General features: G+C 42.0%; 2 protein-coding genes across 3 annotated transcripts; both read right to left on the minus strand.

Moving 5' to 3' along the window:
• Positions 1-35620: 35620 nt before the first annotated feature.
• Positions 35621-82089, minus strand: LOC147653694 (uncharacterized). The gene is made up of 4 exons (XM_086885155.1): positions 74371-82089; positions 55050-55250; positions 44763-48627; positions 35621-39399 (listed from the first exon to the last, which is right to left on the minus strand). Exon 1 carries the CDS (start codon positions 76765-76767, stop codon positions 75652-75654), a length of 1116 nt encoding a protein of 371 aa, XP_086741281.1. The 5' UTR covers positions 76768-82089; the 3' UTR covers positions 35621-39399; positions 44763-48627; positions 55050-55250; positions 74371-75651.
• An 18285-nt stretch (positions 82090-100374) lies between these two features.
• PARVG (parvin gamma) lies at positions 100375-121372 on the minus strand. 2 transcript variants are annotated; one of them, XM_023919115.2, is made up of 13 exons: positions 121172-121372; positions 116219-116312; positions 115649-115713; positions 112720-112822; positions 111663-111803; positions 111202-111317; positions 110320-110375; positions 109415-109437; positions 107399-107460; positions 107229-107297; positions 106337-106438; positions 102758-102830; positions 100375-100743 (listed from the first exon to the last, which is right to left on the minus strand). In XM_023919115.2, exons 2-13 carry the CDS (start codon positions 116295-116297, stop codon positions 100664-100666), a joined length of 969 nt encoding a protein of 322 aa, XP_023774883.1. In that variant the 5' UTR covers positions 116298-116312; positions 121172-121372; the 3' UTR covers positions 100375-100663. The 2 variants fall into 2 exon arrangements, with proteins under 2 accessions (XP_023774883.1, XP_086741283.1); XM_086885157.1 differs by lacking the exon at positions 111663-111803 and having other exon boundaries at positions 121172-121315.
• Between the last annotated feature and the right edge of the window lie 524 nt (positions 121373-121896).

Here is a 121896-nt window from a genome sequence, read left to right on the forward strand (position 1 = left end):
TTTATAACATTTTATAACCTTTAACATTTAAAACTTTTATTAAGGAAAGAAAACAAAATACTTTCCTTTAAAGTTTTCCTATAACTTCCACAGAGGAAGTGCATGACAAATACCCAGGCTTTCTCTAGGACACTATCTTCACAAGGTTGCAGCTACAGAATTTGCTTTAGGGCCACAACAAACCACAGACTGGTGGGCATGTTTCCCACAAGGTATGACTTGCAGCATTGACTTCATAACTGAAATTTGCCAATTCTGGCTTTTTTACAACAAAACATACAAAAAGCAGAGGACTGTGGTCTCCTCTAAACCGGAGCTATTCAGCTCTGCACAAAACCTCATGTAGACAAATGAATTAAATCTCCAAATCAATTTACTACAATTTTTACAATTCTTTCAGAGAAAGATGTGCTCAAACTTCTGAGCCCACAGAAGAAACCACAATTCTCACAACTCCTTAGAACGATCAAAAAAATTCTTTAGACAATTTTCCCCCTCGGAGATAAAAATTAAGGTGAATCAAGAGGTCATTGTTTTTACTAAGACACACACCTCTCCTTGATCCAGATCCACTTTAAAAGTTGACAACGGCTCTAGGTTGGATATCATGAGAGCTTTTGATACTCTTAACAATCCATTTCTCTTATCATCTGGACTTTCTCAACAATCCATCTGTTTCTGGCTTTTTTGCAGACATTGCCATTTTCAGTGTCCTATGCCCTGAAGACAGCACACTGATCTTTTCCCAACTGCTGTTTGGCTTGGGTCTCCCCTGCTTGGGAGAAAATGCCTCTGCCACTTCCTTGTGGCCGATCCCATCCCCTCTGTCCTGGGGGACCCCTTGGACCTTGCAGTTTTTCTTTCTCTGGCCTGAAAAAGGCCATCACCTTCGCCTTTCCTCCTTGTGCTCACTCTATTTACCACACACCGAATACCAGAGCCAGTCCCTGTCCTTCCACATTGTCCAAACAGCTCCTCCCCGCTCCAGTGCTCCCGGCGGGCACGGCCAGCAGCACCACAGGTGGCCAGGGCGTCCTGCAGCCTCAAAGGGCCGGCAGCTGCTGCTGCCCCTGCCCGGGGCCGGTGGGGTCAGGCACTGCCCAGTGCTGAGTCCCAGCAGCCCCACAGGCCCCCAGCCTGTGCTCCTGGTCCTGCACCTCTATTCCTGGTCCCTGCTTCAACCATGTCTCTCCACACTCTCCATTAACTAATTCTGTTCCAGCACACAAACACAATCCATCCATCTCCTGCTGCCAAAGACTCTTTCTTGACTTCCTTTATTGTCCCCCCCCACCTCGGGCGTGGATTTTTGAGATCCCTTCTAGTTCCAGGCATTGATATGATATGCTGCTCCCTTCCCCCTACACCACTGTTATTCTCAGGTGCAGCTGTAGGAACAGCATTTCCCTGATCCCTTTGCCCTGGAAGGTGAGGATACAGGGACCTGCAGCTGGCCCTGGGTCAGCTGGTAACACTGGAGGACAAGATGGGGGAAGGTGCTGCAAAACATTTTAATCTTCACTGTTTTCTTCTTCCCCCCGCTTTTTCCTCTTCTCCTTTTTTTTTCTTAACACATAGATTTCTCTTGTTGTTTGTTTAAACCATATCAATCCACATTCCCTTTCAATCCATCTTTTCCAATTCTCCTCTAGATACCATCACAGAACTCAACACAAATGAATTCTGTTTTCTAAGGTGGCCATACAAGTCCATTTGGCAACTTATACTCTGGCCATACATAATAACAGTATTTTACCACCATCTCCATAGTTACCTCTGTGTGAATGCATAATCTGTCCCAAGATCTCAGCATTCTCCCCAAGGGACTCTCCGGGGGTATTGTGGGATCGTCATCCCTTTTGCCGGGACCCCTTCCCAGCTGTACCCTTGCTACCCTCCATGGGTGCCCTGTTTAGCCTGTGCAACCCTCCGTGGGTGCCCTCCCAGGCTTGCCTGTGCTACCCTCCCAGGCTTGCTCCCCGAAGATCCCATTTTACTCACCGGTGAGATTTTCAGTGGTCCTTCCCTGTGGACTCTTCACGGACCCCCCTGGTCCGCCACTCGTCTGTCTCCTGGACAGTCTCGGGAACCCAATCGATCGCCCGGTGCCGGCCGCCACCAAGGGGAGCTGATCACCGAAACTGGGTGAGACGCGCCTTCAGCTCCGCTCGCTGCCCGCTGCCCCGGACGGTGGAAATATCCCGGACGAGCCCCCAAAAATATGTCAGGAAAATTAATCCACAAACACCAGAGATTTCTGTCCAAAAAGGAGACAGAGGAGTCCTTCTTCTTTATTCAAATAAAGGGAGAGGCCATGGGGCATTCCCCTGGGGTCTCTCAAATTTTTGGAGGGCGAAGCCTCCTTTTTATCCTAATTCCCGGCCGCTTGTCCCTTCTCTCTCTTCCCATAGGCTGAGGTACTTGAGAGGTACAGGCTTCCTGGAACGCCTGATACCTGGGATACCTTCCCCCCACCCAGTGCATAATCCCTTCTTAACTTTTGTGGAATTCATGGTGCTCTTTCAGTGCCTCTTTCATCTTTCAGTGGAATCCATCCTATTGTTTTGTTGTCTCTTACTGATAGCTTCATCTTATCAGCAGACCTACAGCTTGTTTGTAAAGACAAACCCATCATTCCTCTCAGTAGCAAGGAAGTAAGGGAAAGGGGTAGAGGAATGTCTCATAAGAACCTTTAAAACACTTCAGAAACTGGTAAGTAATTAACATTACTAATAACCATCAGAGTAAACAAGGGGTACAAGGTTTACAAATGGGATAAGAACATTAACTGTACATAACTAAACACAGTATTTTAACTGGGGTGGATTTCTTGAGAGATTTTATTCATGACAGAGATGATGTTAAGAGAAATCTATACCAGTGCTGCACATATTTATAATTCAGTTTTTGGGACCACTGGGGCTTCTCATTTCCTAAGTTAGGCTTGGGACTGTGAAGTTCCTGCACTATCAGTTTCTTTTGGAACCTGTCCAAGGAGAAATGGAGTAGCTCTGCAGAGTTGCTTTCTGTTGACAGTAAAGGACCCTGAGGTGACTCTCTAGAAATGAACCCATCTTACCATTCTAGTGTCTGCAGTTAGGTGGGATGAAAACCCACTTGGAGTATCTCTGCCATTAAATTACACTACACACAGCAATAAATCTCCTCTCCAAAGCAACCCACTTGGACCTTAAAGAAGCAGACTAAAAAAAAAACAACTACTCACTTGCCTCTAGCCCATCTGTTTTTAAATATCTTCCTTTATGACAGGAGTGCAATTAAAGCTATTTGGTCACTCCAGTTACATGAAAAAGATGTGAAAACGAGTCTCAAGTGGAATAATAAGTCTTCAGTTCCTTACATGATACCCACATTGAGCTTGGCATTGTGATGCCTTGGGGTCTTGAAAAAACTTGAAAGCAGCTCACAGTGTTTATATAGAAAAACCAGGGTTGGAGATTTTTTGTGAATCACACAAAGAAATTTTGGTTCAGGTGTATCAGCTGTTGAAGACTACCACATTTTAGCAGGAAAATTCATCAACTATCAACCAGATGAATTTCAGCCTCAAGGGACACATCTTATTCAGGCAGCCTGGTGATTACATGAGGGTTTCATAAATATCTGGAGAATTAGTAAGTCAAATTTTCAGTTGTAATTGGCCATCCACTCTTTTAAGACACTTTAGAAGGCCTGGGGTGTTCTGAGTATGTTACTCAAATAATCTTAAGAGGAGGAAGAAAACATTTCAGATCACAAAAAGTCAAACTTCAGCTCCTCAGTGAAGAAAACAGCTTTTCAGTGATCATCTTTCACTTTACATCCTCAAACTTTCCTAGTTCCTCCATTTAAAACTTGTAAATCAAACCTTGAATGCTTCAGATTTCCATTTAAAATAAAAACAAACCTCAGAAATTCTCCTGGTTGTTTTTGCTTTTCAGAACAGTGTTCAGGAGTATCAACCAATTCAGGAACTACCAAATGAAAAACACTGCTACTAATTGAAAAATACTTGACTTTCAGGAGCATAGAATTACTTCAGAAACCTTATTTACAGTAAGTAATGTTTATTTATGTTAGCAACCCAATTGGTTTCACATCACTGCAAGTGAGTATTGTAAAATACGGCCATTAGTAAGAAAATAGAGAAAATTGTATCCTGTGTGGTTTCATTCCTCTCCCACCCAACCCAGCTGATAGGACAAAAGATGTATTTAATTTGTACAGTTATGGATATTCCAGAGACTCTACAGGAAACCCGTTTTCCCTCTTAGCTTTGGTCTGTTGGCCAGGCAGCCATATTAATAACAAAAGTTAAGCCAGCTGCTGTTTTAACACCAACAGTTCAGGGGAAGGAGCTGGAGGAGGCCAATCCTTGTCTGCTCTCCAGGTTCACTCCAAGTGCCAAATCTCCTCCTGCATGCATTTGTAGGACAGGCCTTAGATCCAAGCAGATCCTAAGCCCTTCTTCCCAAAAGAGCAGCCAGATATTTGGTAGAGTGACCACAATGCTGTGCCAAAACCTGGCTGATCAAAATCAGTTCCTGAGTGGTTGAAATTCGTTTCCAAGCTCTCTGGCTTCCAGATCACAGCACTGCCCTACACATGAGTTCAAACCAGTGAGCCTAGCAGTGTGAAGCCCAAACACATCCTATAGGCAAAGTGTTCCTATGAAAACCATCTCTGAACTCAACAACAGAAAGTCACAGAATCAAATTTAAAAGTAATTTAAAGACGCAAACAAAGCTCGTCCACTGGTGGCATAACCCAGTCTTAAGGGTGAGTGCCTGCCAGTGGGGGCATGCAGCTGTTATTAGTTAGAAGGTGTTGGTATTAGTTTCAGATCTGCCTGGAAAATCGGCAGCAGTGGAGTTTAAATCTTTCAAGTTCTTGTCTGTCCCTCTGACACAGAGAGCAGCCCTACACCTCCCCTGGGTCACCAACCTTCCTCTGCAGGACAGCAGCATGACCTGGCCAGCAGGTACCTGCCTGACATCTGGCAGCAGCTCTCTCTGCCCAAGCCAGCCTGTCCCTCGGGAACACAAGATCTTCCCAAAGTGTCTAAAGTTCCTCCAAAACCAGGGGGTGGCTCTCAGAAGTGATGTGATGCAATGTGCAGTTCAGGTTATGTTCCCTGAGCCATTATGGGAGTTGCACAAGCTTAAGCTGGTTTGTATAAGGTGAGATTCTTAAGAAATGTGGTGAGCAATTTAAAAAGCAGACTTACCAGCACTCATAACAAACTATCCAGATGTAAACTTCTTTAAAATTGAGCTGCTTCACAAGTTGATTTTTTTCTAATAAGCCTTTCTAGTAATCCATTGTAAACAGTCAGGACTCTGATGTCTAAGACAGCTGACAGCAGTCACCTTTTTAACACATGATGCCCTTAGGTGATAATTACCTCCCATTACACAGACAAGCTGCTGAGCTGTGAAAGAGCAGTGGAAGTAAGCACATGCCTGTTTCCCACCTGCATTTCCTAGGTGGAAGGGAGAACAGCTGCACAGGTGACATTCACACCTTGTGTCTGACCTCACGGACACTGTGCTGATGTTAGCTCGTTGTAGCGTGAGCAAATACACTGCTGTAAGCATAATGCAAGGGAAATTTAAATAATCCAAATGCTTTCTTCCTACCTGCAAAGCAACATTGTTTAACTCTGGTGAATCAGCCATGTATTGCACATTTATACTGTTTAAACGTTAACGCCATCCTGAGGTATTTGCTTTCAAACATATTTTGACATTTCTTTCAATTTTTGCAGAATTGTCAGCTACAGTAGGAACAGAATTTCACTACTTGAGTTGAAATTTTAGTCTGCTTTTCAAGTCGAACATTTCCAGTGCCTGACTTTTGTTTAAACTCTTAAGCACCACATGTTTGTTTTCCCTGAGCCAGCTATTGTTTAGAAATATTAGCAGTGGCTATCAGTGATGGTGGTCATTTTTACACAGTGGCTGGAACAAAATTGATTTGCCACTACTTAAGGGTCCTCCTCTCATCTGAACCTCATGCCGGTGCTGGGATGCATTTCACAGCTAGATCAGAGGAGAATTCATGATTCATCAGAAGTGAGGTAATTCAGCCTGGGAATGAAAATAGAGGCAAATCCAATGTTTCTTTATGGCAAGATGGCAGCATCCAGGGCCACTGCTTAATGCCGAGTTGTCCCTTGTCAGTTCAAAAAATCCTGAACATCCAGCCTCTTTGGTATTGAGCCAACCTGAAGCAAATTCTTCTTGTTGTTGAAATTTCTTCAAACCTGACTCATTCAGCTGTTATGATGCTCTCAAAAAAAAAAAAAAAAAAAATTAAAAAAAAAAAAAATTAGGAGCCACGTCTAAAAAGTCTGAGACTTTCCATTTTCTTTCATGTAAACAAGATGGCCAAATTGAGATTGAACCAGCAGCATTCATTCTGGAATTCTGTAACTTTTAAGAATTAGTATTGGTAACCCAAGCAACCTTCAGTGTATATTTTGCATATAATGTTACATGCTCTGTATAACATAGCCATAGGAGCCTACATATGCCAAACTATGAAAATTATTTCCCTGCTCTTTGGCAGACTCCACAAGCAGAGGGATTAGATTATATTGTATTTCTTTCTGGTTTGAAATGTATTTAGACAACTGAATGGCTTTTCATTTAATGCTTGCCTTACAATTAATTTATCATGTCCTTCCTTTCAATCTGGTGAGGTTTTTACAAAGTCTAGTGCATTGTTCTTTGTCTTCCCTCATCCTTCCATTTCTGGGGAAGGAGGGCACATTCCTATTTCCCATAACAATCAGTGTAGCCACCGAGGGCTTCTAATTGCAGAAAGCTGTTAGACTGGCATCCTAGCTCTGCCTGTGACCAGAGAGAGAAAACACTTTTCTTCTAATCCCACTGACGAGACTGGAAGGCACTGCAGCAGAACCTTAACAGATGCAGATCACAGCAGGCCTGCTCAGATCAGTGTAGTGCCATTTGATGCCAGAGTAAAGCCTGAGCAGTTGCAGAGACTGGTTGTTTTCATGTGAACTGTGGGCCGCAACTCATGTAAGTCATGGGATCCAGGGTGTATCTGAGGCCTGAAGGGATTGTGGTGATTGATGGCACTTGTATGTAAACACCAGTTTAACCAGAGGCCTTGTAATGGTGAATGTGGCAACCTCATTTGTTAGAAAAATGGCAGAAATCTCTACAAAAACTTGCCTCCAGAGGCTCTGAATCATTCCTTCATTACTAATGGATGACATTTCATTCCATCAGAAGTGACCCACCAAACAATTGTTGCTGTCAAAGAGGAGGCAGTCTTTTAGTTGGCTGCTGCCTTGTCAGGCATTAAAAATCACAGAATGCTTTGGGTTGGAAGGGACCTTAGAGCTTATCCACTTCCACCCTCTGCACGGGCAGGGACACCTTCCACAATCCTGGGTTGCTCAGAGCCCCATCCAACCTGGCCTTGGACACTGTCAGGCATGGGGCAGCCACAGCTGCTTTGGGCAACCTGTGCCCAAAGTGCCAGGGCCTCAGCACCCTCATGGTAAAGAGTTTCTTCCCAATATCTGATCTAAAATTCCCCCTAGTTGATGTGGCTTGATTGGGTGCTGTTCATTGAGCAGCCAGGTAGAGTAGCAGTGTCAGCCTGGGGTGCTGTATTGTGACAACGACCTCTACCAGGGAAAAGGAGCAACCTGAGCCACTTCCAGAATACAAGCTTCAACTCCAAGTGCATGAAAATGCTATAGAAGTGACCAGAAGTCACAAACACAGGGTTTCTGCTGCCAAGCACTCTATGTTGGGAGACTGGAAAGTAACACTCTTGCACATGGAAATTAGCATTCATCTTTCTTAGGAAAATGCAGGTATTTTTATGGGATCCTGCTGGTGCAAAATGATCTGAAGCAGTACCTCTCAACCTTACTGGTCCAGCCCTGCAGTCAATCAATCAATCAATCAATCACACAACTCACTTCATTTTTTGTAGGGGAAGAGGACTTTTTAGCCTAGCAACTGTCCTGTCAGGGTTTGGTTTCAGGGAGAAGCTGTCGATTTGGCCCAGACTCATCCAGCTTGGAAAATGCAGGGTGAATACTTCTACTTGCTGTAAGAGGCTTTCAGAAATGAGTAGGGTCTGTGTGTTGTTTGCTCTGCTGTCCACATCCTCACACTCATTCTCCCATAGCTTTAGACAGATGAGAGGAATTGGAAGGAAATCCAAGATACTCACAGGAGTGATATTTTAGCTTCTGTGCTGCAGACAAATATTCATGAACTTTGCTATGGCCTTTGGGTACAGGGACTCCAGTAACTCTCACTTTACACCACCTTGGTGACACTTGATTTTACATTAACCTGAAGAAGGATCTGACCAGCAGCAACTTTGGGACACTCAGGTAGAGGAAAAGAGCAACTTGCTGATAGGTCTGATATATTTAAAACTGCACTCTGTCCTGGGACACACAAATGCCTCCTCTGTCTGCATCATCTCTAAACATTTATTTAAAAGCAAAGACAGATAAATAAAAGAAACTGCATCCTGTCAAACAATCTAGTGATGTAAATTATGCAGATAGCAAATTAGTAAATCATTTCACAGGAGAGAAGCACACATGGCAGTCTACAAAAGAGTGAGCAGAAACAACTGAAGGTGAAGGACAGAGGTGCCTGCAAGCCATGATATGCGCTCATCTCCCCAGGTGTTCTTTTAATTAGTTATAGCTGTCTTCTGAGACTCTCTTCAAGATATGAACAACTCATTTTGAACTTCATCTGTGTGCAGGCCTTACAAGAGAAAGGTTTGCATCTTGTGTTAATATGCATTTCTACCAGTATCAAAAAAGGACAGTGGCAGAACAAAACAACTTAATTTTTTTTGGTATTTTTAACATGAATAAGGCTATTTGATTATTAGAAAGGAATTAGCTGTCTTGGCAGGTCTCATGTGACTGAGTTTTGGGTGAAGGCTTAAACCCTCAGAGTTGTAAGAAAATCACATATTTCTGTTTGAGGTCCTCCCTGGCTGACAGTTCTGTGAAAAACACCTCAATCTGAATTAAGGTATCACTGTTGTGCTATGGCTCAGGTGGCTGCATACTCCACCTTGCACTGCCCAGCATCTCACACTTGTTACCTGCTTGAGCAAACAGATGTATTTCTTTAATTTGTTCCTAGATTAATGATTTTAGTCTACTTCAAAACATTCCCTAGCTGGACCTTCAGCCCAGTCCCCTGCACCCTGCCATAGCTGTTTGTGGGTGGATCACACAGACAGCTGCACACTCTGCACAAGATTTAAAGCAGCAGATTTAAAGCAGCTGTAATGTCCAGAAGGTGCTGCAAGTAAAAAGCTTAGTAATACTTAAAACACTTGTGTGAGGAAAGCACATAAATATATTATTTACCAACGTATACGTGTGGAAATAGAAGCACATTTATAGGAAAGGAATAGGAGTCAGAGTAAGCAGCCAGGACAAGTTTAATATGAGCAGGGAGAAACAAGCTTAGCCTCCCACTCTGGCTATGCAGAATCAAAAAAGAGAAGGAGAATGCAGCCATCCATAGCACACATAAGGACATACCAGACCAAACAGAAATAATAAGGGAAGGTAGAGGCCTCTTTACACATCCTCTTCTTTCCTCATGCTTTTTCTTTGTCTTTCTTGCCTCCACAAATTAAATCTGCAGCTGAGAATACTACAGGTTTTTCTTTATAGGAAATACTTTGGTGTTGAGTGCTCCTGAAACATTATGGAAACTATTTGTGCTTTATGTCTTCCAGAAAATTATATTGATGTGCCTCAAGATGGGAGAGGTAAGACCAGACTTCAAGGAGCAGCTTTCAAGGAAACCAACTAAATTACAAGAGCTGAAAAAATTATGGATAAGCAGGAAAGACTACAAAGAGGAAGACTGAGCAAGTCACCTGAAGATAGACACCATTCAAACAACTTCTACAGGCAAATTATATAGAAAGAGTCTCCAGGAGAAAGTAGTCTGTAAGCAATATTTTAATTCTAGACTGACACTATTATCTCTGAAAGGAAGCATCATATTTGCAAAAATGCTCAATAGGAAGAAAATTAAGTTGCTCTGGCAAATCCACACAAAGGTGGAAAACAACCACAAGACAAACCTTTGGTAGATAACTTTTCTTTGCCTCCCCATCCATCAATTGCCATTTGAGCCTAATCTCAGCCTAAGTGTCAGAATCCTGAATGTGAGTTTTTCCAAAGTTCTCTGGTGAACATTTTGTCACTGTAGGGTAGCTGCTGGCAATCCACATCACTGTTCACCATATTGTCCTATGCATTGCTAAGGTAAGCAGAGCCCTTTCATTGAGTCAGACTGCAGGGTAGCAATCATAACATACATTTCTACATCGTTGGCAATGATTCTGCTAAGACATCTGAGTCCATCTTAAATTCAGGTTCTTGAAGAGGCAAACTTTATTAGGATGCAATACCATTCCACCCCCATACTCCTTGAAGCTGAAAGAAACAGAAAAAACCCAACAAACTGTATATTTCAAAAGCAATAATACCACTGTCCCCCTGCTTTAAAAGGCAGTAGTCCAATTCCCTCAGCCACTGACTGGCTGCAGAGTTTACCCCACACAAGTCTCAGAATCCATTTGTAAGCCAGAAAGGCAATGACTGCCAGAGAAGTATGTGGAGCACTTGATCACTGGGTTGCAATAGGTTGATGTAACTTTCCACAGGACGGGATTATTTTAAAATTATACAGTATCAATTACATGAGAAAATCCTGTGAAATTCAGTTATTTAAGATATTTGCATAGAGAACCTGGCAATGACAAGCAAACAGAGGAGTTCATCTGGAAATCATAACACAAAGCCATGATAATGCCAATTTCATGCTTCATGTCTAACATTTTGTCCTGCAAATCTTAGTAACTTTAAAGTAACCATACATTTTACCATGTAACCACAACATGAGGAACACCTTGCTAATGAATAATCAAATGTTCCTTTTGTACCTCTTTGGCTGAATAAATTTTAGTCTTCTGTTGAACTCAAAGGGGACACTTTTCTCAGTGATTTGAGTTACTTCACGGCTACTGGAGTTCAGGATGATACATGACTAAAACCATGAAGGAATAGATAGTGTTGGAGTACCCAACAAGGCTGGAAACCACAGGAGTGGAAGCCCAGTCTTCAAATAAAGCCCAGTCTGAGTAGGATACCAACATGCACTTGCCCCTTTTCTCTGTAAACCAACAGCTAAACATGCTAGGTACCAGTGAGTCAGGGCAGGCAGTACCTAAAAGAACAAATTCACAGGTGGGTGTGCCACGCTGCAGGCATTAAACTCCATCCTGTCCCAGGAAAGCTTGAAGCCTGGCCCACTCTCTCTCACCACAGAAGCTCCTGCCCACCCCCTCAGCTAGCAGATACCTACAGGAGCTGCCACAGTGCACCTGGGGTGTTACACCTGTGTTACACCTTAACAATTCTCCAAGAAAAGAAAAAGAAACTGAGTAGCTGGAGGTGATGCCATCCACGCCAACGTCCTGCCCCCTCCCCACTTCCTCCTTGGCTCCAAGATCCGTAACCACTGCAGACACCCAAAAAAGTATCCACAGTAGATACTTTTTGTGGTGCTCTGCAGTAACTGCTTGGGTTTTTTACCTTCTCCCAGCACCTACTTTCAGTGTGAAGTGATGACTGCCACAGAGAGCTTTGGAAAAAGCTTATGTTCATAAAGGAATTTGTATTAAATACTGGTTTGTGTGACTTACTGTATTTTGTAAGGGTTTTTTTCCCTTTGGGAATTGTGCGTTATTAATGAGCAGTTTTATGCTTTACTTCTAGCACATGTATACCTTGTAATGGATGTGCATTTTGTTTGTTTGTTTTCTTTTACTCTCTATACAGAGCCAGTTAATATAAGGTATATTATTCTCTGGCTGAAATTCTGATTTTTCCTACCAGTTAATTTATGGATAAATCATGTTGTAGCTGGTGAATTATTTTTCATCAATTGTGTTGTTTTAATCACCTGATAGCCTCTCTAGCAGAATAAAAGATCCTGAATAAGACTAATGCTAGTTGGGCCTTAAATTAAAGGGAAATAATTCATTAAATAAAAGGAAAATTATGTATTTCCCTACCACCATTTCTATCAGCCCTTCTTCCTTGGTGTTGGGACACTGGAGAAGAGCACAGGCTACACAAACAGCCACCTGAACACCTCAGCCACCTCTGTAGCTGTGTTCTGGTGTCCCCCTTCATTTACTTAATCAAAATAATGATGGACCAGACAAACTGCAATGAATTTTTCTGTTATTTCTGCAGAGAGACTGGTTCAAATGCAATTCTTCTCTAAAAGAAATTATCTGGACTAAAATAATTGAATTTTCCTCTATGTCCATCCTGATATGTTTGGGAAAAATAACAGAACTGAAATTAACACTTACAAAAGTACATACATTATACACCTATGTGACAATGGCAGCTGTCTCTCTCGGTGGGTATTAGTGACCTTCCTGCTCCAGAAGCCTCTTCCCCTGTCCAAATAATTTCCTCTCTTCTGTTTCACTGAGAACTGTGTCCAACTTCTTAGTAATTGTTGTGTATAATGTAGGACATAAAAAGATAAGTTAAAAAGCTTGTGCAGGACTTGGTGTTGTAATTTAACCATCTTTCGTGCCTGGTTATGGATTTTACAAAAAACAGAGTGAAAATAATCTGGCCTCTTAATGTATAATTCAGCATATTGTAGCAGCTATTTTAGACACCTGTTTTTTATAGTTTTACTATGGCTGTAATTTCTGTATGAGGACTGTCCACTTGAAGAAGTGGTGTCAAAATGATTTTTAAAAGTCAGTTCTATGCCACCTGTGATTGTGTATGAAAACTAAAGCAACAAAAACAAAACCTCAACCACTGGCCGGGAAGAAACACCTTTTCTCAGCCTCAAAAGTTCTCTTCTATAAGACAGGCATTTCTTCTAGTCCTTCTTTTACAAAAGTAGTAAATTACTAAGAAGATAATATATATACAGTGCAATAGTCTATTTTGATAGTCAGCCAACTATTTTAGGCTAAGCTAACTAGAAATTCTAGGGTTGCAGTGATTTCTCTTTATTGATACATTGATGATAATACTGTTTACATAACACTTGATGTTTGAAATCAATACGTGCCAGTGTCCAGTGATTTGCTAATCTAGTTTCTGGTCTAATCCTGTCCTATTTTTTGCAGCATTCTCTGACTTCATATTATGAATCATGTTGTCTTTCTAAAGTGATTGCCAAGTAAACCAAAAATGTGTTTTACACTGCTATTGCACTGCTCTCGTCTTTATATACAGTAGTTTTTATAAACATGTCCTTAGGTTTTAATAAATGAGTGTAACATAAACTAATCTCTGTAATAAAACCTGCTTTAGTGTTTCAAAGGCTGTGTGGAATAGCTGTAGAGATTTGAGCTTCTGAGTATTTTGATAGCTTCAAAATTCATGGCTTCTTTTTCATCTACAGGAAATCCCCAGATACCAGAACTTCATAGTCTGTACAAGGGTAAAATGAAGAGAGTGTATTTAACCCAAAGAATGGATTTAGAAATGGGGGGAAGGGGCCCCAAGAAGCCAAACCATACCATAAAAAAGCCATTAAGGCCATTGCATAAATCAATACGTGTTTATATTTAATCTCCATCACATTTCCAGCAGTTGCAAATACCAGATGTTTAAGAGGGAAGTGTGGGACATTGCGCAGAGACTGATAAAAAATAAATACAATCTTTTCACTACTCAAGGCAAGCAGAGAAGACCAAACTGCAACTGAGCAGAAAGAAAGCAACATTTTGACTTTTATACCTAAAATACACTGTCCCAGATGGCTTACCTCCCCAGCTGAGGTAAACACAGTTTAGTTTGCTCTGTACGAAAAGGCAGGGCCAACAGTTTCCAGGGAAATGAGATTTAAGCTCTTTGCTTCCAGGTTGAGGAATTGGACAGTTTCCCCAGAAAGGTTTAGATTTTCTGAACACCCTCTCAAGTCTCTTTGTCACTTGTTGTTTAGGAGGCATCATTGCTAATGTTCCCAAAATACTGAGGATGCTGAGCTGAGATTTCAACTCTCCCATTAGTAGGGAATATTTTTGACAACATCACCTCTTGGGACAGATTGTTTTCTTTTATAGAAACTGTTCTTGCTCTGTCCTGCTGTCCTCAAGCTTTAGTTTCCCTCAGCTGTTTTCCCATCCAGCACTTGCTTGTCCTCTTTGGTCCATCCCAACTCCTTGATATCCAACTGAAGTCCTGGTATTTATACACAGCAGATACCTTTTCTCATTAGAAATTATCCTTTCAGCAACAGATCTAGCCTTAGATTAGAGACTGTGCTAGAGAATATACCTAAACACTCGAAAATAGATTTTTAAAGCCAAATTTTAAAGGAAGGATGAAAAATCCTTTGTAATGTCACTTACTTCATGTGCCAGAGTGTATTTCTGGAGCTTCTATAACAAAGCACATAAGCTCTAAAGTAGAAAAGGATCATTTAATGAAAATGAAATGAAAATTAATGAAATTTAATGAAAGAAACACTTCAGTAATTCTTAGGGGTTTTACAAGTGTAAGAGACTACAATTGCACTCCACTGTGCTAAAATTTATGGAGCATATTGCAGAAAGAAAGAGGACAAAAAGCAGCTTTAAAAATACATAAATATGAAAAAATTACAAATAGTTGCAACTCAGTCCCCTTCTCAAACTGCACCTGGAATTGTGAAAACAGTTAAATATAAGACAAAGGAAGTAAATGGATGGATTGTCTGTTACAGCTTCCTCACAAAGTTTCAATTCAACAATTTTTTTGATGTGTTTCTAGTAATCGAGGGAGGATTATATTCAGCACATTATGCTCAGGAGGCACAGCTTTTATTTACCAAGCAGCAAATTAAATACCTCTGGAATTCCTATAGAAGATGTTAAAACACTGATAGTAGCTTACAGACTGCCATTTTCACCAAGACAGAAACAAACAGGAGCATCACAGCCAGTTCCTTTAAACTGTTTATTCTTGCTAGAAAGCAGAGACTTCGTTGATTTGCTGGTTGTTCACACATACAGAAGGACAAGGAGAGAAAATAGAGCTACGATTTATTTTTATTTCCAAGAAAACAACAAAACCCTGTTACTCACCCAAACTACTCCCAACACTTAATTTAATTTGGAAAATGAAAAAACATTCCTGGGGGGTGGGGAAACATACCAACACATTAGGTATGAATACTGCTGCTGCTTTGTTGTAGTCAGAATTAGCAGTGACAACCGAGTTTAAATTCTTGGCTTTGACAACATACAGACAAAAAAAAGACTGATCTAGGTAACATTACACCCTCTGAAGTGCTGTAAAATTTATCCTCAGGAAGGATTCCAGGCTGATGGTTCATCTACTCTCCCCTTAGCCAGCTACACAGATTTAATTTATGATATTTTTGTGAATTATGTGGGTTTTGTTTGACTGCCTCATAGTTACTGCTTAACTTTTCTTCATGTAGGGCTACTGTAAACAGTTGAAACATCTGAAAAGCTGTGTTCCATTTTACCTCAAGGTTTTTGCTCCCCAGTATAAGGCCTCCTCTTCTTTCCAGTATTTGCTGTCCTGAGAATTAAGAATATTGCATCATTACTACTATTACTGTACAGCATCAAACTGTTCCCTGTAAAACCGCCTTCCTCAAAGCATGCCTTGCTTTTGTTGGAAATATTTATATTGCAAAATGCTGCTAGGGGGGATGGGAGCACAGTAGGAAGTGCCACCTCCAGTGAGCTAGTGATAGCTGGGGTTTACTGTATAAACTCCATTATCATTTTAACAACAGAGTCCACCTCCTATTTCCTTGAGTGAATGTGCTCCCAGCAGCCACTAGAGAAAGCCAGATGGGAATTTATTTTGCAAGGAGACACAGTATCCCTGTGCTGGATCTGCTATTATTATGCAGATAGAGGAGCTCAGAGACATTTCACAACCTTTCCCTCTTTTCTTTGCTAGCTGCATGGATGTTTGTTAAAGAAATCATCTCCAGCTAATAAAAAAACCTTAGAAGCCCCAAACCCTAAGGAAAGAACTCATGCCATCCTGTGACACTCACAGATTTTGTTTTGTTATACTGCCCACAGAAATGCGACATAAATAAAAGGCACTGCTTAAACCACAGGCACATTTTTATGGAGTTTCTAGGCTGTAGCTCAGTGGCACAGGAGGTGACTTCTGTTTGTGCTCTGCAGTCATCATTCCTCCTTTTCACATCTTCTCCCCACACTGCCCATAAACAAGAAGCACGCTAAGCACAGGCAATGCTTTGACCCAGCCATGCCTCACAGCCCTCAGCAAGCAAAGACTTTTCTGCAAGGACCAGCAGCTTCACTTTCTGAAGACTCCCAGTCTGTGCAGGGAGGTGTCTCTGCTCAGCCAAGGCATCACTGACCACTGCCTTTGCCTGGGGACCTGCTCCTTTGCCTCAGGTCCTTCCGCATTACACCGACAAAAGGGGAACCACAAACATTTGGAAAAAGTGCCCAGAAGTGGAACTGATTCAGGACAGAAATAGAACGGGAATACTTGGACTACTTGAATACACTTTCTACTCCTCTTCCCAATCTCCAGTGTTCAGACAACAGGAAAACAGGCCATGGGAGAACCACTAGTATTAAGAAATCTCCTTTCTTCTAGGATCCTTCTAGGATTGTAGGCACTAAGGCTTCCAGCAACATTTTTTAGAGACACACATTCCTTGCTGGTAGGAATGAACAATTTGGGCAAATCCAGCTTTCTGTTTTCACACTTCTTCGCAACACTTAAAGAAAGAATGTTTTGGCTGGACTGTGTTCTTTCCTGACCAGCTGCAAAATGCCATTCTCTGCTGCAGTGACCTGCATAGTCACTAGAGGCTCCCAAATGCAATTCTAACACCAGCCCTCACTGGAGGTCCAGCGTGCTCTGGACCAAGCCTTGTTCCTGAAAGAGACTCTGTCAGAGCTATGTAAATTTGCAACCTGATCCTATGGGCAGATTTTTACATGACCACTTCCCAAGGTTTGACCCAGGGTCCCTTGTGCTATTGTCTTCTCCAGCGCACAATCCCTGGAACACTGCCCTTCCCTTTGCCATGTCTCCCCACGCTGCAGGTGTGTTTTCCAGCCCCACCACTCTCTGCCTCATTCCATCAACAGGCAATGAGGCATTTCCCTCTTTTCCAGGGAACCAGGAACACCTGCATGCCTTAAGGAAAGGAAGCAGTTTTTAAAAACACTTTTAAGTGTGAGCTTTGCATCTGTGATTCAAACCCACACTCTACTGCCCCAGTGCTGGCCAGTTTGACCCACAGGGTTGGGCTTTGGCTTTGCTGCTGAGGTGAATTGAGGAGACAAACCTTGGGAAGCTGGCAAGCAGCAAATAAATTTGGAGCAGAATAGGGTAAAAATAGCAGGGTCTGAAGGAAAGCCAAGCCATGTGCCTGGTTACTGTGAGCCCCTAAGCCAGAGGGAACCCCAGCCACCCTATTTGCATACACCCGAGCAGCAGCCTCCTACCTCAGCCAGGCTCCTTTCCCAGGCAAAGTCAAACATCCAGAGATGTTTGGACCTCAGATCAAGAGGAGCCGCCACTCGACCAGGGCATGTGAGCACATACCAAGGATTCATCTGCAAGCATGAAGAATGGTCTGGCTCAGAAAAGCCATAAAGTTTTATCCTGCTTGGCTGAGAGACTCTGGCTCTCCTTCACTGTGCCATGTCCCAGCTCGAGACATTGGCTTGGCCATCCCCTTCAAGCCTGTCTAACTTTCATCATTAATTCCTCCCATGCTGCCATAGGAAAATGAGTGCTACAAATGGCTACTCACTGAAAGACATACAGAAAACTGCAGAACTAACAGAAAAATACAAAACTGGGTAAAAGGGAGCCTCTGCAAAAACATAAATATTTTGCCAAAGCAACTGCAAGATATTTTATTTTATTTTATTTTATTTTATTTTATTTTATTTTATTTTATTTTATTTTATTTTATTTTATTTTATTTTATTTTATTTTATTTTATTTTATTTTATTTTATTTTATTTTATTTTATTTTATTTTATTTTATTTTATTTTATTTTATTTTATTTCCATTTCAGCCAAAAGTTTCTCATCTAAGAAAACCTGCCCTGGTGTATCTGAAGCCATTGGTTTTAGCTGAACTACTCATGGGTTTCCATGTGCTTTGTAGCTCCAAGATATGGATCAGAGAGGTTGGGTGGGATGCATTTGGTGGCAGCCAGGTCTTAGCAGGTCAGCATCATACCTGGAGCTTGTAGAGCATTCAAAAAGACAGTATGAAGCAAAAGTTTGGTCTACTTCTTGCCATTGACTATATCAGAGAGAGGACACCAAGAAAATTTTCCTGCCTGCAGAATATTGCACAGTCTTATTTTCAGGCCGTCCTAGTAGGGACTTCTTGAGTGTAAATATGAGTGGTTTCTCCTAATACCTTCATCTGATCTCCAGGTCAAGACATGTAAATAACAGAACAGAAAATTCAAGTTCTCAGGAAAGCTTTATGTAAACTGCTGTGGCTAATACATTCCCAGCATCTGCCACTTTAATCCTCTCTTGTTGGAAAAGAAAGGAACTCAGTAACAGGCTGGTAATTAATTCTGCAACAATACTCAATAAGGAAAAGTTAGGTTTTAATAAACATAACAGAACTGCTGATTTATTCAGTTAGAAGGACATCTCAAAAATACTTATATTAGAATCAAGAACAATGCAATAATAGCCACACTCTAGAGGAAGTACTGCTTGCTGTCTGGTGATTAATAAACCCCAGGAAAGAATAAAATGGATGGTCTAAATTTTTCTTCCCTGTTTCCCATAAACTGAAACACACAAAGGAAATAAATGCCTATGGCAAAACCAAAATTTTGCTGTGAACTTATGTTGTTACAGGAATGTCTTGAGATGCCCCTCCCGAAGAAGCTCAAGTGATTTCTTATAATGGTGATAGAAGAACAATGGGGAAGGCTTCTAAAACAGTGGGGACTTATCCAGTTTTTATAAATTGTCTGTCAAGCAGAGGAACATTTGCTCCCCTGCTAGTCTCTGTGGCCGCAGCTCCAGCAAAAAGCAGTGGGACCTCAGGCACATGCAGCCTCAGCTAGCAGCAAACCAAAACATGCTCAAGAATGTGCTAAAATTCAATTGCAGTATTTCTCATCAAAACATTTAGCTCAACAGGAAGTAAATGTCATACAGGCAGTAAAAGTTTTAATTTATTTTCGTTATCCTTTGTGTTTCAATAAACTGTTGGAAAACAAGCTACAGAACACCCCTGGATATTCATCCTGGAATACTTCTTTTATCTCAAGCATCCTTTCTCCAAACCTGCCTGGCAATATGTTCTGAGAAATCAATCTGTCATCGAGAATGTGCCAGACACCTTTTACAACCCCAATGCCAGACCACAGCTGGAGGTCATGTGGGGTTTTGGCTGCCAGAAGCTTTCTCTGAGCCCTTGGGCTGCACAGTTCAGCTCTCACCATCTCAGGTCCTGTTGTGGTCTAACCCCAGCCAGCAACCAAACACCACAAAGTCACTCCCACCAGTGGGATCAGGGAGAGGATTGGAAAGATAAAAGCTAGGATACTCATGGGTGGAAATAAAGACAGTTTAATAGGGCAAGTAAAAGTCACACACAAAAGCAAAACAAAACAAGGAATTAATTCCCCGCTTCACATGGGCAGGCAGGTGTTCAGCACCTCCAGGAGAGCAGGGCCTCTTCCCCTGGAAGAGTGATTTGAGAAGACAAATGACATCACTGCGAACATCCCCTCCTTTCTCCTGCCCCTTTACACACTGAGCATGATGTCCCAGGGTCTGAAGCACCCCTTGGGTCAGTCAGGATCACCTGTCCTGGCTGTGTCCCCTCCCAACCTCCCAGGCAGCCCCAGCCCCTCCCCAGTGCAGGCTCTGAGGGGCAGGAAAGGCCTTGGCTCTGTGCAATCCCTGCTCAGCAATGACAACATCTCTGTGTTACCAGCCCTGTGTGCAGCACAGCTCCAAACCACAGCCCCTGGGAAGGAAACTAACTCCAGTACAGGTCCGTAAGATAGGCATATGTCCCAGTCTGACATTGCAGGGAAACAACCTGGAAACCTTTATGAAGTTTTCAAATGCTGTGATGAAGATGACAGAGTCCATACGGATTTACAGTCAGACACTGGTTTAAAACCAAAAATATTGTGGCAATTTAAATATATTTGTCCAGACTTCCACACACTATGGATACAAATCTGTCCCTTGCACCACATCAGGAAGTTTTGAAAGGAATCATTGAGTCATCTCTGTATTTAATGTGCCTTTTTGAGTGTCAGCTTCCTTCCCACAAGCAAAATCCCCCAAGGCCTGCAGCTCCTGCACTGCATCCATCAGTCACTGCGGACACTGCTCCTTGCTTGCACCACAGCAGCTGGAACATGGAATCCTCAGCTGGCATGTGAAAGCTTCCTTTTCTAGACAGCTGGAATTGCTGTAACAGCCTCCTCTGCAACAAGCTGGAGGCTGACTGAAGTGTAGAAGTCACAAATATATAAAAGAGGAGGTGGAAACATTCAAGATCAAAGTAATGGGCAGAAAGGGGTTGTTTGCTTTTAAGTTCAGAGTTGGGGGCATCCTTAGGGTTTTGCTTTGTTCTGCTTTGATTTTTTGAGCAGCACAAGGACAGTGGGGTCTATTTGGCACGGTTCAAAGGCAAAAGAGTTGGCAAAGGTCCCAAGTGCCAGGAGAGGGGGAAGCTGGAGCACATGGCAGTGATGGCAGAGCTGCAAACTCCCTTGTGTCCATCGATTTTACTCAAGCAAGTCATTCACCTGTCCCAAACAGGGCTCTGCTTCTTATTAGCCCTGGACATGCTGCAAGTTTCAGTGCCAGAGTCAGCAGCATGAAATGCCCAAAGGATTTTTGTCCAAAGTAGTTCCCCTCTGGCAGAGGAACTACTGGCACACCTGCACAATACCATGAGAGCAAAAGACTGCTCTGAGTCCAAGATGAAAAGTGTTTTTTACTCACTTTACTCTTCCCGTTTTCAGTTTCTGCCTCAAAAATGAAACTCTGACTCTTTATTTCTCATTCTTTATGTGCTGGATGTTCAGTAGTTACCCCTCATACCCCCATGAGGGCTTTGGCTGTGCTCCAGGACAAAACAGTAATAGATGGAAACTACAGGGCACAACAAAAACATTGTGTGGCACAAACATCAAACTACACATATATCCCACACTCCTTGATTTTAGTCTTAGGTCTTATGAATTCCCAGCAAATTTGCCATAAACAGATCAAATACCTAAGAAATCAGAGCTACCAATGGTAGTCCAGGAGAGGGACAGGAAGGTTTTGTATATATATATTTCATCAATATATTTCATCAACTGGACAGAAATAGATGTATACAGTAAGTTACTTTCATGACACTTACATAGGCAAGTCTGAAAAAAAGCAGGAGGAGATAATTTTGTAATTCTCAGTGTGAATCTCCAAAATAAAGAGATTTATTCTTTGAAATAGAAAACAATCGTTTATTCCAGCTGTGTTCACATCCTTTTTGCCTTCCAGGGTTAATCTGCTGAAAAGCTTTTAGCAAAGATTAATGTATATCCAGCTGTCTCTGGATTTTTCTGTTTTATCCAAAAATTAACACACAGCAAACAAACAAATATTGGCAATAACATATTAGCAAGAAAAGGAACATTCCAATTCAAACACAATGCCCACAGCATGTCTTTCATTCTGGAAGAATAAAGCAAATTGAACTTGTTTTCTAAAGGGAAAAAAAAATTGAGATGGGGTGAAAAAAGGTACTTTGCTAATTTATAGCATTGCTCAGAAGAAAAGGAGATTAAAGGGATTAAGAGTTGGGAGCTTAAGGTTGCTGGGTGCCTGCATGGTACCTGTAGAGATAATGCCAGTGGGGAAACTGGGGCTACCAATGCCACAATGGTTTCACCTAACACCAGCAAACCCCTTAAAACCTTCTGCAGAAGAACACAACCTTCACATCAATGTGTTCAATCACTTCTTGGTGCCCCAGCCAATTCCCGTTCTTCAGCACAGGAGGTTAATTAGGCAACTGTTTGCCCCCATGTAGCTGCTACAATTCAGTTATTAAAATTTTTAGAGATGCCTCTGCCTGAATTAAAGTGCAAATGAGACCATATGCCAAAGTCAATACTACGAATATTATTTAACAGTAAATCTGAGAGGGAGAGAGAAATAGAAGAGAGGTGGGGGGAGAGAGATAGTGACAGACAGATTGAGTAGAAAATATCACCACTCTGTGGATCCCAACAGTATCCCATTGATCCTCTCCATCTTGTCTTCTTGGTGGTGAGGGTCCCCCCAAAAAACACAGAGTTCAGTGGATTAATACACATTTGGGCCAGGTGGGAACACCCATATGTCTCTCCTGGGGGGTCAGGTATGACCTGCATCTGTTTCATCACTTTGCATCATGTGCAGTCTCCTGCTGCAAGGCCTCAGAAATCTGGCTGGGGGGTGCTTTGGGTGTCTTTCATGGATTGTCACCCCCTTAGCAGCTAGTTTTGCTGAAGAAGTTCTTCACCAAAACACCACAAAATAAAAAATAAACCATCATGGAAATACACCTCTCAAAACTGAGAAGATCAGCATTAACATCTGTAACCAGAACAGAGAGAAAAACCAACCAAGACTGCACCAACAAGAGTTCCTTGAACTGGCCTCAACATGCCTGCTTTTAAGGAATCTTTCAAGTCCTGCTGGATTCCTTGGTACACTGTAAATACAACCAGTGTGTATTTGGCTTACTTTTTTTTACTTCTAGCTTTCCATTTAGTCACCATATGGAATTTTTTTCAGGACAAAGTTGCTGTCATTTCACAGCTGACACTGTATCACCCTTCCTTACAAAAAAAACCAAAAAAACCCAGTGCTTTTTAAAGCACCTTTATTATTCCTTTATGTTTAATTAACCAACAACAACAGGCTCTGTGATGTTTTTCTTTCTGAGATTATGAGGGACTCATTTCCAACTCTATGGAAAAAAAGCAAACAGAGGTTTAACTTTCCAGGTTAACTTTCCAGAGGAGCACCACAGAACAGTGGAGAAAGTCTGTGGTGTGGTGAGAGGTTAAATGAAGGCTGTGAAGAAATACTGGCTACCCTGAATAGTAGGAATAAGATCAAGCCCATAGGAACCAAAGAGAATTCAACTTTTTAACTGTGTTTTTTCACAGAAAATTGCTGCTTTAATTCTACCAAAACTGGAAGAAAAAAATCTCATGAAAATTAAGCTGGGCCATTTCTATCACAAATGTTTCAGAAAGACACATTCCAAAATGGATTTTTTTAAAAAAACTCCAATCTTTCAGGCTGTATGTACCTCATTAAATTTTTCTCTAAAGCTTAAAATGGAAATAAAATAGATTCTTGCACACAGTCTCTGAAAATACTGAACTTGGTGCGAGGAGGGGGAGCTCTCCCCAGATCTCAGCTTTTTTTCAGAGTAAACCAAGCTGTTCTCTGATTAGCACTGCAAGTGGATATATAACTTTAGATACTACTCAAGTCCTTGTCTGTGGTGATCCACAAAAAATGTGCATCTGTTACACCAAAAGGGAAGTTTAATTGGAGCAGAAGAAGCTCAAGTTTTCAGGCTGGGTGTTCCTCATGACAGCAGCTAGTTCAAGAACCAGGATGAATGAGTATTTTCCATCACCTTTTTTTGTGGGGCCATAGAAACATCAGTCTTAAATGTTATCACACACAAAACTTTTACTAGTGTTTTTTCTAAATAAAGATAGGAAAGATTTTTTTCAACATCAGCTTACAAGGAAAATTCTTCAGGATGATCAGTTCTAAAGAGGTGTAAAGCCTGACAAGGAACAGGAAATTCAAACTTCATAGAAGCTGTGGAAATACACCCCTAATGTGTAAAAACAGTTATCAGAGGAACCCTAAAACATGAATCTGTTTACTTTTGTTGGGGTCTAGTGGTGTTTTCCTGAGAAAGCACAAGCCTTGCCACAACCAAACCAACCAGCCCTAAGGAACAATTGAAAAATGGTACACAAATAGGGAAACATTCCCAAAAGTGCCAGGCCACTGCAATATTCAAGCATCTCCAAATGGCCTGGTAAAGGTACTAGGCCTAAGTGATAGTAGATGTATTTTAGACTGTACCAAAAAATCCAATTAAAAAAAAAATAAATAAAGACAACAACAGAGTAAAGGACATTAAAATGTGAATGTCTTGGACAAAATAACATGTCAACATAGCTAAAACTAGTAATGACATATTGTTTGAATTTTAATGCACATGTGTACATTAAACAGGTACAGTACAGGTGTACTGCACATGGAAAGCAGCAATTCACCTTTAAATAGCATTTAATTTCTAAAGAGAAATAAATTCAAGAACCAAAAAGAAAACACAAAACTCCCTTTCTCACAGACACCCAGATTGAAAAGAGGCTCAGATATTGGTGCTATTGGATCACTGCTACAATACCACTTCTACTTCCTCCTTTTCTGTTCACTGATGGTTGCTGTTGCTTTTGCTTGAGTGCAGCAATTCAGCAACATATCATACACATGTATCCAAAAACCTGAGGGTTTAATATGGATTAAATCATTGAATGTCTTCTCAGTAATGCCAAAGTCTGGCCAAGTATCAGCAGACCACTAAAAAAAAGAGTATTCATGATCTTCTAGCCTCCCCCAAGACACTGCTCCCAAATCTGTTAAGGCTCTTCAGCACCCTCTGAAGTGCTGTAAAATTTATCCTCAGGAAGGATTCCAGGCTGATGGTTCATCTTTTCTTACTTTCAGATATTTGAGCCTACCCTGAAGCTGTGGGGTTTCCATTGCAGCACCCTCCCCTGCAACTGGCCTACTCCTCACTACATCTTCCAGCAATTTTGTCTTGGCAGATTTTCTGCAAGGAAGCAGACTGCAAGAAGTGAACTTGTTCTCCTAAAGCACATTTATATAAAAATATAGTTGGGGTCTTTTTAGTTCAAATAAATACTCCACAACTGTTTTTCTTTGCATGGAAAATTCAATAACTGTCTTCTCTAAAAAGCCAGAGTGCAGATGTTGAGGTATTGCTTGAAAAATTCAGCTTTTGCTGTTTCTCAGCACTGGGTGCCCATGCGACCTCACGGCAACACGCACATCCAGCTAAGGCTTCAGCAGCTTCACAGGTCAAAATAAACATAGTAAATCACAGAAAATTCAATATATGCTGCATGAGATACTTGCCTTTTCTTCAAGGGAAGCTCTATTCAACACACATTCTGCTTTATTTTCTATGACAGTATCTGTCTCATTTTATCAAGCTCTTTTTTCCCAGCAAAGTACAGAGCCTTCTGCGGCTCGCTTTTGAGTCAGATTTGGTGCTCACTTGCACAGTTAAAACAACAAATCATGAAAATGAGATGCTGGCAAGAGGCTGAGACTGTCCATATCTGCAGAGCTGACAGGGTATCGTTCCATCATGTCTATCCACCAAGGGCTTACTGGTGGCATGGAAGCACACAGGTATCACTTGGATGGGAAGCAGCACCTCCGACCAATGGGATTCCCAAAACTTGGGAGAGATGCAGAGAGGCCCTGCAGTCTGCTGCTGTCTAGCATCCTCCATGTGGCCCCAGGATTTCCATTTGTGGCAGGTTCATTATCATCACTACCTTCTTGGCTTCTTCATCTTTTCATACCAAACTGCTGACAGTATCAGAAAATTATAATCGCTATTTGCTACCCACTTCATTTTTCACCTTGTTTTATTTTCACTTAGTCTTTTTCTTCTTCCTCCCTTTATTGCCTTCTTTTCTCAACTGTGTAACTTCATCTATATTTAAAGCTCTTTAGATTAAATTACATGTATAAAGAGAGCAAGGCAGCAGGCTAAAGATACATCAATTACTGTTGCCTCATGATAACAGCAATAACAAAATACAGATCAGCTGCAGCTTCTAAAGCATTTCCCCAAAAAGGACAGGGTTTTCCTCTACCCGCATTAAAGGAGAATTTCATGCCCCCATTGTGGCACATTGCTTTCTTCTGTTTCCATTGTAACACAGAGCCTGACAAGGCTGTGTAACCCAAAGGGCCACAGACAAAACCCTCTGCTCTGTCCATCTGTCTGTCTACTGTGCATGCCCAGATTACCTGGAGATTAATGAGTTCTCAACTCAGGACTTCCTGTAATAGCATAACTTCATGTGGGCTATGAAATAATCTATAAAATACAGCTCAAACACCCTTCTGCCCATACTTTCCAAAATGTTAATGCAGGTATAGTACATATAGAAAGTAGCACATCACCTTTAAATAGCATTTCCCTTCCAAAGGGAAATAAATACAGGAACCAACAAAGCAAACAAACAAAAAAAGCCCATTCTTACAAACAGTTTTCTACTAGCGTATAGAAAGCAAAATGGAACAAATAAAGCCATTGCCTTGGACCAAAATACATCCCATGCAGCAGACAAGTTGAAGTGTAAATACAGGCAGTTCCAGACCCACAGGAACCTTGGTGGGTCACCTCATCTATGCCCAGGGCACATGACAGGACTGAGCCCAGCCCAACAGATTGGCCTGACCTGCACAGACCTCCCCAGCCAGGGAGAAGCCTCTCTCCCAAAGCCAGCTGCTCCTGTGCTCCTGTAAAGCCTGTAAAATTCCCCAGAAAGTCATTTACCATTCCCCAGCTCTATACCTGGGATAAGAAAGGATGGCCTAACTTATTCCCTTTTTATACAACATTACTACGTTGATCCCCCTGCCAGCCTGGGAATGATAAAATCCCACTGCCTGCCATTTCACCATCAAGGAACTGGTCAGGTTTTCACTCAGGGTGTTAACAGGGCTTGTGCAGAAAAAGGAGAGCAATAGTCTACATACATTAACACTGGCTCTTTACATGGTTTCACTAAACAGTTTTTCTGAGCAGCTGCCACCCAGGACTCCCCTTTCAAGAAGTGAAATCCTGCCACATCCCATCTTTCCAAGCCACTTAATCCCTCTGCCCAGGTGCACAGAATCCACTTGCCCATCCATGTTTATCAGCCAGTCACCAAACATGAGGGAAACATTCAGCATAGAAGACAGAAATTTCCCCCAGCAGATACCAAACAACATCTGTGCCAAGCCAAATAATCAATGGAATGGCTGGGAAATGTCATCCCATACTGGTTTTGTCTAGAAATATAAATTCACATTAAAGAGGAGCCTCAATTCAAATGTCCTGCTATTTTCAAAAACCCAGTTTGTGCTTGCAGATTACTGGTGCTGTCCATGCCAACCTGCTCTACTCTTCCCAACAGCTCTCCACTCCTCACATCCCCACTGTGCTGCTCAGACCTGGTTCAGTTCTCTTTACAAGGTGGGAAGTGTCTTTTGAAAGTCACTATCACAGGGAGAAGAGACAGCCATGAAGCTAAAACATGCACAAGAACAGGCAAGCTATACAGAATTTTTCTCCAAGGTGCAAAAATAGGAAGCTGGGAATAAGTTACTTAGAAGCTAAGCCTAACCTGAAGTTTGAAGACAAAAAAGGGTCAAATGCCAATGAGAAAATTTCTTGAAGGCTTCCCACAAGGGCCCTTGGACCACTTTGGTCAGAGTCTGGTGCTTCCTCAGGGTCACCTGCAGCTGCAACGATGGTCAGTGCTTTCCCAGTATTGTGCTACAGAATATTGTCACACAAGATTCCCAGCAGCCATGGGGTATCACACAGCTGTAGAGGCAAAGGGACACAGGCAGGACACAGAAGTTCACAACAGACAGGGTAACTGCTGCATTTCAATGAGCTGGGCAAAACAAAGACTCTTTGGTAGAATGAAATTACTGATGTCACTACGAGGGGTTTTTAATTTAATTAAAAAGGGGTTTAATTAAAGGGGTTTTTAAATTAATTAATTTAATTTAATTTTTAATTGGGTAGGAAGGAAAAAACTCCTCTCCAGACAGGATTTTCAATGGTTAAAAGAAAGGGGGAAACAAAAAGAAGGTTTAAAATTCTAAAAATCAATGTGTTCAGTATACTTACATATTCAGCTGGGAAGGCTTTGTAGCTGTGTGTCCTGGAATTCATCTTTATTAGAAAAAATTAAGAAGAAGGAGCTTTTTACAGCTAAAAGATGGGATCTGAATCAGCAATGCAGATTACGCCACAGACATAAAAAGTAGGAAAACAATATAACATCAGTGTATTTTGATTTACCCGCCACAGCAGCGTGGAGGAAGAGGAATCTGTAGTTTCTTGGACCCCAGGGTTTCACAGAGGGTACATTTAAGCTTTTTGCCCTAACCTCTAACTTAAAAGAAAATCTACACTGCAGGCCCCAGTCTTCCAGAGCTCCTGATGGAAAAAAAGGCCACCGAGTTCACCAGTCTTCCCTGGGATTTGCTCCTGAGAGCTTAGAAACTGCAGGTTTATGTGCCTGGTTTGCACTAAAGCACAAGGAGCCAAGTGCAAGAGTAATGCTCTGCAGATGGTGCTAGATGGATGCCAGACAAACTCTTCATTTTACTGTCCAGGACAACCACCCTGGTCAAACTTGCAAGGCATCCAAGAAGAGAAATTTACCAGCTACAGGGATGTGTTTATCCAGTGCCAATTCAGGTCTTAAGTTTGCTTATTCTCCTCACATAGCACAGCTGGCAGAAATAACAGAGTGAGATCAAAAGGAAAAGAAACTGCATGAGAAAAGATGAAGTATGAAATAATGCTGGTAACAGACAAGCTGCAATTCATGATCAAAGGAATGAATCTGGCCTCAACTATATAAATAAAAAAGTATCTTCCCCCATTTCTGAAAGGATGAATTTGTTGTTTGCCCTCATATCATGGAATTCTTTTAAGTCCAGCTATACTTAGGTAGTTGAAAGGAAAAAAAAAAGTAACAGAGCACCTGAAGTTTTGTCTATTTTGCTTTAATCATCATGATAGAGGGTTCTCCTGGGATCTCACTGCTTTCCCATTCATGCTATGTATAATCCACAAAATAAATAATCAAACCCCAAGTAATCAAAGAGCATATTCCATTCCATCTAAACAAGGAAAGTGTCAAAACAAGGTTTCCTGACCATTACCAGCTCAAAGCAGCCAGACCAGCACTGCATGCCCCACACATTTCCCCTCCACAGTCACAGAGTAGATCTATGGGACAGAAAATGTCCCACCAGCATCTCCCAGGGAAGACAGCACCCACCCTGTGGGGCTTCCTGGTGCTTTGAATTCAGCTGGAGCAAGAGGCTCAGAGATGGCTTGATGAGCAGGAAATGTGGAAGCACATGGAAATAAATGGTTTTCCACCCATACAAACTGACCTCAATGCCTGAGAAAGGAAAAGTGCTTCAAGCCTCTCACCCTCTGACACACGAGCTGCTCTGCAAAGAGAAAGCTGCCTCCCGGTCTGCTGCTGAAACTCAAATGAGAAAAGAGGTCCCCCCCACTGGAGTCCTTCAGAACCTCCACCTAGGAATGGACTTTTGTGCCCCAGGGAAAAGAAAATATTTTCACTGCTTGGGAAAAAAAAAAGAAAAAAATGAAGAAAAAAAAAAAAAAGTGATATTCTACTATTCAAACAAAGGCAAATCAGAAGAAACACCTAGGAATTTTCACTTTGGCTTTTAAAGTCTCAAACACCATTACATACCATCTTATTTATTAAGACACTGTGGAGACTGCCATGCCAAAGACCAGGAAGCAGCAGAGTTTCTGTGACACATGCCAGGCCTGAACGAGCTGTTGATTTTCCCTCTCTCCCTCTATCCCACACCAGAAATGGGTCCAGGCCCATCTCCCAGCTTCAGGAGAGCTTAATGCCAGAAGCAGCAGAGTTGTCTGCCTTCCTTGGTGCATGCAGATGTCTTGTGCTCTGACCGTTTGTGTCAGAGTCTGAAAAATGTTGCAGCATTTCCTGCTAAAATGGATAGCCTCCCAGCACACCTGAGAAGGGAGATTTTGCATCAGCCTGACATCAGAAGTGGCTAATGGGCACTTTGAAAAGCTGAGAATTCAAAGTCTTTGTGTTCCCATGGGAAGGACCAATCTTCACAAGACCTGGACTCATACTTTTGTTTTACCAACAACCCAATGCGTAGAAAACTTTCAAAATTCAAGAGGAAATGTTGAAAATTTTAGATTCTATGTTGTTTTTCAGTGTCAGCTTTGAAATACACTGAATGTCCTTGTGGAACAGAAATTTCCATGTAATTTTATGGTTGTGTGCCAAGAGTTTTCGGTGTGATTGTTCCTGAGCAGAAGGTGAACATTTGGAAGCACATTACAGGGAAATGTGCCAGAATCATTGGAATTAGTTCCTCTGTTCCTGCTGACAATGGCCAAGGTATCACCACAGAAACCTGAATTTCTTGATGCTGCACCTCCAGAGAGAACAGCTCCTCCTGACAATCTCTGCTGTGCTATCAGACAGTTCATTTTAGCTCTTCTTCCCTCATATATTATCTCTCACCCATTTAAATAAACCATGCTGAGGCATCTGCTATTTTTTGAGGTTGCACTTGACTTCATGGGAGCACCTACTTCCATACAAGCCCCTTGCCAATTGTTGCAGCAATCATTCCAGCATAAATTTGGATTGGATATGTTTTCATAAATACTTCCTTTATGTACATTGGTCACCTGATAAATAACTGGTAAGCAACAAGTGACTCCTGGTACCCAGGCTGGTGGTTCTGCTCAGGTTTGAGGTTTGTTTCCTATGGCAGACTACAGTTACTGCTGTAGGATGATATTTTAAAAATCATTTCATACTTCATAGGACTGAAGAGAAAATACCATTCAAGCTCAGGCATTGAGAAGACATTGTGAGACAGGAGAGAGTTTATGCTGGAGAAAGGACAATATGGAGGCAGAAGGTGGGAAATGGAATAAAGAAAAAATACAGCCTCCATTTTTCCCCTTTCTGTGTGCTGAAATGACACTTACATTTCCTTTAATAATAAATGTTTGTGCTTCACAGCATGTCCTTCTACTAATGAACATTTTTAAACTAAACACCCTGATTTATTGAAAAGGTTTTTGTACTTATCTAGGTTTTTTGTTGTCAATCAGCTTTTCTTTAAAAGAGAGAACACCAAAAATAGGTCTCTAGAGAAAGAAGTCCCTCTGTGCTTGATTATTGAGACCCTTCAGTTAGAACAGCATTTGCAGTCTTCAACAATTCCTTCCCAGCTCATGTAAAATATTGATAAGAGACATTATTTTAAGAATTATCCTAACTGTATTTTTTCATTCAACACAAGTTTAATGTATTTTCTCTAAGAAGCAACAAAACAGAATGATTTTTATTCATGGTCTTGTCTCTTTACCCACTCCTATTAAAAGTCCATGAAGTGTAATGTCGGTGCCACTGGTTTTAAGAAAAAATAAAACCAAAAAAAGAAAATAAAGCTTGACGGAAACCCAAAACAAAATCTGAGCCACTTTCTATTGCTGACAGCAATCTGAGCAGAGCTGCAGCTCCCACCCAGCAGCCAATTTGACCTGTGCAACAAACTCTGAAGGACTCGAGACATTCTGAAATGTCACATTTCCCCTTAACCTGGAATTTGACAACATTATAGCATTTATAATTCCTCAGTTTTATATCTGCTTGACAGCTCTAAGACCTTGGAGATACAAGATTATAATCCTTGTTGCAAAACTGAACTCTGGAACTTCCTGCACCAAAATAGTCTGACCTCAATTAGCAATTGGTCTGCCCAGGGAAGGAACAATATTTGCTTTGCAGTGCAAGTTTGGGGGCTGACTTTTATGGCCTGGAATGTCTAAAGAGGTATTTATAAAATAGAGAGATGTAAGGCATATCCTGGCAGGCTAATTTTAGAAAACTAAATTAGCAAGTTTTAACATTAAAGATGGAGCAGTACAGGATTAAGCAGAAACTCAATAATGTCACCATTTTAAAATTTATTAAATATTTGCTCTTCAAAGTAAAACTGTACTTTTGTAATCTCTCCATTCAAAGAGTTTTGAGAAATATTCATGCACACAGTCTGACAGCTGAATCACTTCCTTTTGCTGTGCATCCCATTTGCTTTTTCTGTATTATTCACTACCACAGAGACACAGCGATTTAACATTAATTTAATTTACATATATTAAATGTGCTCAGCGTATTTGCACAGCTTGACTAGAACTATGGGACCAGCTTTCCAAATTCAGATAAAATTTCCAAATTCATGGCAAAGCCCACAGGATGCAGTTATTTTGCTAAGCTGGCTGTGGAACACAGTCACTTCTTAACTCCTCAAAGTTAACTATTCATGGAGAGTTAATTACTTCTGTTCTGCACATCAGCAACAGCTGACAAGCCCTATGCATTAGCATCTTTTTCCTTTGTCAGACCCTTGCTCTGCATCTGTGTCTGCCTCAAAGCTTTTCAGAAAGTTTCTGTGTTGATCAGTAAAGTTTTCCTTTGAAAATCATACAATTGGGTGATTGTAAAAAAAAAAAGAAAGATCATCATGTTTTGAGAGCAGAGAGAATCTGGACTTTCACCTTTTTGCTCCTTGCATCAGTGTAGGTCTAGATCTGTAACACTCAGTATTCCAGATCCCATTCCCTGTCTCCCTGCACCACTGGGGGAGAAGGTAGAGCTGGGAAAGAGGAAGGGGTGGGGGAGGGGGTTTTTAAGGTTTTACCTCTCATTATCCTGCTCTGATTATGTCAGTATAATCAATTCAACTCATATCTCTACTTCAAGCCTGTCTTGCCCATGATGGTATTTGATGAGAGATCCCTCCTTCAGTCCATATCTCAGCTTGTGAACCCTTGGTTATATTTCCTTTCCCCTGCCCAGCTGTGGAGGGCACTAAGAGAAGGGCTTTGGTGGGTGCCTGGAATCCAGCCAGGGCCAACCCACCACATCACACCACAACAGTACCCCCAGTGCCTGGCAGCCAACAGCCAGCTTTAGTAGAAGGTTAAAGCCACCAATCTATAAGGAACAGATGCAAAGATTAGGGGATCTCAAGAATGTTGCCACGGTCCTGAGTTTCTGTAACAGTAGGAACATACATGATTTAATGCACAGAAGAACCTAGACGAGCCACACTCCATTTTAGTACAGAAAGTCAGAATGGAATTGGTGTAGTCTTTGCCAGTCTCACCTGAGGAACCTGTGGTTTTGGTCTCCACATGTGGTGATGTCTTTCACTCAGAGTCACAGTGAGTAGGACACACAAGCACCACTAATTCCTGGATTAAGTTATAGCCCAACAAAAAATAAATTCCTTTTTAGTTTCAGCAAGCAACCAGCTGGAGTATAGAGCATGGATTATTACAATATTAATACGATGCAAACAGCAAACCAGTCTGCTTCTGCAGCCCCTCAGAAATACTTTTACATGAGCCACAAGTTCTATTTTCTATTAACATGGATTACTCTGTTGTGCGATAAAATCCCTTGTATAAATTTATGTTCTAGCATAGATTTCAAGTCCTTTTCCTCAACAATTTGTAGGGTTCTGTGTTGTGTCCACCCACTCCCTTGAATTTCGTCTGAGACAGATGGAAATCTTCTACTCTGAAAATTGGTGGCATATGAATTGAAGCAGTTCATTCTGTACTGGTAGTACTCCTTCAATTGTTACTTTTTAAAAAAGTTTTTAAAGCAGTTTGTAGTAATCTTAAAATTCCAAATGGGTGGTGGCCAGCCCCTTTCACCTCTTCCAGTAAAGAAAACTAGAACAAGCAGCAGAATCTGCTTGCTTAGCCACTCCCTAAATTAAAGCACATCAAAACCACTTGGTGAGGGGGATCAAAACAAAGTGGTACAAGTACAGTGAGAGGCAAGCATTGCTATAGAGCTGTGTATGACTCATTGACTGACTACTGCAAATAGCAGAAATTTAACCAATAGCCTACTAAGGAGTCAAAAGCCTTAAAAGTAAGCTGCAAATAAAAAAAATAAATAAAAAAGAAAAGTATGAAATTTGAAATTCCTATAATATGAGCAAAACCTGAAATATCCCTGTGTTGTCAAGTTTGCAGCAGAAATCTAAAACAAAGCACCATACTAGCTACTATGAAGAATGTTAACTCTATCCCAGAAAAAACAGCACAGTCCTGAAGGAGAATATCAACATTTCCCTGCTCCCTCTATCCATTTCAACAGAATCAGCTACATAAACCTCTGGTGAACCAATACACTTAGATGCACTGTCCTATCATGTTTTTACATTAAAAAATTCATAAAGCAAGCGAGAAACCATCCCCTGTTGTACTGTGTAGGCATCAGAGAGGTCCCACATATTCCAAACATCCTCTAATGGCTGGCTTAGGAAGCAAACCTTTGGGGCTGTGACTTCGCCCAGAGGAAGGGCTGGGGAGGCAAACTTCTAACTCGTTTTAGGAAGAGGATATGCATGTGAAAAGTGAAGAATAGTATATATTAAAAAGAAACTGTGAGGGTGAGTAGGAAAGCAAGGAGAGCTGGCAGATGAAGCACCAAGAGAATTTGCTAATTAGCCATCAGCCGCTGCCGAGGTGAGTGGTGGGGAAAGCATGGCGCCTCTGAGTTGTCACCATCACCTCAGCAGAGCTCGCTTCTCCCAAACTTCTTTTCTTTATCTCCCGTCCATCAAAAGAGTCCTGAGGGACTGCAAAGCACAAAGCTTGGCAGCCAGGCAAGCCTGCCACTGAAGCACTGACAGCTCAGATTCATGCAAGCTTGGGAGAGTTTTGCATTCCAGCCTGAAGCCTGACAGACCTTCTCCTTCACTAAGGCTTTTTCTCTATTCAAGCTTTTTTTTTCCTCTCATCTCAAGCTGGATATGCAGGGGAAACCACAAAATGAGAAATCTGTTTATTAAACTATGTTAATAAAAATTACTGTGTCACATGTCATCCATGTTTGTGTACTGAAAGCAAACAGTGGAAGAATTAAATTGATGTTCTGTAATGCCAGTTTGTGCTAAATAATACTCCATGGTAAAGGTGTTACTTAAAAAGTGATTAGAAAATCTGTTGCTAAAGCAATCTACCAAGTACTGTTTGAGCACCAGCTAAAAATTAGGAAATTAATTTATGATTTAAAATATATTTATAAAATTGTTTCATCTGTATTTTCCATTTAGCCCATACATGGGATGAAGAGCATTCTTGAAAGTTGAAATTACTGCCTACTAAAAGCATTGGTCTCAGAAAATTTTATCTAAGCATTTTTTTTAAATCAGAGTTATCACTCTTTTTTAAAAGAAAAATAGATCTAATTTCCCATTTACAAAGCCCAATCCCTGCTTGTTCTGCACTCCAGATTTTGTAGCATTGTGCTAATTCATAAGAAGAGAGATAAAACCACCAGAAACAAATGGAAAACCAGATTTTTTTCACTGTACTAGGCGCAGGAAAGACAAGGAATTAACAGGAGAAATAGAAAGGCAGGACAGAGAAAGAGAACAAGAATTTCCCCTGGCTCCCTGCTTTTCAATGGCTATGAACAGCTCCTCCTGTCTATCCAAAAACACTGCAGAGAGACTCGTGAATTCCACAGGACATCAGCTGTACAAAGATGGGGCATGAACACATGGTGAGTGTTATAAATGCAAAGGCAATTTCGGGTTAAATAAAAGAGAAATTTATTATAAAACAATAATAAATTCGAACAGCGAGAAAAACCACAATAAAATGAGCAGCGCAGTGCTGGGTGGACAGGGTCTATACACAAGGTATAGGTGTTCCCAAATCCACACCTGAGAGTCCCTTGGCCTGGGTTTTTATAGGAAGTTTATGTCCCGAGGCCAAATTCCAAGCAGGCACCCCTCGCTAAGAGGTTCTTGATTGTTCGAAGAATAGATTTCCTGGCACTGGAGAATAGGGTCAATAGACGTTGGGCAGAGGCTCCTCATATGTAAAGAGGTCCAGGATGTCTTTTTGATATCATTTTGGTCTGGGCCATTAGGGTGGAGTGGTGGGACCCATCCTGGAGCCGATGGCTTATCTCGGCTGGCTCCTCTTCCTTTGTCTAGTTTTGCCCACTTCTCCAACACAGGCGGGCAGGGCGGAGGTGCTCAGGTCCGGCGATATCTCGTCCGGGCCCGTTCTTTTGTTCGTTCGATGGCCCGTGTCCTGTCTATTCTTTCTGGGCTGATGTGCCTGCTTGTGATCATTATCTGGGTGTTTGGCTGCAATCTGTTGCCTCTCGGAGGAGAATCACGACCAGATCCGGAGAAGGACTTTTTCCCCATTACATGTTGTATTTTATGCCATTGCAATCATACATATATTTTATTTATACCCTTTACGAATTTTTATTCATAGATTAATTTATTACAGTCCCCCGCCTAATAATTCATCACATTAAAAATTCGCATTTTATTCAATCGTTACTGGAGGAGGAATACTTGCATTCCTCTTAATCTATTTCATTTTCTTCCCAGTCTGTTAGCGAATCCCTATTATTTTCTTGAGGCAACATGTGTTTATTTTCAAACTCTTCCAAGGCCCTAATTGCATTTTTATTTTCCTTCTCCTCTTCTAACTTCATTAGTTTAGAAAGAGGGGCTGTTCTCCCTTGCGCTTTTTCCAGGTCTATTGGGAGGGCGGCAATTTGCATTCCTTGTACTACAGAATGTATCAATCTGATCAAACAAGGAATTAAACATGGCAGAAAAATGATTCCGGCAACCGAACATCCTATAAAGAACACTAGCTTCTTCCACCAAGCCCCCTGTCCAAATATTTGATCCCACCAGGAGGCTTGTAAAATTGAATTCCATTTTTGGACCGGCACACGTGCCACCTTTTTTATTTCAGCTGCTAGTCCCTTTATAGTTTCTCCGTAGTCATCTATTTCCATGCAACACTCGGATTCATTGTATCTTCCACACACTCCTCCCTCCTCTGCTAGCAAATAATCGAGAGCTAATCTATTTTGATATACAAAGGCTCTCATCTGCGAATGTTGTTTTGCTAGGAGTCCTAGGGCTTCTGAAGTGTGATTCGAGACTACTTCTACTACAGCCTGCAACCTAATAAGCCGATTGAGGAGATAAATGGGGGTTCGGTAACCCCAACTGCCGTCATTTGCCCATGTGGCGGGCCCATAATATTGAATGATCCTTTCAGCAGGCCACTCCTCCTCTTTCCACTTATGGTTGCCTCCTGCCATCGGTAGTTCTCGCTTTAATTCCCTCTTTTGTCGTGCTAACATTTCAAAGAGGGGAGCACCTAAAGACTTGCTTTCGTCTTTAGGTAACGTGAAGAAAAAGGGCCGAATTATCCCAAGTGTGCAGGATCCTTTCCATTTCTTTGGTAATTCACTATATGCCTTTTTTCCGCATATCCAGTAAATCCCGTCCAGTGCCTCCCAACCTTGGTTTGATTTTGCCGGATCCTCCCAATATTCCCTCAGGCCTTTAAATGCATGGAATGGATTGGCCCCAGGATTTTTATTCCAACAGAGTCCAATTATGTCTACCCATTCACAGTTATTTTCCCGAGAGTGGCTCCAATAACCCTCGGGTGGTTCTGGTTGCCAGACCTTTGCTTTGCTATCTGAATTTACCATGAGAGTGTTCACACACGGGGTGTACCCTACCAAATCGGTAAATTCTTTTCCTTCCCGGCTAATGCAGAAAGTTCCAATTATTCTTTTATCAATTACCCATCCCTCAGGTCTCCGTGTCGTTTTGGATAACTTTAGTCCTGTCCATTTTAGCAATTGTTCCGGGGTTAATCCTTCTCCCTTCCATGGCCATCTTTTGGCCGATTTCAAACCACCACATATCCAACAGTTAGATAGACCTAATTCAGTGGCAATTTCCTGCATTAGGTCTATAAATAGGTTTTGGTTGGGGCTGGGCAATCCCCAGCTATTATATTGCTTTTCCAATTGTTCATATTGCTCACTGAGAGAGTTTAGCCTCTCCTGTTCTAACCTCTTTTTTTTATTTTCCATTTCTCGTCTTTTTAGCTCCAGGGTTAGTTGTTTTATTTTACTTTCAGGATCTAACCCTTCCTCATCTCTGGAAAAACAGAATACCTGGTCGAACTGTAAACATACTCGATCGTCATCACTTTTCAACAAATCTAATATTATAGGTTCATTACTGAAGGAAGTTTTCGTTTCGTGTTTCAAATTTCTCCCTTCCCAATACATTTTTCCACCAATAGTACAAGGTTTTAAGTTTGCTTTATTGTAGCAGAGAGGGTTGACTTGGAAATAAGCTATGAAAGTTGATTGCCTCTTCCCCCCAATCCAGACAGTTTTGTTACACTGTCCGCAGACCGAAATTGGAGGGACTCCCCCTACCTCCCTTTTGTTTCAGAGGTGGGTCGTTTGAATCCTTTGTTCTCTCGAGGTCCGAAATTGCTTTTCCATAATACTTGCCCCTGGGTTGGAGCACCAAACCTTCCCCTTTAATTTACACAAATTAAACTGGGTATCATTCGACCAGCATACCCCTGCGTGCAGTTCCGGAGGACAGTCGATCAATCGCTCGGTTTCTGTGGCAGTTCGGCACTGCTCACACTTCCCCGGGGGACTCACCCCCGGAGGCGCCTCGGGACTCATTCCCTCAGCCAAGCACATGGCTAGGTTCAGGATCATCAGGATTCCCCACCATTGCATCCCTCTGCCATGCCCTTCACCCGTATAGGAACATACAGCGGGGATAGCCATCTTCTCGGCAGCAGGGACTGTCTTCAGGGGCCCTTGAAGTCCTGATGGCATACCTTCTCTTAAAGGCAGCCCACCGAGATGCTTTAATCGGGTCAATCCTACACGGTACTTTTATTGTTCTGCGGCACTCAATCACTAGAGGTTCTGCTTTGCAGCCGAGTTTACCTCTCAGTCCCTTTTGGAAAAACAGGAACCACTCAGGAGAGTCTAGTTCCAACAAGCCCGCCCGGGTAGCAAGTATTAGGAAACGATTGGTCTGATCTAATTCTTTTTCTAAACACTTGGTACACAAACCCCTAGGTTTGTACCCTCCTAAGCAGTGAGCCACCCAAATTTGCTTACAATAAGTGCACTTAAAATGTACAAATGGGAAACAATAACAATCAAAATTTGTACAACTTATCTGCCCTTCGCTTGTCATTTGTGGTGACACCGAAACTTGATTTTCAATTCTCCCGGAGGGGTAGTGACCTTCCACTCAGAGGAATTGTAATCTGAGACTTTTTTTGCCCGAGAAGAGTGTGTCCAGCCCTTCTCGGCAGTTCGAATTGCGGTATCTGTGGTCAGGAGGACGAGAAATGGACCTTCCCAGTGAGGACTGAGGGGAAGCTCCTTCCACACCTTGATTAATACTTTATCTCCCGGTCGAATCTGGTGGATTGGAAATCCCAACGTTGTGCTTTGGGGAATCAATCCTCTTCTTCTCAGTTCCTGTAAATTTTTATTAATAGAAATAAGATACGGTTGAATTTGCACATCCTCTACTTGAGGATGTGCTACCGGCATTCCATGCTTATATGGCATTCCATATAGCATTTCAAAGGGGGACAAGCCTGTTCCGGAATGTGGCATGGTTCTGATATTCAACAATGCCAGGGGAAGACATTTGATCCAAGACATTTTGGTTTCAATCATCAGTTTGGATAGCTGTGATTTTAATGTCTGATTCATTCTTTCCACTTGCCCCGAACTCTGAGGATGCCAGGGGGTGTGATATTGCCACCTTATTCCTAATGCTTCTGATAATTGTTTAATGATTTTTGAAGTAAAATGAGTGCCTTGATCTGAATCAATATGGTCCACTATCCCATATCTGGGAATTATTTCTTCTAATAGAATTTTAGACACCGTTTGGGCCGTAGCCTTTGCTCTGGGAAAAGCTTCTACCCAATGTGTCAATTTATCTACTATTACCAGCAAAAATTTATTTCTACCAATTTTTGGTAATTCTGTGAAATCTACTTGGATTCTTTCAAACGGCCAGTAGGAGAGCGGCCGACTTCCCCAAGTTGATTGTTTAAAATTTGACCGATTTACCTTCTGGCATATCACACACCCCTGTACCTCTTGTTTGGCGAGCTCGAAGATTCCTTTGCACCCAAAGAACTTTAAAAATTGCTCAGCCAATGCCCTGGTTCCCCAATGTGTCTGTTCGTGTAACCTTCTGAGTATTCCCTTGGCTATTCCCTTTGGAACTAATTCCCTCCCGTCTGGTAACCACCATTTACCCTTTTCGAGGTAGCCTCCTTCCTACCCTTTTGAATTCTTCCAGCTCCTTTTCCGAAGGGAGCATGGAAACTTCTGGTGGTTCCTTTGGGACTATCTCGGGAATACTTACCGTTAACAAAGCCGCTCATTTCGTTTCTTTGTCTGCCAAATTGTTCCCCCTTGTGTGGAATTGCCACCCCGTTTGGTGTCCTTTCACGTGAACAACCGATATCTCTTGTGGCTCTCTGACTGCTTCCAAGATTTGCCTAATTATTTCTCCGTGTATTAACCTCTTCCCTTTGGTGTTAATCAAACCCCTTTCTTCCCATATTTTCCCAAAAGTATGCACCACTCCAAATGCATACCTTGAATCAGTGTAAATGGTCCCCCTTTTTCCTTTCAAGCCCTGAAGAGCTCTTAGGAGAGCATACAGCTCACAAGCCTGTGCGGACCAACTTGCCTTTAGGGGGCCTGATTCTATAGTTTGCCCTGTCGTGCCATTTATGATGGCATACCCTGATCTTCGCTTTCCTTCAACTACCTTTGAGGAGCCGTCAATGAACCATTTCTCTCCTCCTTCCAATTCCTGATCCTCCAAGTCCGGCCTAACCTTGGTTTGCAGCTCTACTGTCTCAATGCAATTATGAAGTAGTTTTCCTGTTGGTTCCCCAAACAAAAACTGCGCGGGGTTCTGTGCAGTAGTTGTTTTTAATTCCAGACCCGGTGAACTGATTAACATGGCCTCATATTTCAGAAGCCTTGAATCAGTTAACCATTTCTCTGCTTTCTGCTGTAAGATATTCCTTACACCGTGTGGGGTGAAAACTATCAAGGGAGCTCCAAAAGTTACCTTTTTTGCTTCCCCAACCAACAGAGCTACTGCCACAATTGCTTGCAGGCAAGTAGGCCAGCCCCGACTAACTGGATCTAGGATTTTTGACAAAAATCCTATGGGCTTTTTCCTTTCTGCCCATTCCTGGGTCAGAACTCCTTGTGCTGTTTGTCCACTCACGTCCACAAACAGCTGGAACTCTTTATTAGTGTCTGGCAAAGTTAGTACTGAGGTAGTTATGAGAGCATTCTTTAATTCTTGAAACTTAACTTCATCCTGCACCGTCCATTTCAATCTATCGGTGTTTAACCTTTCATACAGAAATTTTACCTTTTCACTAAATCCTTCAATCCACTGTCTGCAATATCCCAGGAGCCCCAAAAATTGTCTAATCTGTCTTTTTGTTTTTGGGGCAGGGAGTGCAAGAATCCCCGCCACTCTCTCAGGGTCCAATTTCTTTTTCCCTTGAGATATCCAATGACCAAGATATTTTACTTCGGGCTCTGTGAATTGCAGTTTGGATTTTGATACCTTCAATCCCTTCTGTCCCAAGAAATTCAATAAAGAAATCGTGCTCTTTTTCACCTTTTCTTCCGTTGTTCCGGCAATTAACAAATCATCTACATATTGTAGTAATTTTGTCCCCTCCTCTGGAATGAATTGGGTGAGTAGTTGTTCCAGAGCCTGTCCGAACAGATTCGGGGATTCCACAAACCCCTGCGGGAGGACGGTCCACCTCAGCTGTTGCCTTCGGTTTGTGTCCGGGTCCTCCCACTGAAAGGCGAAGAAATTCCTACTCCTTTCATCCAGAGGACAGGTCCAGAAGGCGTCTTTTAAATCAATTACACTATACCATACATCCTCAGGTGAGAGTCTGTTTAGTAAAGTATAAGGATTTGCCACCACCGGGAACCTGGTTCGGGTCCTAGCATTTACTGCTCTAAGATCCTGAACCAGTCGGAAGCTCCCATCCGCTTTCTTTACTGACAGGATGGGGGTGTTGTGTTGGGACATACAGGGTTCGAGGGTACCCCCTCTGAGAAGGTCATCAATTACTATTTTCAGACCCCTTTTCCCTTCTATCAGGATGGGGTATTGTTTGACCCTTATCGGATCTTCAGGATTCTCTATTTCAATTTTAATGGGTGTAATATTCAGCTTTCCCACCTCCCCTTTTGAGTGCCACACTCTGGGGTCGATTTCCCTTTCATCTTTTGGGGTTAACTTGAATATCTTTATTACCAATTCGGAGTTTCTTACAGCAATATTTATACCCAATGCAATAATCATATCTCTTCCTAATAAATTATAATCAGCCTCCTCTACTAGTAACAAGTTCCCCAAGCATACCTTATTTTGTGATTCAATTTCTACATCTTTTATTACCGAGACTTTGAAGGGATCTCCCTTAGCACCAATTACGAAAACTTTTTCCTTACTTGCCACACACCCCTTTGGTAATTTTTGCAGGGTGCTTCTTTCAGCTCCCGTATCAACCAGGAAGTTTACTTCCTGGCGGTGGGGACCCACTTTCAACTTTATCAAGGGCTCCTTTGCTGTTTCTGTCCCCATTTGAAAGAGCCCAAGACATCCCTAATCTTCTTGAAATACCTTTTCATCTTTTAATTTTTGCCGACAGTCCCTCCGGATGTGTCCTACCTTTTTACAGTAGTAACACTCCGGAAGATCCTTCTGGGGAGCGGGACCGCCTTGGTAAGACCCCTTTTGCTTTTTTGGTACCGTTTTAAACTTACCGCGTATCTGATCTTGCTTTTGTACTTCTTTTACTGCGGCCACCAATACTTTGGCCTGGTGTTTTTGCTTTTCATCCTCTCTCCTCATGTAAATCTTTTGAGCTTCTCTCAAAAGCTCTTGGAGACTTTTCTCCTGCCACCCATCTATCTTTTCCAATTTCCGTCTGATATCTTCCCATGACTTTGCCACAAATTGAGTTTTAAGCAGAACTTCCCCCACCGGAGAGCTAGGGTCAGTCCCAGAGTAAATCTGCAAACTTAACCGCAATCTCTCTAACCATTCGGTGGGTGTCTCTTCCTCTCCCTGGCATTCCCTAAATACCTTACTAATATTCTGCCCTCAGGGGACTGCCTCCCTTATTCCTTGCACGATTATATTTCTCAGATCAATCATGCTTCTCCTACCTCCCTCCGTCTGGGCGTTCCAACTCGGGCTCACGCTGGGCCACTTTTGGTCGCCTGGCGTCCCCTGCGGGTTACGCTGTTCCCAGTCTCTGATACCTGCCTGTTTAATCATTTCTCTTTCTTCTTGACTAAACAGTGATCTCAGGATCGCCATGAGATCTTCATATGTATAAATGCTACTTCCCAAAAATTCATCTAACCTCTCAGCCACCCCAAACGGATCATCCAACAACCGCCCCATTTCTTTTTTAAATGCCCGCACATCCCCTGAATTAAGGGGAACATTTACAAATCCGATAACTCCTGGGGCTGTTGGTACCTCTCTGAGAGGGAACATATGGTGTCCATTCCCAATCTCTCCCCACTCTTCACCCCCCGTTTTTACTTTTAACCGGGTTCTACTCGCAGGCGGGGAACTGGGGTTCGTGTGGGTTCTGTCTTTTGTTTGCGGGAATTCCGCCGCTACGTGATTACCAGGAGGGACTCTCTCATTTAGATGTGCGGGCCCCGACTGGGACAGCCAGTCTGGTAATTGTGGGTAACGTGTTCCCCAGCCTTGTGCCTGCAGTGACTCCGAGGAGATTGCGGCAGCTTGGGTTTCCACAGGCGGGGGCAACGGGCGCGTTGCCGGTACCACTGCCGGTGCAGACTCCCCCGCTCGAGATGTGAGTACCTCGGCGGGTTGCTCTGCGGAGCCTGCGGGTGCCGATGGCACCACTTGGTCCGCTGCAGGGGGCCCTGCTGGTCCGTGGTACGGAGGGGGCAAATGATCAAGGGGTTCCCAGTTTTCGACCCTTGATCCATGCTTTTGTTTTACCGGGAATAGCCCTACTCTGGCAGTTAACCAGAGCCTGGCATATTCCTTCTCCTCGGGATCCGAGGGAACTTTGCTCTCTATATGAGAGAGCAACTCGTTACATGTCCACCTTTCAAATGTGCCCAACACAGGCCAAATGAGGTGGTTTCTTAGTTCTTGCCCTCCCCAGATCTCAGAACAATACTGGATCATTTTTGCTTTTGATCTCTTTTTCTTTCAGGGCAATTTTCCCAGTACTTCAACATCCACCCCAAGGGACTTTCCGGTGGGATGTCCAGTGGTCCCTTCACTTGCTCGGAGGGACCCTTTCCATTATCCTTCTTCTGTATTTTACTTTTCTTTTGTCCCATTATTGAAAAAAATTTTCTTACCTTTCCTGCGCTGTGTTCTTTCTATTCCTTTTTGCCAGAAAAATCAAAGTTTTTGCCAATACTCACCGCTCAGTTAGCTGTACTGGGGACTCTTGTATTCCGCACTCGATTTTTCCGCTGGACCTCTACCTAGGTCCATTGACTGAAAGGGTTTACTAATTCCCGAGCTTGACAGGACATCCTCTTCCCCTTTCAGCCTCCTGTGATCGGTCCCCCAGGACCTCCTTCGTCCCAGGTTTTGACAATCGTGTAAAGAGAGAACTTTCTCACACTGAATCGCTTCCTTCGCAGTCGGCCAATTCCCTCGTGGGAGGATGGAACCGCGACCTTGAAGTCCGCACTCGCTTCGTGATCAGATCACGTCTCACACAATCGCCCAATCACTAGCTCAACCTCACAATACTTACAGCTATTTTCCTGCGAGGGCGTCTTCATGCACTGATGACTTCTTACGAGCTACCAAGCCGCGGTTTTCTCGAAGGCTCCTCGCCTTCCCGAGCTCTCTGGATCCTTTTTCCTTTTTATTGTGGTTTTACCTTAGCCGAAATTTGGTTCGGATGTCGGAACGAGCTGCGGAGATTCTCGACTCACCAGGCCACTAAAATCAGCGGGGGTACCCGTCCTGGGCAGCGAGATTCTCCCGCAATTTCTCCGATCCGAGTCACAGCACCAATCTGTTATAAATGCAAAGGCAATTTCGGGTTAAATAAAAGAGAAATTTATTATCAAACAATAATAAATTCGAACAGCGAGAAAAACCACAATAAAATGAGCAGCGCAGCGCTGGGTGGACAGGGTCTATACACAAGGTATAGGTGTTCCCAAATCCACACCTGAGAGTCCCTTGGCCTGGGTTTTTATAGGAAGTTTATGTCCCGAGGCCAAATTCCAAGCAGGCACCCCTCGCTAAGAGGTTCTTGACTGTTCGAAGAATAGATTTCCTGGCACTGGAGAATAGGGTCAATAGACGTTGGGCAGAGGCTCCTCATATGTAAAGAGGTCCAGGATGTCTTTTTGATATCATTTTGGTCCAGGCCATTAGGGTGGAGTGGTGGGACCCATCCTGGAGCCGATGGCTTATCTCGGCTGGCTCCTCTTCCTTTGTCTAGTTTTGCCCACTTCTCCAACACAGGCGGGCAGGGCGGAGGTGCTCAGGTTCGGTGATATCTCGTCCGGGCCCGTTCTTTTGTTCGTTCGATGGCCCGTGTCCTGTCTATTCTTTCTGGGCTGATGTGCCTGCTTGTGATCGTTATCTGGGTGTTTGGCTGCAATCTGTTGCCTCTCGGAGGAGAATCACGACCAGATCCGGAGAAGGACTTTTTCCCCATTACATGTTGTATTTTATGCCATTGCATAAATATTGCAAAAAATATAAATATTTTATTTATACCCTTTACGAATTTTTATTCATAGATTAATTTATTACAGTGAGTGACTTTGTCTGTGTCTTCATGGATTCAAACAGCCTCCATGTCCACTCCACTCCCAGGTTGCAGGGCTGCATCCCAGACTCCTAGAGCACAGCTCTGGCCTTTCTGGCAACCCTCTTCTTCACCTGCTCTCTCCCCTAAATTTAGGCAGGAACTTACAGCAGAGCCAGCTGGATTGCCTCTCAATCCCTTTCAGGAAGAGAGCCTTTAAAAAGCCATTGATCACCACCACCTGCCAGAGAGGACTGCAGGTAGAGTTTTTTTAAACAAAATAATGTCTCAGTTTCCCTCTGGGTGGTACTATTCTTCTGTCTCCAGGGAATGTGTGCACAAACCAAAAAGTACCCCTATTTCACTCTACAACTTCCACCTCTTTTATGATACCAGCCCCCCTTACCTCTGCAATGAGATTCCTTCCTTCTTAGGTGATTCCAGAATTTCTACTACTTTTATGATGCCAGACTCTTTTCTTTCTCTATGATGCCACACTCCCTTGAACATCCAGGATGGTAGAAACCCTCTTACCCCTGTGGGGACAGAATCCTTTCTCCCTTCCTCAACAATGCCAGACTGTCTCGATCCTCTTTGCTTACCTCCACCCTCTATGAAGCCAGACTCCATCTTTTCTCTGTGATGTGAGATTACCTCCAAGCTCTGTTTCCAAACTCTTTCCTTGTGCTATGGTGCCATATTCTCTCTATCATTTGTGATGACAGAACTCAGAACTCCCTCCTTTTTGATACCAGATTACCTCCACTCTCTATGATATCAGACTCCATTTATTTCCAAAACTATTAAAAAGCTAAATGCTGTTTATCCTCATTCAGAAGCGTGGAGGAAGCCCAGTCCTCTGACAGGCTCACTCCCTGGAGATCTGTCCCCTAAGATAAGACAAAACCACCTAGTCACAGTGACTAAGCTGTGGACCCCTTCCTGCTTCAGGACCCCATGTTATCTCCCTCTTAACTATTGGTCATTTTATCCTGGTCTCAGACCATTGGTCCCCTTCCTGATTCTCCCCTTCCCTATAAAAACTCTGGCTTTTGCCCAGTTCAGGGTTAGATCATCACTGGCCCCCTTTGCTGAAGCCTGCATTAAAGACTTTCTGTGAAATGCTACATGGTGTTCCCATCTCTTGTCTGCGTTGGCTGTGGTAACCCCTGAACACAGCTGGCTGGGCTGAACAGAGCTGATCACTGCAGGAGCAGAAATCACATCTAAAGGAGCTGATCACTTCAAGCCTCTGGCCACGCTCCTAAGGGTTACCCCTGGCTGGAAACAGCCTGGAACTGCCTGGATGGCTGCTCCTTCTCGAGACATCTATCTGGGATTGTTGCTGCCGGAGCTGGGGGTCAGACAGACCCCCAGACCCAGCAGCTACACAGAAGGATCAAATAAATTTGAAGGTTAATTTTAGCTAATATCTCATGGCTACGTGCTTGTGGATGTGCAGAGAACCAGGAGCAGTGTGTTGACAGGGAAGGGACAAAATTACTTGAATAATTTCTCCCCATTTGTAACTCCTATAATTATCTCATAAGGAAAATCACCTCTGGGATGTCTGAGTCAATGACAACCATGTTCAACCACAGCTTTCTCAGATCGCTTTTGTCACATAACATATTTATCAGACATATTTTGTCCTATTCTTCCACATCTGTCTGGTGACAAAAAAGGTCACCAATGTGCAAGTTCAGCACAGCTCTAGTGACAGCAATTAGATTGAAGACTTCATTCACAAACAAGTAGGACTTTGGTAGGTACAAAAATTAATCTGCTGGAGATTTGAGCACTGACTCTCAGAAAGCTATTACACAGCTGAGCACCACTTCATAAGCTCTTCTGCTACCCATAAGCCCACAGAACAGTAGCAGCACCAGGACTGGAGGCTGAGTCTGTGTATCCAAACAGCACTAAAAGGTGTCCTTGCAGAGCCCTTGGCACAGGGACTGTCAGGAGCAAAGCATGACAACACATTTCCCAGGACTGGGAAGAAGCTGGGACAGCACCTTCACAGCTCCAAAATGGGAGCAGCCTGCAGGTATTGTCTGGTGGGCAACACCAAATGGTCCATGGGGGTCCAAGAATTAACTTCCTCAGCTTTGTTTCTTAAGCCTTCATGTTCAACCATGCCTTGTGAACAGCAACAAAAGACTTTTGCCTTTCTTTCAACACTAGAACTTCCCTAGGGTATCATCTGCATTTTATCACAGCACTATACCTTGCCACCTTGGATCCTACAGCTACTCAGATCTCACCCCTGGGCCAAGTGTTTCACTCAGGAAGGCCCTCTCAGAGCACTTCTGTGCTGAGAAGCAACATTTATTTTTTTTTAGCATCTATCTAGTGAATCTGGAGAAGACTTTTTTCTTTCAGGATTACACAGCAATTCTGTGTGACAGCATTAGTCTGTTGCCCAAAGTCAAAGCAACAAATGGCAAACAAAGCAACAAGTGTCTCTCCTGAGGGCCACAGCCAACCTTAATCTATTTTGTCACTCCCCTAACCCTTCCCAAGCACGGAAGGATTGTAATTTATCCTTTTATTTTTCTTTAGGTGTCCCAATAGAAAGCTGCTTTTCTTTCTTCATAGGACCATCTCTTCTCAGCAGCCCTAGCCTTTGTGTAAGTTCTGTTTACTATAAGGAGCAGCTACTCCATTCCCTATCCTTTCTCCTGTCTTGGGTCTCCAGGTGGTGGCAGCTCCTCCATCTTATTTTGGCCACTAGACAAATAGGCAAACTTTCCTGCAGCAGCATTTATTTTCCAGTGAAGCAAGTACTCTTCTACTTGAATGTGCTGGATGTACTTAGTTTCTTTTTAAAGATACACTTTAGCATAACCTGTGTAGAAGAAAGGGAAAGAGATCAGTAAATAAAATGAATAAACTATAAAGGCATCTCTTCCAGAGCCAAAGGGATGAAGGGGAAAGGTTACCAAGGAGGTCATGGGGTTATTGTGCACTTCTCAAACACTCCAGAAACAGGCACCAAAATTAGGGAACATTGTATTGTAGGATGCAGAAGTCAGAAACATTGCTCAAATGCTCAGCCCCTGGCATCATAGGAGTATACTGATATTTTAATATCTTATAATAAAGAAGGGTCAAACAAGAAAACTCCCCTACATTCCAATTGCTGGGAAAATAGCACACATTAAAATATGCTCCAAGAAGACACAGCACATAACTGTTAGGAGGTAAAAAACCCAGAATTTTGTTTCTCAAATAAGATTTTTTTAGCCAACTGGAGCACATCAGCATCATACAACTAATTATTGTTGCGGGAATAGCAGTGTAATGCAATTAGCACTAATTTGGAAATGACTCAGCATGACCATGCATAAAGGATGAATGAATCACTCCTGCAGAGTCTCTGGCTATAAGTAGCCCAATCACAAGTGCGAGAAGCAGTGCGGTATGGATAACACTGAAATACAAACTTAAGCTGTATTTGAAGCTACCTGACAAAGTCAGTGCTAGTCTGAAGAGGCAAAGGCATTTAGGAATAGACAATCAAGTCGACTCAACATGACAGAAGATCACTTGGTTGAAATTACTTTGTACACAGGGGCTGAAATTAGAAAGCAGGGAACAAGGCCATACAGGCAAGAAGAGCTGTCAAGGACTGGGATCCTGTCAGGCACAGGAAGAAAATAGTAGCTCTCACACTGAAGAGGCTGTGATCAGGAAAACAAATGGGTCCACCATTTACCTAAGGAAGAGGATCACTGTGAAGGAAAAACATGACTCCCAAAGTCATATTTTAGCATTTTTCCATATTTCTTTTTAATCTGATGGACCTGTCTTCAGAGCAAGGATCAGATTTTTCCAACAGCTACCAAAGGAAGAGAAGTGGATTTTGAAGTTGTGTAATAGACCCTTTCCCCATGTAACTTGTGCAAAACTTACTGCAAATACACCAGCAAACCTGGTTTCTTTCTACAACCTGGTTGATCTAGGAAAGCCAGGAGATGCAATATTTTTGGACCTGAGCCTCTCCCAGGATCCTTCTGGACAAACTGTCCAGGCACAGCTGGATAAACACATCCTGCAATGGGTGAGCAGCTGGCTCAGGGGTCAGGCGCAAAGGGTGACAGTGACTGGGGTGACACCAGGCTGACACTGGTGACTGGTGCAGTCCCACAGGGCTCCATCCTTGGCCCTGTGTGTTCAGCATCCTCAATAGTGATTCAAAGGAACATTCAGTAATTTTGCCAGTGACACCAAACTGGGAGGAGTAGTTGACTCCCTTGAGGGCAGAGAGGCCCTGCAGAGAGCCCAGGACAAATGACAGGGCTGGGCAGTCCCCAGCCTGTGAGGTTGCACAGGGGAAGGTGCTGGATTCTCTCCCTGGGATGGGGCACCCCTGGCTGTACGGACAGACTGGGGAATGAGAGGCTGCAGAGCAGCTGCAGGAAGGGATCTGGGGGTTCTAGGCTGTGGCCAGCTGGACATGAGCCAGCAGTGTCCTGGAGCCAGGAGGGACATCCCTCCTGGGGACATCCAGCCCAGGGAGGGATTGTCATGCTCTGCTCTGGGCTGGGATGGCCTCACCTCCAGTCCTGGGGGCAGTTTTGGGTGCCATAATGTAAAAAACATGAAAACCACATAAAGCTGCTGGAGAGTGTCCACAGGAGTCCACAAAGATGGGGAAGGGTCTGGAGGGCAGCCTTATGAGGAGTGGCTGAGGTCACTTGGTCTGTTCAGGTTGAGAGAAGGAGACTGAGACCAGAGCTCATGGTGCTCTTCAACACCCTCACAAGGGGAGGAACTGACCTCTTTACTCTCCTGGCTAGGGACAGAACCCAGGGAGCAGCTGTAGCTGAGTCAGGGGAGGGTTAGTGTGGATATCAGGGAAAGGTTTTTCCCCCAGAGGGTGCTGGGGCACTGAACAGGCTCCCCAGGGAATGGCCACAGCCCCAAGGCTGCCAGAGCTCCAGAAGCATTTGGACAATGCTCTCAGGGATGCACAGGGTGGGATTGTTGGGGTGTCCGTGCAGGACCAGAGTTGGAATTGATGATCTTGGCAGGTGCCTTCCAGCTCAGCAAATTCTATGATTCTGTGAAATTTGGCCCATGATACTGGATGATGAACATTTTCTCTTTTGCACACATGTAAAAGACCTTGGAAATCTGTTTATGCTCACCCAAATTTTTTTCCCTTATATGTTCTGTATTTGAATAAATGACTCCCCTCAGTGACTATCTCACATAGTGTGCTTTCATAGTGTGCTTTCCAACAACACAGGCCACCAAATGCTTTGACCGTTTCCAATCACAGAAACCAGACAGGGGTGGAACAGAACGCCTTGGATTGCACAGCTGCAGCACATCCCAGGATACTATAAAAATAGAGATGGTTGCAAATAAGGAACTGGCCTCCTTTGCCCAAGCAGGATTCAATCACGGAGTTGTTAAGCTTAACTATGGTTAACTCACCTTGTTCCAACCCACTGCCATGGGCAGGGACACCTTCCGCTATCCCAGGTTGCTCCAAGCCCTGTCCAACCTGGCCTTGAATCAGCTCCATAAAACATGAACATTGCCCCATAAAGCAAAGTTACCAAAAGAATAGGACTGTAATCTTGATTGGGTGTTCTGGGACTTGATCTGCTTTGTTCAGTTCAAGGTCAAAATTAACATATTTATCTTAAAAACGAGACCACGTTAAATTCACTTTAAATTCCTAATATCTGAAAAGACCTCAGATCTATTAGAAAGCAAAGATAAATTTAATCACCACTGTAAAAAGAACAGCCAATTGTATTCTAGTTTTGACATCCTAAAAAATATTAAACCTAAGAATTTTATTCCGGTTGTATTGGCCTTTCTAAATACTCTGTTGTAACGCTTTTAGGATTTAGGGTTTCCTAAATACGGAAAATTAAGGCTTTTTTCCCTTTGAAATATACAAGAAAAGCCAGTCCTAAGAAAAAGCACACAGGGTTAATCTTTAACTGCAGGAGTCCATGAGAAACCAGAGGCTGAAATCAGGTGGATGCAAGCATAAATGATGTGAAACTGCTCATATTCAACAGACCCATAAAGAGGCTTTCAGAAAGAGTCAGCATTTCTAAATCCTGGCCAGAGATCACCAAAGAAAAAACCCAAAAATCCTTCTGTTGCAGCCAGCAGTGATAGGCAATTGTTTTGTTCAAAACAGAGAAATCAAGGTCCTGTCCTGTGGTAGTTAAGATCCCCTGGCAACCTTCTTAAAACTTTCTGCTTTGCCTCTAATTTGACCATTCACTCCTTCCACTGCCCCTTGGGAATCACCTTATGTAATTTCAGTTTGGAAAGACACTTTTACTCCCTGTCTTTATTTTCCTCTATCATTGCAGCATACTGGCTCATATCACATCTCCTTGACTCCAGGTATTCAGGTGCCACACACACAGGTGGGCAAAATGCACTCAAAAACATGCATGATGACAAGCAAGCATAATCAGATTCAGGCTCATTCTGGCAACAGCAAAAAAAAAGGGATCCCTTTGTCACATTTTTTTGATGTTGAAAAGCACATTTTTCAAAGGGCATCTCTACTTATGCTTCGTAATTATAAACACCATTATTGGGCACAAACGAGACAGTTCAACAGCCAGCTAAATGGTCTGCACACAGAGTTGCTTACAGATGCAGAGTTCACATGGGGAGAATGGATTCACTACACTTATGCCGCCTTGAAAACGTCAAGGTACTGCTCTAAAGCTCTAGAGACAAAGCTCAGCCAGTGCACAGTGTCAGCTCTGAAAATGAGCCCACGAGGACTTTTTGTTTTGACAACTCTATTCACATCAACAATTCACAGCTTAAAACCACAAGTCACGAAATAAAGACAAGGTTTTACAATGCAATGCTTTCAGTTCAGAGCATCCGAATATATGAGTAAGGAGGCCTCCCTTCTTTGCTCTTTCTTTGTAAGATTCAGTATAAAATGCTTGAAAAGCTTGAAATACTGAAGTATCTTTACCTTATAAAGCATAATTTCCCCCATAATTATTTATTATTCTACTCCTGAATTGTAAGGGATAGTTTCTTCATGAGAATTTATAGTATGTCATTGTCTTCCTTTAAGTTCTGGAAATTTATAACAGCAGAAAATTTAGCCATTCATGAAGGCAGAACTGGATGAAGAGTTATTGAAAATCCCTCTGAGTTTAAGGCCTAGGAAACTGTGGTAGTGCACATTCCTGGGCGTTCCTCAGTTTCTGTGTAAACCCTCCCTGCAGCGGTGACGTGTTTTTCCCTTCCCCTCCCTGTCCCTGAAATGTTATCCCATTGGTTGGTGTTATATGTCTGCCTGCCCCTCTCCCAAGGTTTGAAAGTACCCAGGATGTTGAAGAAAGGGTCTTGTGTTCGGAAGATATCAGGATGTAACGGAAAGTTAGTAACACCCCCCTTCTCTCCGTAATATGGTAACGACCCCTGCAATTAGCCAATAGCACACAGCTGTGATGAAAGCAGATGGGAGTAGCATAGTAACCCTAGGTTATAAAATGCCAAATTCTCCTGCAATAAACACCATTTCTTCACCATCCATCACATTGATGTCTTGTGGGTAGAATGGTCCGAGTGGCCAAGGGGAGCCACCATGCTGGCTCTGAACCAGGGTGTTTGCCTTGCTTGAAAGGCCACACCAGGAAATGTTTCCTCCCTCTCTTTTTCCTCCTGGATTCCAGCCTGAATAAACATCCGACGTTATCCCGGAGGGAAAAGCAGCCCTTTGGTCTTTATCTTGGTCATGAAGAGCCTCCCTGCCCTCCCTTCAACATAGCTAGCCAGGATTAATCGGGAGGGACAAAGGGGGGCTACTTCAGGAAACCATACTTGCATGACAAAATATTAGAAGAGGGTAGTTCTGTTTCCTTGATATCTTCTGTCGTCCTGCAAAATATTTCTACAATAGAATTACAGTGGTGAGTGAGCCAACAGCTGTAACGATAGATAGAATCTGCTCCACCACAGAACCCTGACACCGTTTAGGTATATGAAAAATGCAGAACAGCACAGTCAAATGCAGCTAGCCCATCTTGCCCTAGAAGGAACTCTATGCTGTGAGGTGGGGAAAACACCTTGAGTTCTAGTAAGGAGTCAGAAGGCATGAATTCCATGCCTCCCTCATGTGGCTGGGAACAGTTTGGTGATCAGCAGCACTGGCAGGAGCAGCACACAGCCCACACTGCAGCATGGCCTGGCACAACCCAGGCAGCCCCAGGGTTCTCACACAAGAGAAGTGCCAGCAGCAGTGGGCAAAGGTGTAGAGGAAGGATTAAAAAGTTTGAGTAAGGCTGGGAACTGTGAAGTGTAGTTACACAAAAACGACACGTCTGTAGGTTTTGGTGGTTGTACAAAGGGCATTTGCCAATTGAAAAGCTGAAAGATTTACTGGGGGCAATAGCATTGGCTGGAAATACCTCCTGCTAAGGAGAAAAATTAATAAAACGGGTGCTAAAAAAGAAAATGCCATTTAATTAAAACCAAGACCTCTGACACTATTTTAGAATTAGCTGCATAGGTTCCTTCAGACCAAACACCCAGCCTAACACAAATGCATATATTCAGTCTCTAACAATTTCATGTTTTATAACAGAAGCCTTTTTGTACTTCTTTCTTTTTGAAGAATAAGCCAGATAATGAGAGTATTGAAAACCATTTCAAAGTTGAATAACGTGAAACTCTAAGTGACCCCTGTAGTGATCTATTGCCCTCCTATGAGAGGCATCATTGCTCAGGAGCCTCATGCTGATCCACCTTTAGGATACCACTGCCTGCCCAAAGCTCACTAAAAGGTCATTACTGGTCTCTAAGGATACAATTTAGAACTTAGCTCTGGAAATAACCTTTCATCTTTAATGATGTGTTATAATCCCCTTGCAAAATACTAATAATTTGTAAGCCTTGTGGAGGTAATTGTGTTTACGCAAATCCCTAAGTCTGAAGTATTGAAGTATTGGGGTTTAGAGATCAGTGGCCAGGTCCCTGTGTAAGCACATTCATTTTAATTCAACATATTGACTTCTCTCCTCTCCACACATCTTCCCCTGCCATTTAGAGCCCAGGAAAGTAAAAGATGTATCTGCTGGCCTTCCTCCCCCTTCCAGCTTTATTTTTGTCCTCTTTCAGAAAAGGTCTGTGAAGGACCACATCAAATTAGCGTGGCAGAAAACAGCAGCTGCGGGGAAATTCAAAGAGTAGAAAGACTGTGAATTTGCCATACCAATTACATATAAACTTGCACACTGAAAATTAAGACTTTCAGGATACCTTGTTGCCATGAAAACAGGTGCAACTCTTAGCTGCTGAGATGATGGTCAGCACCTCAGAAGAAAAACAGTGCAACAGAGCTGTGAGCAAAGGTCTTGGATCCCAGACATCTCTCATGTGATGGAGCAAACCTGCACCCTCATGTAGCTCTCTCAGTATATCTGATGTCTTTCCTAAATGCCATGTCCTAGACTTGCATACCTTCAAACAGGGAAAAAAAAAAAGGCATTTAATATTTCCTTCTAGAATTTCCCAAAAAGAAAAATTAGGATAATGAACATGCTCAAAAGCTCAGAGGAAGAATCAAGAGTTCTTGATATTTGTTTCTTAAACATCTAGAATTTTCTTCATGTTCAGGGCTGAAAATCACTTTTATTTCACTCCTTTCTGCCTCATGTTCAGATAAGCAGCAGTTGTCCAAAAACATATTGAACTGACCAGTTGGTTGGGTTGGGTTTTTTTTTTTATGTAAAGCAATAAATTACAGAAGGTTATGTAGAGGAAGAAGAGAGTTTATTGCGGTCACATCACCAGGAACCAAAATAACATGGCATGAACAAATTGAAATTAGTTACAGGCATTTGCTACTATTTCTACAGTGCTGTGCCATCATAGATGAGATTAAATAATGTCCTGGTGGGGAGGGGGAGGGGAAATAGCTTCCTCTAATATCTCCTTTCAAATTACATCCAGGTTAAAAAAGGAATTCATGGATCTCCTTTTGCATTTCCATGAAGATAAAGGCAGCCAGATCACCCCACACTGGGTGGGACAGGGAGGCAAGATGGGATTCTGGTATAAAACAAACATCCTTTGACAGTTAATGCAGAAAAATCAGGGGTTACAGTCTGGGGTGTCCTGGCAGAATTTTGGGTGCCCACAGCAGAAGGCAGAGATGCATTTCCTGCAGAAGGGTCCTTTCTCTCCTGGCTGAGTAGCTCAAGCCTGGGCATACCTGGGGTCTTTAACCTAGCTGAGATCCCACCTGTGGTGCTTTCCAGGCTGTGGGCACAGGTTGCCAGAATCTGGAAGATATTTCCACAAACTCTGTATTTGGAAAGGGAAGACAAATCTATTTGAAGAACTAGAATCCCCAGCATATGATCTAATCCATCAAAATATCATACCCTTCACAGAAAATGAAGATTATGAAACCCAAACTTTTCCTGATGTTTTGGGGTCTTTTCCTCCAAGCACCCCAGAACAGCTATTCATATACAGGAAAATCATCATTAGGATTTCCTCTGTCCAAATATTTTTTTTTATTTTTTTATTTTTTAAAAAGGCTCTTGTAACCGGCACTGCAAAAAGATATCTGGGTCATTAGATTTTGAGGACAGATTGCCAATCCTGGCCTTAATTATCATAGATCACTTCACTTCTGGCAAAGATATGACCACCATACCTTCAAACACATTTGCTCTTTCATGTAAAACTTACCTGAAAATTTTGCCAATATAAATTCAGAACCAAGGGCAGAAAAAAGGGCACTCAACTGCATCTCAAGGCACATGTCTGTGCTGGATTTTCCACCTCTCTTTTTACCTTATTACATAAAAACTTATCACATTGAGTAGTTGCTTCAATATGTTCAACATTCACCACTGAAATTTTCATTAGTTAGAATTCAGTCTGATCAATAAAAACACAGATGGCTCCTAAAAGCAGCTTCTTCTGTACCAAACTGCTCTATCCATCTTCACCACACACTAAACAGAACACTTATAAAATCTGGGCTCCCGATGTGTGATGGTGAAGTAAATGCTGTCATTTGATTATCAGCAGGATTACAATGAGTTTGATTCAAGAGGTCACATCAATGGGGCTTTCCGAGGTCTTTGACATAAGAACAGCATCTCTAAAAGCTCTGGGTAATTCCTGTAAATTAATTCACCAGCATCTACTCTTTAATGAAGAATCATTTGCTCCCTTAGGCTCCCAAATAGGAAATATTACTACATTTCATGAAACATCACTAAAAATTGTAGTTGTGATGCAACAGGTTTGCCAGTTTGCAAAAAATCTCTAACACTGCCATTCCCTTTGCAGATGTCTTTGGATAAGGTGATGGTGGCAGATTTCCTTCCCTACCTGCTTGGGTGGGCAGCCTGACCCTGGGACTGATGCAGGAGGTGTCAAGTGAGGCATGAAAGCTCAGTGATTTCCCTTTTCCTGGCCTTTTCTGCACACGTTCTGTTTTTCTGGAGATGTCTAGCAATGAGGCAAGCCCTCACAATACCAGCACTAGTAGCAGAGTGACACAGCACTAATGAAACACTTGGAATGGCCATTATTCTTATAGAACTAATGAGAATTAGAGTAGAAAACCCAGAGTCATTCACACGCTGATATATTTATACTAACGAGATCTACCTATCTCATCTGCTTTGACCAGCTGGTTTTGGCAAATCTGGATCAGAAAGAAGATTATCTTAGAGTGAGAAATGACAGGCAGAACAATTAATCCTCTTTTCCTTTACTTGTTTACAATGCAGGTTCAGACCAAAAAAGCTCGCTCTCCCTTTTTCTTGTGTTCATACATGTTCTCATTCTTCTTTCCCCATCTAAAATATTAATATACTCAACAGCTTGTAGGTATAAAACATTAGACTAACATCTACGAGTTGTTACCAAAAAAGCTACTGATCAGCCAAAATTATCTCTGCTAGGATTCAGATTAAAATCAGAGTGATAAATGTGTGTTAGTCTGAAACGGCTGGTCCTGCAAAGCATGAATGGCTAGAAGGTCATCACCTAAATTGCCTCTGTGCTTTCTAGCACATCAGCAACAGTCAGGATGTCATCCACTACAGGAGAAAAAGTTTAATGCAATTTGAAGAGAGAAGGACTGGATTTCAGAAGAGGGCTTCTTTTTCCATCAAAACCCAAATATTATTAATCTTTACAATAAGGAACATTATAATGAAAAAAGCCATGCACATTCTAATATTTAATTAAGGGCAAAAGTATTTCAGCAAAATTTCTTCATCACAAAGACAAGGATAGAGGAGAATTTAATTACAATACTTATTGAAAATTTGTTAGCTTTACAATTCTCTTTCCTTCTGTTACAGTTCTCCATTAGGCATAACAAAACAGCTCACAGGTACTCTGATTAGAACAGCAGCTTATGAATATAATATAAGCTGTTGAACCTCCTGCAAGCAGCAAAGCTTTCAAAAAAATCTCTCTTTGTCTACATGACAAATTACCTTTCTCCACAATTGCACTGATACACTAAGTCCTGGCCTGCTGAATATAATATGTGGCACATAGGGCTTTGCTAGTTTTCTTTCTGTCAGATATTTCCACCACACATAGACCCCTCACTCTCACCATCTACTGCTGTCATACATCACATTCTGTCAGCTATTTGCAGTTCACAGTATATGACAGATTCTTTAAGTCACTGATTAATATTTCTCCTCTCAGAGACCTTTCAAAATGGCTGATTAGCATTTTTAGAAGAATTTGGGAAATACTCCATTGCCTGGTTATTTGATGGAAATATTTCCCCCCCCCACAAGCACAAGTCCCTTCTACAAACTCTAGAAACGGAAAGAATTAAAAAGGTGAGAAAATAGTTTCCAGTCTAGCAGACAGAATGTCATATTCACTTGATTTTAAGTAATAGTGATAATCTAGTAGCAACAACAGCAAAGACAAGAGTCATAGAAATTAATGTGGTAGTTGTGGGATAACTTGAAACAAATTTGGAGAGAGTGCATTGCAATAAAAATTATTGCTTTAAGAAGAATTTGGTTCAGGTATTCTTTTATACCTGTAGTGAATAAAAAAACACAAAAACAAAACAAAAACAAAAAAAAACCCTGCTTTTCTTTACCACTTTGGATTAAAAAACCTTAGCTTCTTATCTTGCAATATTAATTTCATTCAGAGGGTTGCTGTGCTTTAACCAGAGATGATAAAATATATTAAGCCACATTAAGTTTTATGAAGTCAGAGACAAAAGCTCAGTAAAGATTAAATTCTGCTGGCAATCCATCATGCTGCCTTGAGGTAATTTTGAATTGAGGTATTAGGCTTTGGGAATACATCTTCCTACCCAATTCACACACTGTCATTCTTCAGCTCCCATTAGAAGAGGTTACCAACATGTTCCCCTGATTACACGAGGAACCAGCTGCCTTGACAATCTTGAAACACCTCTCAGTCATACTGGGTATGAAATTGCTTTAGAATCCATGACTTGGGGAGCATCAGTGCTTCAGCTTTTTCACTAAAAACCAGGATTGACTGCACACTGTTTAAGACAGCACCTAAACAGATAAAAGAGAAAGCTGGGAAAAGAGGATCAGAAATTCAACCAAAAGGGAAAAAAAAAAATATTGGGAAAAAAAAAAGCAGAATGTGCGATTTGCCTGAATTCAGAAGGAATGAAAAGCAGAACTGGGAATTGAAAGCAGAAAGCAGATCTTCTGTTCTTAATTCTGAAAATATCTCTATCCAGCACTACCTTTCCCAAATGAGAATTGATAGAAAAGCAGCTGTTTTATTTAGTCTTCTAAGGAATATTGTAAAAAAGATGATAAAGCAAGGCAGGGTCTAATAAGGACTGAGACAAGGTCTGGCAGGACTATCAATCTTGATATTCCAAGAGATTTTCAAGGACTCCATGGGAGGCATTTTCTCCTCAATCCAAGATTCTATCTCAAAACTAGCTTTGCCCAGCAGTTATGTTAATTGGATAAAATAAATCCCTATGGGAGCTGTAAGAAGTGTTCAGACATGCGGCAGGAAAAAAGTTAGCTTTATGTATGTGGCTGGGATTCAAAATCCATGCTTATCTTCACCTTCACCCCTCCCTGCAAAAAATTAAGGAAGGGAGAGAAAAAAAAAAGGTTGAAGATAAATCAAGGTTAGGTTAAAAAGCAACCATCCCAAAACCATGGAGAGGATATCCACAATTAGTTTAGGGCAATCTGATATTTGATGGGATTAGAGCCATTCAACATAGCAGCAAAGAGCCTCATGGCAACAGAAGTCCTTAATTTATGCTCCAGCAGAATTGCAAAATCAGTAATGTTCTGACCATACTACAACAAAACTACATCCATGTGCCAAAACTTACCCAGCTGTGTCTGGAATAACCCAAGGTGCAGTCTGTCTCCGTGGGCACTGAAACCACTGTGTAACTCGGAGCCCTTCCCAGCTGTCAGCACCCACTGCAGCTCCTGCAAACAACCTGTGCAGTCACACTGCTCTAGTGTCCAGACACAATTTCAAATCCTCCTGTCCTTCCATCAGAGCCTGTTTTTCCCAGGAGGACCATACAGTCAGTTCCTATTTTCATGGCATCCTTTTTTAATTTTAACCACAGAGAACACACTGCTGGGTTCTTTCCCCTATATATTTAGAATAATTTTCAAGTGCAACTCTAGTTGTTTCTCTTTCCCACATCACTGTCTTTGATGATATTTGCCAGACTAAACACACCTCCTAATCTGCAAGCTAAGGGGCTTCAGCAAGCTAAGGGCTACTGGATCTCTGCAGATTTAGATTCCAGAAGATCTGAATTCTGTTACTGAGCTTCAAATTAACCACAGCAGGACAGAAAGACTTTGCCATGGAAAGGCAGACAATAAAGATCACTGACAAGAGATATTTTGTGGTAATAGATTAATAGGCTCAGGTATTTACAGAAGAGATACAGGGTGCCAAGCTTCAAGAGACAGTTTCTTACTTTGAAAAAAAATCTCAGATATAAATACAACCCTGACAACAGCACCAGCCTGCTGCCTTGGTACTGCACCACATTTGCCATTTATTTTTCTATTGCTAAGTGGGAATGAACGGGTATAGATCAACCATGGTGGATGGCTCTATACCATGGTCAATTTGGAAAAATAAAAAGCAAAGGGTAACAAAGAGTAAAGGGAAAAAAAAGAATGTTTAAAAGTGCCTTTGAGATGAGGCAAATGGAAGCAACCCCAGAGGAGCAGAGGTGAAAGCAGTAAGAACGGCTGAAACTGAAGCAGAGATTGAAGATTGCATTGCAACCACTGTTTCATTTCCTGATCGCATAAGGAAATGACAAACTGCTGTCAAGGAAACTGAATTTGATTTTTTGTGAAGAGATAGTTAGGAATTAGGACAAACCAGGCATGTAACAAAAACACTGGACCCTTACAGACTTCAGCCCAGCAGAAGAGAACTGTGAGACTTGACTTTGTACCCTGGGCTGGAGGTTAGAAATAGGTCCTGATCCCAGCTCAAATGTCCCTTGAGGGATGACACAAGTCAAACCTCAGTTCTTTGTTTCATTTTGGTTATTTTCAGGCAAACTCTTTGGCAGCCAGTGGTATTTGTCACTCCACAGGCAGCACACCTCCAGTATAGAGCCAGAACATAACAACGTTGTTGTCACATGAAAGTGATGAAGTCCAAAGACAACAGGACATTAAAAAAGCAGCAGATGGTTGGGTGACTAGAGGAAAATCCTAGAAACACTTTTTATTGAAGAGCAAGAAGAGTTGCTGCAGAAGAGCCATGGGAGAAAGCAACAAAGGCTGTAGGTGTTATCACAGCATATCCTGTCTCCACAGTGAACACGAACAGGACAGGGCAGAAGACAGAAGGGAGTGGGAGGACTGTCAACACCAGCAGACACAATCTGCATAACATGCAGCCTGATGTACTTGAATATTCACCTCTCCCTGTCAGGGGAAATGCCAGACATACTCTCAGAAAAAATTCTCATAAGCCATCTTGACCTAGGTAAGCATTTCATGCAAACTTCCCACGCTGTTGTATGGTAGGTGCAAAATTCTTATAGTATTTCCTCTTTTCCAGATACATAGGCACAAGTCCTTAGTCAGGTTTCCTTTGTCAACAGATGTCACCCAACTTTTCATAATTTAAAAAAAAAAAAATTATTTTCCATCTACTAATTTTCTTACAGAAGAAAATGAAAAAGACATGAGCAAACAAAGCAGAACAAATGCAATGTAGAATATATGTATTAATAACCTTCAGTTAGGTAGGGTAGAAAAAGGCAGGTAGATGACGTATTCTATATATTTATGCTGTAAACTGCACTGTACAGAGCAATCCAAGCACACTTTAAAGGAGTTGGGTCTTGCAAACCTCCACCAGCCTGGTGCAAAAGATGGGGTAATTGCCCTGCAAGCAGCAGAAGCGGAACCAGTTTGTTTTGAAGTTCCCCTCCCTTCATTCAGGCCATGAGGAGATAAACTGCCTCAGCTGTCAGGTGACACCAGGTTAAACTCAGTGGTGGCAGGACCTTTTCCTTTTGGTTCTGGTGTGAACAATTATAGATAAGCAGTTGTGTAAGGGGTGAATTAATCTCTCTGAGTTGGAGAGGGGGAGAAGTCAGGAATCCCCACCAGAACTGAGGAGGAGTTTCCTTCCTGCTCACAAGGAGCAGGGAAAGTTTTCTCCCAGCTCAGCATCAGTAGGATCCTCCTAACCCAGCTCTCCATGAAAGTTTGTCATCTCTTGGCTCCATTGCATGGGACAAACAAACTCTATGTCTTTTCAAAAACAAGAGGTAGCTCACAGTGTTTTCAGAGCATTAGTGGGGAGTCTTTGACCCAAGGACTATATCTTTTTCCCCCCAGGACTGTGCAAAGGCCCTGTGGGAGTGGAGGCTTCGTGCTCCCTCTCATCTTCAAGGGGCTCGGTGGTTACCAGGATTTGTCCTTTCCAGGTCACAGTGACAAGAGCCCAGAGGAGGCACCCAGCCCATGTTGGGGCATGCCATAATCCTCAACTCCCAGCCCTGGGAATCGCCCGACTAGCTCCCAGTCCACTGTGGGGGGCGGGGAGGATTCAGCAATGGACAAAGGTAAAAGACAAAGGAGGCTCTTTCTTCCGGGACCACTGTCCCTAGGTTTAAGGTCTGAACGAACTCCAGGGGAAAAAGGAGACAGAGCAGTAAATGGTGGGGACTTTTAAACTGGAGGGAAAGGGGAGGAGGAGAGTTGATGTCGTGGTAGAATTACAACCAATGGGATGAGACCGAAAGGGTGGGGCGAGGGGAAGGAACCAACATCACAAACCCGGGGGGGAGCACAGGGAAAAACCACTTAGTGTAAACATCTTAGTGCAACATGACACGGCCACATGCAGGTCGGACTGTGCTTCACACACAGAAAACCTCTTTTCCGACTTAATTACTGAGGGTTTTGTGTTTCTTACAGAAAATGTGTGAAATTGCTTTCCCAGTAGCTTCAAGAGCTCTGTGTTGCTTAGGAGGCTCAAGGCATATTCAGACATCCTTGTTCTACTCTAACCAGTGCATCCATGTTAGAATAATGTTCCATTTAAACTAAAAAATGCCCATAACCTGAAGATACAGCTCAGAAAAAAAAGTAAAAGTATGGTGAAATCAGAAAGCACCTTGGACTTGACTAGCATAAGAGATCTGATAGCCAGGATGCCTTGGCAGTGTGAAAAACGGGGTTCACTTGCCTAATAAATTTTAGAAGGTTTAATATAAACAAAAAGGCAATTAGGAGACAAAAATAATAAAGCAAAAGGTTAAATTGGCCGGGTGCTTGGCTCTCTGCCACCCGTGGTGTCTTTAGAACACTCCTTTTATCCCATTCTGCTGTAGGGGTTTAATGCATATTCAAACTTTTCCAAGAACTAGTTTGCATAGCCACTCCCTGGGTTTGCCTCTTTGGAGCACTTGCATTTGGTTTTAATATCTCTTTATCATCTTTTTATTTGGGCTGGGGTTCTTTCTTCTACAGGCAATCAGCATTGATAGCAGCCTGGGCCCCATCATCTGTTCCCTGGAGGTCATCTTGTTTTGTACAGGCAGGACGTAGCCCTAACATCCAAAATTCCTCTTGACCTACGCCTAAAATCCTTTTAGCTGCTAGCTGGAGAAAAAAGAAAAAGACATAGCAAAAGCATATAACGTATAACATTCATCTTAATACTTGCGAAAAGCCAATATCACAATATAGATTTATAAAAGCAGGAACAAACAGAGCTTTGAAGATTGAAAGATTGAATCAATGTTGAAATACTTATGTATGTCTGTATGTTTGTATGATGTTTAACCCAATCATTGTAGTAAAATACTACTAGCCTTCCTAGAATGGTATATAAGCTTATGTAGCCCACAGTAAAATTGGATTCTGATCACTGAGTCAGCTGTCCCCATGTGATAGATTGACATTTAAGAAACAAAGAGAAACACCTAAGGAAGTTTAGGCTGCTGGAAGCTGATGTGAGTTTTTCTCCTGGCCAATAACTGGCCACTTCTGAGAACTGACAGTAGTTTTGACCATTGAAAAGTGAGATCAACATGTGAACACCACCTTAAGACTTAAGCCCAGGAATTTATTTGTCTCTTTGGTTTCCAGCTTCTGAAGAAGTTACAAGGTGCCGGTTCAGCCTCCCCCCACCTCCTCCAGGCCCAACAAGGCCGCAGGGGGAGTGGGGCTGGCCAAGGCTGGCCAGGGAGGATGAAGATTGTGAAGTTTCAGGAGCCCCTTCCCAGAGGGCTCTCTGGGCCTTGTACAGTGGGGCTGCCAGGCCAGGCCGGTCCCTGGCTCGGCTGCAGTTTCTGCCACTGCTGAGTTTCACCAGAGACTGCAGAGTAAGGAGAGAGAAAGCCTTTGACCTGCGGCAGGCTGAGACAGTGACTACACTTTCCAGAGCAGCCATGGAAAAATCCTCCATCACAGACAACTCCAGTTGCTGCTCTGGCAGAGATCACAGGACCATCTACAAAATCTGGGCAAGATTCTAACTCTTTCACGACCTATATAAGACTTGCAGATTAATCTTTTTTTTTCCAGAGGAAGGGGGAGAGAGTGATCAACATGTAAAGAGACAACATAAACTATCAAAGACAGTGAAGAAAGGAATTAAACTTCAGATGGGGAGAGAAATAAGGAGATGCTTTAATAAGCTGAAATATTCTTTTGCTAAAACTATGGAGATGGACAATAGTGTTCTGAAGAAACTCCTTTAATTCATGACAGAGTATATTGGGGGGAATGGAGAATTTCTTTTCAAAGTGTGGATTTAAGCAAATGGTGAAGTAGTTGTGATCCTATGAGATGCTGGAACAGAAAAAAGAGAAGTGACAGTTGTTGAAAATTTATGGCCCTTAAGAGACAAAGAGAATTCTGTTTCCAGAGATGTTCACAGAGACAGATTAAGAGAATTTTTGCCTTTGAATAACTCATCCTTAAAATGACACTCCTTTGACTTCATGGCCCAAAAAACCACCTCAGAGTGGTATGAAATGGGAGGAGAGAACTGATGGCAGTGTTTTCCAGGTGGCTGGCATCAGAGAAATAGAAAGCCATGAGAAAAATGGTTTTCTTGTGAAAAACTCCATAGATTAACAACAGAAAACTTCTTTTTCTCTATAAAGACTGAAGAAAAGACTATGTAAAAATTAAGACTGTTTTAACCACCTGGGGTTTTTTTTTTGTATCTGTGTTTTCATGTGAAAAAAGAAATGGTTGGGTAGTGGGGAAAAAAGGGTTTCTGGAGGGTTTATTCTGATTTCTTATTCTTGTAGTTTTTGTTAATAAACTTTCTTTGTTCCTTTTAATTCTCTTTTGCTCTATTTCTAATCCATATCTCACAGCAAGAAGTGAATAAGTTTTCTAGTGATTTTTTTTACCTAATGCTTTAAACCCACAACACCCCGTCTCTCTTCATCACTGATAAAAAATAGTGCTGAAACCATCTTTAAGAACAGCCTATTTGCTAATGTTGTAAAATGGTGGCATCTCATCAAGGCTGTCCTATTAAGGACAAAAAAATACAGAAGTCAGATAAAAATGTAGTAAAAGTCATAGATTTAGAAAGCTTAGCTGTTCAGAAAGTCCTAAGAGCATTATAGTCCCCTTGTGAAGGAGGAAAAATTGACTCATACAATACAATACAATACAATAAATACAATTACAATACAATACAATACAATACAATACAATACAATACAATAGATATTCTGTATTCAGAAAAAGAGCTAAAAAGTCCTAACAAACAAGAATTTATGTCACAGATTAGAGAAAAAATACAGGAAGGGTCAGGCTGTCAAGGAAGTTCAGTAAAACATCCTTTGGTGGAGACCAGATGGTCTCCTGTGCTTGTGAATTTGGAAAGGCTGATTGGTGCATCACTACCAAGCTGAAAACCAGAGGTCTTGACAAACATTTGAATGTCTTCTACCTTTCCTAGTTAAGGTAATTTTAGAGTTCGTGTTTCTAGCTCAGAGAAGCTAGGGGTTGTATTTTTTTTATTTCTCTCCTTCCTTATCTCCTGCCACCTTTTAAAATATTTTCTTACTAGATGCAGCTAGTTTTAATAACATGATCAGATGTTTACTCCTTCAGGGGGAGGTTGCTGTCTTAAATAAAGTATTCAAATGCTGAAATGAATTGACACAGAGAATCAGTCTGTGGTGTCCTATATATAAGAGATTTGGTGAATTGTACTTTTTGGTTATTAAATCTGCCTGATTGTTGAAAAAGATGGTTTAAAAATTAGTGCATAACCTTCAGCATCTTGCACATTTTAATGTCTTTTTCTTTGCAAAATTAGTTTCCATACTGAGCATGTAGGAATTCCCTCTCATCACTCCCATAATTGTCTGGAATTACTACAGGATTGGAGTATAATGGCATGTAGAAATCACAGCTTCAATCAGAGCCTCTGCAGCAATCACATAAACCCACAAACTTAAAAATATTCCTTTTTATAGTCTAAATATAGGAAACCAAGAAAGAATAAATAAATCATCTAATTTTGTAACCAGGGAAGCAAAGCTCCAGGACATTCAGAAACAGCCCCCTAGAACAAGTTAACGTTTTCAAGATTCTTCAAACAAGACTCAGTGCTATGTGACAAAAAAATCTAAAAACTGCAGTTCAATTTTCAGACACTTCTGCCCCACCTGAACTGAAGCTACTCAGAGTCCCTGAGCTGAGCACCGCATTATGCACCTTTTCTCTTCCTCAGACCTGTCCAGTACAGCAACTTCAGAGTTGTTTCCCCAATATTTGGCACATAGCTGCTATCATTACAAAGAGGAATAGATCTCATCTTCTGCAATGGCCCCCATTGGCCCCTAAGAAGTTGGGAGAAGAAATAATAAAGTAAAACTAATCTTCTCTTAAAATCTTTTTCCTTCTGCTTTTCCTTTTTCATTTTCAACAAGTCAGCTCATCCAGGTTTTCCTATCAGTGCTTTGATCTTCAAACCAGTATAACATCTATGTTTATTTCCGTTTCTATCCCTATTTAACAAAGCAGGGAGAGATATTTGACATTAATGTTTTGCTTAAGTCCTGTAGGTCTCAGTACCTTTGGAAGGTGTTAGATGGGCAATAGCAGCTTAACATTTTTCCTTATTAATGACATGAAGTTGATGAAAGATGACAACTGGCAAATAAATACTTCAACCTTTTCACTGCTTTATGCTGCACTTCTTGGAATGGATTTCTTGGTCTCTTCTGAGCCGAGCTCCTTCAGGATACTCCCTCATGGGGAGCTCCATTTATCTCAGTTCTCTGGGTCAGGAAGAAAAGTCCAAAGCTTGTTAGAATCTTATTTCTTATGTTTATTAGGATGTTATCAAAATACTTGGCTGGCCTTCCCAGACTTTCTGCACAAGCTCAAATCACCATCAACTGGCTCACTTTGGCTCTGAAGGCACAAAATGGCCTCGAACTGTGCAGCCTTTTTACCTTTATACTTATTCTTACCCAATTAACAATAGACACGTAAATTATTTTTTTATAGTTACCCAATGACCCATCACCTGTGTGCTGCATTGCGGCATTTTCTATCCAATCACCTACTATTACCCAAAAACCTCTAGAGGAAGAAGAAGAAGAAGAAGGAAAAGAGACAGCACCTTAAATCCTCCGTCTTGTCTTCTGTTCTCTAAATTAGCTTAAACTCTAAACTTTAACTTTTTCACCCAGTGACTTAAGAAAACTTTCTAATCTACACTTACACTTTGAGCTTTTCCATTTAACAATTGTTTTCATGGTGTTATATGAAATTCAATGTTTTCTTGGATGTCAGAGCTAGGTACCAGAGACAAGGGCACACTCTGTGCCTCAGGCTCCAACAAATATATGACAAAAATTCCTCCTCTTTTTATCAGTAGCAGTGATGGTGCCAGACTCACCTTATTAAAAGGCTTATCCTGATGAACAAATTGATTTAACTTCTTGACTGCTTTAGGAATGCTACAAGAACAAAAATGCTCTTTAGCACAGACAGGGTGAGGAACAGACACGGCATTGCTTTGCTTTTTAAAACTTTGAAAAACTGTTTTACTGAGAAATTGTTGGGCTTCCATTATATCACACATTCTTTGAAGGATAATTTGATGACTTTTCAGAGGTTATTTCAGTATCTGGCCATGCCTTTGTCCCTCTGGCAAAACACAATACTGACTTGGCTAAAAACACATCTCAGAATACAGTAATTTCGATGTGCTTGAGAGAGAAAGAGTTCAACAGCTACATTCCCTAAGTATATAATTTACTCTTGGCTTACTCTGCCACAGGCCTGCAAAGGAAAATCCAGCTTTGCTACCTGCATTTCTTCTGCAAAGTGCAGCGTTCACACGTGGAACTGAGACAACATGAAAGTGCTGGGACTGTTTCCAGAGTGAACAAGGCTGTAGCTACCAGGCAATTGTATAAATGATTTTAGTAGCTCTACAACCTCTCTCTCAAAACCAGTTTTTCCTCCACTACCCTTAAACAAGGTTTACTTCAAAATCTTATTTTTCCGGCAGCTGGATACCTCAGAATTTTCAGCCAGGCCACAAACACTTTTTGCATTACTGCTCTGTCAGTGTAAACAGCTTTTTTCCTTCCTGATACCTGCTACTCTACCATCCCCACACAGAGAAATGCTCCCAGCTTTGTGTCAGAAGCAATTCCATTAATGCACTATTACTTTTTCTGGCTATACCACTAAAGGAAATGCTAAATAACAACAGAATCAACAAATGAAGCCCAACTAGTGTATTTTCTTTCAAAACACCTTCTTGCCTCCCACTCCTGTTGTCTCTGAGACAACACCACAGGAACACACCCACACTGCCTTCCCCCTTTCACCTGAGCACCAGTATTTAAGACCCCTTTGCAGCTTGGGGGTTCCTCCCCATCAGTGAAGTTACAAAACGTTGCTAAATGATATACAAGCCACTGACTCCACTGAACAATTTTGCCAATGAACTGTAATGGCTTTGGAAAGGAATACACATCTTTTCTCAAATGCAAACCATTCCTTAGAGATAAACAGTTTTGTGAACCATGAAAATCATGGTGTCAGGTAATTTGTGCTCATCAGACACACAATCAGTCAATTAGCTTCAATTAGTTTGGAGTTTGAATTCTTAATTCTTCAGCCACTTGTTCTCAGGGACTTTTCAACACTTTGCATAAGAAAGTTCCTCCAAAGAAATACCTCGAGTGATATCACTGAATTTTGTGTAAATGTCTTCCTTCAGAATCTGTATGACTTTTTGCAAATACAGGAGAAAGAGGAAAATGAGAAAACCTATGTATGAGAGTCCTGGGACACAGGAAACCTTGGAAGAACTTCAGTACAGTGAACCCTGCAGCAGCAGATGTTTCTGTGCACACTGAGTAGAAAATTTCCAACAAAATACTCTTTCAATCAGTAATTTTTCATCCCCTGAGCTTGACTGGTTATTGAAAAACAAAGCATTGTGTTTAAGAATTTGACCATATGCTTTTTTGCCATCATTTGCATTCAGAAACAAGCACTGGTTTAGATTTTAGTGGACTTTCCTTGGCCTGTCTCTCCAGTGAAAACACTATCTGATTTCTGGAGGCAAAGTTTCAGAGCTACAGCAGGGAAGTAAAAGCATGCAAAGGTGGAGAATCAGTAGAAGGTTGACATTCTTTACCCTCTTCTTCCAGTACTTGAAATTAAGTGTCATTAATTCAAACTCTGCATAGACCTGCAGCTTACTGCCTTCCAGTTTGTCACCCAACATGGCAGCACTGGACCCTTTAATTTATCACTCACTCCCAGAAAAGTTAAAAGGTGTCTTGAAAAACCCTACAAGAAGAAACACAAAAAGAGGAGTGGGAAAAAGTAGACATGCTACTTGTCAATATTACATCTGGTTAAGAGGAGATAGCCCAAAGCCTCTGCTGTTTGCAACAAACAAAATAGGTGTTTTTAAATTGCTGTTGAGAAATGGATGGATATTTCATTCTCAGGGGCAGAAGAGCAGGTGCATGATGCTGTGTAATATTCAGGGGTATTAAGGGAATCTAGAGGCACAAAGACTGTACTCACACCAAATATAAATGTTTAGGTATCAATATAAAAATCACTCATTTATATGATTTTGCTTCGGGTCCTGATAAATTCAGTTTGGCAGAGATTGAGATCTGCATCTCACAGGTGTGAGATGCCACCAATTTCCTGCCTGGATACAACTTGCTTCACATATCTCTCTACATTCCCCAAAACAGCCCTCAGTCTTTTCCTTTTTTAACCTGGAACAATTAGGACTGCTCTGATGCTTGCAGCAAGCCTCTATGGTGCACCCTATTTTCAGCTGTGCATACATACAAATGAGGATAAAAATAATTCAGGAGTTCTGGGTGATGAAGTGCTACCTGAAAGAGATTCCAATAATTTATTTTGTCTCACTGAAATGGCCCCATGGACAAGTCTACCACACAGCTCAATTGCGTTAGTTATAAAAACACGTACTCACCAGAAAGCCTCCTACATGTGAGGACCACCAACTGTTTAGAGACCCTTGATATCATATACATCTGAAAACAGGGCAGCTCAGGGACTAAAAATGCCTTACATCATCAGTGAGAGCACTGTCTCTGCTCACTGCTCAAGAGTGAGCAGAGAAGCACGTGCCAGAGAACTGTCATGGAGTTGGCACAATGTTATTCCCCTCACAGGAACTTCTCTGTGCTTGGAGATGTGGCAATGTAAAATGGTAAGTATGACATGTTCAGTTGTGCTAGGTCTAATAAGGGTTATGAACTACGTGTCCCCTAGCATTGTCCTAAATCATGCATAAACTCTGCAATAATTTTAAATATTGTAATATGTTAATGCATTAATAAATCCTCTCAAAATACTGACTCCTCACAGTAAATGATGGGCACATACAGAAAAATCCACTTTTATGACACCTTCAGGACCTTGAAATAGCTGTGATACTTGCCTAGAAAAGAAACAAAGGCATACACAGTTTTGAAAGTGTCTGTGATTTGACCCAAAAGGAAATTATGAACTCTGAGAAAAACACTCTCTAAGTACTGCCAAGAGCTTTTGCATGAAAAAGTCATGAGGCCCAGTTCTTTCTTTCAATGCCCCATCAGGCAGTGCAGTGGCAGAAGCTGTTTAGTCCCACAGTCCCAGGCGTGGGTGTGTGCAAGGCCTTGTGCCAGCGGAAGGCAGAGAAACACCTCACACATGATGCTTCCATTCATGCTCCTAACTGGGAGGAAAAAGCATCCATCTCCCCTCCAACACAGCATATACCCTCCAGACAACAAACCAAACCCTGGAGGGGGGCAGAAACCCTCTTTGGATGCCCCTCACCTTCAGTTTCCAAGTCCTGGAACAAAGCCTTGAAAGAAGCAGACAGTTCCTAATGCTACAACAGCATAAAATTAAATATTATGGTTCATGAAATGCTTTTAGGTGTCTGAGTGCCAGCCAGTCCTGAGGTACCATCACCAACCCAGACATCCTCCTGCCTATTTGACCTTCCACTAAGAATAAAAGTAGGAAAGAGATGTAGAAATACAAGAGTTTTCTGACTTCCTGCCAGCGAAATGCATGAGAGTGTTTCAAGTGAATTTTTTGGAAAAGATTTCCCTAGAAATGTTGTGGGAGGACTTCAAGGGAGATGAGTGATACCTTTGATTTCATTTCAGGAAAACCATATGCTAAATTGTAGGAATTAATTTTCCCAGCTAATATTTTGACATTTCTGCAATATGGTCAAAATTAAAATGATAATAACTGTATTTGGCTTGTTTATCCTGTGTGATGTCTGAATGTATAGTGGTGGGGGGAGTGCAGATATATTCATTTGTGCAGATTTATATGAGATTAAAGCATTAGTCATGTAGAAACCATGAGATACAGCTCAGAGTCTTCTTACACTTCTGAGGAGGAACTCAACAGAGGGAGTAAATCCTTAACAGGAGGCTCTGCTCTAAACCCATGGCCATTTCACTCTCTTGTGCAGAGTATCACCATCACTTCACCAAAGGAAGAATATTTTGGTCAAAATCAAAACCTTCCCTCTGAGAAGTAAGAGGCTTTTTTTAATGTGTTTGTGCATCCATAAATCTCCAGCTCTGACCCAGGCAGGATGGTGCAAAGGCTCCAGGCCAGGGTTCAGGCTATTGCTCTCACTGGTCATTCATACAGAATTGTTTCAAATTATGGCTCTATTTTACCCTCCTTGATTTATTAATTCAGCAGGTATCAGCTCTGCTAAGGGTATACTTATCCTTACTCAAACAAATAGCACAGGATTGCAGTGGTATAAGTAGAAATAAGATCACAGATTAGAAGTAAAAAATCATAACATGACAAAGCAACTCCCAAAAATACTTCCATAAACACTGATCCTGTTCCTTCTGAAGCTGACAGAAGCATTGACATATATATCAAAGCTAATTAAAACATTATAGAAAAACATTATCTCAGTAATTTACCCTGATTTGAGAGAAGCTGCTTGGTTTCTCCAGAGGGCTGCTGAATTGGCAAGTTTTGGACTATGCATCCTACAAGTCTGACTGGCACCAGGTGCTATGTATTGTTTCCCTCTCAGAAATCTGTATATTAAAAAAATATCACTTTCTCTTAGGAAGCCCTCAGGTCTTGCTGCCCAGGTTCAGTCTGGATTTTTCTTTATTGGACACATTTTAAAAGTTATTTTAAAAATACCAATGTACAGGACAGAGGCCCATCCAAAACAACAGCATCCAAAACAACATCATCCAAAACAACATCGTCCAAAACAACGACCCTGTCTCTGACCACCACAATCTGTTTTCTCCCTAGTCTGCCCAATATTCCAGATTTTGTGTATCAGCACTTCTGGATAAAGGTTGTGATCTGATAAATGCCCACTGAGTATCTTTTTAGAGACTGTACTACTCATAAACTAAATCTACCCTATATCCACTCATAATTAGGCAGGAGCTAAAACTCATAAATATATCATATAACTCATTTTCTTCAATTGGTTTGGTCCCTCAAGGCCCAAAGAAGCAAGCAGCAGTAACAAAAATGAATTTCCATTACTGACACAAGAAGACACAGCTCTGACAACATGATATCCATTGATGAAGGGAATGTCATGTATCACCATGGAGCCTGTAGGACTTCTAAACACTGACTGAATTTAAAGAAGAAACAGAAATTGAATTCTATAAGTATTGAGTTATAACTCCTGTCTGGCAGCCAGCTGCTGCCTACTTCAGATTAATAGGCAGCATGACAATGCTCACATCTAGCCTCAGGTGAAAACCAAAGGAGAAAACATTTGTCCAGCAGGTGACTAAAGGAAATGTGCTTGTTGAGAGTTTTCTTTTGAAATGTTATTATTACAGATATTACACTCTTTGCTCTTGAATTCAGAGGTTACACCCCACACCCTCTCCTACCATACAAATAGCTGCAGCGAACCATTCTTTAGGTAAAACATACACTGAGAAATAGCAGGTAGTTCAGATCATCACAGCTCATTTACAACATATTGTTAATGAGATTATAAACTGGTGACTATAACCAAATTACCCCCATGAGGGCACAAATATTGGTGAAAGCATATTTCTTAAACTTCTGGCAGCAGCATGTATTATGAATGGAAAATAGTTCCTTCTTTAGCAGATCATCTAGGAAAATCTTAATACAGAAATTACTACAGCCAGGGCAATAAAATATAATTTTTTGCATTCCATAAAGTTAACATTAAGTATTAAATCTAGGTAATTAAAAAAAATAAAATATTAAGTTTACTAACACTTCTGATTCAGTGTTTCAGGTAGATACTCCTGGATTGTTTTCAGCTTAAAACCATTTTCATTAAAAAATTGCCTTAAATACATCCCATATTTCCCTGAGCTAACACTTTCCTGCCTTAATGATAGTCTTACATCTAATGTATAAAAATAGTACCAGGAGATATTGTCCTTCTTTGCCCCTAAGAAGTGTGACTTTTAGATAAGTCAGAGCTGCTTTAAAAGCTTCACTACTCACAGAGAACTGAAGGAGGCCTTTAAAATTGCTAAGAGCCTTTTAAAAGTCATTACCTTGAATTACAGAAGAGCTGGCACAATTCATGCTTTGTGTCCTGTGAGAATTCCTGAGCTCTGATGTGTCTTCTGTCGTTCCGATTGGGAACGGCTAGAAAGAACGACACAAACTCTCAAGGGAGTTTCAACACGAGAATTCCCCAGTTTATTGCTTCAGGCCTGTCTTATAGACAGATACGTGGAAGGTACAGAAAAGAAACTCTTATTGGTTAGCAAAGTGCTACATCACCATCATTGGTCAGGGGCACACTACCCCCCTGACCCTCTCTTGCAAGAGGAAACAAGAGGACAGATAAACAGCACCTGGCAGTTGTTTTCTGTCTCTGAGGATTGTTTTGAAATCCTCCTTTGAAATTCCCAGGCTAGCTTCTCAGGCAGGACTGAGAGGCCATGGGCCTGCAGTTTCTGCAGCTCTCTGCAGCCTGCTCTAAAGCTAGCATCTATAATTCACCCTTTCTGTTAGAAAAAATAAAAAGCAGTGTTTGTTACATCCTGCTGGGCCCTTGCAGGAGAGAGAACAAACACAGCACAAGAGGTTTCTTTGCTAGAACTTTGAATGGATGCTGATCTAGAATTAATCTAGAATTTTGGCTTACGTTTTGGTATTTAAGAATTGTTCTCCTTGCAAGGAGTTGATGGTTGACTCCAGTATTTCTAATTCAGTGAATTAGTACACACACTATATACAACACTATATACAACATTGTTAGTCTGTTCGAATTGACAGTCTAACTTGTCAATAGAGTAGTTTGAAAGAACACCAAAGTGATAAAAACAATGCACAATGCAATTTATGATGCTTTGATCCCCTCTTATCCCGTTTTTTTTTTGTTTGTTTGTTTGTTTTTTGTTTTTTTTTCATTGGATTTTTTCTTTAAATATAATTGATGGGTTTTTGAGGGATTTATAAAGTTTACATGGCTGCTGTTGTTTGTCGGGTTTGAACTAAGGATAGATAGGATGCAGACTCGTTTTAGGATGATTCTTGGTTGTTAGAACAGTAGTTCATGAATTTCAGGAAGGTTCAGGGAATTTGAAGTTACCATCTCTTCGCGGCTGGTTGTCAGTTCTGTAAACACAAGACTTAAAAAGGTACAAAGTGAGTAAGTTTAGGTCCCGCAGGGACTGCAGGACTCTGGCGCGGCTCAGGCCGCCGGAGCTGACGGACACGTCGAGGCATTTCTTTGGGTTGGTGCAGAAGGTCCCGGCGGAGGGGCTTGCCACTGTCTTTCTTTCCCCCGCCACCTTTATGGGTGCGGGGGGGTGCGCTGCTAGAACTCAGATTGGGAGCGTAGCACGGCAAGCGCTCCTTCCCTCCCGCACCTCCCCGCTGGAGCGCGGGGGGACCGTGAGGGCGAGCGCAGCCGAGCACGGAGGAAGCGAGGGGGGCGCAGGGCTAGCGCGTCCCGCGCACGCGCGGGGTGAGCGAGGCCGCCGGCCCCCCCCCGCCGCTTTCTCGCCGGCACTTCGGACGCGGGGGGGGGGCAATGCCCACCACGGGCCTGGCCCCGGCCTCAGATTTGGATTTGGGCTTGGGCTCGGCTTTTTCGGGGTCGGCTGGCGGCCGCCCGGGCCGCGGCTGGTGGCAGCGGGCAGGTGCAGGGGGAGCGCGAGGTTGCTGTTTCCTCTCCCCCTGCCGCTCCTCTGCCGGGGGGAGCCGCGTGCCCCGCCGCGTTGGTACAGGGGGGGTTTGCTTGCCCAGGCCCCCTGGCGGCGGCGGCCTGCGGTGTTTTGGAGTCGCGCTCGGACCCCTCGGTGGCGGTGGCCCAGGGTGTTCTGGACCCGTGCTCGGACCCCTCGGCGGCGGCCCGCGCACTGGGCGCGGGGGAGGCTGAAGAGAGGCCCCTCTGCTGGCAAAGCCCGCGCGCCGAGCTCCGCGGATGGCAGTCGCTCAGACTGCTCTGGAGAGGGAGATTTTCGGGCTGCAGATTGCTCCCGCTCGCCGCCAGAGTCTTCTGAGAGTCCGGGCAGAGCTGAAAGAGTACTACGCAGCTCACTCACGGTTTCATCTCTCGGTTTCCCACCTTGTACAACGGAGGAACTTTCGGCATCAAAGTTTCTCATCCCGGTTTCACTGTTTTTAGGCTGGCACTGTTCCAGTGCCCTAAAGATCACTCCCCAAGTTGCTGCTAAGTCGCACGTACTGGTATTTCCCGCAACTAGCTCAGTCCACAAGTGGTCCCATACTGACCACCAAATCTCAAGGTTAAACACATCATTCACAGTCATAGCAAACTCCTGCACTTTCACCCAGTGGAACAAAGCGCGTATATCTTCTTCAGGAATACAGAGTCTTATGCTCAGCAATTTAGGAACACAGAGTCTTATGCTCAGCAAGGCATTTTTCCATGCAAGGCAGACCAGCTGCTCGTTAGTTAAATTACAGTTCTCCATTATGAAACTTTATCTTGGCGGCTCCGCGAATGCAGTAATGCAGACACTATCGGCTCAGACCCGGGATTTTGAGCTCTGCTTCGCCAAGACAGGCCGTTCCAAGCCCACTCACTTGCAGGCTCCACTATCCCGTTGGTTTTCAAAACCAGCTTCCTCTAGGAAAGCCCGGGAGAATTCCACTTACCCCTCTAGGGGGAAGGGCTGGCTTTTTCCCCGCTTGCTGCTTACCCTCAGGGGATTAGCAGAAGTCACGTCGGTTGCTCTCTGACCTCGGGGGTCGGCTGCACTTTACGTCAGGTTACCAGACCTTGGGGGTCAGTTCAACATCACATCAGGGTCACCAGATGTTGTTCCGATTGGGAACGGCTAGAAAGAACGACACAAACTCTCAAGGGAGTTTCAACACGAGAATTCCCCAGTTTATTGCTTCAGGCCTGTCTTATAGACAGATACTCTTATCTACTTCAGATAGAAAAGAAACTCTTATTGGTTAGCAAAGTGCTACATCACCATCATTGGTCAGGGGCACACTACCCCCCTGACCCTCTCTTGCAAGAGGAAACAAGAGGACAGACAAACAGCACCTGGCAGTTGTTTTCTGTCTCTGAGGATTGTTTTGAAATCCTCCTTTGAAATTCCCAGGCTAGCTTCTCAGGCAGGACTGAGAGGCCATGGGCCTGCAGTTTCTGCAGCTCTCTGCAGCCTGCTCTAAAGCTAGCATCTATAGTCTTCCACACTCTGATCTGTACTGCAATTCTGCCATTTTAAACCCCACAAAACTGGTGCAATGTCCCAGTCCAAGGGTGGGCTGAGGGACAGAGCACCCACGTTGTTCCTCGCTTCTGTGCTTCTTGGGGTGTTATTTGTTCTAGGGAGGTGCAGCCCCATCCCCAAACCCAGCAGCTCCTGACACGAAGGCAGGACAGGCAGGGATGAGGAGTGCAGGGACAACCCCAGCCAGGGGCCAAGCAGCTGCACCAGGTTTTGTGTGAGAGATGTTGGGTCAGAGAGAGCAGAGGCAAAGGAAATCCAAAGATCCATCATGGAATCCTATCAACTGCAGTGCTGAGGAGAGATGCTATGCAGCAAGCATGCAGCATCCAAAGCAAGCTGGGGCTAAAAGGGGTTCACCCACTGCCAGCACCCAGGTAATTCTGACTGCACGGTAGAAAAATGCTCAGGACAAATATCAGAGCTGAGAAAAACACACATCTCAGACATAATCTTTTTTCTTATAACATGTAGGATATGCACCAGATAACTCTTTTTATTTATTTTAAAATTGATAGCATAAAGAAGCAGATGCTGCTAACCTCAACTGGTTTGAGTTGTCCTTATGCCTATGTAGTCCCTGTCACTCTATTAGGAACGGCTGGGAATAAGCAACACAGACTCTCATGGAGTCGATCAGGAGAAGGTCTCCTAGTTTATTATTTCAGCTCTGTGTTATAGACTGATACGTGGAAAGTACAGAAAGGAAACTCATTGGTTAGCAAACCACTACATTACCCTCATTGGTCAGTGGGGCACACACCCCCCGACCTTCTCCTGCAAAGAAAACAAGAGACAGAGAAACAATACCTGCAGGCTGTTTTCTGTCTTTGAGGATTGTTTTGAATCCTCCTATGATTTTCCCAGGCTAGCTTCTCAGGCAGGACTGAGAGAGCTACGTGGCCTGTAATTTCTACAGGCTCTCTGTTTCATAGTTAGCATCCACAAGTCCCAGTGAAATTAATTATTATTTTCAAAGAGCAAGACACTTCCATCCAAAGAAAAGTTAGAATCAAAAACTAAGGAATTTTCAAACTTTGTATACATGGATTCACATCTGCCATGATATTAAAAGAAAAATAAAAAAAGGTTTAACAGTGAGATTAATGGGAAAATGTGTTTGCCACAGACAACATAACCAGAGAGTGAAGGAGGTGACTGCTGACACTTTGTGGATGCATTACAAGGTAAAAAGTGTCTGGTGGAAGAAATACTGCATTTTGACATTCAAAGCAGTAAATCTTTTTAACAATCCCACAGGGAAAAAAAAAATCTCTTTGCCATAAGGAATGCAGCAAACAGAAAATGATTATATGATAATGATACAGTGACAATTGCCAAGAAGGCAGAACAACCTGCAGACTGAATTAATACTTCGTCTCTAATTGAAAAGCTAAAAAATAATAGATGGTCCCAAAGCCCTGCAATTTAAAGTAACGCTGCACGTTGTGAATGTTTTCTGATAGCAATAGTTGACAAAGGGGCAGCAGAGGTACACGGAAGCAAAAACTTTCTCTGTATTCAATGCCTTTCAGCACGGAAAATTAGGTGAGTCGATATATAATTTGGTATTTAATTTACCATTTGAACATTATAAATTAAGGCAATGTTGGCATTGGGGGATGATAGTAGCAAATGAAAGCAAAAATTACTTGTAATAGAATGAAGCTAATTTGCACATCGTTAATCTTCCTGCCCCATAATTTAAATGCATAATAACACTAATCTCTCCCCATGTCTCAGCAGCAGCTGAATGACAGTGCTGTTCTGTAATCTCACATTATGTATTCAATTCTTTTGGAGGCAGGGCTGATAATACCAACAATTATTGAAATTGCTCAGTATTGCCTGCACAGAGCCCTGCTTGTGGTTGCTTTCAGAACTACGCCTCACTTTGGCCATCTAGATGGATGTTAGATATCTTCCTTACAGTAGATTGTTTTTTTCAGATTAAAACCTTCAGACAGGATAATTTACTTGCTTCAGAAAATGTGAGCTTGTGAACAGGAATGGGCTTTTCTCTGCTAATCTTTTTGAAAAGCTGCTACTTTCCGTGTGAAGGTGGCAACTTGAAGAGGGCAGTAGGTGCTTTTCATGATCCCATATTGTTTTTGCCATCAGCAGAAGAGTTGTGACATGAGAACTGAAAAATCACCAAAACCTCAGGCTCGTTTTGTCTCACAGATTTGCCAGGGCTGAACTGCCAACAAACTCACCATCTGCTTGGTGCCACCAAGGGTGTTCCCACCTTGGGAAGGTTCACACCTGTTGGCGGAGGACAGCCAGGCTGTGTACATCCCAAATCTGAAGTTTGGGATCTGGAGACTGGGTTGGGCTAAATGAGAATGAGACAGTCAGTGGGAAGGGGATTGTCCTACTCTGCTCTGTGCAAGGACACCCTCACCTCAAGTTCTGGGGCAGCTTTTGACACTACGATGTAAAGAAGACATTATACTGTTGGAGAGCATCCAAAGGAGGCCATGGGGAGGAGCAGCTCTGGAGGGGAGGCCATGTGGGGAGCAGCTGAGGGCATTTGGTCTATTCAGCTGAAGGAGACTGAGGCCAGAGCTCATGGTCCTCTTCAACACCCTCATGAGGGAAACTGAGGGGCAGGCCCTTATCTCTGCTCTGCTTGACCAGGGACAGGACATGAGGGAACACCAGGAGCTGAGTCAGGGGAGGGTTAGGGTGGATATCAGGACAAGGTTCTTCTCCCAGAGGGTGCTGGGGCACTGAACAGGCTCATTTGGGACTGGTCATGGCCCCAAGACTGCCAGAGCCCCAGGAACATTTGGACAATGCTCTCAGGGATGCACAAGGTGGGATTGTTGGGGTGTCCTAGGCAGGACCAGGAGCTGGACTCAATGATCCTTGTGGGTCACTTCCATCTCAGCTGATTCTGTGATTCCACAGTTTGATTTTTGACCTCAACTTCAGGCAACACACATAAACATACTAAAAGAGAGAACATAAAAGGCAGAGCAGCAAGCAGCCAGAAGCTTGGATGTCTAAAATTGAAGGCATAGAGGGGAATCTGAATTCATTTCCCTTACACACATACATGAAGACACACTTTTTAAATATCTGATCACATGCAGGTTTTCCACAGGGTGCCTCGGAAGGCCTTTGCACACAGGACACCCCTCATGGGCAGCTGTCCTCCTTCTACTTCCTCTACCCCTATCTCTCTTTACTGCCTGCTGCACACATTTCTTCTGAAGCCAGAGCAATTAGCTTTTCACACAGGGCCTCTATGACATTATTGCTTATAGTACGGTACCTATTTTTGAATTAATAGCCTCTGCCCAGTGAACAAATACAAAAATGGATACACACACGGCCCAGCTTGATTCCAGTTGTGCTCAGTGTATCTGCCAGTCCAGATAACTAAGCCTCAGGTGAGGATGTAATTAGTGATCATCACTGAAAAGCTGGTTTTCCAGGACCAGGGATCAGATAGGAACACACATGGGCAAGAAAAGCTATTTGTGTATTTTTGTTATTATTAATATTATTGCAACTTAGTGGCCAGAGCTAGATTTTCTATACACAGAGTTGCTTGGTTAAACCACAGAAAAGCTGTATGAAATTTTTCAACAATAAAAAATGAATTTCCAATCAACATGCATCATTCCTTTCAGATAGGGAAAAAAAAAAGGTATAAAAAAACCCCTGTAACTAATTTAGAGACTTTTAAAATGTCTTTAAGATTAACTAAAATTTAAAATAAATTTATAATTTCAATCTAAGAAGTCAGCAAGTTTAATTTCAAAACTCATGAAAACCAAGCTCTTTCAGAGTTTTGCCATGGAAAAGTCCAGAATCCATACATTTTACAAAAAAGTGGAAAAATGCTGATGTGATGGTGACAGCTTTCAGTAATTTGTATGCAAAAGACGGTGTGTTAACTAAATAAGCTTTCTAAACAATAGCACTCCCTGACTTGAAGATTTAAGAGGTTTTTGTTTTAAACCTACTTTGGTGCATACATTGTTCTCTCCAATTAGTTGCAGTTTCCTGATGAACTCTGGTATTTCTAATAAAGGGTCTTGGCTAGTTTAATTTTGAAGCAATTGATGATTTTTATGGGGAAAAGTTAAATAAGAAACTCTTAGGATTCTTAAAAAATTAAATTATCAATTTTAAACAAAATTGCAAAAGAAGGTGGCATTATATCTTGATGTCTCCATCAAACGATCTTCCTCATTCTGCAGCACAGGTTTCTGATACTCAGACTTTCTTTTCTGCCTCAGGCAACCACCAACCACAGACTGAGTGTGAAGACGGGCAGGGAAAGAACAGCTAGATACAGCTCTAAAAGCTGAAGTTAAAAAACGCTTGCTTTCCTACCAAGTTGAATATCATTGCCTCTTTCAACCTCCATAGCTCAACATGCTCCACTTGTTCCAAAATTTCACTGCTTTCACAATTATTATTCAGTGAAAAAAAAATTGACCTTGATTTTAGGTATAAAATATCACTCTGAGGTATTCGTATGCACATATGTATGTGTATGGTAAAACACAAGCATAAATAAATAAATTTTAAAAATCCATGTTTGGTCACACAGAAATTGCATAAAGGGCATGCCATGGATTCAGGGTTCTGCTCACCGCAATTTCTGGATTAGGAATGGGGTCATCTGGATGGTTCTCAGGATTCACAGTTACTGCCATGCTGACCACAAGTGCCTGAGATTTCTACCAGTCATTACAGCACCAAGGAGATCCTGAGGATTTAGTAGGAGAAAAGCCTAGGGCTCCCAGGTTGTTGCTTCTTAAATTGTAATGGTATTTGTCAGCAAGCAAACATTTCATTCCTCCTTCCCAGGTATTTTGAAGCAGAAGTGAGTCAGAAAAGAGAGCCAAACCAAGATATTATTTTTGGGGCATGTTTATAAATACTCAGTTCCATAAGACAGCAGATTCAGAGAGCACTCCAAAGGATTGTCCTTCTTCAGGCATAAGGCATCATCATGGAAATATGCCTTTGGCTGTTGCAGTGATTTCCCTGGATTACAACTGAGTATAAGCTAACAAGCTGGAAGAGTTCCATAGCATGGGAGTGAAGCGTTTCAGGCATCCAAAACTGTGCTTTAGCACATGTTCTTGCCTAAATCTACTCAGGAGGGAGTCCTTTTGGAGATGGAGAGATAGTCCTGCAGTGAGAGGAAGTAATTATTTGTTGAATGCCAACAATGCCTCTCACTGTTATTCAAGCTATGTGGAAATAAGAAACCTACAAACAGAAAGTAAACTAGATGTAAACTATTTCTGATGTTACCTGGAAAATCTCAAAAAATTCAGAAATAACAACTGCAATTGCTAACACCTTTTGGAAGGCCTTTAAGTTCATCTGTTTACAAGCTATGTACTTGAATTTTTTATTTTTTTTTCACTATTTTACTGAAAATTAGGAAAGGAACTCAGTGCCTAAGCTCTTGAGAATAAACAGGTTTTGAAAAAGACCTTTTACTATACTTTTTGCATTTCAGAGGCTGATTAACAGAGAAAACAAGATCAAACAGGCAGAATTGGCTTTGCTTATGTCTGTATCACTTTTACCTTTGCCTCTGCTAATGCTGTAGTCAAGCAGCACAGAGGCCTGTTTCAAACATATATAGGAAAAAATATCTATTTGCATGAGAAATTTGGTAAAGTACTACAACCAGATATAATAGAGGATTGTGATTCCAGGCACATTTCTAGGTGGTTTCTCTCTACAGAAGAGATTAATTTTTCCGTTGCACTAAGAAAATGAAAGAAATCTGGAATAGAAATGAGTAAAAGATTAATGTACTGTAAATCTTTAAGTTGTCTTAGAGCAATTCACTTAAAAATCCCATTTCCATCTACATTAGTTTTAATTTCTTAGTTAAATAGTCAGTCACAGAATTTCATTAAAAAGAGACATGCCCATAAAATACTTACTTTTCCTTTCTTTTTAAGACTCCCAATGACTCCTTCTCCATTGGCTGGCAGGACACAGTAACACATTAAGGATTTGAACTTCTTGGACACATCTGTGTGCAGATCCCACCCTCGCCACCAGCTCACATCCCAAGTTGTGGGAAAAAAATCCACATGTGTACCCCTCCCATGGGTACACAACAACTCAGCGTGGTGCTCTCTGGATCTGTGCTGCAATACATCATTAATGACATTTCTGTCGTGTTCAGAGCGATTCTTGCCCCATGGCATAATTAAATATTTCCTATTCTGAGAATACAGGTGTTACAGCTTCTCTCCTCTTAGATGTCTCAACTGAGGTACAAAGTTGGCTGTGAAGTATCCATGAAATCACAGCAACAAAGTTTTGGGGAAAGGAGCTGGTTGATGAAGAAAAGTTAGGCTTGCTATATTTGTTGGGCTTGGCCAAACAAAAACGAAAAGTAAAAGTAAAAGTAGTTTGAAAGATTAGCTGGAGAACTGCAAAGCAGGAATACCACTGGGGAAAATTGAATGGAACTGAGCAGAGGAAAATTTTGATAAAATACGCAATAAAAACAGAGCACTGGTGCAGTTTGTCCCAAGGAATGGTTCTGTCCCCTCTGCTGCAAACCTCTAGCACAGAACAACTCAATAGGCTGCATCAGGAAATAATTCTGTCATGTTAGGGTATAATATATATAAATATATGTAAGGGGAATGTGTGTTGTATCATTTTATTTTGTGGGGAAATCCTCTAAGTAGGCCCCTTTCAGAGGTGAAAAGCCCTGGAATAAGGGCTCAGTGAGCAGAAGGCAGGTGTTCTCATTGGGGTAGCTTAGAAATTCAGTGTAACTTGGATAAAACACAAAGGGACAAGAAAGAACAACAACCCTTCTTCTTCAATAGGTTGCCAAAACCTAACACGGACAGAAGTTGCATGAGCTACTGTGAAGAAAACTACCTCAGCCCAAAGCAGTGCACCCCTACCTTAGGAAAGAATGGCACAAAATGGCTAACTGGCATTTCTGAAGCACTTCAGAGGTCTCAGAAAAAAAACAAAAAACAACAAAAAAGTATTTGTTATGAAAATGCTTATTCTTGGGAATTACCAACCAAATATAAATGACAATGGGAAGCTTGGCAGTGGTTAAACAGTCCCAGGGAGTCCTCCATCCTTGCCATTTGGATCCTGAAAACAAACCTTGTAGATGGGAGAATAAATGGACACACTTGTAAAAGAAGGTGGGAGCGGTGATGTGAGGCTAGATGACTGCCATAGCATGGCTGGAAAATTGGCCTCATACTATGCTGCATGCCCCAGAAGAATAATAATATTGCTGAGAAATTAAGAGATGGCGCTCATTCCACATGTAGGATTTGGACTGGTGGGAGAAGCTCTTTGAGTCCCTCTGGCAGTAAAGTGGCCCAATGGAAGAGATTCTGCAATCCCTTCTTGGAGGTAAATGTTCTTTGGGATCTTTCCCTCTGCCCAACAAGATGTTAAGCCCCATTCTACCCCTCTTCTGTCATCCAGCAACCGTGTGTTTACTGAGATCAACTCAGCTGTATGTTTGCTGCCTGTCTGCATCAGTCCTTCCATGAGCAGCAGCCTCCCAGTCCTTTCCTCAGATACCACTGATGTTTCTGATCCCCCTCAACAGCTGTCATCTGCAAAACCATTCAGAGATGCTGAGGAATCAAATGTGTCTAATCCAAAGTGCCATTTCACTACTGAAATTAGCCCAGAAGTTTCTAATTTTCCCTCAAAAAAAAAATCCCCTTGAGAAAGATATTTTACCAAGTTTTTACCTGCTTAAAAAAAATAAAAATATTTTATTCTCCTCAGTCCTCCTCCTTTCATGAAGGAGAGGGGGTTGAAAATTAAAATCTTCGGTTCCCTTTACTAAACACCTGGCTCATGGATTAAGCAGAAAATGAGGAATGGGTATTTTTCCTCAGGAAAAGAAGTGAAAGAGAAGAGGAAGTAGGCAAATGAGCAAAGGAAAAAAAACCAAACAATTGCGCCTGATTTTACATTAATTTTCTCTTACTATGAAAATACAGCATATCACAGTAAGTTTCCATACAGAAGCCTTTCACTCAGAACACACCCATTCTTCTTTGTAATACAATACATGTAAGAAGGGGTGATTTATTTATATTACAATGTTTATAGATAGTTTATGTATTTGTGATATAGAAGTCTATATTCCTATGCTAAAATACCTTGATTTTGATGTCATTCTTTCAGCGTAATAGCTCTGGAATTAACGGATCTAAAAAAATAATTTCAAACGGATCTAAAAAAATAATTTCAACATGAGACCAAAAGAAATAAGCTATCCTACAAAGAACCAGAATAAAACATTAGATATGAAAACATAAATAAAAGAACAACCCTCCGCCCTTGGTATAAAATGCCACGATAACCTACAGCCAGCTCTAAAAGGTGCACAGGGGGTGCTACAGGAAGCACAGCATGTTCTCACCACCCTGCTCCCTCATGCAGGTGCACTCCAGCTGCACACGGATGTGGAAGTTCCTTGTGCACCTCTTCTCTGCAGTGCCCAGCTCTAGGTGGAAGCTGTGCTCTCGAGGAGGAGTCATGGGTAGGAGCACCTGGTGCACAATATCCTGCTCACGGGGACTCCAACCTTCAAAGGCACTGCCCACCCCAATGGCTCATTGCAGCACAGGATAGAAACTGCTGGACAAGACGCGTCGAGAGTAAATAGGGCTGCTTCTGTTGTGTTTGAATTTTGGATACCTTTGATTGGCACTTTCCTAGAGGGAATCCTACACTGAACTCTCTCTTTAAGGGTTTTTATTACTCACAGTTGCTATCCAACTGCCTCCCAGGAAAATAGCAGCAACAACAAAGTCTGTCTCTGGGGGCATGCATAAAGTGTTGGGCAGTGTCCTCTTCTCTGTGTATGTTCAGGATGGGGCAAGGAAATTAACTTTAATATGCATTTCCCTCTCAAAAAGATTGTTCCTTTTTAAGATGTCTTTGCCTGTTTTAATCAACTTCAGTTTGGCAGAAGAAAGAAATATCAGCCGTGACATCATTTTGATCTCACGGCAAGGAGTTTGGGAAACACAGTCAGGTGTTCCTGTATTAAGTGCAGTGGAAATACTCCTATAGGATATGAACTGAAACAGAAAAAAACCCCAAAGAATCATATCTTGCTTTTGCAATACCTGGCCAACAGAGTTAAATAATTTTTTAACTACACAGTTGTTCCTGGAAAAACACTTGAAAACAGGGCCCTGCTCAAGGAAATCAGTACCTTTAAGAGTTATTAAGTAGACAGTAATTAGATTAAATTACAAGTGTTGTTCCTGGGTAATTGTCCTGATTTAGGGCAAATCTGGGAGAAAACCTCCAAATGGGGTACCTCCAGAAAGCAAATTCAAGCAGCCCCTCTCCCAGCTGGTTCAGGAAAATATTTCCTTAGAGAAAAATGGAAAAAACCAGTTTATTTAACAGAAATTGAATAATATTAAACAATAAAACCTCTTGCTGTTCAAAGAGGTGGCACATCCAGAAAAGTCCTTTTCATGTAGTGTAGCTGGGCTCACTCAGGTTCTTATCGCTGGAAAGTGCTGAGGCTCAGGCCCCGGTGGGCCACAGGCATGAGCTCCTGGTGTTTTTCTGGGTTTTCAGTCCAGAGCACATTTGAACAGATCCAAGGAAAAAGGAGGAAAAAACAGTCCAGAGAACTTCTTTGCCTCAGCTAGCTAAAAACTAACTAAAAGCAAAGGAGAGAGCTCTGTCCTGCTGTCTGTCTGTGCTGCAGACAAAACAGTCCAGGAGCAGGATTTGGGGCAGTGAGTGCTCTTTCTCAACACAAACTGTGGTTTATTCTTCCCCCTCTTCGCTCTCAGAGCCAGACTTAAAGGTGCAGAACTTAATATGTAACATAAACCAGGCAATTTGGGATACAAGCAACACATGTCACCCCATGACAGTAATAAAGTTCAAAATTCTTGAAGCTGAATCTTCTCTCTCCTTCAGCTTTAAGAAGGCAAAGTGTCAGAGCATCTTCCAGCTGAAGGAAGATATTTGTGGAAAAGCAATAATAACACAATATTCCTGCCCTACGACTATGCACAGGTCTAAAAAAGCCAATTGTTGTCAAGCCAGCTTTTGCTGACCCAAAGCACAAAATGATGGCAAAATCTTAGGACAGGCAACAGCATTTTAGGAGTTTTACAGAGCTGGAAAGAACACAGAAGCAGCCAGTGTGGGCCAGCCCTGTCCTACACTTGTGGTGACACACTCAGCTGAAGCCATAGGCTGTCCGCTTCCTGATGCCGTGTCAGCATTGCTACAGGCCAGGGTTCACCCACCTGAAGGATGAATACCAGACAAGAACAGCTTGGGTTTCTGTAATCTCACCAAGACCCTTCCATGCACAGCTCCAGGGCTCAACACCAGCACCTGAACTTCACCCTATGCCCAATAAGGAGAGCAACACAACTGAGTCCTTCCATCAAATTATTTTATCTAGCATTACAGAAGGATTACCACTTAAAAATAAAGACAGGAAGTCTCAGGGAGTCCTCATGTCTTCTCAACATGTTCAAGCACCTATATTGGCATGTTATTATCAGCCAGGATGAGAGCAGAGGGACAGAACCCTTCATTCCAGTGACACCAGAGCACCTGGGGTTAAAAGAAGGAGGGAGGGATGATTCCTCCTTTAAAATACTGACAGAGGCATGAAGAAGGCACCTGCTTCTCTTCAGCTCCGCATAAGCTCCAGAAGCTCACAAGAGCAGCAGTGCCAGAAATGCCTCTTACACATTCCCACTTTTTTCTCTTCCCCTGCCCCAGCCTCCCGAGAGCGCCAGAGAGAGAAAGGACAAGGCAAAGCCAGGCAAAAAGTGTAAATCTGAAGCCAGATTCTGCATCTTAGTGTATTTATTGACATGGTGTAGGATTAAGTGCAAAGCTTAAAAGGGGGGGAAAAAACAAAGCCCAGAAGAAAGGAGAAAAATTGCATACAAATAACTGAAAATGGCATTGGAATCTGAGTGGGAAATAAAGGTTAGCAGCTCCACACCTTTTTTTTTTTTTTTTCTTTCTTTAAGTAGCAAGACAGTAGAGCATCCTTTGAATGCAGATGAGCCTGGATATTTTTATTAGGAATTATAGAGAGCACACCCTTAATGGTATTATTTTTCTAGACCCATTATCTGAGATTTGCTCTCACCTACTTGAGACAATCGTTGAAGAATCACCACTTAAAGTCACCACTTTAAAGTCTGTTTTTTGGCTACTTTTTTTCCCCAAGAAAAAAAAAAGGTACCACTATCACAGTGGCTCTTCCCATGGTAATTATCAGGTGTATACTTCAGACACTGGAATCCAGAAAACAGAAGAAAAGGGCTGGAAGTGTGACCACTGTATTAAAGAAAAATAACCTTCATAAGGTTGTCTCATGTCCCAGTGCACAGCCACCTCATCACTGTCAGGCAGGAGATTCTACCCAAGCAGAGCCATCCTCCAAGTGTCTAGCACAGAGCTCTGTCAGAGGTGCTGGTTTTCATCAGTGCTTTTTTCTTTCCCTTTGCAAATTAAATGATGTCTCTGCATTGATTTGTAATCACAGAGAAATACAGATTTGTAACTATAGTCTTTCTGGCAAACCTCCACCCTCATGGAAAGTTCTTTAATTCAGCATGTGTTTGTTCAGATTTTCAACTTCTCATATCATAAAATAGTTCCTGAAATGTCTCATTTGCTGGATTATTCACCATTTAGTCATTATGTTCATTTGGGCACCTCCAAAAGGAATTTTATACAGATTTTCTCTTGCAGGAAGGCAGATGAGTACACACACACACACCTCCTCCCTACACACTGTCAGAAACTATAGAGCTGAGAAACAGCATTATAAAATTAAAAATAACAGGGCCTAAAAAATCCTGAAAAACAGGTTATGCAGCAGCATCTCCCCAGAGTCCCAGTCCCTCTGCAGGAACAGTGCCTGCCCCTGCCATGCCTATGTGGTGGGATGTTTTTCTGTGGAGACGACCCTTGGCCACCCCTGTTTCCAGTGCTTGGCATGAGGACCACCTCACCCTGGCTTTCCTTGCTATGAAATCAATCTAGTTTGCAAAACACCCTCCCCTTTATTTTTTTTTAATAAATAATCTTCATTAGAACACATCAAGCTAAAACAAGCATTAGAACACAACCTCACAGAAAGATAAATATTAAATTAAACTCACAGCAATTGGTTACTAGAGCTGTCAAATCACAGAAAGAATAATTTTAGAGAAGCACATATCTCCAGCTATTAGTTAATTTTCCAATACACTAATTTAGGCTATTTGCAATGGAGTTTGCCATGTCTGATTATCAATCAGATAAAAACCAAACCCCTTGCTTGGAAACCACTGGTTGTCCACAGCCATTTCTTCAGAGATAATGGAAGCAGGATTTCCATAGTCTGCTTATTTCAGCTTCCCGATAGACAATTAATTCTTAAATCACTCATGCTGAATTTGCTTCAGTGCTTGGGTGAGAGGAAATCAGAGATATTGAAAAGTAATACAGAAATATCCTCGTTCATGGTCCAGCACTCTTTGCTACATGCAAATATGGCTAAGTATGCAGAGAGGCTGCCACTGAACAATCAGCACAATTATCTGCAGCTAATCCAAAATAGCTTATGAACAAAACCAGAGTATTTCATGCTGCTACTAGGATTGCAAAGGATCGTTTCTCAATTGGACTGGCTCCAAGCCAGCAACAAATGGATTTTCTGGAGCCACCAAATTTGTGATAGATTTTGTTCCAGAGGCAAGTTGTGAGGAGGGGGAGGTGGGAATCACCTCCCAGACATGTGTCTGTGGTTCTCCCTGTAACAGGTCAGCACCTAGATGCCCACACTCCTCCCACCCTACCTTCCATTTCTGTCCCACGGGTGGAGTCTGTGACTCTCACAAGCACTCTGTGATGATCCTGCTTGGTCTAGGAGCTGCTCTGGAAGACATCCATGCAGCATCCCCACAATGGCAGACTATGTATTTTGAATAGGATTTTCCAACATGCTCTAATTTGGTTTAACTCCCACTGAATTCACAGCTAAGTCAATGGTGGGAGTCTTGAAAAAAGGACACCCACAGGCCAGAGAAAGCACCATTTCTGGACAGTATCAGTGCCTCCTCTGGGTAGAGGAGGTAGGAGGGAAGGCATTGCCTGCCTGGCATGCACTGCACCTCTTCTCATACACAGTTACCTCTGAGAGACCTTTATTCTTCTGCTCTCAGAGATGTGTGGTAACTTACGCCTGTGTATTACCACCAGTGCTGGCAGCTTTTCATACCCAGTTTTGTAGGAATAACCTCACAAAGAACAAGGTAGTGAGAAGTCAGAGAACAGAGAATTTTCCAGCGTGCTCAGTGAGGCTGTTTGCTGATGGATTTTGATAAACTTGATTACCAAGCCATTAAAAAATCTCTTTGGAAGTAGTGTCTTCCCGCCAGCGTTTCCCTAGTGGGTATTGTCCTGAGCATTTATGTGACAGATTATATGTAGCTGGGCTCCAGCAAAGGCTCAGGTCACCTGTCTTAGGCTCTGCACCAGCAGAAGCATTACAAGCTGGGACCGCAGAGGTGGCATTAAAGCACACCACACACCCTGCTGGTCACTGAGCCCTTTTGTGACAGACTGGCATTTAAGAAACAAAGGGAAACAGCTAAGGAAGTTAAGGCTGCTGGAGGCTGCTGGGAGGTTTTTTTCCTCCTGGCCAATAACTGTCCATTTCTGACAACTGGCAGTAGTTCTGACCATTGAAAAGTGAGATCAGCCTGTGAACACCACCACCCTTTCAACTCTAAACCCGGGAATTTCTCTCTCTCTTTGGTTTCTGGTATTGAAAGGTAGCAGAACTCCAGCTGGCTCCCATCCCCTCCCCAGGCCATGCAGCCCAGGCAGGGGCTGGGCTGGGCCTGCTGATGGGGCCTGCAGGGCTTCTCCCGGCCCCAGGCTGGGCTCTGCTGCAGCCTCCTGGGAAGCCTCCAGAATGGCTGAAGCTTTTCCCGGGGAGGCTCCTGGCTCTGAGCGCCACCCGGCACCATGAATACCTGCTGTGGCTTGAGCCAGATTTTAACTCTTTCACTACCCAGATGAGACCTGCAGATTAATCCTTTTTCCAGAGAGAGGGCAAGAGAGAGAGTGATCAACATGTAAAGAGACAACATAAACTGTCAAAGACAGTGAAGAAAGGAATTAAGCTTCAGATGGGGAGAGAAATAAGGAGATGCCTTAATAAGCTGAAAATAAGCTTTTTTAAAGCTATGGAGATGGACAATAATGTGCTGAAAAAACTCCTTAAATTCATGACAGAGTATTTTGGGGGGAATGGAATATTTCAAAGTGTGGATCTAAGCAAATGGTGAAGTAGTTGTGATCCTATGAGATCCTGGAACAGAAAAAAGAAGTGAGAGTTGTTGAAGATTTGTGGTCCCTAAGAGACAAAGAGAAAACTTCTGTTTCCAGGGATGATCACAGAGACAGATGAAGAGAACTTTTGCCTTTGAAGAACTCATCCTTAAAATGACACCCTTTTGAATCATGGCCCACGAACACACCTCAGAGTGGTGTGAAATGGAAGGAGAGGACTGATGGCAGTGTTTTCCAGGTGGCTGGCGTCAGAGAAATAGAAAGCCATGAGAAAATGGTTTTCTTGTGAAAAACTCCATAGACTGACAAAAGAGAACTTCTTTATCTCTACAAAGACTGATGAAAAGACTATAGCAAAGTTAGAACTGTTTTAACCACCAGGTTTTGTTGTCTCTATGTTGCAAATTAAACAAGGGAATGGTTGGGTGGTGGGGAAAAAGGGTTTCTGGAGGTTTTATTCTGGTTTCTTATTCTTGTAGTTTTGTTAATAAACTTTCTTTCTTTTAAGTTTTAAGCCTGTTTTTCCCTTCTCCTAATCCATATCTCATGGCAAGAAATGAGTAGGTTTTCTAGTAATTTTTTTAGCTAATGCTTTAAAACCAGGACACCTTTCCTCTAGAGGACACACACCTGCAGGTTCCCAACCATCCTTCAGGATTGTGTTTTCTTGCATGTGTTACTGTCTTTCTGCTGTAAGCATCTTCTTGGAAGGTAAGACAAAGAGAACTGCGAGGCTGTTGAGAAAATATAAGCCTTCCCTGTGCACCCTCCAGCTGTCCCTTCAAAACCAGCCAAATTTCTTCCTCTTCCAGGCTTCCCGTGCCTGCTTGTTCTCCTCCTCCAGGTAAAACACAAATCCACTTCCCTCCTTGCCCTGCCACAATTCAAAACAGGCATGGGGTATTTGCTGCTTCTCCTCACAGGCCACTTCCCCAGATACCACCACATCCCCTCAGCCATGGAGCTGGAGGCTCTGGGCAGGTTTTAGTCTCCCCAGGAGGTGGCAAATGACTGTGGAAAAAGAGGTACTTCTTATATAGTCTCACCCCACTGGAGGCTCTGGCAGCTCCACTGCTGAGAACAAGGCAGGCTGAGCAATAGAAAACTGACAAACCCTGATTAATAATAAAGTCATAATAAAACTGTGCCAGCTGGCAACAGCATTGTCTGTCAGCAAAGCTGGATTTGCACAGAGGGAGCCTGCTGTCGTCCAGGTTTGGAAAAAGGCAGAGCCCCGCAGGAATTGTGGAGAGCGAGGGCATCCCCCACCCTCGTCCTTGTCAACAAAATTCCCACCCTGCACCTACAGACCCGTCACAGCACCTGACACACTGCTGGCCATCCATTTGGGCAAGGCAGTCACTGGATTAATGGTCTGCAGAAGGAAAAAGAATGGGTTTTAGGGCTCATGTTGAAGAGCTCACTGATCTTACCAACTTACTGACTCTCAGCCTGAGTTGGGCATTCACAGAAGACACACCTCAGAAAAGGGATTTCACATTCAAGATGTGCAACAAGGCGCTGACACATAAAACATCCACAGTGATTCATAGCTACAGATATGACATTTATTAGAGGAAAAAGGCCATTTTAAAGACATGGCCACGCCTTGGGATCGCATACAAGCATAGTCTGCCGGACTTCATGCTCCTCAGGTATCACCTGTAAACAGTGGTTCAAGGCCAGGTCTTTAGGGGTACTTAATGCATGAGCTCAGCTAAACAGCAAGGAGGTGACTGGGCAGTAGTTTCACACTGTCACACATCTGATAAAGCTAAAAGAGCATTGCAATAGAAAGTCACTTGGGTGTAAAGCCTTGCCCTGCCTGCTGAGCATGACAGACCAGTCCAGGTGAGACAGCTCAGTGGGGTACTTTTGTCTGGATTACACTACAATGTTTTCAATAAACTGCCTCAAAGAAGAGAAAAATATGCAATGACTTACCTAAAGGGACCTAAAGAATCCAGTTCTTCCAAGGAACCTTTCACAAGATGATCATTCTTAATATTAACAAGCTGGTAGCTTTATCAGTACTTTAACATTCATGTTTGTGTATGCTCACTTCTTATTAAACACTACTTGGGTTTATTGAACCTGGTGATAGCTGGTACTACAATTAATAACATGTTCTGTGTAGATGTTAAAAGTTTGTAGAATCTATTTTTTTATTTTTTTTATTTTTTTTTTCAATAAAGCATGAGACTTTTATGTTTTCCTGATTCTAAAATAAAGGGAGGAATTATTTCAAACGGCATATTAAAAGAGAATGAAAAATAAAGTTGTACCAACTGGAAGGAGATTGTGGCTTTGGAATATGAATCAATTTTCTGGATTTCATTTTCTACTCACACACTGGAGCTGCCTTTTCCCACCTCCACTCAAGAGAACAAGTAGGGACACAACTTCTACTTTATTTTTTTTTTTATTATTTAAAAAACTTTTGGTATAGCAGATGACACAAAATGTGTTAGCTGCCCACTTCTGCAGAGATGCACAGTGAACTTCGGTAACACACTATGAGCTGAATTAAATTGTCTGCCAAAAGTAAGCAAACTTTTCTAGACAATCTGTTATTTGACACACTCCAACCAGTAAAGCCTGTTGGACCATCTGCTCTGCATAAAGTCCAGGGTACGTGTTTTACATGGCTCTAAATTTAGCAGTGAGCCACAGTCAACATTTCCACAGTGGGGATCCCCTACCAGAAATTCTGTCAACAGCTCTTGCCCTCTTGGCTTGGTGTCCAAGATCCAGGAAAATCCCTTTCTGCAGCCTATTTCCACCTGTTCACTGCCAACCTGACACAACCAGGAGATGCTACATTTCTGCACACACAGTTCCTACCTGTGGGCATACAGAAATCCCCTATACCCACAAAACCATAAACCTATAACCACAAAAAAACAAAACAAAAAAACCCCAGGATACAGCTGCACCAGAGGAGGCTGACCAAACACCCCAAAAATTTCAAACCCTCCCTATTCAACATTTTCCTGCCAAAAAGACAACACAGCCAGGAAGGCTGCACACAGACAGACACACATATCCCAGCTGCCTTGAATCAAAAGGTAAAAGGGGGAAGGAAAATTAGCTCATTACTGGATCTGGCTGTACTTCTGCATCCCTAACACACTGGCTCAGTCAAAATGTTATCTGCTATCTTTGATATTTTTTTAATGCTGGAGGAAGGATAAAGAAATTCTTCTTGCACCACTGAGAAACATTTAAATTCTTATACACAGCAGCCAGCTGGTGTTTCCAAAGATTTTACACAGCTTTTCTGCATTTCAAATACAGCTTCTCTACCAGATACCTTCCCAGTGACACACTGGCAGCTCTGAGTATGGAGAGGGGAAGAAGCTGTTGGACCACCTCTGTCTGCAGTGCAAGGGGGGCACAAAAGGGAGGAAAATTGGGGTGGACAAGGAGTCGGAATGCCAAAATATTGAGGGGAAATATGTAGGGGGAAGCACACAGAAAAATTGGATGCTAGAATGAGGCTGTAAGTTGAAGTTTATTCATTTCTTCCATAATTTTAGTTGATGTGTCTGCAGAATAGATAACAAAATACAAATATTTGACTTCACTAGGAATCTTTATCTTACTATGACACTAGTATAATTTTATATGACCCAAACTCTCCAGACTTTTTCCTATTTTATAACAGTATTGTGTTCTTCAGTTGTGTTTAAGGTCAGATTATATGTCTGCAATAGTATTCCTAGTAAAAACATTCACAACAAGAACTACTTTGGTACTTGTGGTTTTTTAACACTGTGCATTTATTTTTGCTGGCTTTTGATACTTGAAAGCCTGAGTAGTGCTGTGTTTACAGACTTTAAAATACTTGTTATGTTCTCTTGGGGCTGGCAAATGGATTATGTGACAGGTGGTCTTGAAAGACATCTAACCCCAGGGACAAACTAGACCTCATCACTCCCAGGAAAACAAAACAAAACAAAACAAAACCAACAACAAAAACAACAACAAAAATATAAACCCCAACCACCACTACCAACAAACAAAAAACAAAAAAAGAACATTTTCATTACACCTCTGCCATTTCAGATAATATATTTCAACTTCCTATTTACCAATATGGGCATAACCCTATAGGTGGGCTCTGTTCCCCAAAGGAAGCTGAAGCACCCCAGTGTCAGAGGGAATGTGCTCCCTGCAGCCCAAGGATGAGCTTGATGCAGGCTGCAGCTCTCTGAAGCAAGTAAATCCCAATGACATCTGGAATACAGTTCAGGGAACAGCATGAAGCACCTTGACTGCAATTCCCCAGCATTTTATGACAGCAGATTTGGGGAGCTCCCATCCAAGCATCCAGTTACAGTTCTATAGATAAAACTAATCAGTTTTTGACCAAGCTACTCCATTCTCCTCTAATATTTAGCTGCTATTCTGTATTATTTTATTGGCTCCTTGCTGAGGTGTGTGAAATGAGTTACATGCAGTGTGAGAGAGGGCATCAATGGAACCATCCTTAGTAACTTCAATTGTAGCCAGTGGATAGAGCAGAATGACTCTGGGGACTCTTCTTGTAAAGGAATGACATAGAGGAAAAGGCTTAGAAAACTAAGTGGGGAAATAAATGCCAAAGGTACTCTAATGCACTTTGTATAAATCAAAATGCGAAAAAAAACAGAGGTGGTTCATTGTGTTTGGGGCTTTTTTCCTCATTTTTAAGTTCTTTATAGTAGGGTTGGTTGATGGAGAAGATGGGACAGCAAAGATATGCCAGTCTGCAGTACTGCTGTCTCGATTTCTTTATCACTTGTCTCAAAACTCATCTCTTCATATGTCACTCTTTACATCCTATTGACAGTCTCACCCTCCTAGAAAATTTTGAATGGCAGAGGAAACCATCTCCACAGAGGGCAGAAAGGCCCATCTACACTAATCTTTTTCCTCCAAAGTAACACATTCATCTAGTCTTTATCAAAATATTAATTTACAAAAAAAGAGAAAAATCATTCATGAAAAACTGACAATGACTTTTACTCTTTGGGGAAATTTTAGCAGCTTGTAAGAGAAGGAACAGCAAGGTCCCTTCATACAGACACAAACACAGCTCATGGAGTGCTCATGGAGAGGAAGAATTTGAATGAGTTGCTTTCATGGTTTGAAAGACGAATTGCCAAGGAGACTTAGAGCAGCTACTGTGAGGATGGCTCCCTGCAAGAAACAACACAATAGAAAACATTGGAAAGGAAAAAGGGAAGGGGAAAAATGAGAAGGAAAGGACAAACACTAAGAATTGGCACTCCCACCCATCAGCAGGTGGAGGCTGCCAGCACTTTCCATTCCTGCCCCATTGCAAAGCAGCAAGGGCCTGGCTCCAGGGATACAGCCACATGATGGGAGGGTGACAAAAATGTCAGTGTAATCCTGACAGGACCAGTTCCCAAGGAGAAGGAGGCTTTACAGCAGGGACAGCTCTCAAATTCCTGTCTCTGGCTTTACAGGCAGTACCAATCTCAGTCGATGGCTTGATCCTGTTAATGAAGACTTCTGTGCAGCTGCATTCCATTAAAGTCACCCTGGTAACTCTACCCCTTCCACCTGCACTTCTCTCCACACAGCCTTGTCACTCCACCTCCAGAAATACGTGTTTTTATGGATGAGTCTGGTATTTTGGAAAAAGTGGATGATGGAAAGATTACAGCAAGCAGGAGCTGGGAACCCTTCAGATCTGTCCCACTTCTCAGCTACTGCTATAACCCAAAGCACCGCACCTGTGGGGCAGGAAAAGCAACAGAAGCTACTGTAGGGCTTTGGAAGGGACATTAAAGATCGTCCAGTTCCCACACCCCTTCTGTGGGAAGGGACACCTTCCACTAAACCAGGTGTTAGAATATTCTTTTTAGCTCTGTCACTTTCTATTTATTATTAAAACTGTGTCAAGACTGTGGCTATCTCTCAAATGTAAATAGTGTGCTTGTATATTACACCAGTTTATGGAGTGGGTGTCTGTATGATGGATTTGTAAAATTCCACAGCACATTTTAATAATCAAACACAGGCTCTATCAAAGTGTCCAGACACGTCAATTATAAATGGGCTCTCAGCATAAAAAGTAGATTAAAACATTAATTATTGTTCTAGCATGTTTTTGATTCAAGCACATTAAACATCTTTTATTCCCTGTATGTTTTCAAAAGAATGACTTGCTTATAACAGTTTTAGGCAAGCTGGTGTTGGAAAGGAAATATGACCCTTTCTTTTATTAAATATCAAGATCTAGACTTCCCCTGTTGGAAGAACAGACACTGGATTTATTTATGCCAGAGGACTGCAACACAAAATTGAGAGTACACAGAAAAATCCAGCAGTTTCCTTGAGCAGTAATAACCACCTAACCAGGGCAGCACCAACTAATCTCCTCCCAGCACTGGTGGCTTTTTCCTAGCCCAGGCCATATGCCTGGAGTCACACACTGGAACTGAATTCTGATCACCAGCACAGGGCAAGAGATTCAGGATGGCTTCCCAGGAGGAAAAGGCCACACTGCTACCAAATCACTGTCCAGCCCCTCCTGACCCATTACCCCTGCTCTCCACAAGCTACATCCTGGCTGTGATCTGTTCAATCGCAGCTCATTCTACAGTGAATGCATGTTCTAGGTGCAGTGTTACAGCAACCTAAAATTCTGCAGAGTACGAATGAACTTCTCAGGTCTCCCAGCTGATTCTTGGAAGCCCATTAAGGAATTATGCGAGGTGCCTATGGCAACTTGCAAATGATAAAAACAAGTATGTACTTAAATTGTCCAGATCAGCACACACAACTAACATTTGCTTGGGAATCAAGTGATCTTGGTAGGTCATTGGCACCACACATTGTATTTTTCTCTGTAAAAATGTCACAAGCTAATTCTTGGTGCAGAAGGGATTTGTCTCGGGGCAGTTTGCACAGTTCTGTTGATAGTAAAAGATTTTAAAATCATAGAAAATTCGGGGAGTTAGAAAGAAAGTTAGGCTTGGCAAGCCCTGGGAAAAGTGTTAAAAGTAGGCCCTGGGAAATGTTAGGCCTTGTGCTTGCTAAGATGATGTGAAACCGCACCTGTGTAGTCAGTTTATGATAAATGATATAAGTGTTAGATGTGATTAGATATAATTATTGTTTAAAGAATCATGATAAACTATGTTAGGGGTTTGGGGGGGATCACGAGAAATCCATGCTTGGGTAAAAACAATGCATACAATAGAACAATCTAAGTTTAATAATTAATATGAAAGTTATGTAATGATAGAGTATAAAAACATGTTCAGCTCAAAACCAAGTTGGGTCAGATTTGGGTATGCGTACCCCTGACACCCAGAGCTCTTAATAAAGCACCTTCATATAATCATTCCGTGATTATGTGTTCCTGAACGCTAACACTGTCCCCCAGCAGCTGTGCAGTATTACCATTTTCAAAAGACTTATCAGCATTGCTGTCTAAGGATCTTCCCTGGGCTGCATGATCCAGAGGCAGACACAACAAATTCTCCTCTGTAAATGTCAGCACTTGCACTCGGTGAGCTCTGGTTTCCTGTTAACACACAGATGGAGGATCAGACCAGAGATCAAATGTCAGAGTTACCAATGGCAAGAAATTTAATCAGTTTAGATGGAAGCAAAAAAAAATCCTGAAGCTTTTTTTTTTTTTTTCCCTAGTTATATCTATAGTTTTATGCAACATGATGTAAGTTTAAGGTCAAGAGAGTAGATGAAGGTTTTGAAAGGAGTTCTGATTTAAATCCCCCAAGAATGACCAAGGGTGACCATTAATAAATCACGGCTACCTTGATGCATGCAGAGGAAACTGCTGGGAGGCTGAGGATGGAGGCTGAAAAATTCACCTAGGAGTGAATTCACCTCACCTGAGGAGTTTGAGATGACCCAGCTGTCAGAGGTGGTGGGAAATAGGATTTCACTGCTCCCACCTGTAGTGGCTCTACCTCCACCAGCTGCAGAGCCCAGCCAGCAGCTTCCCACCTCTTACTGCAGACAAAGTGCAGACGTTTGACTCCTCACGTCATGCTTGACAGGGATTGGCATCCCTGCTAATTAGAGTTTGTGTCAGGGCTGCAATTGGAGCTGGACACAGTTTGGCACTGGCTTAGCAAGGAAAATAAGAGCATCTTTCTACAGCTGTGCAGGAGAACCCCCTGTTCCTGGCACAGTCTCACACCAGTGTATTGTTCTGAGTGCCTTTTCCATATTTGAGCAAATGAGCACTGAATCATTTATCAAACACTTGGTAAATTCAGATTTCATTTTTGCTACCTATTCATTTGGCATCCAATTCATAGCCTCTTGACTGACAGCACTGGCCACCTCTCTGAAGCAGGCTTTGAACTTCAGGTGTGTCTTAGCCTTCCCACCCCGGTGGGTCTTTCTCTTCACGAGTTTCCCAAATGATTTCCCACAGCAGGAAAATGGGGAGGATGCAACAACTTTCAAAGTCACCTTCAGGAGAAAAGAATGCAGAGCCCAGAATAAACATACATTTAATTTCTTTGCACGTTGAGGGGGCTCAACGAAAACAGAAGGCAGGATCTGGAACAAGAGCTACAGTTGCTCAGGCTGTGTTTGTGAAACCTTGAATGAACAACACATTTGCTATACAATGTTAACACAGCAGGTGTCAAACACCAGTGCATGCCCAGAAACAGTGGCAAACAGAGCTGGGAATCAAAAAGTCACCTCATGGCCCGCTAGGGGAAAAAAAAAACCCAAACCCAACAAAAAAAAAGGTAGCTCAAGCACTTGGCCTTGTTCTTCATGCTTCTTTGGTTCTGTATTTGGAATACAAGCAATACAGAACTCGCATTATCGCCTTCATATCTCCGTTCACAATATCTGTGGATGCACAAACCAGAGACAAAAAAAAACAGATGGGAAGTATTAGCAATCCCTGGAACAGGATGAGACAGCACCTGCCAAAGACAATCTCCCACCTTTCCCCAATGATATTGTGAACTTGGACAACCTAATTGTGACAGGAAGAAAAACAGAAACTACAGAGGTAGAAGCTAATAATTTATTAAATTAACTTGAAGAAAAGGGACTTCTGCTGCACTCTGTTGCTGGAAGGCAAATGAGGGCAAATAATGAAGAGTAAGAAATTCACTAGCAAAGAACAGAGTACACAATTTAATAGGGCTTTATATCTATGGTTATTCTGTATCAGGAATCATGTTGGAATTACCTGACACTTTATTTCTTTATTTTTTGTTGTAATATTTCCATCATGTTTTGCATTTGATGCATTGGTTTTTGGTGGTTTTTTTGGGTTGTTTTTGTTTATTTGTTTGGGGTTTTTTGTTTGTTGAGCCTTTGTTGTTGTTTTAGGTTTTTTCTTTAGTTTTCAGTTTATTTTTTCTTGGCTATATAAGCTGTTTTTGTATTTAAAAGTTGCAAAGGAAGAGGGTAATAGGATTCAGAGGACTTACTTTTCTTATGGTGCTGTAAATCACTGGGAGAAAGACTTACAAAAAAACACTAATAAAATGAGATCCTTGAAGAGTCTAAATAGTGTAGCTGTAACAAACTAGGAGCCCTAAATCATATTAAATTCACTCACTAGCTGAGGATTTCCCCAGTGAAGCTAAAAGACTTGCAGATGTTGACACCAATATTTCTTATACTGATCAACTCTGTGTTTGAGTCAGTGCAGAACAGCCAGAGGGGAGGAAGGAAACCACAGATTTATCTTTTCACACAAAAGGTGAATCTCAGCATGGAGACCTGAGCCCATACTGATTACTCTGTTAATGTTAACATAAATAAAAGCTCTTTAGCTCCAGGCTCCTAGCTCTGTGCAGCACAGCAAAAAGCTCACAATTCATGAATGCCCAGCATGCAAACTGCTGACATCACCCAAGCAGTAGATGGAAAAGAGAATAAAAGGAAAAAAAAAAAAAGGAAGCCCTAAATCCTCTCTTTCCCTCTCCATGATGCCATCTGTTTCGTACCAAACACATGCACCCATTCATGAATAACTAACAGGGAGCTAGAACTGGAATAATGCTTTTTATTTTTAATGATGATTTGACTTCCCTATTCAGCAACAAGCTGGTAGAGGAATGCTGGGATTGTGTGCTCTGCTAAAGGTCAGATTTTGCAGCCACAGCACCACCCATTAATTAACCACATCCCTCATCCCAGCAGGAGCTGGCACCAAATTTTTCTTTGGAGTCTTTTAATTGGAAAACTGGACTCACCCAAATGGAGCTTATTTGTTTGTTTTTGTGGTGGAGAAAGAAAGAGGAGCATGCATATACATTGATTCAGTGATGGAAACATTCACTTGGATGAAGATCAAGATTCAGCTCCCAGGTCTGAACCAAGAATAACAGCAATTAAGAAACTGTGACTTACATATTCAGGAGATTGCCCCACCATATTCTGAGTTTGAATAGAGTGATCAGTGTTTTGGATTTTCCAGAGAAATTCTTCAAGGTGTATTCCCACAGAAACAAGCTTGCTTTTAATGCACTGAAAGTTTTTCTGAGACAGGAAAATAGCTTTGCCTCCAGCTCAACTGCTGTAATTTCCTGTCACTCATTTAAATTAGGAGCTGTCACTCATTTAAATCTTTAACAAATAGTGAATTACTAAACAGTTTAAGTTTAGTGTCAAGTTACTAAACTTATAACAATCCAACTTTTTTAGCTTAGAAATAATGATTTTTCAAAAAAAAAAAAAATCTTATTACTTCTACCATTCATTCTACATGAGGAGCTCTAGGGCAGCCATATGATGAAATGTGTAAGTGTCATTTCCAGAACCTGCTTCCTGCCATTACCCAAACTTTTGCTAAGCTGGGATGTTAGCAATTCTATTCCAGATAAGTTTGCATGTCATGACTCACCTTCAGAATTCACATGAAAATTCAGAAGACCTCCCTCTGCTAGCAACTCCAATGCCAGGTTAATGTTGTGGAGCTGTTGGAGAGAGAGAGATATTAATATAGCTGACAATATTTTCTAACCAACAGAAGGCTTTGAAAAGTATTTCTCTAGTTGCTGAAGATACTGATTCATAAGTATGCACTCCTATTCCTCTCCTTAGTTTTGATGAAGTGCTGTTCAGAATTTATACCAATTATAATATAAAATTAGATGTAAAATCCATCTTCAGCAAAACATATCCCATGAGATGAGCAGAAGAATCCATTTATTTAAAAATAGACCTTGTATGTGAAAGGCTTGAGTTAATGGGAAAAACAGGCTAGATTCCTACCTAGATCTAATGGATGCATGGAGTCTATTTCTGGGTATTTTTAAACAATGCATGTATGCTCACCACACTTGGAAAAAACAAAAAGGCAAAAGTTCTCAATATTTCATTCAGGATTGCAAAGGTCAGGTATGCTTGTTAGCTAGAAGTTTCTGCTGTACTTCTAAAATGTCTATTCACATTAATAGTAGTGATGATACACTCAATAACACTCATCAGAAATTAAACACACATCTATGAATAAAGGCTGAGGGTTTTTTTCTAATTTTTCCTCACTGCTTTTTCTCTCCCTTCCCCACATAAAAGCAGCATCGCACACATAATCAGCAGTGGTAACAAGTTTTTTAAGAGTAATATCCTCTTCTAACAGCTTAAGGGTAGTTATTTACTTGGCTGGTAATTAGGAAATTCCTTTTCTCTAAAGGAGTAACAAGACATGAATGAACTTCAGATTGCCTCTTCTTGCCTTCCATGTGCTACTGGGCAATTTATCCTTTGGGAGGCTGCTGTTCTCTGTTATGTTGTGACAACAAGCACAGGAGTCCCCCCTGCATAAGCCAAGAAAAACCCCTGGGCTCTGAAGTGAAGCAACAGATTTATGTTTCACCTGCTTCTCTGATTTACAAGTAGCTGAGACTGCCTGTTTGGATTCAGGTTTCTTTTCTTCCTCTGATAGTTAACAGAGAGGAGAGCTTCAGACCATGCAGTTCTACACAATTTGCTGATGGGAATGAATATATCAAACGTTTCCTTAATAAACCAGCACAGGCAAAAAGGACACATTTCCCTCTCTGTAATGCATTGGGGATTTTCAAGGAATGACAACATGCACATTTCAAAAAGCATCTTCAGACAGAAATACCAATAATTACCCAAGAAAGGGAAGTCTTAAAAATAAGGTGCTTTGTCCAGCTGTGCTTTCTGACTCAAAAGACCTGGACAGTTTTCTAGAATTTACAACTGGATAGCAGCCAGGACATCTGGGGTGTTTCAGCTCTGGGCCTGTTTTGGCAAAAGTACCGAGTTCAGTACACTTTTGATAAGCACACAAGCCCTCCATCATCATCATTTTCCTCTCCTGATTGTACAGATATCCCTCCTAGTTTCAGCCTCCAACTATTTTGTATTCTTTGTGACAGAAAAAACACACCTTTCTGAATTCATGAGCTCCCAGAGCTGCACTACTTTACAGTTACTTGTAAACACCCTTTTTTTTTTGGCAATGAACACCCCAAAAAACCCTGCAACAGACCTGCCCACATGCAGTGTTGTCTTCTTGCATCTCAAAATCAATCACCTCCTGAATTTCAGCCAGGGAATGGTTTTGGTTAGAAGGAACTGTAAGGTGGATGCACCACATTTATCCCAACAGTGCTTATGGTTATTACCATTCCAACAACAAATGAGATCTTTTAAATCCCAGCAAAGGCTACATCTTCATACTTTACTGCACCAATTAATGTCTAAAATGACAGGAAGTTAGAAAGCACAGGGAAACTGAAAGACATGTTTTGTGTACAAATGACAGCTGAGCTATGGTCAATTGATATTTTTAGTTGTAGTGTCATCCTGCTTTTCATTTTGTAATGAGCATCAGAGGAGAAACAAATGGGAAATACCACTTTGGAAAACTGTTCAACAGCAAGTCCAGTCCTTGGGAGTAACTTTGTTAAAATGAAATTATTTCATTTTCTAAAAGTAGTAAATTTTATGTTAAGATTTGTACTGAAGCATAACCCAACCCCATTCTATTCATCTCTGATGCCACTGATGGACAGGGTAAGAGCTAGGAAGTCTGAGCTTTGATTTGTACCAGAATTTTAGGGCTATCTCATTTCCAGAAAGACTTCTGTGAGGCTACAATAGGGCTGAACAAAAAAGAAAATGGTTACTGATGAATTTTTAAATAAGAAATTATCCAGTGACTTCCTCGAAATAAAGCTAATGGAAATGTTAAAAATTTCTGTCCAGTTCAATGGGAACTGACCAAATAATTTTGAAAACTCTGTGGAAGAGAAAGGGAATAAAAACAACTCTAGGGAAATGCTTATATTATGTCTGATTCAACCCTTCAAAATATGTTTTCCCTGTTCTTAGATTAAAAAAACCACATTTTTTTCCTAATGCTTTAAACAGTTACCAACTGGCAGAAATGAAATTTTGACAACATTTGAACCTAGGTGTCAAACAATTGTGCTTTTAAACTTTGAAAAGTTCCATGGGAATATTTATTTGTTAATATAGGACCTCTGAGAATTTTCATTACAAATAAATATTGCCCCAGGGGCATTAACTCTGCTAAGGTTGGGAATAAGATGAAAGCTTCATCTGTGCAGGGAAGCTGTAATGCAAACCATGCCAGAGGAGAGATTTTCTTCTCTGGCAGCTCTCAAGCAAAAAAGATCTGACATATTTCACTTCCAGAAATTTGAGCACAAACCAGGAAAAATAGCTACAGTTTCAAGATTTTCAGAGCTACTCAGTGACCCAAAAAAAAAAAAAAAAAAAAAAGCCTACCCACACCAGAGACAATCTAAAAATACTTCAGATATCTCAAAATATAACAACATTCCAGACCTGTGGAGGAGGCAGCCCAGCACACACTTCCTTCTGGCTGGTAACAGCTTTTACTTTTAAAACACAGATGAAATCTGCCTGGTAGAGGTGGAAAAAGGTGCCAAGCAGGTCTGGCTGAGTATGTTACTGCCCCCAACGTTGGGGGAGGAAAGGATGCAAACTCTCAAGAGCTTCCCAAAAACAGAAGGGGCCTTCAAAATGTGCCAGCCCTGTCTTGAATTAAGGTATATTTTTAGGGCAGCATAAAGAAGCTCACAGGGATCCAAGTTCTGCTGTGCAAGAGGTGTCATCCTCTTTAAATCCTGTTTGCAGGACAGACTAGTAGAAGAAAACACATCCATTCCACACCAAACAGAGCCCTGGATTTCACCATAAGGCTGCAGAATCGTGGTCATGCCAAACAAACACAAGTAACAGGTGTTTGCCTCCCATGAGATGATAATTTTGAAGAGGACACCAACCTGTTCTGAGATATTTTGACAGCCCCAAGCGCCCGTGTTGGCACTGCCCCAAAACCCCCTCCTGCAAACACTGTGGGCATGGGACTTCACACACAACTGCAGCAGTGGAAGCAAGCGGTAGAACAAGAGGCAGTTTGATGGCTCAAGCTCTAAATAATTTTATAACAACATACCATCTCCATGGTGCTGGCCGGAGTCAGGAAGAAATTCCTTAAATTCAGAAAGTAACCCTCTAGTTGTCCAATTAAAAGAAGTAAGATAACTCCATCTGAAAACTAGATAAGAATTACCTGAAAATTATTTGGCTTTAGTAAACTATTTCAGTAAATGCCATTCTAGCAATAAAGGAATGTAAATGTTACGCGGGCAAGCTTAGTTAGATAAGGCTCCCAAATTCATACTTGTGAAAATACAACCTTGTAAAAGGACAGCTATTAAAAAAAAAACTATTCCAAATATGAAAATACTTCAGATGAGCACAAATACATAACTATAAATAATAGAAAATTGTGCCTAGTTATGTGTGAAAAAATACTTGAAAACCTTCTTTTGTTACAGTTGCACACTGGAAAAATCCAGAAGAGCACCCCGTTCACCAGAGCCCAGGGTGCTCAGCCCAACTCTTCTTGCAATTTCATACTGTAAAGAAGCTCTCCATTCAGAGGATGAGACTTTGAGATGTGGTGAAAACAAGGCTTTTATACCATAAAGTAAATGCAGAATCAACAATCACTAAATACAGCAATCAACTTGGCTTTCATTTTAATGTTCAGGACACCTTTATTTCCATCCTGACAAAGAAAGCACCCTTAGGAGTTGGGCAGACTGAAAATTACTCCCTGTAGCATTATAAGGGCAGCATTCAATACAAAGGCTGTATTTTTGCATTAATTATTAGCTTCAGAAACTTCAGAGACCAAAGCTTAATGTCTTAACCTAAACCTGGAAATCATTATGTTGCCAAATTTCAAATTACTGTAATAAAAAAGGAGAGTTCCTAATTGTGACAGAAAACACACAAATGGCTGACAAATCATGGATAACATGCAGATTGGAGCACACTACCTGAGATTCGATGTCTCTCACATTTAACCCTAATTTTCCAACATTCTGGTCAACAAATTGCAAGAGTGCCTAAAGAAAAAAGAAAGGGGGAAAGGAAAAAAAACAATAACTTTTTCAGTATTTAAGTCTGGCCTAAAAGATTTTGATGTCTACTAAAAAAAGTAAATTACCTTTTTTACAGCATCCAGTTTATCTGGAGCACAGTTGAATAATTCATCAAAGGCATCATCTTCTGTATCAAAACAACATTAATTGGTTTTATTTTGAATAACTGAGAGATCAGAGCTTTAATGTGGCTCTAGAAGGAGAAAGGTATTTGCAGCTTACAATCCAAGGAGGAAAGGAGTAGCAGGGAGGCAGAGAATGATGCTGCTTTTATATTTATCAGAGGACCGGATGACAACCTTCCCTTCAGCCTGACCACATCAGAGAAAACAATTTACTTCATTCATCTCTGTAATTTTCACCTTCAGAGGTTCTCAGTTTGTGCTGCCACCAGTCTGAGCACTAACTAAATTTCACATCACTACAGTTTATCTCTTTTCACTTACTTTTTTTTAACCCTGAACCTCCGGGATAAAATGCAGGGAGCAGAAGAGCTGTATGTTTTACTGCTGTCCTCAAACAGAAATGCCAGTTACACCAAATTTGCAGAAAAAAGCCCAGCCTTCTTCCTTCAAAAAACCACAAGCAAGATATGGATACTCTGCCTTTCCTCTGAAAACTCGGAGACCTCAAAAACAGCCAGCTCTGCCACCCAGTTTAAAGTGGCAATGAGCTGGTGCCAGCAGAACTGTGCCAGAAAACTAGCAGGAGTCTAAAGGCTTCCAAAGAAATGAGATCCAAATCCCATCCTCACCTCCCCTTTCTGTCCAGGTTCAGCAAAAGCAGGATCCATCTCCTTACCCAGCCACAATACAGCTCTGGTTCAAGCATGACCAAATATTTGAAACACCCTGAGCAATGAGAGGCACTCTGGCAACACAATTACATGGAGAACCAGATTCTACAGCATAGGAAAGCAAAGGCAGCTTTCCTTAAGCTTAAGGGAATTTCCTCCCAAAAGAGAATCCTCCTTTGTGAAAGGGATTCCTCAGGTTTCTCTGTTCTGCCTGTTTGGGGATTGCTTCAGGAGCAGTGTCAGGGAATAGGTGAATCAAACAAATCAGAGAGAGCCCTCTACTGGAGCCATGCTTTGGGAATTCTCTTTGCTAGGAAAGCTGTGTCAAAAATAGGGAGAGAACATCTTGAAGAGTGAATTGCAGATTTCTCTTCCCAGAAGAATCAGCCCACTACAAGAAACACCTCATTATGGGTTGGGGTTTTTTCTTTTTTTTTTTTTTTTTCTTTTTTTTTTTTTTTCTTTTTTTTCTTTTATATTTTTTTTTGTTTGGGGTGGGGGGTGAGTGTTGTTTTTTCACAATTTCAGCCCACACTAGGGAACACTCAGTGGAATAAATCATAAATACATATCAAATTATATAGTTTGCACCTCTGCAAAAGATGAAAATGCCAAAATAAAGGGCACATCAGAGAATTCAAATGGTTGCCTTGCTTCTCTGGGGATGCAATGTGCTCGTTTGCAGCAGGGAAGAGCAGCTCACACTGTAGCCTGAGCAGTGCCCAGACCTTCTGCAGGCTTCGCAGACAGGGACATTTTTCCACCTCATCTGTTTCCCAGCCCTCAAAATCCCTAAGGGCAAAAGCTCTGGGGACGTTGGTTCAACTGAGCTGCCATCCACAGCCGAGTTCCAGTGGATTTCAAAATCCCATTTGCAAACCGTGGGAAGGAAAGTGTAAAAACCGGTAGCAACGAGAACCACAGTTCTGAAGCCTTTATAAATAGTTTCAACATGGTCCATGCTCAAATCCAAGCTGCATTGTGCCCCCAGCCAGGTTTTTTTTTTTTGGGTCATCAAACCCACCTTCATGTCCTGTCTCCCCTCCCATCTCTTGCCTGCAGTCCACAGGCAAAGTGACCACCCAGTTCCCAAGCTGTATTGTGTTGGTAGGAGCAGGCCTTAACAGAAGACATTTGGAGAAAAACAGCCGGAAAAAAAAAAATCCATGAATCTCCATTAACTTTAGTGGAAGCATACTGATTTTATCATGGGGTAAAAATGGATCACGACACGATGTATAAAAGCACTTAATGAAACACTGAACTTGGCAATGCCAGCACTTACTTGACTGCGCTTCTATATTCTCTCTGGAAGTGCAATAATAAGCAAGAGTTAGAAAAATGATTCAGCAGAGCTGATCTTATTCATAAGCTTTGCTTATCTGCTGTCCTGTAAAGCAGGAGATAGAGTTCAAAGTGGCATTAACTTTATGTCAGAGTGACCTTCCAACAGACATTTTTAAGTACTGCATATCTGTGTGGGGTCTTGGAAGCATATGAGATTTTACCTGGCCCACACACCAATGAACATTTATTTTACAAGCACAATCCTCAATATCCTCTTCCAATAAGCTGCTCATGATATTAGAGCTTGAAGATGTTCTGGCATATAAAAAATGATAATAGGAAAACCTGTTTCTAGTCCTTAGAATGAAGTCCGTATTTTTTTGGTATATAAGTGGTATCCTGTTTAACTCCTTTAATAATGACAGTACTTCATACACTCAGCAAGCTAAAACATTTCATTCACAGTAAAATAAGAAAAGAACTGTCTCCTTCCTTTTTATTTAAAGACACAACAGCAAGAAAGTAAAAGTAGATTTAAACCTTTGTGGCTTTAGAAAATTTAGTTTAGTCCAGTACAGGTAAATTTACAGTCCCAGAATTTTGTTACTATATTTGCTGTGAAATTCCATGGCAATGACAAATGCTAAGCCTCAGGAATAATCGTGCATATTGGTTTAGAGAATTTTATATACTGAATAATTAAAGGTATTGCACCATAATGCCAAATGTGAAGAGGTGAATAAAAAAAGCCAAGAAAACAGATAAACAACTCACATGCATATGCATGCCCAGGCTTACACCTTTTTCATCATCATGATCCCCACTACTTTTTGTAAGGGGGAACACACCCACAATGCTTCTTTTCTGATTGACAATGTAAAAAACAGATATATCCCATCTTACTTGTTTTCTGTTATATTTTCCACCCCGTTTGATGTCTTTAATCCTCTGGAGGTGGTCTGTTGAAAGGACAATAAACAATGTTGGGTTTGTTACACAAAAAATATTCCATAAACAAGCTTTCATGACCTGTTTGCTGCCTTAAATGAGTATCAGAAGGCATTTATTCAATAACTCCAGTACAATTAGTACAGGTATTTGAAGAGATTTCTGCTTCCTTCTACTCTCTTCAGTCTCTAGCAGGGAATCTCTTACTTGCCCATCAGAGGAAGCCCTTGGAGTTTGCTGTTCTTCCCTTTCAGGCAGTGAAAAACACTGTGCTTACAAACACCCGTGGTGGTAATTTTTGCAATTATATCCCAAACTCTGGGATATTCAATATTTCCCTACAGTCTCAGAATTGACTTTAAGAAACAAAATAGAGGAAGAAAGTGTGTAGATCTCTGCTTGCAGAGAACAGTACCAAAATGTGACCCCAATGGAAGGGGAGTGAAAATTCCCATCACCTAAAGAAAGAAATCTTCAGCATTTAAAAAAACTTTATGATTTATGAATACGAGCTTCTATTTTAAAGCATTTAGAAACAGTAACAGCACAATTTCTTCGTTTTCTTCTTTACAGAGATCAGCAGCTGCTTTCAGTTTGGACCCTTCCCTTGTTTGGCTGAGGAAGAAAAACAGCATAGTGCTTTTCCCCTTTTAAAAACAGATTATCTGAATTGAAAATTCAATCTAATCCACCAAACTCAGAAATTGAAAGGTGTGGTTCACAGAAAATACAAGTATCTCTTTCACAGCTGCACAGACATTTCTCCTAATTCTAAGCAGGTTAGCCTTGTGAAAGGACTCTAGGATCTACTGTAACTAATAGTAAAACTAAAAATACCTCAATGGTGATTGTCTCCACTTGAACATTTGGAGGCAGAGCCAGGGTGGGCTCGAAGTGCTTTGCTATTGCAACCAGAAGATGCAGTGTGCTCAGTAAGTCCTTTGCCAAGATAGCTATTGAGTATAAGGGAAGAAAACAATGGTCAGTGTGGAAAACATGGGAGGGCCATTACACAGGGGGGTACACTGGATTGGGGTTTATATAATATGAAAATCTAGCAATAGCACAGCTTAAAAGTGAGACATACAGGGATACTGAGGGCTCTTAAGTGAGCCACAAGCCACACACTTAGAGAAGACAGAGCCAGGCAGGGTCAGATATGTCTGTCTCACTTTTGATTCAACTAGTAATTGAAAACAGGTTGTTTAATTACTGTTCTGGCAGCACACTGCCTCCACAGCAGCCTTATAGCTCAGCCTGTGATGGATAATTTTTGCCAATTTCACTTCTGCACCTACATTCCACACTCCATTTCAGCTGACTTTCTTCCAGTTGCAAACACTTGGCCACAGCTTCCAGAATCACAGAGAGTTTCTGTCGCTGTTTTTTTTCTGTTAATGCAATCTTGTCAACATCCAGCTTGAGAGAGCCTAAGTTTTCTTTTACAGAGGGTCCATAGGAAGAAGGATGTATTTTAACACCATTGTAGGGAAAAAGAAAATAATTAGAAACATAAAATGACAGTGAAGTACACAAAGTCTTGTTTTAAATGTTCAATATCATTTCAGAGTTCTGCAAAAGGGAGAGGCACTCCTTGCAGCATCATCCCTCAGCCCTAGCTCTTTACATTCCTTCAACAGAAATCCAAGGAGTGCATCTTTCCTGTCAATAATGTACAAAGTCAATATCAACTCATATATAGAAGAAATATGAGGTCATTGCTCAGGCAAGTAAACCATGAAAATCAGCCACTCCTGCTCGTGCTGCTACTCTCAGCCTTGGTGGAAAGGAGGTAGATTTAAAAGACATCCCCAGAGAGAGTGATAAGGGAAAGATAAATGTAGTAGGGACAGGAGAGATGGAGAAATAGATTACAGGCTGCTCCAGGAGGTCACATCTTTATACAAGCACCAGATAGAGCCAAAAGCCTCTTAGATTTTTACCAGTTCCAGTACCAGAACAGTTCTTTGGACCAGGAGCTTTTAATTTTTTTTCATTTTTTTTTTTAAAGATAGGGAAATATATATTACAGTGCTGATTCCCTCCAGTATTTCCGGTAGCACCAGAAGCCACCTTTGTGTTCTAGTTTATGAAGCCCTTGTTCATTTCAGAAGCACTAAATTTCACAATTCATTGTCAACCTTTTTATTATGTCAACTAGCAGCTAATAAGAATTCCTTAGAAGTAAAATAACCATGTAAAACAATAGTGAGAATTTGTTCAGAATTGTGATTATCACAGTGCAGTGAGAAGTGACGGCAGGTCCCTGCTACTGCGATTCCTGAGGTTTATTCTCTGATTGGAAAGTTCCTCCATAAGATGTTTGCAACAACTAAACTCAAAGGAGCAGCTCACCCAGGAGATGATGAAGCACCAGCCCATCATACAGGTCTTCCTCCAGACTCTTAACTACTATGTGTTCCTCTTTCAGAGTTCTGTTGATCCACTCAGTCAAGAACTGTGGGGAGGGGTGGAAACAAAGCAATTATATTCGTGTTGTTTAGACAATACAGCACTCAGTGCTGCATTCTGTTTCACCTCTCTCTTCAGGCCCTCATCTCAGATCTTGGTTTGCTTTCAATCTCCACTTCCTTTGTGCTTTTTGGTTATTTTTTATAGGATAAATTCTTCCTAATTTTCAAGTGAGATAGACATCTCACTACATATATTCTGAGGAATTCTGTTATAGAGCTGGGAAGAGAGACTCTTCCCACTTCCACCAGGGAAAAGGCTGCACAGTACACTTCCCATCCCCCACCTTTATCAAACATCGCATAATTCACACAAATTCAACTGCTAGGCAGAAGTTTGTAAGAAAAGAGGCTAGGCTCATTCTGAGGGTGGTTTCTTGTACTCATCCATGCTACTAGCATTCCTCCCTCTCATCTCCTGGTTTTGTTTTCTTTTTCTTTCTGCAGTATTGTACCACTCCGTCCCCAAACACTTCCTTGGAACTTTCTTACATGGCAGTCCTCCCACTGGCCTTCCAATATCCTTCCTGCATTTCCAAGGGGAAGCTGCTCAGGAGGCCAAGGTGTGGCTAAAAAAGCAGAAGGACCATTTGTGCTCCTAGTCAGGAGAACAAAGCATTTCCTCAGCACTTCTCCAAGCATGTGCTTTATTCACATGTGTTGAGAGAAAGGGAAGATGACCTGGTGAAGTAGAACAGAAAAGTAGTAGCCTCAGCTGGCTGCCAACCTGAACATCCCTCTTGTGAGAGGAAGGGTATTGCTTTTATTGCTGTAATTGTTACGAGTGAGTGTCTGGAGTGGATAATATCCTTCTCACTTGCTGTAAACAGAGGAGAAAATTAATAGCAGATTCCTGTAAGCTCACCAACATTAACAAAAATGTAAGAAGGGTTTGAAAAGAAAAGTCTCTGAGATGCTTGGAACTGCACAAGAAATAAAAAAGCCTGAACTGAGAAGCTGTCAAACATGTCCTCTGCTGAGAAGTAACAAGAGCAGAAAGCTCTGCTCTTCAGCTAATTCTTGAGTACACTTTGTATGTGCAAGGGGTAGAGCAGTCCCCCAAACACAAGAGTACAGCCAGAGGGAAGTCAGAAAAGCAGCAAGTACTGCTGAGCACAGACCTATAGCATCCCTCCTTTTCTCTCCCAGCTTGACAGCCACATGTACAGCCTGCAGCTCACACCATTCTGCTTTCTGCCCAGCTATGGGGGCCCCACTCAGCTGCAGAGCAGAGCCTCATGTCTAAAAATGAGTAAACAGGGAAAAGGAGAAAAGGAATACTTTGAGAAGTTTGCTGTTGGCTTCCAAATTTTACCATCTTCTATTTTACATGCAACCGGATATTTACAGCAACTACAGGGAGCCATTTCGTATTTCTCAGTTCTCCAAAGCCACCTCAAAATGAAAATGCAGTGGAACAGTCTCCCTCCCCAGTGAGTTTCTTCACTTCCCTTGTTCTTCCCTTGAAGATTCCTCCCTGTCCCTGTCTCCATTCCAAATATTTCTCTAGAGAAGCCATCAAATCTTTAGACAAAGAAGGCAGTCAAAGGACACTGATGGGCACCCAGAGAACTCTGTCTCCCTCAGGACATAATTTCCATCTCCTCATCACCCAAAGAAAAGACACTAGACCGTGATGAACATCATCTCAGGAATCTCTGACAGGAAATGGATTAAGCACTGAAGCTCACAGAAATCTTCATAACTGAGGAAAACTTAATTTTTGGCAACCTCAAAATAACAAATACGGTCTTTCTGTAGAAAACATAATTGCATTCTGCAGCATCACCTTTCAGAGTTTCCCCTTTGTATAACAACATCATGAAAGCCTGACACAAAATCAAATCTTTTGGATCAAATGTACATGAATACCTAATAAAAAACCACACCTACCTACATGTTTATAAATGCTAGAAAATACAAACAACAGCACATATCTTAAGCTGCCTTTTATAATATTTATAACAATTTCAGTACCTCCATAATGCAAGGAGTGCTGGTCTCATAAGACACATGCCACTTTTCTTCCAGGAAGTTTCATTACATGGACTGTGCCATTAGAGAAATTGAAACAGTGATTGAACACACCGGGGAGACTTTCAAAATTAGATGGAAACAAAGTACTTGCCTGTGAATAAGATTCATCCTTCACAGTTACCTCAAACAGGCAGTGTACCATACAATGGCCTGAAAGCTTTCATTCCAAATTCCTGGTGACTTGCATACTCTTCATCCCATTCCCCCTCTGCTCTCTGCTAACCGTTCCAGCTGAACCAGCTGCTGGTGAAAGCTGCTGCAAATCAGTAGAGCAATCCTAAAAGTTACCATGGGATCAGTGCAGCCACGCTGCACCATATCTCTCTTTAGTCACAGCAAATGCTGGCATGGGTCTGCTTGTGGTCCAAGCCCAGTGTTCTGGCTGGATTCTCACAGCAGTTACTTTATCATCACAATGAAAGAGTAACTGGGTGCTTCTGGTGTGGCTCACCCACACAGGCCAGGTTTGGAGAGGCATCACATCAGAAGCCACTCAGGTTTGTATCTGTACTCCACACCCAGCAGAGCTCACTTCATTAGAAGCTTGATCCTGTATGGCCCAGCCACCCTGATGCTGAGCAGAAACAAAAGCTCAGTTTCACTTGAATGGAACCCAAATGCCAAAAGCAGAGCTCATTCCCATCTGTAGAGAGTGGGGCTCTGAGGTCAGAGGGCTGGGCAGTTTAATGAAAGAGGCTGAAAGAGGTTAGAACTAGGTTGTTTGCTTTAGCTCAACTCGAGGTGAGGGTTAAACTACACAGTAAAAGAAGTGGTACCAGTTTCAATTCTTCCAGTTTGCGGTTGTTGCTTGAGGTCGGTTTTATGAGTTTCCTCTTCTCGCCTATGAAAGGAAGCAAACAAGATCCATCACAATTATCAGATATTACTAAAACAAGTTTGCAGCTAAATCTGCTATCAGTTTGATATTCCCAATATGGCTAATTTCCCTATGTAGAAACATTTATTTTTCCTTTTTACTAATTCCATATGAGCAAGAAACTGGTATAGCAGACTACTAAGCCTGCTGTTGGAAATTATGCTTCAGTGTACTTTAAATCAGTAAGATCTAGATGGACAATTCTAGAAAGAGGAAAACACACTTGGTCAGATCCACATGAGTGAAACTCAAATTTCAGTTAAAGAATCAGTTGGACGTTGTGTTGCGTCTTCATAATCTGCCCCCAAAGAGTCATCAGCCAAATTACACACACAGAACTTAATCATTTCTGATATGGCCAAGGGATCACTGCTGAAAAATACAGAATTCATTTGTACAGAACATTTTCTGTTTGTCCCTTCAGGTGGTTCTTTGGCCTATTTTGTGTCCTGGTTAATAAAACACATACCTTTAGTGATAACATCCTCAGTTAGGAATCGATCAAGTGTAGAAGGCTGTGTAAATATATTTAAAAAGTCTGGATCCATTGTCTTTAATCACTCCTGGTAAAGTAGTAAAAAAGATTTGGGGGAAGGGAACATGAGTAAAGGCACATAAAGATCAAAATTAGTGCTAAAAAAAAAACAAACCAAAAGGGTTTTTTATCAGTTATTATTTCACCACTATTTATTTAATTGTGTGCAAAGAAAAAAGTTTAAAACAATTTTCATTTTTTTCTGTTAATCATCAAAATGTAGGAAAAGAAGACCTGAAGACCTAAACTAAAACTTGCTTAAATTACATCTAATTATAGTCCCTGTATTAGATAAGTAAAATCCTATTTCAGCTGAAGTGAAAAAGAAGCTCTCAGTCCCTAGATATTGTTGGATATGTGCTAGAAAACATAAAAATTACCAATACTTAAGGAGTATTAAAACAAGAACCCGATAGTTAAATTACTGCGACAAGTTAGTAAATATAAGCAGCTTCCTTTATTAGACCAGCTGGTACAGCTGTGGGGAGACAAGGACAGCTATTGGCATCTGAATAGTCTCTTTTACAAATTCTAGTATAGAGTCATGAAATCATTTCTATTGGAAGAGAACTCTGGGATCATTGGATCTCAACTGTTCACCCACCACTAAACCATGTTCTCAAGTGCCACATGTGCATTGTTTTCGAATCTCTCTAGGGATGGTGACTCAAACACTTTCCTGGGTAGCTCCTAGTGCTTGAGTGCCCTTTCAGAGCAAAGCTTTTCCCTCATGCCCAGTCTGAACTTCCCCCGGCATGACTTGAGGCCGTTTCCTCTTATCCTGTCCCTTGTTCCCTGGGAGCAGAGCCCCCCCCAGCTGTCCTCTCCTGTCAGGGAATTGTGCAGAGCCAGAAGGTTCCCCCTGAGCCTCCTCTTCTCCAGGCTGAGCCCCTTTCCCAGCTCCCTCAGCCCCTCCTGGTGCTCCAAACCCTTCCCCAGCTCCATTCCCTTCTCTGGACACGCTCCAGCCCCTCAATGTCCATCTTGTCCTGAGGTTCCCAAGCTGCCCCAGGATCTGAGGTGTGGCCCCAGCAGTGCCCAGCACAGGGACAGTCACTGCCCTGGCCCTGCAGCCACACCATGGCTGGCACAGCCCAGGTGCCTTTGGCCTCTTGCCCCCCATGGCTCCTGTCCAGCTGCTGTCCCCAGCACCCCCAGGGTCTTTCCCAGCTTTCCAGCCCCTCTGCCCCAGCCTGGAGCTGCAGGGGTTGGTGTGAGCCAAGGGCAGCACCCAGGACCTGGCCTTGTTGACCCTCAGACCACTGGCCTGGGCCCATGGATCCAGCCTGTCCAGATCCCTCTGCAGAGCCTTCGTGCTCCCAGCAGATCCACACTCACACCTAACTGGGTGTCATCTGAGAAATGACTGAGGGAGCACTCAATCCCCTTGTCCTGATCAAAGATAAAGATATTAAACAGGACTGGTCCCAGTGCTGAGCTCTGGGGACTCCACTTGTGACTGGTCACCATCTGGATTTGACTCCATTCCCCACCACTATCTGGGCTCAGCCTTCCAGACACACAAGCAAGATGGTGCTTCATAAATGAAATGCACATTGATTTAAGTGCCAGAAACCAGAATCACAAACTGTAACTGTGCTGTGGCCTGAAGAGGTGAAAGAAATTACAGGAGGATGAGGGCTCTGGACACTTATAGCAGGCTATGGTTCTAGTATGAGTAAGAGAACTCATCCTTCTCAACAGTCCAAAAATCTCTGGAAGTCCGAGCAGAGAAGATGTGATGACCAGGAAGACTTTTACTTCTGGACCACTATGGGAGAAGGGATGCTGACTAGTTTGTGGTTCTTTTGAAGCACAAAAGAAAATAAGATGTTCCATATTAGAGAGTCCCACAGGAGAGTTTTCCCACTCTCTACCCAGGGTGCCCACATTGGGAGCCCTTTCTCCTAACTCTTGCTGTCAAATGAGTGAGAACGACACTTTTGAAGAGCAATCCAGAGGATTTAAATGAGTGGCTAATCCTAGTTTTAGGAATGGAGTTCCCTCCACTCTTTTACCAGAGACAGCCCTGGTTGCTGCTGCAGGTGCCTGAAGTGAGATGCTCCCTCTCACTTCAGATGACCCAGAGCAAGGCATCTGCTGAAAATGCTGTGGCACAAAACATCTCCAAAGTGGCATTCCTTTGCCTGCTAGTTTTATACACCAAACAACACAGTGCTGCTCTGAAGGCTTTCACGTATTTCTTACAGGCTCCAGTCAAAGCATGTTACAAACATGTATTTTAACACAGATTTTGCCAAAGCTGAGAATACTGGTAGAAAATAACAATTGGGTGCTTTTGCACATCAATCTGGTAAAACAAATTGGTACAAAATTGCTAGCAAGGCACTAAGAGAAAGGGTCACAAGAGAATTTTTTTCATTATCATGGTGGCAAAACTGAATGCTGTCTCTAAAAAGCAGCTTGATAAAAACAGATGGGAGAAATTGAGTGATGTAGTGCCTGAGGAACAACTGAACTAAGACTGCCCAGTTGAAATGAACTGAGAGAAGTTAATTAATAGAGAGCAACCCGAGGACAACTTACTTTTAAATTAGGTTTCTGGCAGCTGTGATGTCTTGGGGAAGTCCAGCTCATAACAGAAACGGTCTGTGTAAACTACAACTTACTCTCACCCAGTTTTGCAATACTGAAGTTCTGTATCTCTTAATTCCTTCAACTATCAAAGTGATGTGTGCTGCCTGCCACACCTTCAGGCTCTTTTTGGCTAAGGAACCCGAACATCAGAAGCCACTCTAAAATTTGGAAACCTGTAAGGAAAGGCCTGAAATTCAGAATTTACATTCTGAATTTCATAATACCCTCTAGGGTATTATGAAATACCCTAGAGGGGTATTTCATAATACCCTCTAGTAATACCCTCTAGGGCCTCAGTCCTGTGTGTTACTCAGTTAAAACTGCTGCACTGGGTAATATTAATTTGCCTAGTATCCAGTCGCTTTGGGAAAAAAAGCCAGAACTATAAGCAGTGCAAGGATACATAGACACTTCCCCAAAACATTTTTAACAGTCTTCAGTTCAGCCTTCCTAAAGCAAAGCTGGGGGCCTGGTCACTAGAAATTGTCAACAAATTTATTCCCATGAACTCCCCACTCACCCCTTGAACATGTGTCTGTCTCAGCACTCAGCATTGAGGAGGTATAGTGTGGCCCTACATCATGTGAAGTTCCATATCCTGTTTCTTGCTCTGACCCACCAGCTTCCCCTGAAGGCACCATGCAAAGATCAACTGATCCACATTTTTCACACCCCTGTGTTAATTCTCTGTGTCCCTCCTGCCCTACTACCCCAAACCCTCCATGTCCATCTCTTTCCAAAACCAAGACAGCCCACAGTTATCCTTCCCCGGAAAACCAGCTGGTCAGCCTCAGTGCTTTTTTCTGAGCTTCCTCCAGCATGATCACAGCCTTTTGGATGTGCTAGGAACTGGACCTGCCCAGATTTAGAAAGGTGCATTGCAGCATTCACAGTGGTCTCTGCCCCTCTCCTCCTAAGTCCTGTTTCCTTTTTCATCACTGTTGACCCTTTATTGGGAATTATCTATTAGATCTCCAAGATCTTATCCCTACATAGCAACACACCATTAAGAGCCCATCATTTATTGTATTTCAGCTCACATTTATCAATATTGATTTCCCACAGGCATTTCCCAGAGGCTCCCACAGAGGCTGACAACTGCAGTTCTTCAGCATTTAATAGACTCATTGTTTATTACTCATAATTAGCACTCACAGGCAGTCTTTCATGTGGCAGTGCAGCATATTGTTGGGGCTTGGTCCCAGGCAACAGCCTTTCAGAGAATAACATACTACAGGGAACATAAAATGGAACGTTTTATGTTGGGCTGGGGACAAGTCCCTGGGTGAGCTGTTTAAACAGGAAAGGTCAGAAGAGCTGGTTCTCACACACAAATTTCCATATTTGCTGCAACCAGCCCCTGCAGCCCATCAGTTAAATTTGCTGCTAGGAGCTGTGGTTGACATCCTGTTTTTTCCAGGCCCCATCCTCCTGCACAAGTTTTTTTTCAGTACTTGGAGTAGATTGTAAGAGACAACTGCTTAAATACTGACTGTACAGGCATTTCATTATGGCATCTTTAAATAAAATAGATGCTTAATTATGGGCTATTCAAAGGAAATAGCATTCTCTGGATGAATTAAATGCTCATTCCCTGAGAATGCCGTGGATATACAGGCTTTGCTTTAAAGCTAAGGGGTGTTTGATTTCTTGTGTGCTGCCTGCAGGGGCTGCCAAGAAGCAAATTGTTCTTAGCTCAGGAGCTAGGCTCTTGCACAAGCTCGCAATGTCACAACTACTGATAAACAACTGATTCTCAAGTTGGGTCAGAGCAGCTCACTTTTCCTCCATGAGTCTTCACAGGGTCTGGCTCCCAGATGTCCCCAAGGCACCACACAAAGTACTAATGGGGGTCTCTGGCTTACAAATCAGCTGTAGAATATTCACAAGGCACTTTCCAATGCTACCAAACTGTTTCATCCGTTTCATTTCCTGCTTGAAAAGATGAAAGCCCTACTCTAGGTCAAACACATTTCCTAAGTAGATCACACAAAGGAAGGGGAAAAAAAACCCAAATGGGAATGTTAATAGTAATATTTCCACCTTTGGGAAACCAGAATTAAAAAATAAGTAAGGATTAATAAAAGAATGCACATTGTGCGCCCAGTTTAAAACTTATTTTCACTTCCCTGTGTAGTGCCGGACCTTTCAGGAGCCATCTTTGCTCATGAGCACCAGAAGAGATGTTATCTTAGTAAGAACAATCCTCACAGACACAGAAAATCTTCCAGTTAAGAACACTAATTAGGAAAAAAAAGCACCCAAAGGACACCCATTTTTCAAACTTACTACTCTCTCCTTCAGTAACTTTCCAGAACTCTTCCAAGACCTTGTCCCAGCAGTCAGGATGCAGTTTGTGGGGCCGAGGGCTGAGCCCAGGCTCAGAGGTCTCCCACACAGGGCAGCACAAGGCACACAAGGGGAAGTTGTGCCGCAGTGCTCTGCTCTTAAAAACGAAACTATGGTCCCATCCGGAACTTAATCGTCTGTGTGCTGGTCTCTGCTGAAGAGACTGAAATAAACAGGAATACAGGAACAGGAAACATGCAGCCCTGCAACTCCTGAAACACCATAAAATATTAAGATATGATCGTTCGTGGATGGCACTGCCCAGCAGGACAGGGCTATTCTGCCTCTAGGGCAACTCAAGAGCACTTTTGGTTTGTATATGATAAAAAAACTAGCCAAGAGCAGACAAGATCATGTTCAAATACACCTTTTCCTCATGCTCCTTCAAGTATTTTATAAAGCAGATCAGGACCACTCTGCCTACCTGGCAGAAGGAGAAACCTACAAAATGAATTAATTTGTCCTTAGAGAGGAAGTTAGCCACACCAGGGCCCTCATGTGAGACAAGAGTTAAACCCAGCAGGCAATGCTGCTGCTCTTCCTCCCCTTTTACATCACTGATTAAAGAGACAGAGCTTCCTACAGAAACCACCTTCCCTGGACATTTCTTCCAGGTGTGAATTGCATTTATTAACACACCTTTTTTTCCTCCAAAACCTGATATA

The sequence above is a fragment of the Cyanistes caeruleus genome, chromosome 4 (genome assembly GCF_971803275.1).
Source record: "Cyanistes caeruleus chromosome 4, bCyaCae1.hap1.1, whole genome shotgun sequence".
Lineage (NCBI taxonomy): Eukaryota > Metazoa > Chordata > Aves > Passeriformes > Paridae > Cyanistes > Cyanistes caeruleus.

Coding starts and splice junctions, on each gene's coding strand:
- LOC147653694 (XM_086885155.1), bottom strand. CDS start 76,767: ATGGAGAACTGTAATTTAACTAACGAGCAGCTGGTCTGCCTTGCATGG.
- PARVG (XM_023919115.2), bottom strand. CDS start 116,297: ATGGATCCAGACTTTTTAAATATATTTACACAGCCTTCTACACTTGAT. Junction 111,318..111,662: donor GCTGAAATGGAGTGTGGAAT/GTAGGTGCAGAA, acceptor TATACTCAATAG/CTATCTTGGCAAAGGACTTA. Junction 107,298..107,398: donor AACTGGATGCTGTAAAAAAG/GTAATTTACTTT, acceptor TTTTTTCTTTAG/GCACTCTTGCAATTTGTTGA.